The 144,179-nt window shown below is 39.3% G+C and overlaps 3 protein-coding genes and 1 long non-coding RNA gene across 11 annotated transcripts; 3 read left to right on the top strand and 1 right to left on the bottom strand.

The window, feature by feature from the left end:
* Positions 1 to 28,672: 28,672 nt before the first annotated feature.
* On the top strand, positions 28,673 to 115,992 carry LOC311291985 (uncharacterized protein). Of its 3 annotated transcripts, none has more exons than XM_084411391.1 (4): positions 28,673 to 28,709; positions 29,578 to 29,914; positions 112,595 to 112,757; positions 112,916 to 115,992. In XM_084411391.1, exons 2-4 carry the CDS (start codon positions 29,627 to 29,629, stop codon positions 113,911 to 113,913), a joined length of 1,449 nt encoding a protein of 482 aa, XP_084267517.1. In that variant the 5' UTR covers positions 28,673 to 28,709; positions 29,578 to 29,626; the 3' UTR covers positions 113,914 to 115,992. The 3 variants fall into 3 exon arrangements, with proteins under 3 accessions (XP_084267517.1, XP_084267519.1, XP_084267518.1); XM_084411393.1 differs by lacking the exons at positions 112,595 to 112,757; positions 112,916 to 115,992 and adding exons at positions 34,576 to 34,741; positions 34,925 to 35,897; XM_084411392.1 differs by lacking the exons at positions 28,673 to 28,709; positions 29,578 to 29,914 and adding an exon at positions 99,614 to 100,788.
* Positions 70,711 to 142,496, bottom strand: LOC311291987 (uncharacterized protein). 3 transcript variants are annotated; one of them, XM_084411402.1, is made up of 10 exons: positions 142,058 to 142,489; positions 88,336 to 88,740; positions 88,011 to 88,178; positions 87,704 to 87,803; positions 87,114 to 87,268; positions 75,382 to 75,742; positions 72,122 to 72,521; positions 71,864 to 71,914; positions 71,639 to 71,770; positions 70,711 to 71,333 (listed from the first exon to the last, which is right to left on the bottom strand). In XM_084411402.1, the coding sequence occupies exons 6-10, from the start codon at positions 75,487 to 75,489 to the stop codon at positions 71,050 to 71,052; spliced, it is 975 nt and encodes a 324-aa protein (XP_084267528.1). In that variant the 5' UTR covers positions 75,490 to 75,742; positions 87,114 to 87,268; positions 87,704 to 87,803; positions 88,011 to 88,178; positions 88,336 to 88,740; positions 142,058 to 142,489; the 3' UTR covers positions 70,711 to 71,049. The 3 variants fall into 3 exon arrangements, 2 of the variants coding, with proteins under 2 accessions (XP_084267528.1, XP_084267529.1); XR_014627646.1 differs by lacking the exon at positions 72,122 to 72,521 and having other exon boundaries at positions 142,058 to 142,496; XM_084411403.1 differs by lacking the exon at positions 142,058 to 142,489 and having other exon boundaries at positions 88,336 to 89,035.
* On the top strand, positions 96,016 to 97,463 carry LOC311291989. Its single transcript, XR_014627649.1, has 2 exons — positions 96,016 to 96,512; positions 96,996 to 97,463. It is a non-coding gene; the product is annotated as an uncharacterized lncRNA (long non-coding RNA).
* On the top strand, positions 124,539 to 135,936 carry LOC311291988 (uncharacterized protein). 4 transcript variants are annotated; one of them, XM_084411404.1, is made up of 5 exons: positions 124,542 to 124,612; positions 124,863 to 124,959; positions 125,181 to 125,231; positions 134,232 to 134,389; positions 134,575 to 135,455. In XM_084411404.1, the coding sequence occupies exons 3-5, from the start codon at positions 125,215 to 125,217 to the stop codon at positions 135,309 to 135,311; spliced, it is 912 nt and encodes a 303-aa protein (XP_084267530.1). In that variant the 5' UTR covers positions 124,542 to 124,612; positions 124,863 to 124,959; positions 125,181 to 125,214; the 3' UTR covers positions 135,312 to 135,455. The 4 variants fall into 4 exon arrangements, 2 of the variants coding, with proteins under 2 accessions (XP_084267530.1, XP_084267531.1); XR_014627648.1 differs by lacking the exons at positions 124,863 to 124,959; positions 125,181 to 125,231 and adding an exon at positions 126,592 to 126,622 and having other exon boundaries at positions 134,575 to 135,460; XM_084411405.1 differs by lacking the exon at positions 124,863 to 124,959.
* Positions 142,497 to 144,179: the final 1,683 nt, after the last annotated feature.

The following is a 144,179-nucleotide window of genomic DNA, read 5'->3' as shown; positions in this document are numbered from 1 at the left end:
TTCTTCCTTCACTGGTTTTGTCCAGCTCGCTGACACCACATCCTTCTGCTCTACTAGTGCTCCTCAGTTCTCAGGCTCTACCGGCATTACCACGCTCCTGGCTATTCAGATTAATCATGGTCTTCAGACTTGTGGCACAAGCGTGGTGAAGGCGTTTCCATTACCCTTCAAATTGTGCAAATTGAAATTATCGCAAAAATGTTTTTGCGAAAATTCGAAAAAAGGAATATTTTGTAAAACTACCGTACACTTGGTGTACTTAAAAGTCATCATTCTTTAAAGATGACTTGGTACGTTTGGACAGAAGATGACAGAGTTTTTTATTCTTTATTTACTACCATTGACATTCTGAATCCACAGTTTGCATACTATAACCTCCCAGAAACACCTCATACCTGGCAAAGTATAAGGGGCTTTACTTGCCATTAATGCTACGTCTCCTTCGATTAAAAAGAATGGCTAGTGTGGTGGCTGCTATATACGTAAACCTACTAACATTCGTCACAATGATTTTTGGAATGACTTATAGCAAGAGGAACATTTTTTGTTTTAGTCACATAACATCAGTTAATGGAAATGCGTAATTTCGCAATCGTTTTTTTTTAATCGTCATTTAGAAAATAACACAATAAGTTTTGCGCAAATAGGCAATAGAACCCTACCCACAATTTGGGAAGTTTGACCCTCTGGCTCCACCTTGGCCCTTCGATCCCTCAGCTGCTCCGTAGTCCATAATCCCTCTGGCTCCACCGGGCTCTTTCATCTCTCCAGCTCCATCTTGGTCTGTTGTCCCCCTAGCTCCACTATGGACTTGCCGTCTTTTAGCTGTGCTTGGGCCCTCCACCCTTTGGCTCCAGTGGGGTCTTCCCACCCTCCAGCTCCACTGTTATTTTCATTCCCATCAGCTCCATTTTGATCCTCCGAACCCCCAGCTCCACCTTGGTCCGTCAAGCCTGTGATGTTGCCCTGGTCCTCACCATCTGTTTCTCACCATCATCGAGTCCGTCTGTGATTACATGAAGAAACAGAAAAAACTGAGACAGACTAAATCCAGAAGAACTGCGGGAACGTCTCCAAGATGCTTGAAGAAACCTTCCTGCAAAGCAAATTCAAACGGGATATTAACATGCCTAAGACTTTTGCACAGTACTGTATATCAGTTATATATATATATATATATATATATATACAGTGAGGAAAATAAGTATTTGAACACCCTGCTATTTTGCAAGTTCTCCCACAGAAATCATGGAGGGGTCTGAAATTGTCATCGTAGGTGCATGTCCACTGTGAGAGACAGAAATCACAATGTATGATTTTTTTAAACTATTTATTTGTATGATACAGCTGCAAATAAGTATTTGAACACCTGAGAAAATCAATGTTAATATTTGGTACAGTAGCCTTGGTTTGCAATTACAGAGGTCAAACGTTTCCTGTAGTTTTTCACCAGGTTTGCACACACTGCAGGAGGGATTTTGGCCCACTCCTCCACACAGATCTTCTCTAGATCAGTCAGGTTTCTGGGCTGTCACTGAGAAACACGGAGTTTGAGCTCCCTCCAAAGATTCTCTATTGGGTTTAGGTCTGGAGACTGGCTAGGCCATGCCAGAACCTTGATATGCTTCTTACAGAGCCACTCCTTGGTTATCCTGGCTGTGTGCTTCGGGTCATTGTCATGTTGGAAGACCCAGCCTCGACCCATCTTCAATGCTCTAACTGAGGGAAGGAGGTTGTTCCCCAAAATCTCGCAATACATGGCCCCGGTCATCCTCTCCTTAATACAGTGCAGTCGCCCTGTCCCGTGTGCAGAAAAACACCCCCAAAGCATGATGCTACCACCCCCATGCTTCACAGTAGGGATGGTGTTCTTGGGATGGTGCTCATCATTCTTCTTCCTCCAAACACGTTTAGTGGAATTATGACCAAAAAGTTCTATTTTGGTCTCATCTGACCACATGACTTTCTCCCATGACTCCTCTGGATCATCCAAATGGTCATTAGCAAACTTAAGACGGGCCTTGACATGTGCTGGTTTAAGCAGGGGAACCTTCCGTGCCATGCATGATTTCAAACCATGACGTCTTTAGTGTATTACCAACAGTAACCTTGGAAACGGTGGTCCCAGCTCTTTTCAGGTCATTGACCAGCTCCTCCCGTGTAGTTCTGGGCTGATTTCTCACCTTTCTTAGGATCATTGAGACCCCACGAGGTGAGATCTTGCATGGAGCCCCAGTCCGAGGGAGATTGACAGTCATGTTTAGCTTCTTCCATTTTCTAATGATTTCTCTAACAGTGGACCTTTTTTCACCAAGCTGCTTGGCAATTTCCCCGTAGCCCTTTCCAGCCTTGTGGAGGTGTACAATTTTGTCTCTAGTGTCTTTGGACAGCTCTTTGGTCTTGGCCATGTTAGTAGTTGGATTCTTACTGATTGTATGGGGTGGACAGGTGTCTTTATGCAGCTAACGACCTCAAACAGGTGCATCTAATTTAGGATAATAAATGGAGTGGAGGTGGACATTTTAAAGGCAGACTAACAGGTCTTTGAGGGTTAGAATTCTAGCTGATAGACAGGTGTTCAAATACTTATTTGCAGCTGTATCATACAAATAAATAGTAAAAAAAATCATATATTGTGATTTCTGGAATTTTTTTTTTTTGATTATGTCTCTCACAGTGGACATGCATCTACGATGACAATTTCAGACCCCTCCATGATTTCCAAGTGGGAGAACTTGCAAAATAGCAGGGTGTTCAAATACTTATTTTCCTCACTGTATACACACACACACACACACACACACACACACACACACACACAGGTGGTTCTAAAGACCCATACACTAGGGGTATAGCTGCTGCTATGTACATATACCTCATTTTAAATATAAATCTGCAAAAAGAACTGCTAACAATATATCAGTATATATGCAGCAGAGATGGTCACTACTCAGATAGCCTTACAGTGGATGGAAGAAATCCAACCTACAGCTGTAGTAATTTAGTCAGGTTCATAAAAGTTTACTAAGTGGAAAATCAGCATCTTGGTAAGATATATTAATAGATTTGATACAAAGTTTGTAGAATATGCCAACTGAGAATTATAGTAGTATTTAGTGCCACTGCCCATGTTGGAGTGAAGGGGAATGAGGAGGTGGGCAAGATAGCTAAACAGCATACTGCAATTGTCATAAACGTACGGTATACACTCAATTTCTTTAAGCCTTTTTTTTCTAGATTTACTCATTTCAATTAATAGTAAAATTCCATTAAATTGAATAATCCTTACATGTTATTCATATTATGAATTAAGAGAAAAAGATGAGTTAAAATCTTAAATTTAAACTTTTTTTTATTATTTTTATTTATGAATAAGAATCACATAATCTAAATAGTTTATACAAAATGTTTTCTAACCTTTATTATTTTTTTTACTCTTTCTATTCTTAATTCATAATTTGATTCATATAGGGATTATTCGGTTCAATTTGATGGAATTTTACTATTAACTGAAATGCATACATTTTGAAAAAGGCTTTTTTGTTTTGTTTTTTAGTGTACCTTGAGTAAATCAGAAGTGAAAGGTTTAATAAAAGTTGTTAGAAAGATGTGGCAAGAGAGATGGGATAAAGGATGACATTATACTAAAACAAGTTGGTCATGAAAGAGCTGCTTATGGCTACAGAAGAGATGATGCAATATTATCTCTACTTTGAATTGGACACTCTGGTTTTAATAAATCACATCAAAGGATAGGAAAACATGATTAAAGGTAAATAAATGTGGACTTCCAGAAACCAGATAGAGCATACGCTGATAACTGTATGGGATATGAAAGAGAAAGACTGTTAAAAGAGGAATTAAAATATGCCAGCATAAATTATTTGACTACAGAATGTGATAAACAGTTCTTATGAAGGTCATAAAGCTCTTTTAAGTTTCTTGAAAGTAAAGTTGTATAAAAAAATGTAGGTAGGCCTATGTCTATTTTTTACATTTTTGTAATGTTTCTTCCTGATATCATCGCATCACACTCCATCCCAGTAGGTGGCGGAATATGGACCAAAAGCTGGTTTGCCTTCCGCCATAAAACATCAAAGAAGAAGAACAACAACAACAACTAGATTAAAAAGTTCGTCGAGACAAACTTTAAGTTGGCTTGAGAAAGTTTGGACTGGAAAGTTTAAAGTTTAAAGTAGTTTGAAGATTAAAGTAGTTTGAAGTTTAATTTAGTTTAAAGTTTAATTTAGTTTAAAGGTTAAAGTAGTTTAAAGTTTAAAGTAGTTTAAAGTTTAAAGTAGTTTTAAGTTTAAAGTAGTTGTAAGTAGTTTGAAGTTTAAAGTACTTCAACGTTTAAAGTAGTTTGAAGTTCAAAGTAGTTTAAAATTTAAATTAGTTTGAAGTTTAAAGCAGTTTAAAGTTTCAAGTAGTTTAAAGTTAAAAAAGTTGCTAGGCTGTTGCTAGGGTGTTCTGGGTCGTTGCTATGTTGTTGCTAGGCAGTTGCTAGGGTATTCTGGTTGGTTGCTAGGCGGTTGCTATGGTGTTGCTAGGGTATTCTGGGTGGTTGCTAGGCGGTTGCTATGGTGTTGCTAGGGTATTCTGGGTGGTTGCTAGGCGGTTGCTAGGGTGTTCTGGGTGGTTGCTATTGTGTTGCTAGGTGGTTTCTAGGGTGTCCTGGGTGGTTGCTATGGTGTTGCTAGGCAGTTGCTAAGGTATTCTGGGTGGTTGCTAGGCAGTTGCTAGGGTGTTCTTGGTGGTTGCTATGGTGTTGTTAGGTGGTTGCTAGGGTGTTCTGGGTGGTTGCTATGGTGTTGCTAGGCGGTTGCTAAGGTATTCTGTGTGGTTGCTAGGGTGTTGCTAATGTATTTTGGGTGGTTGTTAGGGTGTTCTGGGTGGTTGCTAGGCGGTTGCTAGGGTGTTCTGGGTGAAACTAGGATATTTTGGGTGGTTGCTAGGGTCTTTTGGGTGGTTGCTAGGCGGTTGCTAGGGTGTTTTGGGTGGTTGCTAGGGTCTTTTGGGTGGTTGCTAGGTGGTTGCTAGGGTCTTTTGGGTGGTTGCTAGGCGGTTGCTAGGGTGTTTTGGGTGGTTGCTAGGATATTTTGAGTGGTTGCTAGGGTATTTTGGGTGGTTGCTAGGGTGTTCTGGGTGGTTGCTAGGCGGTTGCTAGGGTGTTCTGGGTGGTTGCTATGGTATTCAGGGCGGTTGATATGGTGTTACTAGGTGGCTGGTAGTTGTCACAGATGGTTACTATGGAGTTTTTATAGAGTTCTTAGCATGATCTTGGCATGATTTAACACTTAACTAATTGCTATTAGCATGTAGCTATTCACTGCTAGCATGTGTAGCATGTTGGAAGTGCTGTTTGCTAGCATGAGTCAAAAGAGCCAAAACTCATCTCTATACGATGTTCTGATACAGAGATATAGGTCTTGCAAAACGGTTGCTAGGGTACTCAAGTTTGGTTGCTATGGAGTTGCTTGGGAGCTGGAAGCATTAAACTTAAGAAGTTTAAAGTGGTTTGAAGTTTAAAGTAGTTTAAAGTAGTTTGAAGTTTATGATAGATATATAAATAAGTTAGATAGATACACACAAACACACACACACACACACACACACACACACACACTCACTCAGACTACCTCGCTCAGACACTCACTCAGACACACACACACACTCAGAGTTTATGAGTTTAGAGTTTATAAGTGTACGAGTTTTTGAGTTTAGAGTTTATAAGTTTAAATGAGTTTAGAGTTCAGAGTTTATTAATTTATGAGTTTAAGAGTTCATAAGTCTATGAATTCATGAGTTTATTAGTTAATTAGTTATTAAATTTAAGTTAATTAGTTTATAAGTGTATGAGATTAGAGTTTATTAGTTTAAATGAGTTTCATTGGCTAATATATATAGAACGGCAGTTTGGTTTAGTCTTCAAGGTGTTTAGATTTGAATTTTTGTCGGTTGGTGAGTTTGAATCTGGATTTGAATTTTTTAGAACTCCCCAATGTAAGTCAATGGGAGTTTTTCCGAGTTTTGATCGTCATTTGTAGGAAAACCGTAAGTCCGATCAGTCTGAAAAGATAAAGCAACTAACTTCAGATCAGTTTGAGTGTCTGAGCCGAGTTTGGAGTATGTAGAGTTAAAGCTCTAGGACGAGTTTGAGTCAACAGTTTTTCACAGAAGAATAATAATAATAACTAGATGTGAAAGTTCGTCGAGACAAACTTTAAGTTGGCTTGAGAAAGTTTGGACCGGAAAGTTTTTTGCTAGGCGGTTGTTAGGATGTTATGGATGGTCGCTATGGTGTTGCTAGGCGGTTGCTAAGGTATTCTGGGTGGTTGCTAGGCGGTTGCTAGGGTATTTTGGGTGGTTGCTAGGGTGTTCTGGGTGGTTGCTAGGGTGTTTTGGGTGGTTACTAGGGTCTTTTGTGTGGTTGCTAGGCGGTTGCTAGGGTGTTCTGGGTGGTTGCTAGGATATTTTTGGTGGTTGCTAGGGTCTTTTGGGTGGTTGCTAGGCGGTTGCTAGGGTCTTTTGGGTGGTTGCTAGGCGGTTGCTAGGGTGTTTTGGGTGGTTGCTAGGATATTTTGGGTGGTTGCTAGGGTGTTCTGGGTGGTTGCTAGGCGGTTGCTAGGGTGTTATGGGTGGTTGCTATGGTGTTGCTAGGCGTTGCTAAGGTATTCTGGGTGGTTGCTAGGCAGTTGCAAGGGTGTTATGGGTGGTTGCTATGGTGTTGCTAGGCGTTGCTAAGGTATTCTGGGTGGTTGCTAGGTGGTGGCTAGGGTGTTCTGGGTGGTTGCTAGGCTGTTTTGGGTGGTTGCTAGGGTCTTTTGGGTGGTTGCTAGGCGGTTGCTAGGGTGTTTTGGGTGGTTGCTAGGATATTTTGGGTGGTTGCTAGGCGGTTGCTAGGGTCTTTTGGATGGTTGCTAGGCTGTTTTGGGTGGTTGCTAGGGTCTTTTGGGTGGTTGCTAGGCGGTTGCTAGGGTGTTTTGGGTGGTTGCTAGGATATTTTGGGTGGTTGCTAGGCGGTTGCTAGGGTCTTTTGGATGGTTGCTAGGGTCTTTTGGGTGGTTGCTAGGCGGTTGCTAGGGTGTTTTGGGTGGTTGCTAGGGTCTTTTGGGTGGTTGCTAGGCGGTTGCTAGGGTGTTTTGGGTGGTTGCTAGGGTGTTTTGGGTGGTTGCTAGGCGGTTGCTAGGGTTTCTGGGTGGTTGCTAGGGTCTTTTGGGTGGTTGCTACGGTGTTCTGGGTGGTTGCTAGGGTCTTTTGGGTGGTTGCTAGGCGGTTGCTAGGGTGTTCTGGGGGGTTGCTATGGTATTCAGGGCGGTTGATATGGTGTTACTAGGTGGTTGGTAGTTGTCACAGATGGTTACTATGGAGTTTTTATAGAGTTCTTAGCATGATCTTGGCATGATTTAACACTTAACTAATCGCTATTAGCATGTAGCTATTCACTGCTAGCATATGTAGCATGTTGGAAGTGCTGTTTGCTAGCATGAGTCAAAAGAGCCAAACCTCATCTCTATACGATGTTCTGATACAGAGATATAGGTCTTGCAAAATGGTTGCTAGGGTACTCAAGTTTGGTTGCTATGGAGTTGCTTGGGAGCTGGGAGCTTTAAACTTAAGAAGTTTAAATTGGTTTAAAGTTTAAAGTAGTTTGAAGTTTATGACAGAGAGATAGATAGATAAATAAGTTAGATAGATACACACACACACACACACACACACACACACACACACATTCACACACAGACTACCTCGCTCACACACTCACTCAGACACACACACACACACACACACTCAGAGTTTATGAGTTTAGAGTTTATAAGTGTATAAACTGATGAGTTTATAAGTGTATGAGTTTTTGAGTTTAGAGTTTATAAGTTTAAATGAGTTTAGAGTTCAGAGTTTATTAATTTATGAGTTTAAGAGTTCATAAGTCTATGAATTCATGAGTTTATTAGTTAATTAGTTATTAAATTTAAGTTAATTAGTTTATAAATGTATGAGATTAGAGTTTATTAGTTTAAATGAGTTTCATTGGCTAATATATATAGAACGGCAGTTTGGTTTAGTCTTCAAGGTATTTAGATTTGAATTTTTGTCGGTTGGTCAGTTTGAATCTGGATTTGAATTTTTTAGAACTCCCCAATGCAAGTCAATGGGAGTTTTTCCAAGTTTTGATCATCATTTGTAGGAAAACCGTAAGTCCGATCAGTCTGAAAAGATAAAGCAACTCGAGTCAGAACAGTTTGAGTGTCTGAGCCGAGTTTGGAGTATGTAGAGTTAAAGCTCTAGGAGGAGATTGAGTGGAATTTTTTGGTAAGAAGAATAATAATAATAACTAGATGCGAAAGTTCGTCGAGACAAACTTTAAGTTGGCTTGAGAAAGTTTGGACCGGAAAGTTTTTTGCTAGGCGGTTGTTAGGATGTTATGGGTGGTCGCTATGGTGTTGCTAGGCGGTTGCTAAGGTATTCTGGGTGGTTGCTAGGCGGTTGCTAGGGTATTTTGGGTGGTTGCCAGGGTGTTTTGGGTGGTTGCTAGGCGGTTGCCAGGGTCTTTTGTGTGGTTGCTAGGTGGTTGCTAGGGTGTTCTGGGTGGTTGCTAGGATATTTTGGGTGGTTGCTAGGGTCTTTTGGGTGGTTGCTAGGGTATTTTGGGTGGTTGCTAGGCGGTTGCTAGGGTGTTTTGGGTGGTTGCTAGGCGGTTTTGGGTGGTTGCTAGGCGGTTGCTAGGGTATTTTGGGTGGTTGCTAGGGTGTTCTGGGTGGTTGCTAGGCAGTTGCTAGGGTGTTATGGGTGGTTGCTATGGTGTTGCTAGGCGTTGCTAAGGTATTCTGGGTGGTTGCTAGGTGGTGGCCAGGGTGTTCTGGGTGGTTGCTAGGCTGTTTTGGGTGGTTGCTAGGGTATTCTGGGTGGTTGCTAGGGTCTTTTGGGTGGTTGCTAGGCGGTTGCTAGGGTCTTTTGGGTGGTTGCTAGGGTCTTTTGGGTGGTTGCTACGGTGTTCTGGGTGGTTGCTAGGGTCTTTTGGGTGGTTGCTAGGCGGTTGCTAGGGTCTTTTGGGTGGTTGCTAGGGTCTTTTGGGTGGTTGCTACGGTGTTCTGGGTGGTTGCTAGGGTCTTTTGGGTGGTTGCTAGGCGGTTGCTAGGGTGTTCTGGGGGGTTGCTATGGTATTCAGGGCGGTTGATATGGTGTTACTAGGTGGTTGGTAGTTATCACAGATGGTTACTATGGAGTTTTTATAGAGTTCTTAGCATGATCTTGGCATGATTTAACACTTAACTAATCGCTATTAGCATGTAGCTATTCACTGCTAGCATATGTAGCATGTTGGAAGTGCTGTTTGCTAGCATGAGTCAAAAGAGCCAAACCTCATCTCTATACGATGTTCTGATACAGAGATATAGGTCTTGCAAAACGGTTGCTAGGGTACTCAAGTTTGGTTGCTATGGAGTTGCTTGGGAGCTGGGAGCTTTAAACTTAAGAAGTTTAAATTGGTTTGAAGTTTAAAGTAGTTTAAAGTAGTTTGAAGTTTATGATAGATATATAAATAAGTTAGATAGATACAAACAAACAAACAAACACACACACACACACACACACACACACACACACACTCACACAGACTACCTCGCTCACACACTCACTCAGACACACACACACACACACACACACTCAGAGTTTATGAGTTTAGAGTTTATAAGTGTACAAGTTTTTGAGTTTAGAGTTTATAAGTTTAAATGAGTTTAGAGTTCAGAATGTATTAATTTATGAGTTTAAGAGTTCATAAGTCTATGAATTCATGAGTTTATTAGTTAATTAGTTATTAAATTTAAGTTAATTAGTTTATAAGTGTATGAGATTAGAGTTTATTAGTTTAAATGAGTTTCATTGGCTAATATATATAGAATGGCAGTTTGAATTAGTTTTCAAGGGATTTAGATTTAAATTTTTGTCGGTTGGTGAGTTTGAATTTTTTTAGAATGCCCAATGTTAAGTCAATGGGAGTTTTTCCGAGTTTTGATCGTCATTTGTAGGAAAACCGTAAGTCCGATCAGTCTGAAAAGATAAAGCAACTAACTTCAGATCAGTTTGAGTGTGTGAGCCGAGTTTGGAGTATGTAGAGTTAAAGCTCTAGGACGAGTTTGAGTCAACAGTTTTTAACAGAAGAATAATAATAATAATAATAATAATAAGTTTAAATAGGATTTCAGTAAGTTGGCTCTCTCAAGCCAACTTAATAAGTTTAAATAGGATTTCAATATGTTGGCTCTCTCAAGCCAACTTAACTAGATTAAAAAGTTCGTCGAGACAAACTTTAAGTTGGCTTGAGAAAGTTTGGACTGGAAAGTTTAAAGTTTAAAGTAGTTTGAAGATTAAAGTAGTTTGAAGTTTAATTTAGTTTAAAGTTTAAAGAAGTTTGAAGTTTAATTTAGTTTAAAGTTTAAAGTAGTTTGAAGTTTAATTTAGTTTGAAGTTTAAAGTAGTTTGAAGTTTAATTTAGTTTAAAGGTTAAAGTAGTTTAAAGTTTAAAGTAGTTTAAAGTTTAAAGTAGTTTTAAGTTTAAAGTAGTTGTAAGTAGTTTGAAGTTTAAAGTACTTCAACGTTTAAAGTAGTTTGAAGTTCAAAGTAGTTTAAAATTTAAATTAGTTTGAAGTTTAAAGCAGTTTAAAGTTTCAAGTAGTTTAAAGTTAAAAAAGTTGCTAGGCTGTTGCTAGGGTGTTCTGGGTCGTTGCTATGTTGTTGCTAGGCAGTTGCTAGGGTATTCTGGTTGGTTGCTAGGCGGTTGCTATGGTGTTGCTAGGGTATTCTGGGTGGTTGCTAGGCGGTTGCTATGGTGTTGCTAGGGTATTCTGGGTGGTTGCTAGGCGGTTGCTAGGGTGTTCTGGGTGGTTGCTATTGTGTTGCTAGGTGGTTTCTAGGGTGTCCTGGGTGGTTGCTATGGTGTTGCTAGGCAGTTGCTAAGGTATTCTGGGTGGTTGCTAGGCGGTTGCTAGGGTGTTTTGGGTGGTTGCTAGGATATTTTGAGTGGTTGCTAGGGTATTTTGGGTGGTTGCTAGGGTGTTCTGGGTGGTTGCTAGGCGGTTGCTAGGGTGTTCTGGGTGGTTGCTATGGTATTCAGGGCGGTTGATATGGTGTTACTAGGTGGCTGGTAGTTGTCACAGATGGTTACTATGGAGTTTTTATAGAGTTCTTAGCATGATCTTGGCATGATTTAACACTTAACTAATTGCTATTAGCATGTAGCTATTCACTGCTAGCATGTGTAGCATGTTGGAAGTGCTGTTTGCTAGCATGAGTCAAAAGAGCCAAAACTCATCTTTATACGATGTTCTGATACAGAGATATAGGTCTTGCAAAACGGTTGCTAGGGTACTCAAGTTTGGTTGCTATGGAGTTGCTTGGGAGCTGGAAGCATTAAACTTAAGAAGTTTAAAGTGGTTTGAAGTTTAAAGTAGTTTAAAGTAGTTTGAAGTTTATGATAGATATATAAATAAGTTAGATAGATACACACAAACACACACACACACACACACACACACACACACTCACTCAGACTACCTCGCTCACACACTCACTCAGACACACACACACACTCAGAGTTTATGAGTTTAGAGTTTATAAGTGTACGAGTTTTTGAGTTTAGAGTTTATAAGTTTAAATGAGTTTAGAGTTCAGAGTTTATTAATTTATGAGTTTAAGAGTTCATAAGTCTATGAATTCATGAGTTTATTAGTTAATTAGTTATTAAATTTAAGTTAATTAGTTTATAAGTGTATGAGATTAGAGTTTATTAGTTTAAATGAGTTTCATTGGCTAATATATATAGAACGGCAGTTTGGTTTAGTCTTCAAGGTGTTTAGATTTGAATTTTTGTCGGTTGGTGAGTTTGAATCTGGATTTGAATTTTTTAGAACTCCCCAATGTAAGTCAATGGGAGTTTTTCCGAGTTTTGATCGTCATTTGTAGGAAAACCGTAAGTCCGATCAGTCTGAAAAGATAAAGCAACTAACTTCAGATCAGTTTGAGTGTCTGAGCCGAGTTTGGAGTATGTAGAGTTAAAGCTCTAGGACGAGTTTGAGTCAACAGTTTTTCACAGAAGAATAATAATAATAACTAGATGCGAAAGTTCGTCGAGACAAACTTTAAGTTGGCTTGAGAAAGTTTGGACCGGAAAGTTTTTTGCTAGGCGGTTGTTAGGATGTTATTGGTGGTCGCTATGGTGTTGCTAGGCGGTTGCTAAGGTATTCTGGGTGGTTGCTAGGCGGTTGCTAGGGTATTTTGGGTGGTTGCTAGGCGGTTGCTAGGGTTTTTGGGTGGTTGCTAGGGTATTCTGGGTGGTTGCTACTGTGTTTTGGGTGGTTGCTACGGTGTTTTGGGTGGTTGCTAGGGTGTTTTGGGTGTTTTGGGTAGTTGCTAGGGTGTTTTGGGTGGTTGCTAGGGTGTTTTGGGTGGTTGCTAGGCGGTTGCTAGGATATTTTGGGTGGTTGCTAGGGTCTTTTGGGTGGTTGCTAGGCGGTTGCTAGGGTCTTTTGGGTGGTTGCTAGGATATTTTGGGTGGTTGCTAGGGTCTTCTGGGTGGTTGCTAGGCGGTTGCTAGGGTATTTTGGGTGGTTGCTAGGGTGTTTTGGGTGGTTGCTAGGCGGTTGCTAGGATATTTTGAGTGGTTGCTAGGGTGTTTTGGGTGGTTGCTAGGCGGTTGCTAGGGTATTTTGGGTGGTTGCTAGGGTGTTTTGGGTGGTTGCTAGGCGGTTGCTAGGGTATTCTGGGTGGTTGCTAGGGTGTTTTGGGTGGTTGTTAGGGTATTCTGGGTGGTTGCTAGGGTGTTTTGGGTGGTTGCTAGGGTGTTTTGGGTGGTTGCTAGGCGGTTGCTAGGGTATTCTGGGTGGTTGCTAGGGTGTTTTGGGTGGTTGTTAGGGTATTCTGGGTGGTTGCTAGGGTGTTTTGGGTGGTTGCTAGGGTATTCTGGGTGGTTGCTAGGGTGTTTTGGGTGGTTGCTAGGGTGTTTTGGGTGGTTGCTAGGCGGTTGCTAGGATATTTTGGGTGGTTGCTAGGGTCTTTTGGGTGGTTGCTAGGCGGTTGCTAGGGTCTTTTGGGTGGTTGCTAGGATATTTTGGGTGGTTGCTAGGGTCTTCTGGGTGGTTGCTAGGCGGTTGCTAGGGTATTTTGGGTGGTTGCTAGGGTGTTTTGGGTGGTTGCTAGGCGGTTGCTAGGGTATTCTGGGTGGTTGCTAGGGTGTTTTGGGTGGTTGCTAGGGTGTTTTGGGTGGTTGCTAGGCGGTTGCTAGGATATTTTGAGTGGTTGCTAGGGTGTTTTGGGTGGTTGCTAGGCGGTTGCTAGGGTATTCTGGGTGGTTGCTAGGGTGTTTTGGGTGGTTGCTAGGGTCTTTTGGGTGGTTGCTAGGCAGTTGCTAGGGTTTTTGGGTGGTTGCTAGGGTATTCTGGGTGGTTGCTAGGGTGTTTTGGGTGGTTGCTAGGGTGTTTTGGGTGGTTGCTAGGCGGTTGCTAGGGTCTTATGGGTGGTTGCTAGGTGGTTGCTAGGGTGTTCTGGGTGGTTGCTAGGCGGTTGCTAGGGTGTTATGGGTGGTTGCTAGGCTGTTCTGGGTGGTTGATAGGCGGTTGCTAGGGTGTTATGGGTGGTTGTTATGGTGTTGCTAGGCGGTTGCTAAGGTATTCAGGGCGGTTGATATGGTGTTAATAGGTGGCTGGTAGTTGTCACAGATGGTTACTATGAAGTTTTTATAGAGTTCTTAGCATGATCTTGGCATGATTTAACACTTAACTAATCACTATTAGCATGTAGCTATTCACTGCTAGCATGTGTAGTATGTTGGAAGTGCTGTTTGCTAGCATGAGTCAAAAGAGCCAAACCTCATCTCTATACGATGTTCTGATACAGAGATATAGGTCTTGCAAAACGGTTGCTAGGGTACTCAAGTTTGGTTGCTATGGAGTTGCTTGGGAGCTGGGAGCTTTAAACTTAAGAAGTTTAAATTGGTTTGAAGTTTAAAGTAGTTTAAAGTAGTTTGAAGTTTATGATAGATATATAAATAAGTTAGATAGATACAAACAAACACACACACACACACACACACACACACACACTCACACAGACTACCTCGCTCACACACTCACTCAGACACACACACACACACACACACACACACTCAGAGTTTATGAGTTTAGAGTTTATAAGTGTACAAGTTTTTGAGTTTAGAGTTTATAAGTTTAAATGAGTTTAGAGTTCAGAATTTATTAATTTATGAGTTTAAGAGTTCATAAGTCTATGAATTCATGAGTTTATTAGTTAATTAGTTATTAAATTTAAGTTAATTAGTCTATAAATGTATGAGATTAGAGTTTATTAGTTTAAATGAGTTTCATTGGCTAATATATATAGAACGGCAGTTTGGTTTAGTCTTCAAGGTGTTTAGATTTAAATTTTTGTCGGTTTGAATTTTTTAGAACTCCCCAATGTAAGTCAATGGGAGTTTTTGAATGAGTTTTTTCGAGTTTTGATCGTCATTTGTAGGAAAACTGTAAGTCCGATCAGTCTGAAAAGATATAGCATACCGAGTCAGATCAGTTTGAGTGTCTGAGCCGAGTTTGGAGTATGTAGAGTTAAAGCTCTAGGAGGAGTTTGATATAGATTTTTTTAGGGTCAGAAGAATAATAATAACTAGATGCGAAAGTTCGTCGAGACAAACTTTAAGTTGGCTTGAGAAAGTTTGGACCGGAAAGTTTTTTGCTAGGCGGTTGTTAGGATGTTATGGGTGGTCGCTATGGTGTTGCTAGGCGGTTGCTAAGGTATTCTGGGTGGTTGCTAGGCGGTTGCTAGGGTATTTTGGGTGGTTGCTAGGGTGTTTTGGGTGGTTGCTAGGGTGTTTTGGGTGGTTGCTAGGCGGTTGCCAGGGTCTTTTGTGTGGTTGCTAGGCGGTTGCTAGGGTGTTCTGGGTGGTTGCTAGGATATTTTGGGTGGTTGCTAGGGTCTTTTGGGTGGTTGCTAGGGTATTTTGGGTGGTTGCTAGGCGGTTGCTAGGGTGTTTTGGGTGGTTGCTAGGCGGTTTTGGGTGGTTGCTAGGCGGTTGCTAGGGTATTTTGGGTGGTTGCTAGGGTGTTCTGGGTGGTTGCTAGGCAGTTGCTAGGGTGTTATGGGTGGTTGCTATGGTGTTGCTAGGCGTTGCTAAGGTATTCTGGGTGGTTGCTAGGTGGTGGCCAGGGTGTTCTGGGTGGTTGCTAGGCTGTTTTGGGTGGTTGCTAGGGTATTCTGGGTGGTTGCTAGGGTCTTTTGGGTGGTTGCTAGGCGGTTGCTAGGGTCTTTTGGGTGGTTGCTAGGGTCTTTTGGGTGGTTGCTACGGTGTTCTGGGTGGTTGCTAGGGTCTTTTGGGTGGTTGCTAGGTGGTTGCTAGGGTCTTTTGGGTGGTTGCTAGGGTCTTTTGGGTGGTTGCTACGGTGTTCTGGGTGGTTGCTAGGGTCTTTTGGGTGGTTGCTAGGCGGTTGCTAGGGTGTTCTGGGGGGTTGCTATGGTATTGAGGGCGGTTGATATGGTGTTACTAGGTGGTTGGTAGTTATCACAGATGGTTACTATGGAGTTTTTATAGAGTTCTTAGCATGATCTTGGCATGATTTAACACTTAACTAATCGCTATTAGCATGTAGCTATTCACTGCTAGCATATGTAGCATGTTGGAAGTGCTGTTTGCTAGCATGAGTCAAAAGAGCCAAACCTCATCTCTATACGATGTTCTGATACAGAGATATAGGTCTTGCAAAACGGTTGCTAGGGTACTCAAGTTTGGTTGCTATGGAGTTGCTTGGGAGCTGGGAGCTTTAAACTTAAGAAGTTTAAATTGGTTTGAAGTTTAAAGTAGTTTAAAGTAGTTTGAAGTTTATGATAGATATATAAATAAGTTAGATAGATACAAACAAACAACACACACACACACACACACACACACACACACACACACACACACACACACACACACACACACACACACACACACTCACACACACACTCAGAGTTTATGAGTTTAGAGTTTATAAGTGTACAAGTTTTTGAGTTTAGAGTTTATAAGTTTAAATGAGTTTAGAGTTCAGAATTTATTAATTTATGAGTTTAAGAGTTCATAAGTCTATGAATTCATGAGTTTATTAGTTAATTAGTTATTAAATTTAAGTTAATTAGTTTATAAGTGTATGAGATTAGAGTTTATTAGTTTAAATGAGTTTCATTGGCTAATATATATAGAATGGCAGTTTGAATTAGTTTTCAAGGGATTTAGATTTAAATTTTTGTCGGTTGGTGAGTTTGAATTTTTTTAGAATGCCCAATGTTAAGTCAATGGGAGTTTTTCCGAGTTTTGATCGTCATTTGTAGGAAAACCGTAAGTCCGATCAGTCTGAAAAGATAAAGCAACTCGAGTCAGAACAGTTTGAAGGTCTGAGCCGAGTTTGGAGTATGTAGAGTTAAAGCTCTAGGAGGAGATTGAGTGTAATTTTTTGGTAAGAAGAATAATAATAATAAGTTTAAATAGGATTTCAATATGTTGGCTTTCTCAAGCCAACTTAACTAGATGCGAAAGTTCGTCGAGACAAACTTTAAGTTGGCTTGAGAAAAGTTTGGAGCAGAACGTTTTTTGCTAGGCAGTTGCTAGGATGTTATGGGTGGTTGCTATGGTGTTGCTAGGGTATTTTGGGTGGTTGCTAGGGTGTTCTGGGTGGTTGCTAGGGTGTCCTGGGTGGTTGCTAAGGTCTTTTGGGTGGTTGCTAGGGTATTTTGGGTGGTTGCTAGGGTGTTCTAGGTGGTTGCTAGGGTATTCTGGGTGGTTGCTAGGCGGTTGCTAGGGTTTTCTGGGTGGTTGCTAGGCTGTTTTGGGTGGTTGCTAGGGTATTCTGGGTGGTTGCTAGGCGGTTGCTAGGATATTTCTGATGGTTGCTAGGGTCTTTTGGGTGGTTGCTAGGCGGTTGCTAGGATATTTTAGGTGGTTGCTAGGGTCTTTTGGGTGGTTGCTAGGTGGTTGCTAGGGTCTTTTGGGTGGTTGCTAGGATGTTTTGGGTGGTTGCTAGGGTGTTTTGGGTGGTTGCTAGGCGGTTGCTAGGGTGTTTTGGGTGGTTGCTAGGATATTTTGGGTGGTTGCTAGGGTCTTTTGGGTGGTTGCTAGGCGGTTGCTAGGGTGTTTTGGGTGGTTGCTAGGGTCTTTTGGGTGGTTGCTAGGGTATTTTGGGTGGTTGCTAGGGTGTTCTCGGTGGTTGCTAGGGTCTTTTGGGTGGTTGCTAGGCGTTGCTAGGGTGTTTTGGGTGGTTGCTAGGATATTTTGGGTGGTTGCTAGGGTCTTTTGGGTGGTTGCTAGGGTGTTCTGGGTTGTTGCTAGGCGGTTGCTAGGGTGTTCTGGGTGGTTGCTAGGGTCTTTTGGGTAGTTGCTAGGCGGTTGCTAGGATATTTTGGGTAGTTGCTAGGGTATTTTGGGTGGTTGCTAGGCGGTTGCTAGGATATTTCGGTGGTTGCTAGGGTCTTTTGGGTGGTTGCTAGGCGGTTGCTAGGGTGGTTGCTAGGTGGTTGCTAGGGTGTTATGGGTGGTTGCTAGGCTGTTCTGGGTGGTTGCTAGGCGGTTGCTAGGGTGTTATGGGTGGTTGCTATGGTGTTGCTAGGCGGTTGCTAAGGTATTCAGGGAGGTTGATATGGTGTTACTAGGTGGCTGGTAGTTGTCACAGATGGTTACTATGGAGTTTTTATAGAGTTCTTAGCATGATCTTGGCATGATTTAACACTTAACTAATCACTATTAGCATGTAGCTATTCACTGCTAGCATGTGTAGTATGTTGGAAGTGCTGTTTGCTAGCATGAGTCAAAAGAGCCAAACCTCATCTCTATACGATGTTCTGATACAGAGATATAGGTCTTACAAAACGGTTGCTAGGGTACTCGAGTTTGGTTGCTATGGAGTTGCTTGGGAGCTGGAAGATTTAAACTTAAGAAGTTTATAGTGGTTTGAAGTTTACAGTGGTTTACAGTAGTTTGAAGTTTGACAGATAGATAAATAAGTTAGATAGACACACACACACACACACACACACACACACACACACACACACACACACACCCACTAACTCGCTCACACACTCACTCATAAACTCAGTGTGTGTGTCTGAGTTTAGAGTTTATAAGTGTATAAATTGATGAGTTTATAAGTGTATGAGTTCTTGAGTTTTGAGTTTATAAGTTTAAATCAGTTTAGAGTTTATAAGTTTAAATGAGATTAAGAGTTCAGAGTTTATTAATTTATGAGTTTAAGAGTTCATAAGTTTATGAATTCATGAGTTTATAAGTTAATTAGTTTATAAGTGTTTATAGTTTAGAGTTTATTAGTTTAAATTAGTCTCAATGGCTCATATAGTATATAGAACGGCAGTTTGGTTTAGTCTTCAAGGTGTTTAGATTTAAATTTTTGTCGGTTTGAATTTTTTAGAACTCCCCAATGTAAGTCAATGGAGTTTTTGAATGAGTTTTTTCGAGTTTTGATCGTCATTTTTAGGAAAACCGTAAGTCCGATCAGTCTGAAAAGATATAGCATACCGAGTCAGATCAGTTTGAGTGTCTGAGCCGAGTTTGGAGTATGTAGGGTTAAAGCTCTAGGACGAGTTTGATATAGATTTTTTTAGGGTCAGAAGAATAATAATAACTAGATGCGAAAGTTCGTCGAGACAAACTTTAAGTTGGCTTGAGAAAGTTTGGAGCAGAAACTTTTTTGCTAGGTGGTTGCTAGGATGTTATGGGTGGATGCTATGGTGTTGCTAGGGTATTTTGGGCGGTTGCTAGGGTGTTCTGGGTGGTTGCTAGGCGGTTGCTAGGGTGTTATGAGTGGTTACTAGGATGTTTTGGGTGGTTGCTAGGGTGTTGCTAGGGTATTTTGGGTGGTTACTAGGGTGTTCTAGGTGGTTGCTAGGCGGTTGCTAGGATATTTTGGGTGGTTGCTAGGGTCTTTTGGGTGGTTGCTAGGCGGTTGCTAGGGTATTTTAGGTGGTTGCTAGGGTGTTCTGGGTGGTTGATAGGATATTTTGGGTGGTTGCTAGGGTCTTTTGGGTGGTTGCTAGGGTGTTCTGGGTGGTTGCTAGGCGGTTGCTAGGATATTTTGGGTGGTTGCTAGGCTGTTTTGGGTGGTTGCTAGGGTATTCTGGGTGGTTGCTATGGTGTTGCTAGGGTATTTTGGGCGGTTGCTAGGGTGTTCTGGGTGGTTGCTAGGTGGTTGCTAAGGTCTTTTGGGTGGTTGCTACGCAGTTGCTAGGGTTTTCTGGGTGGTTGCCAGGCTGTTTTGGGTGGTTGCTAGGCGGTTGCTAGGATATTTCTGATGGTTGCTAGGGTCTTTTGGGTGGTTGCTAGGCGGTTGCTAGGATTTTTTGGGTGGTTGCTAGGGTCTTTTGGGTGGTTGCTAGGCGGTTGCTAGGGTATTTTAGGTGGTTGCTAGGATCTTTTGGGTGGTTGCTAGGCGGTTGCTAGGGTCTTTTGGGTGGTTGCTAGGATATTTTAGGTGGTTGCTAGGCAGTTGCTAGGGTTTTCTGGGTGGTTGCTAGGCGGTTGCTAGGATATTTCTGATGGTTGCTAGGGTCTTTTGGGTGGTTGCTAGGCGGTTGCTAGGATATTTTTGGTGGTTGCTAGGGTCTTTTGGGTGGTTGCTAGGCGGTTGCTAGGGTATTTTGGGTGGTTGCTAGGCGGTTGCTAGGGTCTTTTGGGTGGTTGCTAGGATATTTTAGGTGGTTGCTAGGGTCTTTTGGGTGGTTGCTAGGCGGTTGCTAGGGTCTTTTGGGTGGTTGCTAGGCGGTTGCTAGGGTGTTTTGGGTGGTTGCTAGGATGTTTTGGGTGGTTGCTAGGGTCTTTTGGGTGGTTGCTAGGCGGTTGCTAGGGTGTTTTGGGTGGTTGCTAGGATATTTTGGGTGGTTGCTAGGGTCTTTTGGGTGGTTGGTAGGCGATTGCTAGGGTGTTTTGGGTGGTTGCTAGGATATTTTGGGTGGTTGCTAGGGTGTTTTGGGTGGTTGCTAGGCGGTTGTTAGGGTGTTTTGGGTGGTTGCTAGGGTATTTTGGGTGGTTGCTAGGCGGTTGCTAGGTCTTTTGGGTGGTTGCTAGGATATTTTGGGTGGTTGCTAGGGTCTTTTGGGTGGTTGCTAGGCGGTTGGTAGGGTGTTCTGGGTGGTTGCTAGGGTCTTTTGGGTAGTTGCTAGGCGGTTGCTAGGATATTTTGGGTAGTTGCTAGGGTCTTTTGGGTGGTTGCTAGGATATTTTCGGTGGTTGCTAGGGTCTTTTGGGTGGTTGCTAGGCGGTTGCTAGGGTATTTTGGGTGGTTGCTAGGATATTTTTGGTGGTTGCTAGGGTCTTTTGGGTGGTTGCTAGGATATTTTTGGTGGTTGCTAGGTGGTTGCTAGGGTCTTTTGGGTGGTTGCTAGGGTGTTATGGGTGGTTGCTAGGTGTTGCTAGGCGGTTGCTAAGGTATTCAGGGTGGTTGATAATGTGTTACTAGGTGGCTGGTAGTTGTCACAGATGGTTACTATGGAGTTTTTATAGAGTTCTTAGCATGATCTTGGCATGATTTAACACTTAACTAATCACTATTAGCATGTAGCTATTCACTGCTAGCATGTGTAGTTTGTTGGAAGTGATGTTTGCTAGCATGAGTCAAAAGAGCCAAACCTCATCTCTATACGATGTTCTGATACAGAGATATAGGTCTTACAAAACGGTTGCTAGGGTACTCGAGTTTGGTTGCTATGGAGTTGCTTGGGAGCTGGAAGATTTAAACTTAACAAGTTTATAGTGGTTTGAAGTTTACAGTAGTTTACAGTAGTTTGAAGTTTGACAGATAGATAAATAAGTTAGATAGACACACACACACACACACACACACACACACAAACACACAAACACACACACACACACACCCACTAACTCGCTCACACACTCACTCATAAACTCAGTGTGTGTGTCTGAGTTTAGAGTTTATAAGTGTATAAATTGATGAGTTTATAAGTGTATGAGTTCTTGAGTTTTGAGTTTATAAGTTTAAATCAGTTTAGAGTTTATAAGTTTAAATGAGATTAAGAGTTCAGAGTTTATTAATTTATGAGTTTAAGAGTTCATAAGTTTATGAATTCATGAGTTTATAAGTTAATTAGTTTATAAGTGTTTATAGTTTAGAGTTTATTAGTTTAAATGAGTCTCAATGGCTCATATAGTATATAGAACGGCAGTTTGGTTTAGTCTTCAAGGTGTTTAGATTTAAATTTTTGTCGGTTTGAATTTTTTAGAACTCCCCAATGTAAGTCAATGGGAGTTTTTGAATGAGTTTTTTCGAGTTTTGATCGTCATTTTTAGGAAAACCGTAAGTCCGATCAGTCTGAAAAGATATAGCATACCGAGTCAGATCAGTTTGAGTGTCTGAGCCGAGTTTGGAGTATGTAGGGTTAAAGCTCTAGGACGAGTTTGATATAGATTTTTTTAGGGTCAGAAGAATAATAATAACTAGATGCGAAAGTTCGTCGAGACAAACTTTAAGTTGGCTTGAGAAAGTTTGGACCGGAAAGTTTTTTGCTAGGCGGTTGTTAGGATGTTATGGATGGTCGCTATGGTGTTGCTAGGCGGTTGCTAAGGTATTTTGGGTGGTTGCTAGGCGGTTGCTAGGGTATTTTGGGTGGTTGCTAGGGTGTTCTGGGTGGTTGCTAGGGTGTTCTGGGTGGTTGCTAGGATATTTTTGGTGGTTGCTAGGGTCTTTTGGGTGGTTGCTAGGCGGTTGCTAGGGTCTTTTGGGTGGTTGCTAGGCGGTTGCTAGGGTGTTTTGGGTGGTTGCTAGGATATTTTGGGTGGTTGCTAGGGTGTTCTGGGTGGTTGCTAGGCAGTTGCAAGGGTGTTATGGGTGGTTGCTATGGTGTTGCTAGGCGTTGCTAAGGTATTCTGGGTGGTTGCTAGGTGGTGGCTAGGGTGTTCTGGGTGGTTGCTAGGCTGTTTTGGGTGGTTGCTAGGGTCTTTTGGGTGGTTGCTAGGCGGTTGCTAGGGTCTTTTGGATGGTTGCTAGGGTCTTTTGGGTGGTTGCTAGGCGGTTGCTAGGGTATTTTGGGTGGTTGCTAGGGTCTTTTGGGTGGTTGCTAGGGTCTTTTGGGTGGTTGCTAGGGTGTTCTGGGTGGTTGCTAGGCGGTTGCTAGGGTCTTTTGGGTGGTTGCTAGGCGGTTGCTAGGGTGTTCTGGGTTGTTGCTAGGCGGTTTTGGGTGGTTGCTAGGATATTCTGGGTGGTTGCTAGGCGGTTGCTAGGATATTTCTGGTGGTTGCTAGGGTCTTTTGGGTGGTTGCTAGGCAGTTGCTAGGATATTTTGGGTGGTTGCTAGGGTCTTTTGGGTGGTTGCTAGGCGGTTGCTAGGGTGTTTTGGGTGGTTGCTAGGGTCTTTTGGGTGGTTGCTAGGGTATTTTGGGTGGTTGCTAGGGTGTTCTGGGTGGTTGCTAGGCGGTTGCTAGGATATTTTGGGTGGTTGCTAGGCTGTTTTGGGTGGTTGCTAGGGTATTCTGGGTGGTTGCTATGGTGTTGCTAGGGTATTTTGGGCGGTTGCTAGGGTGTTCTGGGTGGTTGCTAGGTGGTTGCTAGGGTGTCCTGGGTGGTTGCTAAGGTCTTTTGGGTGGTTGCTAGGCAGTTGCTAGGGTTTTCTGGGTGGTTGCTAGGCTGTTTTGGGTGGTTGCTAGGCGGTTGCTAGGATATTTCTGATGGTTGCTAGGGTCTTTTGGGTGGTTGCTAGGCGGTTGCTAGGATTTTTTGGGTGGTTGCTAGGGTCTTTTGGGTGGTTGCTAGGCGGTTGCTAGGGTATTTTAGGTGGTTGCTAGGATCTTTTGGGTGGTTGCTAGGCGGTTGCTAGGGTCTTTTGGGTGGTTGCTAGGATATTTTAGGTGGTTGCTAGGCAGTTGCTAGGGTTTTCTGGGTGGTTGCTAGGCTGTTTTGGGTGGTTGCTAGGCGGTTGCTAGGATATTTCTGATGGTTGCTAGGGTCTTTTGGGTGGTTGCTAGGCGGTTGCTAGGATTTTTTGGGTGGTTGCTAGGGTCTTTTGGGGGGTTGCTAGGCGGTTGCTAGGGTATTTTAGGTGGTTGCTAGGGTCTTTTGGGTGGTTGCTAGGCGGTTGCTAGGGTCTTTTGGGTGGTTGCTAGGATATTTTAGGTGGTTGCTAGGGTCTTTTGGGTGGTTGCTAGGCGGTTGCTAGGGTCTTTTGGGTGGTTGCTAGGCGGTTGCTAGGGTGTTTTGGGTGGTTGCTAGGATGTTTTGGGTGGTTGCTAGGGTCTTTTGGGTGGTTGCTAGGCGGTTGCTAGGGTGTTTTGGGTGGTTGCTAGGATATTTTGGGTGGTTGCTAGGGTCTTTTGGGTGGTTGGTAGGCGATTGCTAGGGTGTTTTGGGTGGTTGCTAGGATATTTTGGGTGGTTGCTAGGGTGTTTTGGGTGGTTGCTAGGCGGTTGTTAGGGTGTTTTGGGTGGTTGCTAGGGTATTTTGGGTGGTTGCTAGGGTCTTTTGGGTGGTTGCTAGGCGGTTGCTAGGGTCTTTTGGGTGGTTGCTAGGCGGTTGCTAGGTCTTTTGGGTGGTTGCTAGGATATTTTGGGTGGTTGCTAGGGTCTTTTGGGTGGTTGCTAGGGTGTTCTGGGTGGTTGCTAGGCGGTTGGTAGGGTGTTCTGGGTGGTTGCTAGGGTCTTTTGGGTAGTTGCTAGGCGGTTGCTAGGATATTTTGGGTAGTTGCTAGGGTCTTTTGGGTGGTTGCTAGGATATTTTCGGTGGTTGCTAGGGTCTTTTGGGTGGTTGCTAGGCGGTTGCTAGGGTATTTTGGGTGGTTGCTAGGATATTTTTGGTGGTTGCTAGGGTCTTTTGGGTGGTTGCTAGGATATTTTGGGTGGTTGCTAGGTGGTTGCTAGGGTCTTTTGGGTGGTTGCTAGGTGGTTGCTAGGGTGTTATGGGTGGTTGCTAGGTGTTGCTAGGCGGTTGCTAAGGTATTCAGGGTGGTTGATATGGTGTTACTAGGTGGCTGGTAGTTGTCAGAGATGGTTACTATGGAGTTTTTATAGAGTTCTTAGCATGATCTTGGCATGATTTAACACTTAACTAATCACTATTAGCATGTAGCTATTCACTGCTAGCATGTGTAGTTTGTTGGAAGTGATGTTTGCTAGCATGAGTCAAAAGAGCCAAACCTCATCTCTATACGATGTTCTGATACAGAGATATAGGTCTTACAAAACGGTTGCTAGGGTACTCGAGTTTGGTTGCTATGGAGTTGCTTGGGAGCTGGAAGATTTAAACTTAAGAAGTTTATAGTGGTTTGAAGTTTACAGTAGTTTACAGTAGTTTGAAGTTTGACAGGTAGATAAATAAGTTAGATAGACACACACACACACACACAAACACACAAACACACACACACACACACACACACACACACACACACACACTAACTCGCTCACACACTCACTCATAAACTCAGTGTGTGTGTCTGAGTTTAGAGTTTATAAGTGTATAAATTGATGAGTTTATAAGTGTATGAGTTCTTGAGTTTTGAGTTTATAAGTTTAAATCAGTTTAGAGTTTATAAGTTTAAATGAGATTAAGAGTTCAGAGTTTATTAATTTATGAGTTTAAGAGTTCATAAGTTTATGAATTCATGAGTTTATAAGTTAATTAGTTTATAAGTGTTTATAGTTTAGAGTTTATTAGTTTAAATGAGTCTCAATGGCTCATATAGTATATAGAACGGCAGTTTGGTTTAGTCTTCAAGGTGTTTAGATTTAAATTTTTGTCGGTTTGAATTTTTTAGAACTCCCCAATGTAAGTCAATGGAGTTTTTGAATGAGTTTTTTCGAGTTTTGATCGTCATTTTTAGGAAAACCGTAAGTCCGATCAGTCTGAAAAGATATAGCATACCGAGTCAGATCAGTTTGAGTGTCTGAGCCGAGTTTGGAGTATGTAGGGTTAAAGCTCTAGGACGAGTTTGATATAGATTTTTTTAGGGTCAGAAGAATAATAATAATAAGTTTAAATAGGATTTCAATATGTTGGCTTTCTCAAGCCAACTTAATAAGTTTAAATAGGATTTCAATATGTTGGCTTTCTCAAGCCAACTTAACTAGATGCGAAAGTTCGTCGAGACAAACTTTAAGTTGGCTTGAGAAAGTTTGGACCGGAAAGTTTTTTGCTAGGCGGTTGTTAGGATGTTATGGGTGGTCGCTATGGTGTTGCTAGGCGGTTGCTAAGGTATTCTGGGTGGTTGCTAGGCGGTTGCTAGGGTATTTTGGGTGGTTGCTAGGGTGTTTTGGGTGGTTGCTAGGGTGTTTTGGGTGGTTGCTAGGCGGTTGCCAGGGTCTTTTGTGTGGTTGCTAGGCGGTTGCTAGGGTGTTCTGGGTGGTTGCTAGGATATTTTGGGTGGTTGCTAGGGTCTTTTGGGTGGTTGCTAGGGTATTTTGGGTGGTTGCTAGGCGGTTGCTAGGGTGTTTTGGGTGGTTGCTAGGCGGTTTTGGGTGGTTGCTAGGCGGTTGCTAGGGTATTTTGGGTGGTTGCTAGGGTGTTCTGGGTGGTTGCTAGGCAGTTGCTAGGGTGTTATGGGTGGTTGCTATGGTGTTGCTAGGCGTTGCTAAGGTATTCTGGGTGGTTGCTAGGTGGTGGCCAGGGTGTTCTGGGTGGTTGCTAGGCTGTTTTGGGTGGTTGCTAGGGTCTTTTGGGTGGTTGCTAGGCGGTTGCTAGGGTCTTTTGGGTGGTTGCTACGGTGTTCTGGGTGGTTGCTAGGGTCTTTTGGGTGGTTGCTAGGCGGTTGCTAGGGTGTTCTGGGGGGTTGCTATGGTATTCAGGGCGGTTGATATGGTGTTACTAGGTGGTTGGTAGTTATCACAGATGGTTACTATGGAGTTTTTATAGAGTTCTTAGCATGATCTTGGCATGATTTAACACTTAACTAATCGCTATTAGCATGTAGCTATTCACTGCTAGCATATGTAGCATGTTGGAAGTGCTGTTTGCTAGCATGAGTCAAAAGAGCCAAACCTCATCTCTATACGATGTTCTGATACAGAGATATAGGTCTTGCAAAACGGTTGCTAGGGTACTCAAGTTTGGTTGCTATGGAGTTGCTTGGGAGCTGGGAGCTTTAAACTTAAGAAGTTTAAATTGGTTTGAAGTTTAAAGTAGTTTAAAGTAGTTTGAAGTTTATGATAGATATATAAATAAGTTAGATAGATACAAACAAACACACACACACACACACACACACACACACACACTCACAGAGACTACCTCGCTCACACACTCACTCAGACACACACACACACACACACACACACACACTCAGAGTTTATGAGTTTAGAGTTTATAAGTGTACAAGTTTTTGAGTTTAGAGTTTATAAGTTTAAATGAGTTTAGAGTTCAGAATTTATTAATTTATGAGTTTAAGAGTTCATAAGTCTATGAATTCATGAGTTTATTAGTTAATTAGTTATTAAATTTAAGTTAATTAGTTTATAAGTGCACTGAAAAAAATGATTCTGACCCCTTGTAAATGTTACATGTTTTTATCTGGTTAATTTCACTGAATATAATGTGTTATTTAATCCTACTTATTTTTTATTATTAATTTTCAAATTCACTGCTCTTGTTTAAAACAAGTTAATTTCATTCAATTAAAAGTAATTAGAAAAAAATAAGTTTAATTTAATTTCAATATTCACTGTAAAATGAATACGCTATATCTACTCAATAAAATTGTGCAGATTACAAGCAATATTATTAATTAAATTTAACACATTAGAATTGAGTAATAATATCTGTATAACAGACAGACATCAAAGATGAATTAAGAACTCTTTATTTTTTATTGCCAACATTTGAGAAACCTGATGGTAACAAGCAGAATCACTGAAGGAGAAAACTGTAATGTTACAACCGTAATTTTAAAGCTGCCGTCGGCAACCCTGGAAGATTGAGTGGACTTAGCCAAATTTTGAATGTTTACAACTCTCATGCCCCTCCCCCACTATCAACTAATACCCTCCCATCGAGTTTGTGCTGGTCAGTGCGTGCACCAGATTTTCGGTGAACACGCCCTTCTCATCAGCATCGATCAACACCATGGAGTACTTATAAAGTAAATGGTTGATAAAGCACAATTACCTGTCGTAAAGAAATGTTGCAAGCTCTGACCTCCTAGTTCTTGAGGTTAACCGAGGAATTGGAATCTTTTCCGCCATCACTCTTCCTTACTGCGCGAACTTCAGGCGTGTGCATGTGATTGTAACGTGCACGAGGGGGTAACGGGATCTGTGGCGTGTGCACGACCTGTGATTGACAGTCAGATCTCACACCCCCCTGCGCTGATTGGACCTGATGAAGCGGGAGCGGTGGATTTTTGCAAAACAAATAACACGCTCCAGGTGGAGTTAGAAGCTCGTTTTTTTTTCTAAAACCACCTTATTAATGTTGTTCTGTCGGATTATAGTGTCGATTACACTGAATATGATAAAAAAAATGTTGCCGACGGCAGCTTTAAGTTACAACCATAATTTTAAGTTACCATCATGGGGATCAGTGGGTGTTTAAGTTGGGCTCTTTACCCTGAAACCAATAACTTAACACTTTGTTTGGCGACTGCACTTGAGCTGTAACAGTCAGTTGAACTAATGTGTAAGGAGATCTGATGGTATTGGTTGTGTTTAACATAATCATTATTTCACAATCATCTGACCTGATACAGATCACTTTCGAACATAAGCTCATTATTTATTCACGCAGAAATGCATAGTGGGAGCAATGAATGAGTTTTGATTGGTGGCACCCAGAATTCACTGCAACATGTTTTATAATTGTCACCATTGTTGAGATTCACAGGCTGGTTCTTGAAAAAATTGAGTAAATTCAACTTAAAAAAGTTTAGCTAAAATTATGAATATTATTAATCTGAAATTACTTATAAAATATAAGTACAACCAATTTACAAAATATAAGTACACTCAACTTAAAAAATATATCTGGATTTAGATAAATTTATTTCGTGCAACCCCTTGACGTAATAAAATTAAGTAAATTCAACATAACATTTTTTTCAGTGTGTATGAGATTAGAGTTTATTAGTTTAAATGAGTTTCATTGGCTAATATATATAGAATGGCAGTTTGAATTAGTTTTCAAGGGATTTAGATTTAAATTTTTGTCGGTTGGTGAGTTTGAATTTTTTTAGAATGCCCAATGTTAAGTCAATGGGAGTTTTTCCGAGTTTTGATCGTCATTTTTAGGAAAACCGTAAGTCCGATCAGTCTGAAAATAGATAGCACACTTAGTCAGAAAAGTTTGAGTGTCTGAGCCGAGTTTGGAGTATGTAGAGTTAAAGCTCTAGGACGAGTTTCATATAGAAATTTTAGTCTCAGAATAATAATAATAATAATAATAATAATAATAAGTTTAAATAGGATTTCAATATGTTGGCTCTCTCAAGCCAACTTAATAAGTTTAAATAGGATTTCAATATGTTGGCTTTCTCAAGCCAACTTAATAAGTTTAAATAGGATTTCAATATGTTGGCTTTCTCAAGCCAACTTAATAAGTTTAAGTACAATATCAGTAAGTTGGCTTTCTCAAGCCAACTTAATAAGTTTAAGTACAATATCAGTAAGTTGGCTTTCTCAAGCCAACTTAACAAGAAGAGAACTCGGACGCGGAACGGAGCATCTGGTAAGTGTCGGATGTAGTAATTTGAAAATACTTGTCTCTCTGTTACTGAAGTGGACTCAGTGGTGCCTGAAAATCGCATAGATTTATTGAGGGAACTCTGGTTGGGGAGTCAGAGAGCATTTGAAGATGTTTTAATATCAGTGACTCAAAGAGTTTATGAATTCACTGACTACCTCAATTTAAATTAAATATTTACTCCTGAAACTCTGCAGTGTGCACGTAACTGTTGGTCCTCTTGGCAGCAGGAAAATAAGGCTATCATGCAAATAGTGAATAGATAATGCACGGAAGCGAGCAGTGGTAAAAAATGATGTAAAGCGGTTCGAAATTCAGATTTCTGTGGCTTTAAGTCCGCAGTGCACTGTCGTAGTACGCTGACCGGGGGGCGACATGTTCGGTTCACTTAATTTTGTTGTGGCCACGAGATATTAATTCGTGGGAACGTGATATTATGTTGTGGCCAAGAGATCATTTTGTCGAGGTAACGACATCCATAGCTTCCCTATGCCCTACTCACTCCAAAGGGCAGACATTTATAATGTACATTTATAATGAAGTTTTTAAAGGGGTCATAAATTGTTAAGTACAATTTTCCTTGAGCTTTTGACATATAAGAGGTCATCATATTAAAAGAATATCATTTAAGTTTCAACACTGAAAACTTCCTTGTTAGTCCAAAAACAGCTTTTATTGACACCAAGTCCAGAAAATGACTAGTTTAGGAATGTGTCTATTATGATGTCATAGATAGGTCTGCAGACGAAGGTCAACGCCTACTTCTACATCGTTACCACTGTAGCCCCACCCACTGATTCACGCTTGACAAGTAGCTAGTAGGTGAATAACTTCTTTTTCTTTCTTTTTTTAGGTAAATAACATGTGACGCTAACACTGGATCGATCAACTAAGCAATAAACATGCCTTTGAAGATTGCTAAATATTGTGCAGTGCCAAGTTGTAGAAAAACCCAGTCGCTGCATAACCTTCCTTCTGATTCAAACATTAGGAACGCGTGGTTGAACTTTGTTTTTAATGAAGTTCCAGATCGCGTGAATAAGACACTGTGCGTTTGTTCACTTCATTTCGCTGCGGATTCCTTTGCAAACAAGAAACAGTTCGACGCTGGATTTGCAGAGAGACTGAGATTAAAAAACGGTGCTGTGCCTTCTATACTGGATCCGACAAAAGCCGCGCAACACACTTATGTGAGTAAAAAAGGTTTTTACTGTGTCACGATTGCTTTGTTACATAATCATATCAAACATACAGTGAGGAAAATAAGTATTTGAACACCCTGCTATTTGGAAGTTCTCCCACTTAGAAATCATGGAGGGGTCTGAAATAGGCCTATGTCACGAAAAAATTGAAGACCGGAAGTACGTCTTTTAGTAGGGATACGGCTCTTCCGGTTAGCGTTTTACAATGGCGGAGTCCGATAGATACTGCTGGACCAAATCTCTCCGCAACCTGCCTGAAGTCACATGACGATGTGGTTCAGATGGTAAATGAAAACTCTCAAGTGGAAAAGCGTGAAAGCTGAGTTATGGCTGTCTACGGCCTGACACAGAGCAACCCGGTACACTACAACAACAGCGGCGGGCTGTTCACCAGTAAGGTAAACGTTTCTATGGTAACAGCGAGTTGGACCAATCAGCAGACGTTGCTGCTACGCTTAGGATTGTGGGTAGTGTAGTTTTTTTTCATAAGATCGCGGATAAAACATGTTTTTCTTAAAACAAGGTTGATTTCATACGAACTTATAGCTTCTACAGGACTAAAAACCTTAGTTTCACAACCTCATAGCTCGTGGTCAGTCTACCTCGGATGGTTTAGACATTATGGCTGATAATCTAAATCCTTATTGAGAAATACTGTTGACCGGAAGTTCTGAATCCCTACTCCGCGTTCCGGAAGCAGGAAGTGTGACATAGGCCTATTGTCATCGTAGGTGCATGTCCACTGTGAGAGACATAATCTAAAAAAAAAAATCCAGAAATCACAATGTATGATTTTTTAACTATTTATTTGTGTGTGTGTGTGTGTGTGCGTCGAATGCCTGTCCACCCTGTACCGTATTTCACCCTGAGTATTCCACTCTTATGCTTACCCAAAGATACAGCAATAGTGGCATCTAAAAACTCAGTTCAGCTGTTCATTTTTTCTTATTTGAAACTGCATTTTTTTTTTTTTTATTAAGTACAATTATTTTTCTTTTTACTTAAAAGCCTTTTTTTTTTTAAATAGCAAAATGTTTATTGTAAGTTTTAATTCAAACAAAATTGAAGTAGTTAAAACTGAACACAATCTTGCTGTTCTAACTGTATAGAACATTTTTTAATAGTATTTTTTTCTCCTTTTGTTTTTTGCATTTACTTTTACTTTAAAAAAAAATACTTAAGCACATTAGTACAATAAATATCACATACTTTAAACTTTTATATCTATACATTTACTCAAGTGTGGCTTTCAGGTGTTTCATCCACCACAGTTAAATACTTGAGAAATTAAAAACTGCTATACTGTGAACCTTTAAAGCAGGATTCCAGAATATATATTTTATATATATATATATATATATATATATATATATATATATATGTATATGTATATATATGTATATATATGTATATGTACTGTAGTCATCAAAGTAACTTTTGAACAATACCCGTTCTTATCTTAGGACAACTTTGAAGAACTTTTTTTTATCCACTTCAAATGTTGACTACTGTGTATATATATTTATCGATCTTTTTTCCCTTTACTGTGATTGCACAAAATAGTGATTACTGATATAAGATTAAGTTGCATTTTTTTATGGTAGTGTCCTTTATGACAGTTTTTCTAAAATTAGATCTTCTTTAAAGGTGCTGTATGTAACTTTTTGACTGTAAAAATACCATAATATGTTTGCTGATATTTAAGAAGATCACATACTTGTTTTTCTGAAACCAATGCTACAGTGAGTAATTTTACTTTGAAATTTTACCGTTTTTGTTTTGGTCTTTGTGATCCCGCTTGCTACCAATTCAACCAATAGTATTTCGACACCCCGGGTTGCCAGCTGGTGAAAAAAACAGCGTATGGTAGTCACATATGCCAGAAAACAAACTAGGTCAGATCACAGATTCTAACCGACCTAAAAAGCCTTGACATCCATCTAAAAAGCTCTACATCCAGAGGCATGTTAAAACTCTAATAAATCAACATATCAACTTGCAGTGCATGTGAGGCTTGTTGCCCTCCATTGTGCTCATTCCTATTGCATGTTCTCAAACTGGCCACCAGTTCAAGCATCAAGTCTGAGGAGAAGGGGGCTGGAGGGACAACCCTCTGCAAAAATTGTACCTGTAATTGTATTGTACAATTGTATGTAATTGTAATTGTATTGCTGTACCCTTTTCAACCACTAGCTGTCAATATTACATACTACACCAGGGGTGTCCAAACTCAGTCCTGGAGGGCCACTGTCCTGCAGAGTTTAGCTCCAACCCCAATTAAACACACCTGAACCAGATAATCAGACCTTGATGTGCTGATGTGAAGCAATTTGCACATTTTGAGAGGGAAAGAGAGAGCATGCAGTGATTCACTCACTCTGTTTGTGAAATTACATCTCACAGAAAGTTTTCACATTACTTTAAGTTATTTAATAAAGAAATATGATGTGCCTCACCTTCAGCATTATAATTATTTTACCTGCGCCGGACAGAGATTGAGACGTAACATACCTCTCACGGCAGGCGACTCATACCGACTACCCTTTATGGGTAGTCGGTATGAGTTCAGTTTATGAGATTGGCAAATTGAGAGATCGATGATCCAATCATTAGAAGTGATTATCAGCAGATAGTGATCATTAGCCAATCAATTGGAGCACCCCTGATCCTCTTCCTAAAAGAGACGTCGCAAAATATCGCCTTTTTTCCCCCACAGTTTTCACAATATGTCTTTGTATTGTCAGTATTGTTTTGTACAATGTCAATGTTTATTTTGTCTGCAAAAGTCTGCTGGATGGTGCGTTTTGACAGCTACAGGGCTTTCATGAAAACTACAGATTGTACTTCTGCATTTTTTGTATGCCGCCCATGCACAGTTGGATCGACATGTCACTGATGGTTAGGTCGCTAGTAGAAGCTCAGTACAAATCGGCACATAAAATGCTTAATATTAAAGATTAAAGATGAACGAGAAACAGCGAGGGGCTCGTTTTACTAAGCATATTTTTTTCTTGAATGTGTCTCTGTATGTACTTTCTAGTACTGGTATATCGTGCAACACTACTATCGTTTGTAACTAGTTTATTTATTCATATTTTATTACTGACTGTTTACCTGCATAAATTCAATTCAAAGTTTGAAATCATGCTTCCTTGTGCTGTGTGTAAGCTATTGCAACAAAATGACCTCATTGTAAAAACAAATACATACAAAATTTAGGCAAGTTATTGTAAAGCAGTCATGTCTCTTCAGAAGACTTGGATTAAACCGTTTGATTCATATGAATTACTGTCAAAACGTGTCATTTATAGTACTTTTTGAAGCTTGAAAATTTTTATTGCATAGCATTTTAATGGATAGACAAATTATGATATAATATTAAAAATATCTAAATGGCATTAGTATAGAAGACAATAGTAGTATAAAATCATTATCGCATTTTTAATCGTGCTGAAGTTCAGGATAAACCGCACACTTAGTTGTGTGATGTTGCTTTTTCTTCTCTATTGTGTGTGTGTGTGTGTGTGTGTGTGTGTGTGTGTGTCCAAATGAAACGCTTCTCGAACAAAAACAAATGTGGGGCGGGGCTTAATTTTGTCCATGGGGAATTGTTTGGATGTCACTGCAAGAGGAAGTTATTTTGATTAAAGATTTTTTATATATAAAAATAATAGAGCTGAAAATACAACTTGCTGTGTACCAGCTGAGGTATTCTGGTATGAGTATCACATTAATAACTCAGCAGAAAAATAAAAAGCTATTTGCATTGCAGTGTCACTGAACAGTGAACACACTGAAATGTATATTGTGTCACTGAACACTTTTGACTAAAAATGAAGATGCCACAAAATGTTTAAAACTTGTTGAAGATAAGTTATTTTGACGAATGTGGGTATCCAAACAGTTGCTGGTCCCCTGTGACTTCCAGCACACATGCATCTAATATACACGCGTATGAAACACACTAGATTTTCTCTCAAATATTTGCTTAAGTGCCATCATTGCAGCCAGCGCATATGCTCCAGTGATTGTGTGCGAGAGAGATCTCAGGACTGGTGGGAGCATATCGTGGAGGGCTTTAACGAGGAGCAGTGGGTCCGAAATTTTAGGATGAGCAAGCCAACCTTTGATATGTTGTCAACGTTTGTCCACATTCCTCTCCTACGACAACACAACATTTCGTCGGGCCATCCGTCCCTTTGCAGATGCACGTTGGGGGTTGCTCTCATCATTAAACCGCAGAGACGTAGCCTAATGCCTCAGAAAATCCGATCTGCCTGTTTACGTGACATTCGCATTGGCACATATCTGATTTATTTCCACAAATGAACGAGGCCTGAAATTGATCTCGAAATATCCGAATGCCTGCGTTTTTTTTCCTGTTTACACGGTCATAGAACACATCCGATCTGTGTCACATGTGAGCAAAAAATCGGAATTGAGTCACATTTCACTGACACTGTAAACGAGGCTTATTTTTGCACAGCCCTACCCCAAGGTTACGATTACTTTATTATAACTCTTCTTTTTGTGTCCTGTGTCAGACACAGTGGTCTCATTTAAGATTTAAAATGCATTTAAGTTTTTGAATCATTGAATGAAGTGGAATTAATTGTATGAAGAAATGTCTGTTCTGTACTTTTTTTCAGATCTGGTCCTCCATACCTCATAACCTTCATCACTGCTCACACCTTCATCCAAGCCATTCCCAAATGAAAGCTGTTGTAAAGATGGAGGTTATTAAAGGGGACAGTGGTGATATTAGAAATTCAGAAGCATGTGGAGTGAAAGATAAAGATACAGAGAAACAAAGAGGTTGGTGTCCATTCTTGATTCTTCATTAATGACGGCTGAAAAACCTAAATGAAACATATTTTCTGACAGATGAACAAAATTGTAGATAAGTAGTTAAAGGTTCATAGTAGCAAAAAATAGCATAGGACAAAATAGAACTGTGATTTAAAAATCACATCTAGAAATATTATATTTCCATTTTAGACTCAATGAATGTGCAAGAGGAAAGTGAAGAATTGAATGAAATCGAGAAGAAACATCCGATTCAGAACCTTCATGATGCCAGAACTGGAGAAAAAAAAGGACACACAAAATCTGAAAGAGCAAAAGCCAAAAAGACTATTACCTGTCCTCAATGTGGAAAAGGCTTCTCATGTAATTCAGTCTTTATTGTTCATACAAGACGTCACACGGGTGAGAAGCCGTTCACATGCCCTCAGTGTGGAAAGAGTTTCATAAATAAAGGAAACCTTAGTAGTCACATGCAAATTCACAATGAAGAGAAGCCATTTACATGTGATCAGTGTGAAAAGAGTTTCAAATGGTCATACAGTCTCAGAGTTCATAAGCTCACTCACTCTGGAGAAAAGCCATTTGATTGTGATCAGTGCGATAAGAAGTTTGTGAAGGAATCAGATTTAAAGGGCCATAGGAAAGTTCACACAAAAGAGAAGCCTTACTTGTGTTCTGTTTGTGGAAAGACGTTTTCATGGCTGGGCCGTTTTAAAGACCATCAGAAAATACACGCTGGTCTGAAAGAGTATTTGTGCTCCGATTGTGGTAAAGCTTTTACTACAGCCACTCAGCTAAAAGTGCACCAAAGGATCCACACTGGAGAAAGACCTTACAAGTGTTCATACTGTGAAAACAGTTTCAAACAGTTAGGAGCCTTGCAAGCACATGAGAGAATTCACACTGGAGAGAAGCCGTATCAGTGCCATCAATGTGGCAAGAGATTCAATTGTTCCAAAACTACACAGATTCACAGTAAAAAGCATTGCCCAAAATTAAATGGAATGTCAGTACAATTATAAAGCTGTTTGGTTATTATTTTTTGGGAGGGGTGTTTTTAAATAAATGTGGGAATTGGCTGTCTTCAGATAAGTGTCAATGGTGTTTTCTTTTTTTCATACCTCTGTATAATGCTGAATAAAGTTTATAATAAAGTACAATTATAAGTGCAGTTCTGCTTTGTGTACAGGGGTAACCTCTCTATTTCTGCGGTTCCATAAGTGTCACCTAGAGTTCAAGAGCAAGTTTTCATTCAGCCCATCTGCTTTTTTTTTTTTTTTCAGGGTAATTATATCTAAAATACAAAATACTTCTTTTGGCACATAAAAAAAAATGTAAAAATGTTTTCCCTCTTAAAATAGTCCTGTGAGTTAGTCAACTTAAAAGATTTACATGTAATCTGCAATGTATTCTCTGCAGCCTGTAAAGATATACTTTCAGAACATATGCAGAATTGGCAACATTTGGAAAACAAACTTTTCCAATATTTGGAAAACAGGAGATTCTTCAGTTGCATGGCGACGTGTGTATTGACTGCAGAAGACTTCTGGACGATCACACCTTTCTTCTTGGAGACAACCTTGCCCCTTTTGGCCTTTGTCTCTCTCTCTGGATTTATACCAATAAAGCGCCTGAAATCAAAATAGTCTAAGATCAGAATGGGGTTGCAACAACATACTGTTTTGCGTACATTCAATTAAATGCAATGAATAATAATTATTATTTTTTTAGTCTTTCTTCATTGCACACTTAGAGTGGACTTGAATGACATATAGAAGTGACATCAAATGGAATTATAATAAAGCCTATAGTCCAACAAAATACCCAGTGTGTGTGTGTTGTGGCTTGAAATGTACAGTACTAATACCATTTTATGCAAAAAAAAAAAAAAAATACAAACACATTAATTTAATTGTATATATCCATATTATGATGACAAGGAAGGAAGGGGTTTAACCTCTGAATGAATTCCAGAGTGCAAGCTGCCTCATCTTGATACTGACAACAGGAGGTGCCTCAAACGGCCTTCAAAGGTGATCATCCAACCTTTAATTGTGACTTACCTTGTTGCACCTGAAACTTCAATTCATAGCAACATGGGAATGCATGTTACCTTGTGTAAACATTTGTAAACTCAAAATGAATGGCCAATATGATATATAATGTGTCTATCAATGAATCTAAATGAAATGTATACCAGGAAGTATCAGACGAGGACTTGCAGGAAGACTGAGAGTTGTCTCAACGTCAGCAGCAGTGGCAGACACCTGTAGGGAACAAAATACATTATGCTTACCATAATAAGATTTTTAAGAAGAAAAATTATAAAAAGGTCAATAATTAGTAAACACTAGGTGAGAGTAACCTAGAGGTGAATGAGGTAGGCTTCTGCAGTACCTACAGTCAAACTGCTAAATAGATTTGGCATTCAAAATTGAAAGGGTAACAATTTTATTTTTACAGGTCTTGGGGATTCTACTGCAGATGTCTAAAAAGTGGAATGAACCCTTTTGTGGCTCCAGAGGAAACTGCACATAATCTGATAAATTGCCTCCAGTGATGTCAAGATGGCACCAAGATAATGTAGGCACCAGGTTTTGAAAAGGAAGAAGAATGTGTCTGCTGTATTGATTCGATCATTTGCTTTTAAAACGTTCAACAGTGGCATAGTAGGGCAAAGAAGACAAGTGAAATACTTTTTAAAACCTTGCACCTACTTTACCCATAATGCAATTTAGCAACTGTGTGACAACATGGAGGTAATTCATCAGCTTACATGCAGCTTACTCTGAGCCACAAAATAATTTACACTACTGTTTTCACATATGTAGTAGTACTCCCCAAAACTAGTACACACATTGGGTGTCTGGACACTTAAGACTGGTGGAGTCACCCTTTAAAACACAGGGTAAAAAAAAAACAAAAAAAAAAACCTTACATCTGTAAGAAGGATCAGCCCGGTTAGGTCCTCTCCAAAGTGTGCCATGAGCAGCTGAACAACACGAAGTGCCATGTCATTATCTTCACCATTAGAGAGGATATCCTTGACATCTTTGTTGGTAGGTTTTCCCCTGAAGTATTCTGTGATGGCTCTTCCACATTCCTCCATACTGAGTTCCGAGCTACAGTACAAAGCACATTGATGTCTGTGAGCAACTCAAAATGTGCGTATATACTGTATACCTTGGCGTGAAAAAAAAAGGCCATTTGCTTTTCACATCTTCAATGTCAGGTGGTGGAAGTGTATTTATATGGCGACGTTGTAGAGAGAATGTGAGCTCTATTAGATTTTTTACTTCTGCTCTTTCTGCTCCACCTGCACCCTCCTGTCTGTAAATCTCCTCCAGTCTCTGGCGGTGCTGCTCCACTGTGTCATCAGTTTCTTCTGGGGGTCGCTCTGGCTGAAATCGTGTACATCCATATGTGTCAGTTGGACCCCTCTTGCCTGTAGAGGATCGGTGGCATAAGAAGCTTCCGTCACGGTTCACATTCTCATTGCGGTTTTTCACTTGAATCAAAAGTGATGTATAACCTCCACACAGAAGTGACCCATCAGCAAAACTCTTTGGGTACTGCCTGATGATATTTCGAACCACAGTTAGGCACTGTGCGCGAATGGGGTTAGCTTCATACCTTCTCATTTTATCCGCGAGTACTCGTACCATCTGGCGTCGCTCCACTGGTTTAGGTCTCTTGCCATCTGCAATTGCAGAACGAATTTCCTGTGCATTTGTTCCCAAAGGACCTGGAATGTTTCCGGACATGTTTTCAGTATCTGAGATGTGGAAGGTCTGTTGCTTGGTTTCTTGCCTGTCTTGAACATGATGAAATGGCCGATAGCTGTGATGAGCTAGAATTAGGCGGAGTGCATAATGTTGGTGATGAAGACCCAGACACCGACCAATCACTACTAAGTGGTGACGAAGTTGGAATGACTTGAAAATCCAATGTAACTGTCTCGGTTTCTAAAAAACAAACAAAAAACAAACAAACAACAAAAGAATTAGGGCACATAACTAATAAGCTAAATCAGAGTCACTGAAGACATTTGGCCAAAAGTCTACTTAACTCTCGTTATATTAGGCATATTTGAAAAGTTTAAAGGTACAATATGTAGTTTTAGAAAAAAGAAATTCCGCAACTGAATAAACAAGAGAATATAACAAGAGAATGCCACACTAAATTAACCATACATTACCTAATTTGAATGCATCCAGGAATGCATCCATTTTCTGCGCTAGATAACAGGTAACAGATCAGCAATGTCTTCCAGTTGTACATAATTTAAGTCTTCTTTTGACTCCAAGCCGGAGCTCTGAAGTTTCGATATTATTTGCCACTGGGTCTCTTCAGACAGATTTAGCAAGGTCTTGTAGATGATCTCTTTGATTTCTTCACTCATGTTCGCCATCATTCTGGACTAGAGGGAAAGAATGGTGAAGAATTATCAGTGGTGTGCCATGGACAGTGTACTCAGGCAAGGGATAGTAATCTAGCAGATTCTCCTGATTAATACAACAGTAGCTTTTCTGCATCAGTTTGAGGCTGTAAACACCCATGTCAGGAATATGCAGGGCATGATACTTTTCAGCAATAAAATATACTGCTGAAACCTTGTGAACGAGAACCATTTTGATTTTTCCAGTAACAAGCCCCTCATCATCAATATCAATCTGTATTTTGTCCCCTTCACAGTCACTTCATTGGCTATCAGAGTGTTTGTGGACTCAAAATTGTGATGTGCAACTGCTTCTATGATTACATCATTGTAGTCATCTGAGAAAAACTGTGTGCCCCTCTCCACTGAAACACCTGGAGGGAAGAAGGTACCAGCACTCAGAAAGGCAACACTGCTCTCAAACACTGCTTAAAATATGTGTGTTTGCTCTCGAATCTTAAAGTCCATAGGCAAATAAGTGGCCCAAACTGGATAATGATCTCAGGATAATGACTGACATAATGATGTTTGGGCTTCAGTGGGTTGTCAGGAAAGGTTTGCATGCGGCAATACAAATATTCATCAATCAACTCTTAGGTAGGCTATCTGGCCATTTGAAATTGCAGATGCACAACTGAGGTCCACAACTTCTCTAAGTTGCAAAACCAACTGCCATTCTTTGTTGTCACCTGGATTTTTTACTTTGTTGCCCTCAGCAATCACCAATTCTGCACAGCATGTCCCCCAAGTTTTCCACCCTCTGGATTAACCTCACACGGTTTGTCATTAGCATCCCTAATGAGATACTTGAACTGATTTAATCGTCAATTTAAGTCAAGATAGCTAAACATTGTATCCACCTTAACAAGATGGTTAATGTACAGTGCCAGATCAGAGGATACAATACCTTCAAAAAGATCGTGGCCAAGACATGGAGGCAACCCTGGCTGATATACATGGAAGTATTTGAGCGTATTAAACACAGAGTCAAATTTAACACCTCCACTAGATGTAGACTGTCCTTCACTGCTCTGAACATGACCACTGTATGACTGCACTGTGCGTTTTGTGCCCTGGATAAGAGGATCTGCATGGAATGCTTCTCTGCTGATATCACAATATCTGCAGAAGTGTGAACTCCTGCTGAAGTTCTCCACAAAGCCTCCTATGTCATGTGAGCCTAGGTTGTCACCTGCAATGGCACACAAAGTTCCCTTGTAGACCTTTCCATCAGACAGGGTAACACCATTGAGCTCAAGATCTTTAAGGTCATTGACGAGGGTGCCCATAACCAAGTCTTGACCAAAATACTTAAAATCGTGTTCTTTACAGAGAAGAACAAGTTGCATTTGATCAGTGCTGGATCTGTTGTGTGGCATTAAATCTGCAAGAGTTAGATAGCCCCACAGGCAGACTTAAGCGTGAGGCTGCCTCCGCCAATAGTCACAGCCCCGGCTTCTCTCCCCTACAGCTCTCTCTTAACCCTTTCACACGTAAGTTTAAAATATTCTGGCTGACCCCCCAGCGTGAGTTTTTCAAGGCGACCGTTATTTAGAATGTGTCACTTTATGGTTTCCATGGTGACGCGTCATTGCTTGTCACGTGACACACCGCAGCAACAACAGAGCTGAATGAATGATGATCTGCTTTTGTGTCATTTTTCCTCTTTTATTCAAAATATTCACAAATTTGTTAGATATGGCATGAAATATCTGATATTCCGATTGTCAAATATATGCAAATGGAAGTGTTTTGTTTTTTAAATACCTTTATAACGATCGCGTTAGATGAGCTGTATGCGCGATGGGCGCTGCCATCTTAGTTTGTGCCGCAGACGCAGTTCAGAGAATCGGATCTGTTGGATTTACAACACGTGAATTCATCCACTTCTCCCGAAATACATAAAAGTATGTGGCTGGTGAACTGGGAGAGGAATAGAGTAAACTTTAAAGTTACTTACACAATGTGTATCTGATATGAATAAAACGTGTCTAATTATAATGGAAAGGATTATTATTGCCTCTTCCTTTGACATCAGTGTGTATTTTACAAACTCTAAATGTATTGTTTTTTTAGTACTTATATGTCTGAAACCTAAAATAAACATTATGTGGTTGAAAACACTGAAAAGTTGTGATATATGACAGCTCTGAGCGCGCCTGTCTCTGGCTCAGCACCAGCCAACGTGCGAAAGCACATTTGAATTTAGCAGTTGATCACGTCATGCACTGACCGTTCTAATCACACCGGTGTGATCGTATGCTTCAGGGACCAGCCTAGACTGATCACACCGGTGTGATCGTACGTGCGAAAGGGTTAAATATAAAATCACATTATTCTCTTTTTACAGCTACACCATTGCCTGTCCCATCAAACGCCGTCGCCTTGGAACCACCCCCTGTGGCTCACAACATCCGAGCACAGATCCTGGCAGGTGCGGACATAGACCTTTCACTTTTACTTTCTCTGCTTCCCGCTTCTGATTCTAAAAGGGGAGGGCACTTTTACACTTATCACAAACTCTTCTCAGCAAAGTGCGCTGTTAGGGTTTCGCAGTGGAACCAGTGCCCTTACTGGGGAGCACTCGACACCGACCTACACAGCAGAGTATTCCTTGGCTGCAGGAACATTTCTTGCGCGGTCTGCAGGTCAGTGGCACATTCTACTATATTGTGCCCACGAGTTAACCCCTCCATTCCCCCCTGCCCCGACACAGCACCAGTTAAATCCACCAGTTACGTGCCAAGACTGGCAACTATCAATCCCCACGATGCTAATTTCAGCTCCAGAGCATCTACTGACAGCAAACAGCCTTGCAACAACTTTAACATCGGCAAGTGCACCAGGCAGTGTTGTCGGTACTTGCACATATGCAGCTTCTGCGGCGGTGCTCATGCCCGTCCTGTATGCCCCATGTTTAAAAATGTCAATAAAAAAGCATCCAACGATCCCAGCCCACCCGTTCCGACTCCAGACAACCCATAACGTTAGATATTCTTACTAAATGTATTCATACCCTCCGCACAGGCTACCAATCCCTTAATACCTCTTGCACTCTCGACCAGGGGCGGCGCCAGCCGATTTTGCCGGGGCTTCAGCCCCGAATGTTTTGAGTGTAGCCCCGAATGTATTTTGAGAAGTTGACAGACAAATATGAAACCGGACAATAGCCTATATGTAAACCATGTAAATCATAAATTGCCTTATTTTCATTGTGCTTTGGCTTTGCTGCTGTCTCTGACTGGTGATTGTTGAAATCTGTCTCACACAGAGACGCACCACGTGAGTGATTTCAGCCTAGAATATCTCCAGGATTTGCGCGCAACAGCAAACAATCTGACAGCAATTTTTTTTTATAAATAACGCAGTCAGCAGCGCCGCACAGTCCTCTGTCAGATGAGATGTTGTCACGGTATGTCAGAATATAAAACTCAGAAAAACTAACTTTCCTGTCGTGTCAGCCGTGTGCTCGAGGCGCGCACTCTTCAATATCACGCACTAATGCAATCAATACATCTAGCCTAAATGATCGTTCATGACATTCTTTAACTATAAGCAACTCAATTTGTCTAGATCTGTAATATTATTTCCTTTGTATAATGAGCTTGTCTTTGTTTTAAATTATATTGAATTTTTATTGTGAGTGCATGTGAACTGCTGCGCAGTCGTGTGATTTAGTCAGCTTGATTAACATTATTACAATGTATTCCTATTTAACACAAATGTTCTTTGCTAATTACAGAAACTATAAGCAAAATTCATAAGTATAAATATATTTGTATAAATATACTCATAAGTTGATGAGTTGATGAATTTATAATATTTGTATGGTCCTCGAATGTGTTTGAATATTTCTCCTGCCATCTGCTTGACAAATAAGTTATGCTACTGCCCACTGACATGCTTTTAAAGCTATTGTTATCCAATTTTTTTGGCATTCAAACACCTTAAAATGCACATATGTAGGTCCGAGAAATCCAAATTTTCTTGGATTAATTACCCTCCCCCAGCCCCTGATGTTTTGGCCTCAGCCCCTGATGTTTTTAAACCTAGAAACGCCCCTGCTCTCGACGCCATGTTTATTCTAGCTTTTTTCGGTTTTCTCAGATGCTCGGAACTGGCTATCACTTCCAGATTTGACCCAAAAGTCCACCCAAGCATCTCAGACCTATCAGTACTTGACAGTGAAACAATCTCTTTTCTGATTAAACAGAGCAAAACAGACCAAACCAAAAAAGGACATCTCATATACATTTTCAACCTCTCATCACCAATTCAACCATACCAAACTATACTGGCATACCTTCAACTGAGAAACTCTCACGCTAAATCCCCTCTCGAACCCCTATTTGTAGATGACTCCAACAAACCCGCGACACGCTTTTGGTTCTAAAAGCACCTAAAATCCATTCTCCAGAAATCAGGCATCCCAGCCAAAAATGTATCCAGGCATTCATTCCGCATCAGGGCAGCAACCTCAGCAGCACAAAAAGGCCTCTCCCAGCAGCAGATCCAAGCTTTCGAAAGATGGTCCTCAGATGCTTTCCAAAGCTACATCAGGACCAACCAATTCCATATCAAAAAAGCCCACCAAACCCTTGTCGGGTAAAATAATAATAATAATAATTCTATGTCTTCTCTTTCCCCGTCCAGCGAGTATTGATCTCCCAGCGGACACAGCGAGAGCCTTCTCGGTCGAGCATCTATGTCTTCTTTTTCTCCGTCCAGCGAGTATTGATCTCCCAGCGGATACACCGAGAGTTCCCCAGGTCAAGCATCTTCGTCTCCTCCTTCTCCATCCAGCAAGTATTGAGCTCCCAGCGGACACAACGAGAGGTTTCCTGGTCAAGCATCCATGTCTTCTCTTTCCCCGTCCAGCAAGTATTGATCTCCCAGCGGACACAGCGAGAGCCTTCTCGGTCGAGCATCTATGTCTTCTTTTTCTCCGTCCAGCGAGTATTGATCTCCCAGCGGATACACCGAGAGTTCCCCAGGTCAAGCATCTTCGTCTCCTCCTTCTCCATCCAGCAAGTATTGAGCTCCCAGCGGACACAACGAGAGGTTTCCCGGTCAAGCATCCATGTCTTCTCTTTATCCGTCCAGCGAGTATTGATCTCCCAGCGGACATAGCAAAACCCTTCCGGTCAAGCATTTACGTTTTTCTCTTTCCTGACTGGCGAGGTTTACCCGTTCCGATGCCGTAACTATTGCCGCAAGAACCCTCCTGTTCGAACATCCATACTTACCTTCCAGGATGCCAGCAGGACTTACCAGTCCGACACTGTAAGTATTGAACTCCCGCCGGACGCTGCGAGAGCTCTTCCGGCCAAACAACCAGGCTTCTCCTTGAAATGCCAGCCCGCCAATCTCTGCGCTCTTTTCGGGGGGTCTTTAAGCTGGCGGCTGTCCTTTGCTCACTTAACTTTTTGGGGGAGTACTCTGGGTTCGGGCCCAATTTCCGAGCGCGGAGCCCTCCCCCCGGACAGCACGCCAAATACGCATAACTATTTATTCTCTGATCATTCGTAAGTGTGTATAATATACTGTATTTAACTCTTCAGGCAATACCTGTTGTTATCTGTAAATAACAAATGTTATCTTGCATTATCAAAAAAAAAAAAGTGCAAAAACAGTTTTAAACCAGTGCAGTGAAAAGACAATACAAGATACACAAGTAACAATATGCAACTTAGTCATTTGACCCTCTCATGGTACGTTGTCTTACGAGGGTAGGTTTGCATTCAGAAAAACAATCTACCTAACTTTGTTTGGAAAACACTCTCTCTGAAGGCATAGATGTACCTTCTATGCAAAGTCTCCTTTTCATCACTGCTGTTAACCCTTCATACACTGCCTGCCTTGCTTTCCACCAGGCCAGTGAGTTTTCATTTCTTGGAATCAAGGTCTCTGCAAGATACCCTCTCATTGCTGCCACTGCAGTGGATGTTGGGTTGCTGATGCTGACTGCATCAACCACTCTCTCATCAAAATCCTCCCAGATTGAAGATTGCTGTTCAGATGAAGGAGGAGCTGGGAGGGCTGTGCACACAGCTTGAGTTTGCTCTTCTTCACAGGACCAAACCCTTGCAGCAGCTGCAGTTATACTTTTGGCAGCTTCACCTGCAGCTGCTGTATCACGAAAGGCCCTTTGCTTAAATCTGGGGTCAAGCAGGGTAGCCTCAGAAAGCAGACGAAAATGCTCTATGTTGTGGAAGCGATTGTGCATGTCCTCAGCCAGTGAGTCCATCATTGAAATAACTGGGGCACGCTAAGACACAGCACCCCGCAATCGCTGGACAACGTTTTGCAGTCCCCTTGCAATCAAAATGACCATGGATGCAGTCACAAATCTGTTTCAATAAAAACACAAAAGAACTAAATCAGATCAAATAAGTTATCATTGTTTATGAGAAGGAAAAAAAAGAGGAATGAAATATGACAAAATCATACACTTATTTCAAATATTTCACTAGTGGAAGCAGTTCTATGTTAAATGAAATCATACCTTTCACCACTAATTTCAACAGTGACTTATTCAAAGGGCTTCAAAATCTCACAAACATCCTTAATCATGTCCCATACGTGATTCCCCACTCTTCACAAATCTTTTTAAGTTCGGCTGCCAGGTTGTCAGCAGTATGTCAGTCAGTGAATGAAAAGCAGTCAAGAAGAGGTGATGAAAGAGTAAAATTTTCATCGATAAAATGACAAGTGACTGCCATAAAACTTGTAGTTGTCCGTGACGTCCAGGTATCAGTTGTCAGACACACAGCAGAGGCATTGCTGACTTTCACTTTCACCTCTTCTTTAATTCTGCTGTAGAGCTGTGGCATCAGAGTATAGTCTATAGTCTTTCGGTTCGGTAAAATGTATGATGGATCAAATTGCCTTCAAGAATCTTCTAAATCCAGTGTCACTGACGATTGAAAAAGGTTGTAAATCCAGTGCAATCATTTTAACCAACTCCTCATCCACTTTGCTTTGTCTGACAGGGCCAATTGGTGTTCTCACAAAACTTGTCATCTGACTTTGTCTCGTCCTTTGGACACTGGTGCCAGATGAGGATGCAGTAGAGGCAGTAACAGAGGAGACAGCAGCCGCAGAAGCACTACTACCTTAGGCTGATGCAGTTTCTGTAGATTCTTGCCTTACTTGCACAAGCAATGCAGCTGGATGTTTTGTCTGAAGATGTCTTCTGAAATTTAAAGTTGTTCCCCCTTGGCCTGACAAAATATTGTTGCAAAGCTTGCACTTAATTGCTTTCTGGGGTCCAGCCTCATCAAAGTGAAGCCAAATATTGCTCCTTTTTCTGAAGGTCATCTTCAAAAATGGCTTCTCTATCTACCTGTCTCTGCATTGGTTGTTGTTAGTGAACTTTGGAGTGAGAGGTGTCAAAAAGAGGTGGGGCTTAAGGTACCCTAAGTTCTGTAACAGTAGACAGCAGCTATGTGGGGGAAGGGGTAGTTCATGCCCTTTGACTTGAGGTAACACCCAGTCTCCCTTGGAAACAGGGCAGAGCCTTTAGTAGAATAAAAAGCCTAACCAAGAAATAATAGTTTACTCTAAATTCCTCTTAATATTTCTTTTTAATTTATAATTTTTCATAATTTATCCTTGCAAGTATTTTTAGGCATTTACTGTAATCCTGTAAAGAAAACATACACAATATATACTGTACACACAAGAAGCTACATATGCAACATGAACATAAATAATTGAACACAGATTTAACTAGGCTATCTAACATTCGGAAATATGAATGTTGTTTATAAAGCATTACAGCAAAATAATTAACATGAAAGCACAACTGCAAAATTGTAAAGGTTTGAAACACATTGAATGTTTTGTAAAACTGTCAAACTAAACATTTAGGCTATTTGTCTGAACATTAATGCATGATATTTTCAGGAACAGCTTATTTCTAAATAAGTTCATTAAAGTACCACGAGAGCAATTCGAAAGCATATGGAGCCACCAGCTCTCTCTCTCGCGCGACCAGCACCGCATTGCTACAGCAATTCAAGAATTGTTGCAGTTTCGAATAACCAGTACACTGAACCGAAAACTGTTTCTTTCGGACATGTCCGACCATCTGAGAACTGATGATCATGAGTTTATCCTGACTGAGCCTGCGTGTCTTGCGTGAACCTAGTACCAAACCTAGTACACAGTAGGCAGGCAGGCAGGGCCATAGCTAGAGGATTCGGGGCCCCCTGAAAAAATATTGATGTGCCCCATCAGTCTGTTATAATTCATAAATCAAAAAGTAAACATTTAGAAATTGACAAGAATGCAGGTCAGGTGCATAATGCAATGCGTCGTGACTCGTGTCAATTTTTTAACTCGATGTACAATAGTGTAAAAAGAGAAATTTTGACCACGTAATCATTCGGTGGATTGTGGTGCGCAGCGATAATGAAAAGTGACAGAATAGGCGAATCTCCACATAACACCGACTGTGGAGTCGGGATCATAACAGTCGGGATCATTAATATGTACGCCTCCAAAAATGTGCATATGCCAGCCCATGTTCAAGGCCAGGCGGAACTGCGCAGCCGAATCATCGTCCGAATCATTTTTCTTCGAGAGACATCATGGCTTGCAAACGAGCAAAGATGGCTGTTGCTCAGTGTTTGGATGTACAAACGAACACAAAGGTATTTTTTTAGTTCCTTCATCCGAGCCTCTGAAGAAGCAGTGGGTTATGTGAATGTCTGATGTGTAATTGTTCAAGTTCAGACAGATAATCTTTCTCTCAAAGTCGTTCAATACTGTTTATGCATCAGTAAATCAAGCCAGTGACTAAACGATCAACTTCACGTCGTTTCTCTTAGTAGGATGAAAATAATCTTACTTAAACTGTGATTAATATACAGCGATCAAAGAACAATCCCTTTCCAGTCGCCCAAGCTGTCAATCACACAGCGCGAGTTTATCTGGACACTTGCCAAAACTCGTTATGAAATCAATGAAGCTGCACAACGAAGCTCTTAATGTACATACATCATGTTTGCATTGGTGAAATCATTAGTGAGAGTGCAGAAACTGCGTTGCAATGATAAGATCTTCATTCACGTGATCAACAGGCTTACACTGAAGTCTCACTGCAGCCAATCACAGCAGTGGGCGTTTACACTGAAGTCTCACAGCAGCCAATCACAGCAGTGGGCGTTTACACTGAAGTCTCACAGCAGACACGCCCCTTCAAACAGAGTGTTCAAAAATCAGGCTAGGAAAAATGCCTTTTATTTCTAAATTATAACAAATTTTTATCTAAAAAAACATACTAACATTATAAGGGCACCCCAGGAAACATTCTAAAATAATAAAATAATCCATGCAAGGGCACCTTTAATGGCAGGCTAGCAGATACCGTTGACTCGCGCTAGCCTAGCACCGGCGAACTATGCAACTGGAAGGACTGGATGAAAAATGTTGAAAACTATCTCCAGTGATAAATAACACCCAGGCTAACTTGGAAATGAGGTCCGATGTCCAAAATCCTGAACCACCCCTTTAAATGCTTCGAAGTAACATCTGTGATAACCACTGTCTTTTATTTTTTACAGAGAAGCCAGGGGTGAAAGAAGAAAAAAAGAAAAGAAAAAGAAAGATAAGCTGATGATGTAATAGACATTTCCACAAAGAACTTAGACTCTAAGACAAGCATGTTGGGGGAAAAACTGAATATGTGACATGGGACCCCACAGAAAAGCAGGACTGAAAGACAAATAGTTTTGCATGCCCACACTGCACAACTGTGCCAAGTTCAGCCAAAAACTTGCAAAGACACATCAGAGAAGAACACAACTTTGATGCTACACCCATGATATGTGTTGACACCAGGACCGGAACTTATGTCACTCCGAAATATAATCACAGTCCGGTCTTTCCTATTCATGTTATAAAATCAACCAATCCCTCAAGCATAGACTGTGAGGTAGAAAAGTGTCGTAGATTCGTGAAAATTGCATGGTCTTCTGGAAATCCAGGCAAAGAATGGGAGCACTTAGAAAGAACAAAGAATGCTTAACCATAAATCAAGTCAGCAGTACTACAATGTACCACACTGCAGGACATGATGAGCAAAGGGCTGATGACCTCTGAGTTGGGTGCTTAATGTCAAGAGCTTAACAATGCTGCCATCAGTGGTGGATAGTTTGTTTTCCATATAGATGAAGGATACTCTGCATGGTGGTGCTTTTTTCAGTATTCACAAATCTGACTGACAACTGGTGTCAGTTCAGGCGAACAAGAGTGACATTTGATTCAGTGGTAGGACGGTGGAACTGTCCAAGGAAACAGAAGATCACACCGTTGTATAATGGGAATGTGGTGGCTTTTCAGGAGTCCCCAGCCATCATAGTTTTCACCTCAGACATTCAAGCAGAGAACATCAATGACTCAATGAGTAATTTGGTTGAGCCACACAACAAAGTATCAAAGATTGTCCCCCGGTAACCACCAGGCCAATCACAGTATTTGTTTATAAAACAATCACTTTCCCCCCTGCCTGCTATCACAGTCCACAGTTCATTCTTCAGCAAAATGACAAGAAGATACACTGCTCAAGAGACCCTGGAATGCTTGCTTCAGTCAAGTGAAAATGAAGAATGTAGTGAACCGGATGACACTTCTGATGTAGAGGAAGATATTACAGAGGCTGACCCAGATTTTGAGATCACAGAGGAGCAGCATTCAGATGAGAATTCAGAGGAGGAAGGCCCTGAGGGAGATCCAACTTTCCTCTCTAAAAATGGAGAAATACTTTGGAGTTTGTCTCCTCCACCACAAACTCCAGGAAGAGCACGAGGAGAGGAGATCATCAGAAAGACACCTGGTCTCACAAGGTAAAAAAGTCAACATTTGAGTTATATTTTCCTAGCTCAATTCAGAACATCCTAGTTAGAATGACAAATTTGGAGGGGCAACGAGTTTTTGGTGATCAGTGGACTAACACTGACTGGACTGAAATTGTATGCTTTTATGGGTCTTCTCATTCTTGCCGGTGTTTTTAAATCCCATGACGAAGCAACACGAAGCCTGTGGCATAGTGAGATGGGGAGAGCAATTTTTCGGGCCACCATGCCTCTGAAAGATTTGAACAGATTGTCAAGTGTGGTACGTTTTGACGACAAAACAACAAGAGCCGCAAGAAGAGAAACTGACAAGCTGGCACCCATCCGTGAACTTTGGGAAAAATGAGTAAAAAGGCTTCCCATGATGTACAATCCTGGCTTGAACGTAACCGTGGACGAAAGCTTGATTGGGTTCAGAGGCCGGTGCCAGTTCAAGCAATATATGCAGAGCAAACCGGCTAAATATGGTATCAAAATCTGGGCAGCCTGTGATGCCAAAAGCAGCTACAGCTACAACATGCAGGTGTACACTGGCAAACCTGCAGGAGCACAACACGAGCAAAACCAGAGCGAACGTGTGGTGCTTGAAATGTCACGTGATCTTGAGGGGCACATTGTCACATGTGACAATTTCTTCACCTCTTATGCTCTTGGCACAGAGCTCTTACGAAGAAAAATAAGGATGCTAGGTACTGTGCGAAAAACTCCCAAGTGCATTGGTGACAAGTGGAAACAGGGCTCGTTTTTCATCTCTCTTTGCATTCACCGAGACACACACCATTGTGTCATACTGCCCAAAAAAGAAGAAGAAAGTGATTCTTATGAGCACCACACACAAGGATGCAGCAGTCAGTGAACGTGAGGACAGAAAACCGGACATGATTTTAGACTACAATGCCACCAAAGGTGGAGTGGACAATCTAGACAAGGTTTGTTTGTTTGTTTGTTTGTTTGTTTGTTTGTTTGTTTGTTTGTTTGTTTGTTTATTTAAAAGGGACAATGCACATTAATGAACATAAGGACACTGTCCAAATGTAAATGAGCCAGATTTAGCCGTACAGACTAATTTTCATCTGGAGTCTCTGGCAGGTTGTTATTATAAAACTGTAAAAAACATTGCATACATACACATTAAAAACATAAACAGATTACATAGACACAGTCAACATCAAACAAGCACAAATAATGACATAGTAGAATATATCAACCTGTAAGTAAATGACTGCACTACTGCACATTATGACAACATATTTGATTGTCCAGCAACCACAGCAACCACAAGGTATGTGCTACTTTGTATTTTTTCACTGCTAAAAATAATTGTTTAATAATAACTTATATTCTAAGCTAAATGGTAAATTGAACTTGAAATGTATTGAAAAAAAAGTAAATTGCATTATCAATAGATGACCAAACATTTACTAAAATGTTGTGCATGTGCATGTAATATTACAGATTGTTGGAACATACACATGTGGACCGAAGACAGCTCGCTGGCCCATGGCTCTCTTCTTCAATATTATCGACGTCTCTGCCTTCAATTAATTCGTGCTGTGGAGGGAAATCAATCCCAAATGGGGACAGACGAAAACCTACAGAAGGAGGCTTACCCATCATAAGAGTGAAAGTTTATCATTTGCATGTGTTTTTAAGTCCTGTCAGTTTAAACATCAAGAACAAGACTGGAACTCGCGAACTGTTTCACACACATAGCCACGCAGACAGCACGTGAACGCAGAATTCAGGCCTCTTTATCTTCTTTTGAGCTTGAACCATGGCTTGAACAGGCACGTGCACGCAAAATGAAGTCATAATGTCTGTTTTGGCAAGTATCCTCATAAACACAGTCGGTTATGTGCTATAAACAATTGAGAAAGAAAACCGGATGCGTATCATTAGATCTGTGCATTTGTCTTAAAATGATAGCAGCATAATATACCCGCAGCTGTTTGTTAATCCAGTGTTAATCAAACAACAAAAGAGAAAGTGAAAATCACTTTTATAGCTTTAACACAGATAAATTAATAGATAGCTTTCCTGTAGCTCAAACAGTAGAGCATTGGTACTTGCAACTTCAAGATCATGGGTTTAATTCCCAGAGAAAGCAAGAACTGATAAGAATGTAAATGTGTACCTTGAAATGAAATTTGGATAAAAGCATATGCCAAATCCATATATGTAAATTGTATTAATTATATTTAATTTATATAGTGAAGACTATAGTCTTATTTTACTCTCTGTACTTTCAATGTCTGTACCTGAATACAGTTAGAATTACCTAAAAAAACCAAAGCACTATACTTATTTCATTTGTGATGACGACAGCTTGTAGGATCAGTGTGCCGCAAAAAGTGTACCAAGCAGCATCTCCAGGTGCTCCCTTAAGAACCAGATCAAATAAGTTATGTGCACCCCTGTCTATAAGGTCCCATAAGTTGAGGCAACAGAGGGTGTGCAGAATCCCCAATTATGTGCATTCCCTGTGGAACAAGGGAATGAAGATCTTCTTCAAGAACACGACAAACCTCTGAAGCTAAATGCCCTTGGCTCATGCCAACTGCCAGGGTGACCCACACTGATATGACAGAAGCGCCACTGACTGTCACAAAACCATAGACTGTAAAAAAATATGGACGTAGTGTCCGTGACGTCACCCGTAGGTTTCTGAAGAGCATTTTTGAAGCCTAAAGTGGGCGGAGCCGGCCGTCGCCATCTTGGCCTGGCGTCACTCCCGGAATACAGAAAATAGACAAACAGGCGGGGCGTGAGTGGAGCTGAGGAGCCTGGCTATCTGAAATCACCTAGCTCGACGTGATCGAGTTAGCTGATGATGTAAAGCCAATTAAACGTTCCTATTTTTGCCCTTCGAAATATTATAATAGTTAAAAGACATGGCTACAAGTGAGACTGTGTATTACTTCGAGAGTGTTTGTGTGTGACAGTGATTTATGTGCATACATGTCCGTCACTCTTTCATGGTCCGTCAGCGCGGCATCGCTCAAGTTCGTAGAGAGCTTCAGTCCATTTTAAATTCTGATGTTGGCCGTCTCTCAAATGGGTTATGGTTTAACCGTTAAACCATAGATATATTGCCTTTGAAGTGCAAGTAAATGCGCTAGAAAATCCGCGCTCATTCACGGACGGAGAAAGCGCCGACGCCCGCATGATTTCATCTGACGGTAACTTACATAAGCATATTATAATCCATCTGTTCCATGGGAGCAGAACGAACGAGCATTTATTGACGTTTTAAATTTGAAAACCCCAAAAAGCAACGAAATTGTCAGACATCCATTAGTGCATGTTCACAGAGGAAAACAACTGAAATACAGCGCTGGTTGTTCTCTCGAACGATAACGACGGAATCCAAATACGTGGGCTTTGTAACGTTACCAAAGTATGAAATAATAATCCCGAAAAAAAGCACAAACACTGCAGAGATGGCAAGTTCAGCAGCTAACATTGCTGAGGTGAAGTGACGGCTAATAACAGCAGACAAACGGCTAGCACTGACAGCGGCAATCCATCTGTCACTCAAGTGGCTTGGCCACACCCTTAAATTTAAATATGAATCAACTAAACGGACGAGTTATAAAATAATTCACCCCCCTCACAGTTGTTATGAAGGGCAAAATTAGCTGTATAGACCAAATCCACATATAGACACCAGGCTTTAAACACGTTTTTTTCTGCTGTAAAATTTGGCATTTTAACATGGGGGAGATACAGATTTGACTCACTTCTGACAACAGCCTCAAGCGGCCAGTCACCGAATTGCAGTTTAACTCACTTCCGTGTTGGTTTCAAGTGAGAGACGGGGAGGTTGCCGCTTGCACAAAACCCAGTTAAATTTACAGAATAAAACAGTTTCATATTCATGTATGCTAGGGGATTGTCACAATGGGGTCTCATCAGGGCCGGAGTGGGGCCACTTTTCAGCCCGGGAGTTTAAGGCCCAAGACCGGCCCACTTTTTCCATGGTGGAATTCCAAATTAGCACTTTTTCCAAACTGGATAAATTAAGCAACAGTTCAGCTCTTACTATTGTGTAGTTTTTATTAATACCATGGTTCAACAAATAATGTAAAGGTTAAATAATAATTCACTTAAGCTGAGAAGTTAACAAAAAATATTCCACTATTCCACAAGGATAGGTTGATAGCTAAATTAACAAAAGCAGAAAGAAAAAAAAAAGAAAGAAAGAATTTGAAATGTATCCCACTCTTCCACAAAGAGGCATATTGAACAAATGTTTACAGATTTAGCCTATTTGTATTCAAAAATATTCAAAAATAATGCTTTTTTAATCAAAAAACGTGATACCTACTCTCAGATAAATGAGGCCTATGATTAATCAGATGCAAACAGAAATATAAAACTAGTCCTAATTGAAAGAAAACAAGTTGACAAAAAGATTGATCCAATATTGGGTGATAATATGAGAGATTTATAAGCTATTTTTTTGTAGGCTGGTCATTTTTTACCGGGAACACCACAAGTGTGACTATGTGCCATTTTGTACAAAATAAAAGTTTTTCTTCTTCTTCTTTGGTGTTTATTGGCGGTTGGCAACCTAGCTTATTGGTGCATTACCGCCACCAACTGGAATGGAATATGGATCAAGTAATTTGCTTTTATACAAAATAAATAAACATAACAACCAAGCAAAACAAATAAACAAACTGGAAATAAAACATAACAAATAAACAAAAAACAAAACAAAACCGCTATATTCTATTATATAAATTACTCTCTTTCACAAATTTAATGATTTCATCATACAACTTACTATCTGTTTCCCTTAATAGACCTGATAAAGTAAAGTCATGATGTTTTACTTTCTTCAATGCTTGAATAAGGTGACATCTCTCATTATTATATTTCCTACAATGGATTAATACATGCTCAACTGTTTCTTGTTGGCTACAGTGTATGCATTCCCCAGTTGGGTGTTTTCCAATTTTATATAGTGTACTGTTAAGTTCAGTATGACCTATTCTCATCCGAGTTATGATACTTCCTTCTCTTCGATTCCTACTCTCCCTCCTCCCAGCACCAACTTGTTTTTGTATATTGTATAAATGTCTACCTGTTTCATTATCATCCCAATATACCTGCCATACTGATTGTGCATATGTTCTTATGAGTACTTTTGCTTCTGCTTTGCTTAATGGAACCTGAAAATCTACTTGCTTTGTTCTTAAAGTTTGTTTTGCCAGAATATCCACCTTCTCATTTCCTTCCACACCAACATGAGCAGGAACCCAAATGAAACGCGTAGAAATACCCATAACTTCCATATTATACATTTTACTGAATATTTCATTGATAATATCCATCCTAACTAATGACCTACCAGATCGTATACTTTCTAGTGATGAGTAGCTATCTGATGCAACGACCGTGTTTTTTATTTTCTTCTCTTCTATCCACTGCAGGGCCAGTAATATTGCCAACAGTTCTGTTGCATAAACTGACAAATGATTGGTTAATCTTTTCTTAATAAAACAATCTCTCATTGGAATATATACTGCTGCACCTGCAAACCCTGTTTCAGGATCTTTGGATCCATCTGTAAATAAAAACACTGATTCTGGATAATGTTCCTTAAAATAATTCTGGACTATAAACCATGTTGGGAGTTGTCCCAAATTATCTTTCAATTCCTGCTGTATATTAAGGTCAACATTTGGCAAAGGGAATAACCAAGGAGGAATGGAAGAAATTGAAACTGTATTACTGTATTGTAATTGGTGTAATCCTATTTTTCTTGCCTTTGCATTACCTATCCATAAAAGTTTTTCAAAACAATTTCCTGGTGAAAAATGAAAGTAGACTAGTGTGATCAACAGTGCAAATGTTTTCATAGCTCGAGTTTTGTTATCATCACTATTAAATTGCATAATATTTGCAAAGTCTATGAATCGCCATACATGTATTGGGTGATACAAAAAGGCTAATATTTTAATAAAATTGTATATTTTGTTTGTGAATAGGTTGACAACGCTACAACAGTATTAGCCGAATAATTACGTTGCTAATGCTAATCATTACTAGACCTATCTCTTTACCTGTTGCCACTTGTGTTTGTCCTCTTGAAAATAAATCTGTAAGCTTGGCACATTTTGCAGCATCCTCCTCCAATGCCTTTCTTTTTTTCAACCTGGCTTTTTCAACCCCTCCTGGCCTCTTCCTCCCATCCATCCATCCATCCATCCATCCATCCATCCTCCCTGACGCGTACCGTTACGGTAGGGCCGGCCAAGCTATCGGTAGGCGCCGGCGGTGCCGCGGTAGCCTACCTGAGAAAACATTTTGGAAAAGACGGGCTATGGACCCAACCAACTCTAAGGGAGGGGAGGGGAGAACTCCCTCTCATGGTACAACCCATGCAGAGGCTGCGCGCTGCGGTGTCAGAATGAGAAACGTGTGTAGTAGCCTAATGTAACTAACGTGACAAATGTGGGGAAAAAAATCCTCGACCGGCCCAAAAGAGAAGCGGCCCACCGGGAATTCTCCCGATTCTCCCGATTACCCACCCCGGGCCTGGGTCTCATTATAGGAATGACACCCATCCACTGCACATACAGTGTTGGGGAAACCTTCTGCATCAAAACCCAACTTTGAAATCTCCAGCCTTTGGCCTCTGGGCCAGGAAATGTGGTGGGCCATGTATGTATGAACATAGCAACAAAACTCGTGCAAAAATCACCCTTGGAGATGGTTGGCAAGGGTGGATTTTGATATGTTGAATCTATCTGCCACCCCAACAATATGACTCCTGATTGGCCAATGTCCAAAGGCAGGCAAAAACACTGTTTGTGAGTGGCAGTTTGGTCTGTTGTAAATTCATATAAACAGGACAAAGGGTGGTAATGTACGGTGACACATTGCTGCCACATACATATTATTTTTTCCACTCAATTATGTCGTAATAACGAGATCTTATGTCGTTAAAACAACATATTTTCTCGTAATAACGAGATCTTATGTTGTTAAAACGAAATTTCTTTCTCGTAATAACGAGATCTTATGTTGTAATAACGAGATGCTATGTCGTTAAAACGACATATTTTCTCGTAATAACGAGATCTTATGTCGTTTTAACGACATCTTTTCTCGTAATAACGAGATGCTTTGTCGTTACAACGACATATTTTCTTGGCCTTATAAGGACGTGTAGTCCAAAATTTCGTTATTATTAAGCGCATATCCAAGTGTTTGTGCGGAGTGTGGAGCGCGCGCTACATGACATGGAGGCGCCAGTGTCATCACTCATAATTTCCTATCAACAGTGGAAACAACTTAAAATACTCCATCATTTCTGGTCATACAGAAAATAATAATACATCAGTCTAGGTTTGCCACCCGTCCCTTAAAATACGGAATCGTCCCGTATTTGAGAATAAAATAGCGCGTCCCGTTTTGAATCAATACGGGACGGGGTTTGTCCCGTATTTTCGGAGTTGTCTTCAGTGCAGCATCTCTCATGCAAATCATCCCACCGGCATTCTGTGAAGACTCGTCCTATTCTGCCCCTGATTAGGTAATACTCGCTGCTGCCATCGTTGGATTGATTGGTTTGTTTCAGGGTCACGGCCAATCAGAGTCAGAGGAGGGCGGGTCTCTTGGCAGAGAGTCGATATGAAAGAATGGCGGAGGCTGCTCCAGATACAAATGCTGTATAAGTGCAGTTCATTATTAGTTAATGTTAATTAATGCAGTTAACTAATGAACCTTATTGTAAAGTGTTATCGATTTGTTTATTACGGTTAAGGTGTACAGTCAGACACACAAGCATTATTATAATAAGAGAGATCTATTTAATAATATAAATATAGTGCCAATAAACAACTTAACTAAAGTAAATGATTGCATCCTTCAATAGACTACTGTAGAATTTTTATAATGCCCATGTTCAATCTTAATATTTTTATGAAAACATGTTTTAAGTTGTGATTTACCAGCACTGGCACGTCATCAGTACAACGTGTTTTTTTTTAAATAGTCAGGGCACTGACCACTAGGCTATTGAGGCTAGTAATTTGCTTCCGTTTGATAAATCTTAGAACCTTATTGTGTAATAAACATAGGGGGAACAGAATCCGACGGCAAATAGTTCAGCTGTCGAAATCCGTTCCCCCACTCCCATTATGAGAGGTGTTGATGTAATGGCTTAAAAAATGCTGATTTTATTTTTGTGTGTGGATGGAGTTTAACTTGCATCATTTTAAAGAATATATTTTTTTGCCTTTTATTATGATAGGACAGTATAGTATCAAGAAAGTTTGACAAACCAGGACTTGAACTCGGGTCGTAATAAGCTGAAAAACAATGAAGGCCAGAGCAGAATGTACTGACCACTAGGCTATTGGGGTTAGTAATTAACTGCAATGTGATAAATCTTAGAACCTCATTGTGTAAGAAACATAGGGGGAACAGAATCCGACGGCAAAAAAACAGCTGTCGGAATCCGTTCCCCCACTCCCATTAAGAGAGATGTTGATGTATCGACTTAAAATATGCTTATTCTATTCTGTGTGTGGATGGAGTTTAACTTGCATCATTTTAAAGAATATATTTTTTTGCCTTTTATTATGATAGGACAGTATAGTATCAAGAAAGTTTGACAAACCAGGACTTGAACTCGGGTCGTAATAAGCTGAAAAACAATGAAGGCCAGAGCAGAATGTACTGACCACTAGGCTATTGGGTTTAGTAATTAGCTGCAATGTGATAAATATTAGAACCTCATTGTGTAAGAAACATAGGGGGAACAGAATCCGACGGCAAATAGTTCAGCTGTCGGAATCCGTTCCCCCACCCCAATGATGAGAGGTGTTGATGTATTTAAAATATGCTTATTCTATTCTGTGTGTGGATGGAGCTTAAACAGCTCAATTTGATAAATATTAGAACCTCAATGTGTCAGAAATATGGGGGGAACAGAATCCGACGGCAAATAGTTCAGCTGTCGAAATCCGTTCCCCCACCCCAATGATGAGAGGTGTTGATGTATTTAAAATATGCTTATTCTATTCTGTGTGTGGATGGAGCTTAAACAGCTCAATTTGATAAATATTAGAACCTCAATGTGTCAGAAATATGGGGGGAACAGAATCCGACGGCAAATAGTTCAGCTGTTGAAATCCGTTCCCCCACCCCAATGATGAGAGGTGTTGATGTATCGACTTAAAATATGCTTATTCTATTCTGTCTGTGGATGGAGCTTAAACAGCTCAATTTGATAAATATTAGAACCTCAGTGTGTCAGAAATATGGGGGGAACAGAATCCGACGGCAAATAGTTCAGCTGTCGAAATCCGTTCCCCCACTCCCATTATGAGAGGTGTTGATGTAATGGCTTAAAAAATGCTGATTTTATTTTTGTGTGTGGATGGAGTTTAACTTGCATCATTTTAAAGAATATATTTTTTTGCCTTTTATTATGATAGGACAGTATAGTATCAAGAAAGTTTGACAAACCAGGACTTGAACTCGGGTCGTAATAAGCTGAAAAACAATGAAGGCCAGAGCAGAATGTACTGACCACTAGGCTATTGGGTTTAGTAATTAACTGCAATGTGATAAATCTTAGAACCTCATTGTGTAAGAAACATAGGGGGAACAGAATCCGACGGCAAAAAAACAGCTGTCGGAATCCGTTCCCCCACTCCCATTAAGAGAGATGTTGATGTATCGACTTAAAATATGCTTATTCTATTCTGTGTGTGGATGGAGTTTAACTTGCATCATTTTAAAGAATATATTTTTTTGCCTTTTATTATGATAGGACAGTATAGTATCAAGAAAGTTTGACAAACCAGGACTTGAACTCGGGTCGTAATAAGCTGAAAAACAATGAAGGCCAGAGCAGAATGTACTGACCACTAGGCTATTGGGTTTAGTAATTAGCTGCAATGTGATAAATATTAGAACCTCATTGTGTAAGAAACATAGGGGGAACAGAATCCGACGGCAAATAGTTCAGCTGTCGGAATCCGTTCCCCCACCCCAATGATGAGAGGTGTTGATGTATTTAAAATATGCTTATTCTATTCTGTGTGTGGATGGAGCTTAAACAGCTCAATTTGATAAATATTAGAACCTCAATGTGTCAGAAATATGGGGGGAACAGAATCCGACGGCAAATAGTTCAGCTGTCGAAATCCGTTCCCCCACCCCAATGATGAGAGGTGTTGATGTATTTAAAATATGCTTATTCTATTCTGTGTGTGGATGGAGCTTAAACAGCTCAATTTGATAAATATTAGAACCTCAATGTGTCAGAAATATGGGGGGAACAGAATCCGACGGCAAATAGTTCAGCTGTTGAAATCCGTTCCCCCACCCCAATGATGAGAGGTGTTGATGTATCGACTTAAAATATGCTTATTCTATTCTGTCTGTGGATGGAGCTTAAACAGCTCAATTTGATAAATATTAGAACCTCAGTGTGTCAGAAATATGGGGGGAACAGAATCCGACGGCAAATAGTTCAGCTGTCGAAATCCGTTCCCCCACTCCCATTATGAGAGGTGTTGATGTAATGGCTTAAAAAATGCTGATTTTATTTTTGTGTGTGGATGGAGTTTAACTTGCATCAGTTTAAAGAATATATTTTTTTGCCTTTTATTATGATAGGACAGTATAGTATCAAGAAAGTTTGACGAACCGGGACTTGAACTCGGGTCGTAATAAGCTAAAAAAAAAATAAAAAAAATTGTCAGGGCACTGACCACTAGGCTATTAATTTGCTTCCGTTTGATACATCTTAGAACCTTATTGTGTAATAAACATAGGGGGAACAGAATCCGACGGCAAATAGTTCAGCTGTCGAAATCCGTTCCCCCACCCCAATGATGAGAGGTGTTGATGTATCGACTTAAAATATGCTTATTCTATTCTGTGTGTGGATGGAGCTTAAACAGCTCAATTTGATAAATATTAGAACCTCAGTGTGTCCGAAATATGGGGGGAATAGAATCCGACGGCAAAAAAACAGCTGTCGGAATCCGTTCCCCCACTCCCATTATGAGAGGTGTTGATGTATCGACTTAAAATATGCTTATTCTATTCTGTGTGTGGATGGAGTTTAACTTGCATCATTTTAAAGAATATATTTTTTTGCCTTTTATTATGATAGGACAGTATAGTATCAAGAAAGTTTGACAAACCAGGACTTGAACTCGGGTCGTAATAAGCTGAAAAACAATGAAGGCCAGAGCAGAATGTACTGACCACTAGGCTATTGGGTTTAGTAATTAACTGCAATGTGATAAATATTAGAACCTCATTGTGTAAGAAACATAGGGGGAACAGAATCCGACGGCAAAAAAACAGCTGTCGGAATCCGTTCCCCCACTCCCATTATGAGAGGTGTTGATGTATCGACTTAAAATATGCTTATTCTATTCTGTGTGTGGATGGAGCTTAAACAGCTCAATTTGATAAATATTAGAACCTCAATGTGTCAGAAATATGGGGGGAACAGAATCCGACGGCAAAAAAAACATCCCATTATGAGAGGTGTTGATGTAATCTTAAAAAATGCTGATTTTATTTTTGTGTGTGGATGGAGTTTAACTTGCATCAGTTTAAACTACGCTGGTTAAAACAAAAATAATATATATGTGTATATAAATCCTTTTTTTATTTACCATGCTGTTAATTTCCTATAAGGTATTTGATTGCTTAGAATGATAAAAATTGTTCCACTCTTTCTAGTTACACTGATTGCTGGCATGTCTATTTAAGCGGTGGTTTGAATGTTGGTTTTAATGTATCAAACATGGAATTTTCCCAGTTGCCAAATATCGTAATGTAGCGATTACTTTCATTTCAGGCGCTATGGCATTTCTGCGCTGTTTCGGAGATATTAGCGTGTCTCTAAAAAGATCAGTCACAAACATGATCCCTGCACGATCTAATCTATAGCGTCTTATTAACTCACTGTCATCCATTGTCTGCAACACATTTCTTCTCCCTCTTCGTCTTTCTGCCATTTTCTCCTCTGCTAAAGAAACTCTTAAGCCTCTTAAAAGTCCTCATCCGTGCTCCTAACAATTTTGACCTTAAGACCTCTTTTAAGGGTTAAGATGCTTTCTGAATTACTTTTTTCTTTACTAGGAGTTTTTCTTTAATTTTAAGAGTAAACGCCCACATTTCTAAGAATTTTCTTAGAATTTTGTCACTAGGAGCTACTCTTTGCATTAAGATTCTTTATGAATACGGGCCCTGGGCCCGTATTCATAAAGATTCTAAGAATCCTCTCAGAAAACTCTTAATTTAGCTTAAAAACTTTTACGTAGGAGTCTTAGCTTAAGAGCGATTCGGGACCGATCTGAGAGCAACTCTGAGTAAGGAAAATACAAAAACTTTTATCTTAGTGAGGAGGCGGGGTTGACCCCGTTGCTATGTATGACACAATCTTTTGAAGACTGTGATTGGTTGGTTGTCCAAGAAGAAAAAAAAAAGTGCTTTTAAGTATAGGGTCTATTCTAAGCCTCCACTTTGAACTTACATGCGTAATTTTTCCTATTTGATCGTTCTCTCACACACACACACACACATTATATATGTGTATATAAATCCTTTTTTTATTTACCATGCTGTTGATTTCCTATAAGGTATTTGATTGCTTAGAATGATAAAAATTGTTCCACTCTTTCCAGTTACACTGATTGCTGGCATGTCTATTTAAGCGGTGGTTTGAATGTTGGTTTTAATGTATCAAACATGGAATTTTCCCAGTTGCCAAATATCGTAATGTAGTGATTACTTTCATTTCAGGCGCTATGGCATTTCTGCGCTGTGTCGGAGATATTAGCGTGTCTCTAAAAAGATCTGTCACAAACATGATCCCTGCACGATCTAATCTATAGCGTCTTATTAACTCACTGTCATCCATTGTCTGCAACACATTTCTTCTCCCTCTTCGTCTTTCTGCCATTTTCTCCTCTGCTAAAGAAACTCTTAAGCCTCTTAAAAGTCCTTGTCCATGCTCCTAACAATTTTGACCTTAAGACCTCTTTTAAGGGGTAAGATGCTTTCTGAATTACTTTTTTCTTTACTAGGAGTTTTTCTCTAATTTTAAGAGTAAACGCCCACATTTCTAAGAATTTTCTTAGAATTTTGTCACTAGGAGCTACTCTTTGCATTAAGATTCTTTATGAATACGGGCCCTGGAGTTTATTTAAATAACTCTTGCCTGACGGCTCATGCTCCCGCTAACCCGGACACCGACGTCACTTCACTGAGTTGAGAAAAGCATGTAAAAGTCCTGACAGAAAGCGATGCATAAGGATGTAGTGTAACGACAAATTATTATTTTTTCCGAAGTGTTGACAACTTAGTGTTAATTAATAATTGTTATAAACTGGAACTACCAACAAAATATTAGTGCATTCCTGGAACTGGGCATCACTACACTACATCTTTATGCATCGCTTTCTGCCAGGACTTTTACAGGCTTTTCCCAAATCATGGAAGTTACATCGACATCCGGGTTAGTGGTAGCATGAGCCGTCAGGCAAGTGTTATTTAAATAAACTCCTGGGGCCGTATTCACAAAGAATTTTAAGGCTAAAAGTAGCTCCTAACTGGCGAATTTCGGAGCAACTCCTAAAAATAATGGGCGTGCCACTTGTAACTTTAGGACTCCTAATTTTTTTGACTCAGAGTAATTCACGAAGCATTTTAGCCCTAAAAGTAGCACCTAAGCCTGGGACAGCTTAAAAGAAGTCGAGAGGACTCCTAACTCACTAAGACCTTCACAAACCGCTTTTTGTGGCATTTCACATTGCGATGTTTTGAAATGCGTACGTGGCGGCTACAGGAGCTTCCAATCGCGAGGGAACAATTTTGCATAAATTGCATAACTAGCTTAACTAGGGACACCAACAACAACCAAAACTAGGCTACTCATTGCATGTAAACTAATTGTAACGTTTGATTGTGAATCAAATTAAAATGTTCTTCTCTTAGCAAACGTAGGCAGAGGCATATAGTGACAGATTAATTCAATAATGTTGCAAAGATATTGCATCAATCCATATGTTTCATTAGGCTACTAGGCTATTTGTTTTGCCTTACTGTTTATTCATTTAGGCTATTTATTCAGTTATTCATCATCTTCCGTCCTTCGCACTACTTGTGTAGCGCACGCATTCTCAGACCTGTCACCTGTCACTCATCATCGTAGGGGAGGTGTTTGGAATCATTCCCGCGTTGCAGTCATCAACCAATCAAGGTGGTCACTTCAGTCAAGCTCGTGCATGAGTAATGACGTCATCCATAGCAACGAAGACTCACTCTTAGTTTAGGAGTTGTCATTTTTCTTTACTAAGAGTAGGTCTGAAAGGCGTTGTGAATAACTTCTAAGAGAAAACTCCTAGCTAAAATCTTTTAGTGCGATTTAGGAGTACTCCTAGTGGTAAGATAAAATGCTTTGTGAATACGGCCCCAGGGCCCGTATTCATAAAGACTCTTAATGCAAAGAGTAGCTCCTAGTGACAAAATTCTAAGAAAATTCTTAGAAATGTGGGCGTTTACTCTTAAAATTAAAGAAAAACTCCTAGTAAAGAAAAAAGTAATTCAGAAAGCATCTTAACCCTTAAAAGAGGTCTTAAGGTCAAAATTGTTAGGAGCACGGACGAGGACTTTTAAGAGGCTTAAGAGTTTCTTTAGCAGAGGAAAAAATGGCAGAAAGATGAAGAGGGAGAAGAAATGTGTTGCAGACAATGGATGACAGTGAGTTAATAAGACACTATAGATTAGATCATGCAGGGATCATGTTTGTGACTGACCTTTATAGAGACACGCTAACATCTCCAACACAGCGCAGAAATGCCATAGCGCCTGAAATGAAAGTAATCACTACATTACCATATTTGGCAACTGGGATAATTCCATGTTTGATACATTAAAACCAACATTCAAACCACCGCTTAAATAGACATGCCAGCAATCAGTGTAACTGGAAGGAGTGGAACAATTTGTATCATTCTAAGCAATCAAATACCTTATAGGAAATCAACAGCATGGTAAATAAAAAAAAGATTTATATACACATATATAATGTGTGTGTGAGAGAACGATCAATCAAATAGGAAAAATTACGCATGTAAGTTCAAAGTGGAGGCTTAGAATAGACCCTATAGTTAAAATCACTTTTTTTTCCCTTCTTGGACAACCAACCAATCACAGTCTTCAAAAGATTGAGTCATACATAGCAACGGGGTCAACCCCGCCACCTTACTAAGATGAAAGTTTTTGTCTTTTCCTTACTCAGAGTTGCTCTCAGATCGGTCCCGAATCGCTCTTAAGCTAAGACTCCTACATAAAAGTTTTTTAAGCTAAATTAAGAGTTTTCTGAGAGGATTCTTAGAATCTTTATGAATACGGGCCCTGGGCCCGTATTCATAAAGAATCTTAATGCAAAGAGTAGCTCCTAGTGACAAAATTCTAAGAAAATTCTTAGAAATGTGGGCGTTTACTCTTAAAATTAAAGAAAAACTCCTAGTAAAGAAAAAAGTAATTCAGAAAGCATCTTAACCCTTAAAAGAGGTCTTAAGGTCAAAATTGTTAGGAGCACGGACGAGGACTTTTAAGAGGCTTAAGAGTTTCTTTAGCAGAGGAAAAAATGGCAGAAAGATGAAGAGGGAGAAGAAATGTGTTGCAGACAATGGATGACAGTGAGTTAATAAGACACTATAGATTAGATCATGCAGGGATCATGTTTGTGACTGACCTTTATAGAGACACGCTAACATCTCCAACACAGCGCAGAAATGCCATAGCGCCTGAAATGAAAGTAATCACTACATTACGATATTTGGTAACTGGGAAAATTCCATGTTTGATACATTAAAACCAACATTCAAACCACCTAAATGATTACATTAATCAAAAGTGACAGTTAAGATAATGTTACAAAAGCATTCTATGTACTTTCTAAAAGCTTTAAAACATTAATAATAATCAGAAATGTTTTTTGAGCATATTATAGATGGTAGCAAACAGGTAGATTACATGTTTTCTTGTGTGGCTGGATGTTAGACTCATGAACAATAATCACGTTGTTTGCATTCGCCAAAATTGATTAGCCGAAATCAAAACGTGGACAGTGAAAGGAAATTACCGTTAGCGCGAGACGAGTCCGGCTTGAAGCGGAAGCGACCAGACGGCAGAGGATGTTCGCAAATCAAACAATGATTTGTCTCAAAACAGTGATTAAAAAAAGCTGTGATTGGATGATGACAGGTGTCGGTGAACATTCTCAAGTGTCGTGGTCAGCACTGCTGCTGTTGCTGTTGTATCAGTCAGTGGTTTATCAGCTTGTCAAAAAACGGGGCACGGGAGGTCACGCACGGGACAAATAAATTAGGCCCAAAATACGGGACGTTCCGCCTAATTCGGGACAGTTGGCAACCTTAGTGACAGTATCATCCTAAACCAGCAACCCTTCGCTCAACACCACCATCTACAGGCCGATGAGTGTACAGTCACTAAATGTGCACATAAATGAATTTATTTTATACCCCCCCATGGATGAAATTCTACGAAACTTAGCATACCCCCCGAGGATGTCAAGTTAATCATACACATGAAATATGGTGCAGTTCTGAACATCTCAACTGAAGATAGGGGCGATTAAAGCAGAATAATATTGCATTTTCATTTTTTATGGGAGGGGCGCAAATCACAAATGAGTGATTATGGGCTAGGTTGATGTGGGCCCTTAAGACCAACATACCATAAAAATGTCTTCATCCTCGGTGCCACGGTTCAGGTAGTTATTTAGGAAAAACTGCATTTTTGGGGTTTGGGGGGGCCCAGCGCGGGGGGGGGGGAGTGGCCCCCGGGGACCAAACGAAATTTTTCCGTAAAAGTCTAGTGGGGCTACATGCCCACCAAATTTCATGTTCCCCGGTGTTTCGGTGTCCCTGGTATCGTTGACGAAAAATTCACGGGGGGCCCAGCGCGGGGGGGAAGTGGCCCCCGGGGACCAAACAAATTTTTTTCGTAAAAGTCTAGTGGGGCTACATGCCCACCAAATTTCATGTTCCCCGGTGTTTCGGTGTCCCTGGTATCGTTGACGAAAAATTCAGTAGATGACAAAAAAAAAAAAAAAAAAACTTTGACAATCCCTATATGACGCTTTCGCTAGCTATGCTAGCAGCGGTCATAATAAGGAAAAGCCAAAAGCCTCACAGCTTGAGCGAAAGGGAAAGTTATCCAGCAGGTTCAGCTCAGGCTGGTTCATGAGACAGGTTCTGTGAATCATCGCATATAATCCTGCTAACGGCTATTTTAAATACATATTTCGTTTCACATACAGTGGGGAAAATAATTATTTGATCCCCTGCTGATTTTGTAAGTTTGCCCACTTACAAAGAAATGAAGGGTCTATAATATTTATGGTAGGTTTATTTTAATGGATAGAGACAGAATATCAACCAAAAAATCCAGAAAAAACACATTATATAATGTTTATAAATTAGTTTGCATTTCAGTAAGTGAAATGAGTATTTGATCCCCAAGCAAAACATGCCTTAGTACTTGGTGGAGAAACCCTTGTTGGCAAGCACAGAGGTAAGACGTTTCTTGTAGTTGGTCACCAGATTTGTGACCAGATTTGGTCCACTCCTCTTTACAGATACTCTTAAAATCCTTAAGGTTTCTTGGCTGTCGCTTGGCAACTCAAAGTTTCAGCTCCCTCCACAGATTTTCTATAGGATTAAGATCTGGAGACTGGCTAGGCCACTCTTAATTTGCTTCTTCTTGAGCCACTACTCTGTTGCCTTGGTGGTATGTTTTGGGTTATTGTCATGCTGGAAGACCCAACTATGACCCATCTTCAGTATTCTGGCTGAGGGTAGGAGGTTCTTGTCCAAGATTTGACGGTACATGGCCCCGTCCATCGGCCCCTCAATACAGTGAAGTCATCCTGTACCCTTACCAGAGAAACAACCCAAAAGCATGATGCTTCTACCTCTGTGCTTGACCGCAGAGATGATGTTCTTGGGGTCATAGTAAGCATTTCTCTTCCTCCAAACACAACGAGTTGAGTTGATTCCAAAGAGCTCAGTTTTTGTCTGACCACAGTACTTTCTCCCAATCATTAAATGTTTATTGGCAAACTTCAGACGGGCCTGTACATACCAATGGTTTGCTTGATGACTGTGGTCCCAACTGCCTTGAAATCATTAACAAGCTCCTCCTGTGTAGTTCTGTGCTGATCCCTCACCTTTCTCATGATCATACTTACCCCATGAGGCGAGATCTTGCATGGAGCTACAGAACGAGGGCGATTGATTTTTCATTTTGTATTTCTTCCTTTTCTGAATAATCATACCAACAAAAGTCTCCTTCTCACCAAGCCTCTTGCTGATGGTCTTGTAGCCCACTCCAGCCTTGTGCAGGTCTCCAATCTGGTCCCTGATGTCTGACAGCTCTTTGGTCTTGCCCATGGTGGTGGAGAGGTTGGAATGGAAGATACAGATGATTGACATTAGGAGTATTTTCTTAAAGTGACAGGACTAATCTGTGTTTCACATGGGCACATAACTAATCTGTGGGAGGAATAATTCTTGCAGGTTGGTAGAGGATCAAATACTTATTCCACTCGATCAAATGCTAATCAATTTATAAACTTTATATAATGTGTTTTATCTGGATTATTTGGTTGATATTCTGTCACTAACCATTCAAATAAACCTACCATATAAATTAAGCTAAGTAGTACACAATTAGACTAGCCTAACTATCTTTAAATAAATGATTTACTATATATATATATATATATATATATATATATACACACACATATGTGTGTGATTTCAGATTTATGAAGACTTGTGTAATAAGGTTGTTCCCCTTTTCAAACCTGAAGAAAATGTCCATAGGTTGTTATAAAGTTTAAATGTATCAGAATTTGAGACCAAAATAAACAAGATTTATGCATTTTGTTTGAATGACTATTGTACATCTAACATAATATATAAACTGGTAAATTTGCTGTCTTAATTATATAAAAACAATTATTAAGGTACGATCTGGACGTGTAGAGTCTTTACATGCCCTTAGCATGCATGGTAGCTAATGCTAGCGTTTAACTTAGTGTTAAACAAGTTCCTTTACCCATATAATATTTAAGCTAATAAGGTTACGCATATAAATTTTTTTTTTTTTTTATCGCACATTTTTTCACAAATTTCTGGAAATTGCCAACCCATAAAAAGTTATTTTGATTGCAAGATTTGATTGATAAATATGATATCATGAGTGCTTCAAAGCAAGCTGTTATGAGGGGTAAACTCAAAAGCAAAGGAGAGCTGGATCAAAATGCAGTGAGTTTAATAAAAGAATAAACATAACAAATCCAACATGGAGATTCAAGGAACCAGAGAACAGAAAGAGTGCACCAAACATAACATCCTTGTAGGACAAGACTTGACAAGGAAAACAAGAAACACTGAGGTTCTTCTTCTCCTTGTTGCTATTTTACGGCGGTTGGCATCCAGCTTATTGGTGCATTTCCGCCACCTTCTAACAATGGGGTTTCAATGCTAGAGAGGTAATAATCAAACAAGACACACCTGGAAATGATCACAGAACTAATCAACCAGAAAAAAACAACAACAGGAAATAACATAAATCCACACAAAAACAAAAAAGAGGCCGGTTGCACCAGCCATTACGGTTGCACCGTAAGTTACAACTTAGCCTAGTTTTGACGTAAATGGACACTAAGATATTGCACAATTAAACTTAGTTGAAGTGTAACTCTACGTATAAACTAAATATTTACGGCCGCCTCCGATCAGGAGTAACGGTTGGAATAAAATATCAGACAGACTGAACTGCATCAATAAGCTCTTCTTTTACCTGACAGACTCCAATTCTTTAGACATATGTAATGCTGGCATTTACACTCGCTTAAATTTTAAGAGAGAGAACATTATGTGAAAAGATTACTTTGTTAGTGGCTCTTTAACATGAACCCGTCCTAAACAGCCCGCCGTTGTGTGCATCGGTCCATGTTGTGCATGTCAAATATCAGTCATAATCAATAAACATAATTTCTTATTGTTTTTTGTATCAATATTTATTTATTGATCCTTATTCATTTTATTTCAAAAACAGTTTCTGAATGTTATTTACATATAAAAACACTTATGTTATTCATGATCAAGTAGGCTATTGTATTTAATGTAAAGTTATTTTTTACCGTTAGTAACGTGAGGCAAAAGAAGTTAGAATTAAGGATAAACCGAAATTCAGGGCATTTCAACACAACTTCTGCTCACGTATTTGAAGGCTGCTACTGGATCTTCGAGGCTAAACGTCATATTATGTGACTACGCATTACTTTATGGAGAGCTTACGACCTACTAGCTACATTCTGCCTTACGAACAAATGGTGGAACGGAACAAAGTACAGAGTTAGTTACAAACTAGCTAGTAGTTACTAAGCCTCTAGTGTGGACTTTACGTTCCAATTTAAGAAAGAACTTACGAACGGCTGGTGCAACACTACCCTGGTGGGTATATTCCCTCTCACAATTCTTTGGGGGTAGGCTCCGCCCCGATGGGATTCGTTTTTTGGAGAGCACAAGACAGGAATCATGACAAGTATTGTTGGGGAAATATTCAGGAAAATATGAGGAAAAGAAAATGCCACTGTCTCTTATTTATTTATGTAGGATGAAACGTTACAGATGAAGGATCAGTAACAAGCTGCACTTAAAAAGGTATTATTTAACATTCTAGATTTACTACTTTAACAAAATACTTTAGAGTCACGTGATATTCATGGCTCCTGTTTCTCTCAGTGCTGAAAGTCTTTATACAAACATACATGTATAGACAGCTCAGACTTTTATATCAGTAATCAAATTTCAAACCCACACTAGTCCTCATTAATACAGATTCATATGTTAATGATCCTTAATGATTTTCATTTTAAATCATACGCTGAAGGTTCAGAATTATTGGAATCACATTCTGCAAAGCTCCTATTGTCTTAAGGGAAACAGTAGGAAACCACTGAAAGTGTTGTGGTTAGCATGGTCATCAAATAACCTCCTGCCAGTCCAAAGTCTCACAAAGACAACATCTCCAACCTCCAGGATCAATACAACTCCATTAGAGGAGTTTAACCGATCCTTTGCCTGAAGAGCATTGGCTACAACCACATGTTCTCCATTCTTTATAATGGCAACAGATGCTGAAGTTGGGCCATGACCAAATACAGAGACTCTGAACATGTACGCTCCTTTCAGCGGGGCTGTGAAAACACCTAAATCAAATAACAAGAGATACAGAATCAGATGTTTCCTGTATGATTGCTTAATTACAAAACACACTGTGAAATAGTTTTGAAAGGCGGCAGATCATTTAATAATTTTATACACATTAGTTTATTTATTTTGTTTAGCACATGTTTAGTACAAGTACAAAACTATGCAAGGAGGGAACGAAGCCACTCTAGGCTTGCTTGTCTAGATTACCTGTACATTACACAACTGCAGAGAGGTCTGAATGGAGCAGAAGGGTTTTCATTACTATAAACTGAGTTTTATGACTCATTTCATTGATAATTACCTGTAATTGGGTTGTAGGCGTTCCCTATGTTTGTGATGACGTTCCTGTAGGTTAGTGCGATTTCAGAAGTAAAAGGACCAATATCTCCACTGCCAGATTGCATCAGACCAGCTGAAAAAGCTATTTCTCTGTCTGTTATTGAAAAACATAAGCAATATTATGATAAATTAATCTATTGCACTGAGAATGTATGCACTAAATTTAACATCATTCAAGCAGTTTCACCTCTATTTTCCTTTCTCAACTCCACTTGACTCAGAGTAAGATTTGAAATTTCTGTAAAAGAATAACATTTCTGTTAAATAACATTTACTCTGCTTATTGTAATAGATAAGACAACAATTTGTCACAGCAATTTACAAACAGTTTGCACAGTATACACTCAATTTTACATTAACATTTACACTATGCATTAATAATGTATTGCATTGGTGTTTTGCTTTGAGGATCATTGATAAAAGAGTGAATGTTTTGGTGAGATACCATCATTCCTCTTGTTCAGCTCATTCAGGATAAATGTCTGTTGTTCACTCAGTCGCGTCTCTAAAGCTCTGTTGATGGTTTTCTGCTCTGTAATTGTGGCGGTCAGTTCTCTGTTGAAGGTTTTCTGCTCTGTAACGGTGGCGGTCAGTTCTCTGATGTTTGTTTTCTGCTCTGTAACTGTGGCGGTCAGTTCTCTGATGTTTCCTTTCTGCTCTGTAACGGTGGCGGTCAGTTCTCTCAGTGCTGCATGGATGTCAGTGAAGAACAGATGGTAGTTTTGTTGGCTGTCAGTTGAAGCTTCATCTCTCAAAGTGTCTGTTTGAGGTGGATTCTGTCTTCCGTCCTCAGATCTGAGCTGTTGACTGATCTCATTCTCATTGAGTCCTCCATCTACCTGATGCTGTACGACAAACACAAAGGTTTCCAACAGCAGCAGTAAACATACTAAACCCTTCATTCTTCACTGATGTTTGTTTCCAGCTCTTGCTCTGTCATCCTCACAGCCTCTCATGTTCCTTTATAGTGTCCTGATTTACTGTCTTTTGTACATGATTTACATTGCTTCAGATAAAAATGTAGTTCAAGTTAATCATTAATCATAATCAAAGGAATGTTCCGGGTTCAGTGGATGTCTATTCACAAAAGTTGTGGCACTGTTGATCTCAACAGAAAATAACTTTGGGCCCTTTCACACCTACCTTGTTTGGTCCGGACTTTCTGACTGTCACAAATGTTGTGACTAAAGTTCAAGATCAGCGGTCGGTGTCCTTATGGGACGCAGAGGGATAATCACAGAAGCACACACCTCTGGTCGTTTGAATCAATTGTCATGAATGGTTCAAATCTCACACTTTAATAGTATTTATTAGCACCTAACATAATAAAACAGGCTCTGTGAGGAATGATTACCTCAAAACGTACATATGCAAGTTAAATACATCAGCTATTGTCACGTGCCAGTGACCCATGGGCCACTTACTGCTTGGCCCATTTACAGCAAATGTAAGTGTCTGACAATTTCTTTTAACTACAGAACGAGTTGACAGTTATTTCTGTTGTGATTTATATCATGCCACAAATGTTGCTGGAGTTTAACTTGTGTTGAATTCACAAAATACCTTTAGATGTTATTTTTACTCCACATGCAACAACATCCTGTATCAACAGATGTAAAAGTGAATAAATGCATAAAACTTGTCATCTTAAATAAATGTAATTACATGTATAAAATCATTAAATGTAATTATTAACCTGATTTACAACTTTTCACAAGCAAGAATGTCCTAGATTTTGGGAAAGTGGATTTGTGATTTATGATAATGATAACATTGACTTGTTTTACAGTAACATAATGTGAGCTGTGTTTTTACCTTTGTTAATTATTACTTGCTCATGGGTTTTGTCAGAGTTCATCCAATTTTACATTTACACATTTTGCTGATGCTTTAATCCAAAGCAATTTATATGCACATTGTTTCACAGCTTTACAGAACACAGAGATGAAAATATAAATAAAAGATAATAGTCTGTTAACAAAAGCTTTTTAAAACAAAAGCAGCCAAAGGGAAAAGTTACTAGGAAATTCCTTAAAATTGTTACAAAATGAATCATTTAGCAATTTTCCATCTTGAGTTGTTTTTGTCAGTGTTAGCCATGTAAATAAATGTGTATCATCTGTGTGAAAGTGCACTGGTGCAGTACGTTTTTGAAAGTTCTAAAAACTTGTAAAAGTTTTCTGTTCTGATAAATTGTCACATCTTGTTTTGGTTCATGTCTCAATTGCTCAACTGCTGTGTCCCAATTCAGGGGCTGCATCCTTTAAACGCCGCGTCAAAAGACGCACCGAGTTGCGTTTAAAGGAGAAAGAATAGCCAATTGCGTCATCAAGAAGTGACGAAGGCTGTCCTTTTCCCATGAATGCAGGATACATCAGAAGGATCCTTCGCATCCTTAACTACCCCAGAATTCACTGTTCGCCAGAGATGAAATTGCCAGATTACACTTTTAAATGCAAGTATTGGGTTTCAATTTAATCGAGTAAAAAAAGTCAGGCATTGACGTTGATCGTGGGAAATATTCCCTTCGAAAACAAAACTCAGCCACTGCGTCTTCAGCAGTTCGGATTTAGGAACATCAAAATGACTGCTGTGTTCGTTATTACACCCAAGAACAGAACACCACAATCGCTTAGACGCCATTCTGCTCCAGCGTATCAACAATGGCGGACTATGATGACAGCTCGCTCTGGTTCTGTGTTGAAACGCTGCTGTCAATTAACAATCGTGGGAGGGGCGTCCGACCGTGTGACGTCACATGGTGAAACGGCTCAATTTGAGACAGGGGAAAACATATAAGGAGATAAAAAAAAAAACACTGGATGGATTTTTATCATTATATGATGGTTGTGTACAGGCACTGCCAACACACATTTCAGTACAATCAACTTGTAAAAGTGCATGTACCATTATATGACCCCTTTAAGCAATATTACAGGATTTAGGTGAGACAAACCAAAAAGATTATGCAAAAGGAGTTACATACTCTGTTTCTCATTCAAAACCAACCATATCACTTCCAGTGATTAATGATAGATATAAATATAAGTGCTGTTAACATGAACGCATGCATCTAATTTCTTTCAGTTTAACGTATTCAGTTTAACGTATATAAAAATATTTAATGCAATTAATGCAGCATCTGTTTTTTCTATCATCCTTGAGCTGATGCTCTCAGTATTTTGGCACTCAAACTGTGAGTTTTTCTTCCACTGCAACTTTGGCTGTGTGTTGTCTCATTTTCACAAGTCAACAAAAGATGTGATGGGCTACTCATCACAACATGCAGGTAAAAAGGCACACAATTTTTTAACCAGCCGTTTGTTGTAGTCCTTAAAAAGTGATTTCTTTAAAAGAAAATATCTCCCTTTGCTTTTAGCTTTGAGCGTCGTAACTTTGCAGATGTTGTTTATGCTCAAACAGCAACATTACATCACTAACATTACACGGTTAAAAAAAAAGTCGAATCAATCAATCAGCCCTTTTATGTTTTTAATATAATAAAAACGTTCATGGTTTTAGTAGCAGCTAAATCGCAGAAAATTTTTTTTATTAGTTTTTTCTAATCGATTGACAGCACTAACATACACACATATATGCGCGAGTTTGAGATGGCATTAGGATGGGTAAATTGAATCACTTTTAAGTGAACAATTGCATTCTTAATATCAAAAGCGTTTAGTGTTTGAAAATGCCACAGAATACCTGTCTTTCCGTTAATAATGTTGGCCATCTGGATTGAACATCACTCACTAGTGGCTCCTTATCAATGATCTCTTTTCTCCTTAGAGCATGTGCTTGCCATGGCAGCATCAATGAATTTATTAGGGTTCTTCTTTTTAACTTCTTTCAGCAGAGCTCTCCTTTCTTCTTTGAGGGAGCTGGTGGTTTTTACCATCTGGCATGTCAGGCAAAAAATTTGTTTCAGACCGCTTCGGCTTCTTAAGGCGTCTTTTACCTCTGCCATCTGTGGAGACTGACAGTACTGGACATCCTGGCATCTGGCAGCTCATCAATCACCACCTTCCTCATGTCATCTGGTGACAACACAACCCTGAGCAACATCCTAAATTTGTAAAACAGAGAAGGGAAAGAACCGAATGTCCCATTAGTAGGGATTATCAAAATACAAGCAGCAATATGCAGCTGGTCATACAAGGCTCGAAACTGCATATGCTCCAGAAATTTAATCTGTGCAACCCTTAAAATATATTTGGGAGAGTGCAAATAATTGTTGAGCTGCGACCTGTTTACATTTCTCGTTCACTAATTACTGCAAAGTGTGTGCCTGATGTGAGCTGATACAGTGACCGATACAGTTTTATCACTATTAAACTTCATCTTTACGTCCTTAACTTTAAAGCAGACTTTAGGTTGTTTAATATTAGCCATCAATCACTTCCTTTCACTGCGCTCCGTTGTCACGTGACAGGAAGCTAACTATATGGATAATAACAATATATTACGTACTGACAGTAACAAGGTTGAGGCTCGCCCAAAAAACTGCCTCATTCCTAAACAACTGGCTCATTCCTGAACGAATCAGCCGTTTGAACAAATCGTTTGAATAAATGACTCACTCATTAAGACGGTCACCTGCCGCCACCTACTGGCAGTTTAGTTTCATGTTTAAAAGTATCATTCTTTCCAACATTTCTTATTTGTATATTCAAAATATATCTAAAACAATCTCATAACATTATTTAATGTAGTTGTAACCTCTCAGTGTAAATTATTTAATTTGATTGGTAACAGCCCTATAATGTCTTATTATTCTAATTGAATTTATTGAACAAATTTAAAGCTGCAGTCCGTAGTTTTTCCTCTTTCTCACCATCTCTGTTCGAAATCTGCAATTGCAGTTATTATTGCAGGATTATCAACTTTACGTGCGTTGTGCCTCGGCATGGCACAGCGTGGATGAATCCAATGTTTTGAGGAGAATGTGCGGCTGTCAATCACCGCGCTGGTGGTGTGGATACTGTCATTCGCAATTGCAGATTCTATTTTTTGGAAGTATGACCAACATAAGAATTTTCACTGGAAAATATCGTCTGAACAAGTAAGTAACATACACTTTTGTTCTGACCAACTAAGGGGAAAAAAGCATTGCATTAAATTGCGCCGATTAAATCTAACGATCGCTTATCATATCACGTCAAACCGTGCAAATTATACTTTGTTCTCAAATTGTTAATGTTAACAACATCAGCATTGCGTGACTACATTTAATGCCCTTCCGATATTTATCCTTGTTTTCGCATGGGCCGGTTGCAGTCTCTTTTTTTCTCCGAAGTCCGAAGTCTTTTGCGTTTTACAACGGGTGAATCTCCAGTTTTCACTAGTGATTGTCGTTTGAACCTTTCTGGATCCGCCATCAAATTGATATAAATATCAATTGGCTGTAAATCTCCACCTCCAACATCCTCACGCAATATAGCCTACTAGCCAAGACTCCTCCTTTATGTATACAGATGTGACGTAATGATGCAAAGACATGCTCGAATTTCCCGTGGAAATCCACCAGTACCACTGGAATTAAAAACATTATTACAAGCTTACCATTTTGAATCGAGCTAAGGCAAGCAGATAGTTTTCAACACTAGCTGGTTATGTACTTGCTCAGAAATTTATTTTGGATAATTTTTAACCCAAAAAAGCTATGGACTGCAAAGATAATAGAACACTGATGAGAATATTGCTTCAGAATCAATTATATTTACAACACAAAATTTTGGTGTTTTATACATATAAAACATTGTAGTTGTGGTGCACAGCTGAAAATGTTCAACAATGAACAATGCCTTACTAGCATATTCAAAAAAAGCAACATTATACTATTTCCAAAGTTTATAAAAAATTAAATGACTGAGTGTACCTCTAATGAAGTAAAAAATATTTTTGGTGTAAGAAAAAGCCATCTTTGGATGGTGTAGGAATACAGTGGGTAATAGTTTACTTCCTCAGGTTGTACCAGAAGGAGATCAGCAGACAGTTGTCTAAACAGTTCAAAAGATCTGAGATGTTCCAAGTACACAGCTGAAAAAGATTCAACAACGAACAATGCCTTGTTAGCCACTATGAGCAGTTTGACAATTTTTCCTAAAATCAGGAATCCCACTTGTGCTGCCAACAGAGACAAACATTACCTCTGAATATGTTGTTCCATGCAGAGAAAGTGTTGTTGCCAGGGAAACAGATGCAATATCTTCATATTTCCTTTTAATTACCTGCTTTAGGCCATGGTCCAATATATCAGGAGAAACAACAGAAACACTCTGTACTTCAAGTTCTGGCTTGAAAAGGCTGGGCATATCAAGATAGTAGCCAAACATAAGTTGGTGCTTTGCGGCTAAAGTGAGTAAAATGTTTTTTTTAAATGGCTGACATCACAGACAACTTTTTAAACTTTTTTAAAAACTGTGTTTTCCCTCGAAGCGGATTGTCCAGAAGTTCAATAAAGGTCCGAAACAATGGATAAGTTTAGGATAATGTTCCACAAAATGGTGTTTAAGTTTCAACTTGAAGTTAGGAAAAACCTCCATTTCCTCCAATTGTCCGTTTAACGTTATTGGTATTTTCTGAGGTCGATTAGTCTTATCAGAAAACTTATGAGGAAAGTTTTGGATGACACTATTCAAATTATGAAGAGTCAAAAAAAGCCTCTTTCAATCAAATCAGACACAAACAGAGCTCTGCTGGAACAATTCCTTCAAAAAGATCATGTAGAACATCAGGTGGAAACCCTGTTGATAAATTAAATGTTCTAGTCTATTCAAAATACAGCTGGCCTTTACACCCTCAACACTTTTTAGTGTTTCATCTCTACTAAGACAAAAAACATGGCCATCATGGGAAAGTTTAGTTCTGAGTGTGAATGATCCACTCCTAACTGGTACAGTTTGAAAGTCCTTTCGACTTGCAAGACAAAACCTACATTTGTCAACAGAGAGGGATTCTTGGAAACCTGCTAGTGAATGGGCTGTTTGATTATCTGCAGATACAAAAGTAACTGTTCCCTGAACATGTGCCCCTAGTCTTTTGATGTACAAACCTTGATTTTCAAGATGTTCAAGGTCTCTAAGAAGTGGTTCTAGAACAGCAGCATTTCCATAGGTTTTCAAGTCATTGCTGTAACATAACAGTGCAAGATTAATAGATGATAAAGATGATCTATACCTAAGTGGTAGATTAGCCAGAACCCAATAGATAGCACAAATCTTGTGCTTTTTCCTTGAAGTGCCTAAAGGTTTACAAACTTTAAAGTCATCAATATACAACCCTATCGCAATACGTAACACCTCTGCTGAGAAAAACAGATTTTCCCTGAAATACTGTCAATGAAGAAAACATTCATACACCCCAGCGTTTAACCCAGAAACCTTCTCAGGTAAAACTTTGTCAAAGACATAATCTCTATTTAACAACTCCTTTTTTTCTACCCTTATCTGAATCTAAAATGTACTCAATATGTTCAATAACCTTAAATTTCTGTTATCAGTCTTTGATGTTTCTAGATTCATATTGTGTTGCAGCAGAATTTGTTCTATTAATTTCTTGATTAGTTCTCCTGTGAGGACACTGACCTCATAAAACCCATCAATTATTTCTTGAGTGGCTGACTTTGAAACATGCAATAGTGTTTGCATTCGCAAAAAAAGGGATGCCGGTTTTCGCTGCAGATACACCTCATCATTGGCATCAGCATGTTCTTCAACATCAGAAATGGAATCCAATTCAACCACATATGCACTACCTTGAATTCAACCACATATGCACTACCTTGAATTCAACCACATATGCACTACCTCACAAAACAACTCTGGTCGAAAGTCCTTTATGCTACCTGAACTGTGAAAACGACTATGATGTGCTGTAAATGTGGAGTACACATTAGAACGGAATGAATACTGCCGATAAGGGCGTTTCACAGCTTCCTTATATTGCGAAGGTGGCAGGGTTCTGAAAAAACACATAAGTCACTGAGTGTCTGAACAGTCAGTGGTTCTGATGAATTTTGTGATGGCCCATGCTGCCTCAAATGACTTTTCAGGTCAATTTGTCTTTTGAACGTACAAACACAATCATTATTATACAAACAGGGTAAGGGACAAAACCTGCTGTAGTGTCTGTGCTTTAGTGTATAATGCCTTTATATTGTGCATTATTTCGATGAACTATACGAGCAAATCTTGCATGTCCATTTCATTGAAACTGTCACAATCCAGGGACGGGGGGGGGGGGGGGGGGGGGGTCATTTCCTGAAAATGTACAAACATCAATTAATATTCATGTATATTATGAGCCATTTGCACATAATTTGTCATATCTACTTCCTAATCAAGGCATAGCAGTTCAGGCAATCACACACTCAGGGGGCCCTATCTTGCACCCAGCGCAATTGACTTTGTACACTGACGCATGTATCATTCCTACAGATGGTGGACAACCAGAATGAGACTTTTACCGCCGCCGTTCCCGCGGCGGCAAAATTGGGATGTGTATTTGCTGCCTTTTACCGCTGAGTGGCGCTGTAATCACAGATTTTGAAAAGTGTCAGTTTATTCTCTTTATGACTTAATCTGCCGCGGCAGTAATCTGAGTTGAGGTCACAGATAAATTCAAGATAAATATTGTAGTTAAACGAATTAAAATTAATTAAATTTAAACAAAGCAGACACACATTATCATTGTGTGCCCAGTTTTAGAAAGGCTATAGTATGTCAATAGGTTATGCTACTTGTCAATACTTCGTGTTATTTTAATTTGTAGATTTATTAACTGAAACATAACAGTGAAATAAATTAAAATAATTTACCGTAAAATTAAAACATTTTCAGGACTTGCAGTTACTAACCGATGTTAGTCGGTTTAAGCATTCTTTGTTATATTCAGAATTAAATAGGCTTATATGTTGTTATGATTATCAATTGAATTCTTTAATAAATAATCAACCACAATGCCTATTACTGCCGCAGCAAAAATAAACCAGTCGAATTTCAAAGTCGTTCGCGAAATGACTAGGCTATACCGGGTGGCGCAAGTGACAGGGCAAAACAGCAGCAACTGCGGCATTTTAAAAGGTAAGTTTCCTATCTGTTTATTTAAAAAATAATAATAATAAATTTAAAAAAACGTGGCGCAAGATCTTGTAAAAAAAAAACAAAAAAAAAAAATTTTCATTATTTGAACAAAAATGAGACTGATTGAATATGTAAAAATATAAACAAACAAAGCAGAGAATAAAACAAACTTTTAGGGAAAAAATATAGGCCTATTATGCTACTACAGAATTGGTTAACATTAACGAAAGCAGAACATGTAAAAATCCATTTCAAACAAAATAAAACAAAACAAATTCGTGACCGAGTGGTAGGCTATAACTATTCAACTATTCTATTCAGACGATAGCTCTGTGGTCAATGCATTAACAATAGCCTCTCGGAGCTTCAAACGATCTGAGATCGAATCTCAGTGTAGCCGACAGTGTTTATGTTTTTCCGTTCTTGATGCTTAAATATGCATCTGTTTATTAAAGTCAATCATCTTGTTTAATTATCAATTGTACATTACAACATAAATTTGCTACATTCCAATTGAGCCGCTTTTTTGTGTGTGTGTGAATCATTCAGGAGATTGAGATGACTGACAGTGATACCCGGCCATAGCAACGGAAGACATTTTTCAAAACAGATCGAACAAATCAGAAAAATACTTTCAATACAGTATTGCTTTCAATTAAAAAATAAACAATGAAAATGTAAAAGAAAAAGAAAATTAATTAAGTTTGAAAACCCATCGCACATTTCAAGGTACGAATAAAGTGTCAGTTTATTTATTTAAACAGGGTTGCATCGATAGAGTTTATTCCCTTTGTGATGCAAAATAAGAAACACAGAATCTTATTCTTGCAACATTTTAAATTTCTATTGTCAAAGAAATTGCAGCTAAATTAAAAAATTAAAACGGTACAAAACGAAAAAAGTTCAAAGCAACATAAATTAAGAACAGGCGTTTTTCTTTGCCTCTCTCGCGCTGGATATTTTTTTAGTAAGTTTGGTCTCCCTCACTGCGCGCGGCGGGTCTTTCTCGAAATTAAGCATTTCAGCGTAAAAAAACACCATACAGCTGATAATACTGTATGTCGCTGTGTCATCCACACAAATCACGAAAGAAAAAACTGTAACAAATAGCTTTTGTTCCTTCAAAGATAAAGCATGCCTTGCTGAATTCACCTTACAATAAAACGAGGTGGGTCGCGAATTAAAGAGCTCTGTATCTGCTAAATTGAAATTGTGTGTGGAAAACCTTTAAATACAATCAATAAAACTACAATATTTATAATTTAATAAGATATAGGGCCTACATATGGACTTTTGGAGATTTTGAGATTAATCCTTAGAAGAATTTTGCCTTTGCCTGCTCATCAGGCTGGCTCCGACACTCTCCATATGAAAGACGGAACATTAACACCTCTGTCCTGCACCCCCACGATAAAGCAACTATTGCCTTCTCCAAACCCCCCACAGGCTAGCGGAGTTTGCAAAACAAAACAAAGAGTTTGCCACTCGTCGTGGTGTGCCAAAACACTTAATTATAAACTTAAATATTTCATTCAAAACAATCTCAAAACGCTTTGTGACATTTTGAAAAGCCGTGGATGCATTACTGCCACTGGAACCAACGGCACTTGGTGTTTTAAGCCCCCAACGGCGCCTTCCAGGCAGCGAGGGGATGAGTAGGTTTAAGGTTGAGGGTAGGGTTAGTTGCCTCTAAGGAGCCATTGGGGGCTTAAAACACCATCGAGCCCCATGAACGCAACAGAATACTGGTTCTGATTTTATTGTTTGTCGTTTAAACGTCATATATATATATACAAATTTTAACAGAACTGCTTTTGAAATTACGATTGGAATTATTATAGGCTACAGAAGTAAAGTCATTGTATAATATTTGTTCCTTAGTGTAAAATGGAAATGCATGGTGATTTTTATTTTGTAAATAGGCTATAAGCAAAAAACTATGTTTTAGAACTAGACAAATCTCTCTGCATCAACAATAGACTATAAAATGCATTAATAGGCTAATATACAAATATCAGTAGTCCAAGTTAGTTCGGGATTCGAACCCGTGTCATCTAAATGATCGTAACGTAAGTTCAACCACTCGGCCACGATTCACTCGTTGCGACATGGCCTAACGTTCCAGTGTGTGTGTGTTCGCTCACACGAGCGAGAAGCGCTCTTCATTCAAATGAACGCGCAGCCGCGTTTGTCGAACACTAATTCAACATGCCAGAACAAAACCTGGCTTTAGAACAATGCATAGCGCCACTCGTCGTGGTGTGCCAAAAAAATTTACAATAATTTAGTTTCATTTATTTCAGTGTTAATGTTTGAGTTAAAAAAAATTCTCTACAAATTATATTAACACAAAGTCGGCTATAAGAATCCTTTATAGGCTACGTAAAAAAGCAAAGGGCTTACAGTCTTAACATTTAGGCTACTTTGCTTAAATTCGATACATTTATTTTCAGTAGGGCCTAATAAATTTGTAGGGATGTAATTTCAGTATGCTTTACCAACGCTATGTATTCAATTAAAGTTCCAAGAGGTCTAGTCTCTATATTTCCTTCCCAGCTGACACTAATATGCAAGTGCACAGCAAAAATCACAACTTGTGCTTGCTGCGAACGCAAGTTATTTAAGGTGTCTCAACTGTACACAGTCTACAATGTGAATTCGTTACAAGGTTTCATTTAATTAAATTAATGTGCAGCAATTTGTACAAATAGAGTCTATAGGCCTACTATACTGTTGTAGCCATTAAATAATCTCATTTAGTATCATATTTGTTAAAATATTTAATATTTAATAAGTAAGAGAAGCAAATATAACAGACACTAATCATGGAGGCGCCCGCGCGGTCACTTGCATTGCACGTCAGCTGGAGCGCATCTCATCCTCCTAACTTAACGAAACTCAGCGTATGCCTCACACAGACATGATAAATACATAAAATACACAGAGCTTGAAATGTCTTCAAACGAAATAATTCAAAACGAAAAGAAAAAGGCTACTCTCTGATTATGTCTTTATGTGCATTTCTCTCTAGGTGCGTTCACTACAAATATGGCGATCGTCAACTTCATCTTTGCAGTCGACACTGTCAGAAAACACTTGTTTATTGATAAAAATCAATGCACGCATCACCGGATTTACAAATACACATCTTGCTTGTTGCACGCACACATATTATGTCGAAAAAACGAAATATTATGTTGAAATAACATTATTATTAATAATACATCTTTTAGAATATTTGATTAAATGCTGATTGTTGCGCTTGTTCAATTTAATAAAATTAAAACTTTAATTGTGATAATTAAAATAATTGAAAATTAAATATTTAGTGGCCAAGTTTTGCTAATTTATTATATAGGCTATTATATGCCTATTGCCTATATTAAGTAGGTCATATTAAGACAAGGCATATATTAAGTTATTTTAGCTGTTATGAGAAAAATAAATCTAACGAAATCTAAAATCTAAATCTAATAAATCTAAAACAAAATTCTAACGCCAATTCAACATGCCAGAATAAAACCGGATTTTTGAACAATGCGTAACGCCACTCGGCCTGGTGTGCCAAAACACTACATTTTAAACTTCAATGTTTAATTCAAAACAATCTCAAAACGCGTTGTGACATTTTTTTAAAGCAGTAGCCTAGCCTATATACATTAAGGGCATTGAAACCAGGATCTTAACTAAAACGCGTTCCGCGTAATCTCTCAAAAATTATGCCACACTACTCCATGTATTATTATTATTTTTAAGGACTGCTTTTGAAATCACTATAAATTACAATGCAATTGTATTGCTCACCAGAGCTCTTCATTTATCTAATTCCTCAATAGAATAGTAAAAATATTCAGCGTCATTGCTCCTAATATCGTCTCTATTTTTAACTTTTGATTCTATTTTTTCAGTTCTAAAATTGATTCTATCTTCGGTTCTATTCTGTTGTAGCCTTATAGGCCTATTTATATATATGAAAAATATGCCTATTAGGCTTAAGGTTTTATATTTAACCCACTTACATTTTAAAATACGGCAATTGCTGCTGTTTTGCACAATGTCCCTTTGCGCCACCTGGCGGTCATTTTGGGAACGACTTTGAAATGCGGCTGGTTTATTTTCGCCGCGGTGATTTCGCCGCGGCAGCTGGCGCGGCGGTATTAGGCATTCTGGTTGTCCACCATCTGTATTTTGCACCCGCGCAAAGCGGACTTTTCCCTCCACAGAAGCACGTCGGTTAACTAGCAAATACACTTGCGCTCCCCGGGGCGGTTCAGCGCAAAGAGGAGGCGTGTTCCGGCGCAAACGTTTCCTCATGCTATTTTACAGGTTTAGAAAACAATTGCGCCACTGACCGAAAAAAAAAACTGTTTAAAGTCAGTGGCGCGTTGCGCATGTTATTCATATGCTATTTTAAGGGCGCATGCTTGGCCTTAATCAATGGAGCGTGTGCACAACGTGCATACACTTTGATTCTCTCATCTACACAGAAGCAGCAGTTTCCATTTTTGCAAATCATACATTATTACGATAGATAGATAGATAGATAGACATTTTATTATAAAAGCATACATCTAGCTTACACATTTACCCAAATTATCATACGCCTGTTTAACCGAAGTTCATTTGGGTGTGTTTCTCCATCCCCAATGTCCCTGATGAGAACGTCGGTCTCCTCGGCCTTGAACCGCTCCTGTCGTGCACCTGGCAAATCCGCCGTTATAATAGGAATCCGCTTTAGAACAAGTGCGTCTGCTCTTAAAGGGAATGTGAGATGTTGCTCTGATTGGTTTATTTCACGTTACGCCCAAACCACACCTATGAATAATGAAGCTACTTCAGACCAACCCCTTTTAGATTTGCGCCAGGCGCAAGAGTAATTTATCCCGCCGGGAAAATAGCAACAGCGCCAAGACCCGCCCACAAAGTTACTTGCGCTTTGTGCTTTGACACTTGCGTTTCAGATCGTTAAAATAGGGCCCAGGATGTTTGATAGTGCACATATGGAACATTCCAAAGAATAGCAGCGGTAGCATAAGCCATCAGGCAAGTGTTATTTAAATAAACTCCTGATGTAGTTACAAACTTTTCAGTGCCTCGTTTTATGAGTACAGAACCTATTTGTACTACTGTAGAACTGTGGTACCATTCTGGCCATTATTAGTGGGGTAATTTACGAGATACATCCTTGGATCCATTAGCGCCTGCACTAAGCCATTCGGCTGATATCTCTAAATAAGCTCTAACTTTAATAATGTTTGACCAATGGAAAAAAAGCTTCTGGGGGGGTGTTTGGCTCAAGGTCATGGTGCAAAGGACCCTAGGTTGATTTTACTTCAAACCATCCCTTTAATATATCTAAAAGTCATGAACGTCTGCTTTTGAACAGTATTTTCTTGCCCGCTCCCTTTTAGCACACTGCAATGTTAAAATGAAATATAAAAATAAATAATAAACATTTATGAATTAAAATAAACAGAACAATAAAATAATTGTAAAATATACTTAAATAAATTGTAGAGCTGCAAGAAGTAGATTAACTGATTATTAACAAACTAATTTTACTCATAAATTTGAGAGATTTTTAAGAAGAAAAACTCAATTCTCTGATTCTAGCCTTCCAAATGTGTTCCTGGTCACTTAAGGCCCTAGGTCTAGGAAATAGATATTTATCACAAATTTCTGATAATGACCAGACAACTAATCAGATAGTCAGGAAAATAATCGGAGTAATCAAAAACAATAATACATAATAATAAATATTACCAAAATGAAATTATCTTTCGTTACAGCTATAAAAGATAAAACACTGTGTGCTTTTGGCTTCCTGGCTAATTCCTGAGCAAGGCAACAGGGCAGCAATTTGGATGAAATTAAAAAAATTCTATAGACTGTTTAAGAACAATTTCACTTAAAACTCTAAAGTGTAAATGTTTTACATTAACCAGTATCAAATGCACAGTGAAATGTGGGTCATCTTGCGCAGCCCACAATGGTTGAGAAAAACATTAAAACATACAAAATATTAGCGTTATTTTTGCAATATATTAATGAGAACAAAGGCATATTGTGTAGTTTGGCCGTATTGGCTGAACACCTGCAAAGTAGTGCAGTAACTTTTTGAGGCATTATTTAGACAAAAGGAGAGATAACTTTGAACTAGCCTTTTATAATGCTTTACCCTGCAGCCTTCTTTCAGATGAGTTTCTACATCATCAAGTCATTCTTGAGGGTCTGCAACCTGGGTGACAGTTTACCACTTTCTACACCAAGTAAAATCTTTTGAGTGAATTCAAAAGTGTTGGTCAGTGCATTGGGATAGCTGAGGTGTAGTGCATAGATCAGTCCAGAGATTACCAGGAAGGCTTCGCCAAGTCTGGGGAGGCTGACCACGGCATCACTTTCAATGACGATTCTCACAGGGTGGTAGTGATCTCGACTTGTGTCATGGTCACTGATGACAGTAAGGAGGCCACTGCAACACCATCCAGCTCTGGCTCATCAGACTCATCCTGAATGAATGAAAAAGAGATACTTATCACAAACTAACACACGGAACAGAACAGATGACATATCATTTATCTTTCTTTAACCAAGTCCCATTGAAATCCAATACCTCTTTTACAAGGGAGCCCTGGGTCTCATTGTAAGAGGTGAAAAACATAAGATCCATGTTCTGCACACATGAATCAGCCAAATTACCAGAGAATCTAAGTTGTGTGAGATAGACTGAAACCAAGCTAAAGGACATTTACAAGAAAATGTTTTACTGAACATTGAACAAAATGGCAATACAGTTCCTTTTTAAGTGAGGAGAAAGAAAACAGGCCATACACGAAAACTGTATGGGTAGACTAAACAAAGAAAGTCCTAAAACATGTTAGTATTTTGATGAACTGTTTACATAATACACAGTAGAATCTGTTAGTGAAGTTAAGGAGACTCACTGTGCAGGTTCTGAAAAATCCAGAAACGTCCTCACGCAGATACACAGGAAGGGCGTGGAGAACAGTAGTGCGCTTGGTGTGGATGTCATGGATTTCCTTCCTATTCAGATAAAAACAGAATTGTATATACTGAAGAGTTTACTGATTTAAACAGTCCAATCAGAACATATGTCCAAAAATAACCTGTTCACATCTTTAATGCAATCAGACAAATGGCAAACACAAAGTGGACTAATTGCAAAATTAAATTTGAACCTGTTCAATGTTCCACTGGTTCAACCTATGAGATGTGTAATAATCTATTTACCTGTTCATCGTGGATTTTAAAAATTTCAGCCAGAGCATCTGCTGTCTTCACAGTTTTTGATGCCTTGTGTCTGAATAAGGTCATCAGTCTAGGAAGATGGCGGTCAAGCTCAGCATAGAATGTGTTAGGCAGGTTGTGATTCGTAATCCGCTGGAACTCTGCATACAACTACATTGAAATAACAGCAGGAGGAGAATACAGCAACAACACTTTAAAAAACAGTTCAATTTGAAGAATCTAGCACACATTTATAAAGCAGAAAATAGCGACCAAATGAGTAAGAATCACAATTTTCACTTTAAAAGAGAAAGCTGATCCATATTACCTCAGACTCTATTTTGAGAGCAGGCCAGAGGACCATGAGCTCGTTCACTGGTGGGCAGGACATGGTCTGTCGGTGTAGGGGAAATGTGGTCTCCATCATCTTTCTAATGAGGGGCAGGTTCTTCTCAGTCTTCTTGACTTCTTCAACAATTGTCTGCCTCAACTGCTCAAGGATCCTTTCCTTGGGGAAAGTTGGGTAGGAAGTTTACTTCTGCTCACTTGGGTCTTTTAATTTTGGAATGTGAAGGTTCATTTTCAGGATTACTTCTACTTCTTTTTCCAGCATTAACAGTGACAACCTGACATCCAGCCCATCTCATCTTGTTCCTGTAATTGCCCATCTTAAACTTGATGCTGTTTTTCCATCCATTCCAGCCAGTCTCAGATCCTGCTTCCTTTAAAACATCTGGCGAGGAAGACAATGCAGGATTGTCAAACAATAATTGGGAATAACTTTTCCTTCTGCCAAGTATAAGAGTGACTCCCCTAACAGGTAATGAAGGGGCGAACCTCAACCTTTACAAAGCCTGTGACTAGATCACATTGTAAATGTACAAGATGTAATGGTACACTCTACACCCATCTCAAATCCTTGTACCAGGACACTGGCACCACAATATGATTTCTCTGACAAAGGCAATACGTCAGAAGTAACAAAACTGATGGCCTGTATCACGCAAAATGTTTAATTCCTTCTGATCATCTGCCTCTCCCATTAATGAAATTAACCCCTTCATTAGAAAAGGCGCAAAGCTACCATCATGATCATCATTTTGTACCACAGGAACTGAACTCACAAACCAACACCCTTAGGCTGCTGTTGCTACTTTCGTTTAAGAGCAAGACAATCCACAATAATATGGCCCTGCTTGTGGCAATAAAAACATTCACAATCACTTTTAGGTGATGGTGAACTAGGTTTTGGGCGAAAGGGTTGTGACTGAGGAGGTGTGCTAGACGAACTCTTTTCAGTGTACGCAGATGCAAATACACTCTTGTGCGTTAGCACAAACTCATCAGATAGCACGGCTGCTTGTGACACAGAGTCAAGTCAAGTCAAGTCATCTTCATTTATATAGCGCTTTTAACAATGTAGATTGTCTCAAAGCAGCTTCACAGAGATAAATGTATAATATAACGTAAGATTGTTTTGGCTTTATAGCGGTTCTTTAATAAAGTTATTTTCCAGCTAAAGTTAGTTTTGATTGATTCGCTTCCGTCGCAACGATCATTTGTTTTTAAATTAGGGCCGCCAAGACGACACCATTCTCTCTACACAGACTTTAAACGCGAACCTGTGAGAAACGCTGATGGCGTTCAGATGCACATTAAGAACGAGTTCTATAGTTATGTGCGTTTGAATATATGTGTGCAGGTTTGGAATTCCCTACAAACCAAACCTAAACAAATTACTGGTGTTTCCTTATAGTTTTGATTCAGAATTTTATTTTATTTTATCAATTCGGGGTAGATACGCAAATTGAGTTTTCCCGACGACGCGTTATCTGTAGAGTGGGAAAGGGATCCTCCATAGGGAGAGACTAGTTGGCCCTTCAGCACTGCATTGACATCGGGTCCAGGCGAAGGTCCTTCATCAGATCTGGAAACGGCCTGGATCCGGCAGGCTGCGGGAAAACCTTGGGATAAACAAAGACACTAAAATTAGCGTAGATGCCATTCTTCTCATGATGTAACAAGTACATCAGGATTTATGGGAAGTGTTCCCGGTTCCAGCTGACCTAATCTATGCAGCCTAATATTGAATTATAGAAGTCTATAATGTATTATGTGAACGCTATGTCAAAGAGATGTGTCTTTAATCTAGATTTGAACTGACAGAGTGTGTCTGCTTCCCGGACAATGGTAGGAAGGCTGTTCCAAAGTTTTGGTGCTAAATAGGAAAAGGATCTACCGCCAGCAGTCGATTTAGATATTCTAGGTATTATCAACTGGCCGGAATTTTGAGATCGCAATAGACGTGAAGGAGTATAATGCGTTAAGAGCTCGCTCAAGTACCGCGGAGCTAAACCATTTAGTGCTTTGTAAGTAATCAGCAATATTTTAAAATTGATGCGATGTTTAATAGGGAGCCAGTGCAGTTTTGACAGAACCGGGCTAATATGGTCATACTTCCTGGTTCTGGTAAGAACTCGAGCTGCTGCGTTTTGGACCAGCTGTAGTTTGTTTATTAAGCGTGCAGGGCAACCACCCAGTAGAGCATTACAATAATCTAGCCTTGAGGTCATGAACGCATGGACTAATTGTTCCGCATTTGTCAATGAGAGCATATGACGTAATTTAGATATATTTTTAAGATGGAAAAATGCGGTTTTACAGATACTAGACACGTGACTTTCAAATGAAAGATTGGTATCAAAGAGCACACCCAGGTTCCTAACCGACGACGAAGACTTAACAGAGCAGCCATCAAGTGTTAGACAGTATTCTAGGTTATTACGTGAGGAAGTTTTTTGTCCAATAATTAGAATCTCTGTTTTTTCAGAATTTAGAAGTAGGAAATTACGAGTCATCCAGTTTTTTATATCAGCTATGCATTCTGTTAATTTAGTGAATTGGTAAGTTTCGTTAGGTTTTGAAGAAATATAGAGCTGAGTATCGTCGGCATAACAGTGGAAGCTAATTCCATGTTTCCTAATAATATCTCCTAATGGCAGCATGTACAGAGTGAACAGCAGCGGTCCTAGTACTGAGCCCTGTGGTACGCCATACTGAACTTGTGATTGATAAGACATCTCTTCATTTACTGCTACAAACTGATAACGGTCAGATAAGTATGATTTAAACCATGCTAGTGCAATTCCACTAATGCCAACATAGTTTTCTAGTCTATTTAAAAGAATGTTGTGGTCAATGGTGTCAAACGCAGCACTAAGATCCAGTAACACTAATAGAGAGACACAACCACGATCGGATGATAAGAGCAAATCATTTGTTACTCTAACGAGAGCAGTCTCAGTACTATGGTATGGTCTAAATCCGGACTGAAAATCCTCGCAGATATCATTTCTTTCTAGAAAGGAACATAGTTGTGAAGATACTGCCTTTTCTAGTATCTTTGACAGAAAGGGTAGATTCGAGATCGGCCTGTAATTGACTAATTCTGTAGGATCAAGTTGCATTTTTTTAACAAGCGGTTTAATCATAGCCAGCTTAAAGTTTTTTGGTACGTATCCTAGAGACAAAGAGGAATTAATGATATTAAGAAGAGGATCTATGACCTCTGGAAGCATCTCTTTCAGTAGCTTAGTCGGTATAGGGTCTAACATACATGTTGTAGATTTAGATGATTTAACGAGTTTAGTAAATTCTTCCTCTCCTATAGCAATGAATGAATCAAATTTTTCCTCAGGGAGACTACAATGCACTGCCTGATGCGATACTGTAGTAGACGGTTGCATAGTTATAATTTTATCCCTGATATTATCAATCTTATAAGAGAAGAAGTTCATAAAGTCATTACTGCTGTGCTGCTTGGAACCTTCTGTGTTTGAAGCTTTCTTTTTCGTTAGTTTAGCCACTGTGTCAAATAAATACCTAGGATTATGTTTATTTTCTTCTAATAGGTTTGAAAAATAAGCAGATCTAGCAGCTTTTAAAGCCTCTCTGTAAGCAATCGAGCTCTCTTTCCATGAAATGCGAAATACCTCTAATTTTGTTTTCTTCCAGTTGCGCTCCATTTTTCTGGCTGCTCTCTTAAGGGCCCGAGTGTGCTCGTTGTACCACGGCGTTGGACTATTTTCTTTAATCTTCTTTAAGCGCAAAGGAGCAACTGTGTCTAAAGTGCTGGAAAAGAGAGAGTTAAAAGTTTCTGTTGCAATATCAAGTTTTTCTAAGCTATCCGGGATGCTAAAATGATGAAACTGATCAGGAAGATTATTAATAAAGCAATCTTTAGTAGCAGAAGTGATAGGTCTAACATATTTGTAACACGGAGTCGGCTTTGCAGCCTTGGCTAAATGTAATTTACACGAGACTAGATAATGATCTGAGATGTCATCGCTCTGCTGCAGAATTTCAACGGCATCAACATCTATTCCATGTGATAATATTAGATCTAGAGTATGATTACGACGATGAGTAGGTCCTGACACGTGTTGTCTAACTCCAATTGAGTTTACAATGTCTTTAAATGCCAATCCCAATGCATCTTTTTCATTATCGATGTGTATATTAAAATCACCAACAATTAGTACTTTATCTGCAGCCAATACTAACTCTGATAGAAAGTCCGCAAATTCTTTGATAAAGTCTGTATGGTGCCCTGGTGGCCTGTATACAGTAGCCAGCACAAATCTCAAACGTGATTTATCATTTTTACTATATATTTTTACATTAAGCACTAACACTTCAAAAGAATTATATTCGAAACTTGATTTCTTAGTGGTTTTGAAAATATTACTATAAATTACAGCAACACCACCCCCTTTGCGTTTCAGACGAGGCTCATGTTTATAACAGTAGTCTTGCGGGGTGGACTCATTTAAAGTAATGTAATCGTTTGGTTTTAGCCAGGTTTCTGTCAAACACAGCACATCTAGGTTATTATCTGAAATCATATCATTAACAATGAGTGCTTTTGAAGTAAGCGATCGAATATTCAGCAACCCAAGCTTTATCATTTGCTCATCTGTATTATAGCTGTTTTTTATTTGTTGAACATCAATTAAATTTTTAACCTTAGATAGGTTTAAACATTTTTTGGATTTCCAAAATCGGGGAACAGACACAGTCTCTATATGATGATAGCTAGGTGAAAGAGGCTCTATGTGATGGGATTTATCTGACCTGGGTGACGCGAGGCCGCTAGCAGACGGTTGGTTTAGCCAGTCTGTCTGCTTCCTGACCTGGTGCCCAATTTGTCATGTTTGAGCTCTAAGACTATGAGCCATATTACTAGATAGAAGAGCAGCACCATCCCAGGAGGGATGAATACCATCTCTTTTCAACAGGTCAGGTTTGCCCCAAAAACTTTTCCAATTGTCTATGAATTCTATATTATTACACGGACACCACTCAGACAGCCAGCGATTCAGTGAACACAATCTACTAACTATCTCATCACTCCTGCGAACAGGAAGGGGGCCAGAGCAAATTACAGTGCCTGACATCGTACTTGCAAGTTCACACACCTCTTTAATATTAATTTTGGTGATCTCCGACTGGCGGAGTCGAACATCATTAGTGCCGACATGAATAATGATCTTAGAGAATTTACGATTAGCATTAGCCAGCACTTTTAAATTTGCTTTGATGTCAGGCGCTCTGGCTCCCGGCAAACATGTGACTATGTTCGCTGGTGTCTCTATTTTCACGTTCCGTGTGATCGAATCACCAATTACTAGGGCACAATCAACAGAATTCTCAGTGGGTGTTTCACTGAGCGGGGCAAATCGATTTGTTGTGGTAATCGGAACGGAAGAGTGGTTTTTTGATCCGCGACTAGAGCGATCCCTCACTGTCACCCATTTGCCCGGCTGCTCAGGCTCTACTTCAGCTGGAACCGAATCATGTAAAGAGTTCACTATGCTATGCGCATCCAAAATAGTATCTAAAGCTCTAGCACTCTTACTATCCTCAATTAAAGTTTGGATGCGTGTCTCTAATTCTGAAATCTTCTCTGTCAGCCTAACTGTCTCCTTACATTTATCACATATAAATCCAACATTGCCAACAGAGAAGTCTATGCTAAACATGTGACATGAAGTGCAGGTGACAATAACAGGACAAGACATTACTCACCGTGTTTGTCGACTGATTATTACTTACCTGAGCTTTTATGAACTCAAAGGCGCGAGCGCGCGAGAGAAAAAATAAATAAATAAAACAGCTGAGCGCACGGGTGGCGCGTTAACAGGCTAGCAGTAGCGAATTAGCGTGTTGTGTTTGTAGTAACGGATGCTAGCGATGTCAATCTGAGATGTTGGGTAAGCTGTATTTAGTATAAACAACTACAAATTGTAGTAAATGATGGTTCAAAACAAAGAAATACGAGGCTAAGACGGAGCTTACAGCACCGAGGCAAACACACTCACAGCAGGCAGCGAGGCAGACCAGAGGACAGAGGACACCTTCTGTTCATTCAAATAAACTACGACTCTCTCAGACAAACATGATTTAAATTTCTGTAGTAGCAACAATTCCCTCAAAGAACTGAAATCATTTACTTGACACACAGCACACCACTTATCAAACAATATGCTTTTTTCACGTGCGAATTCTGCAAATGTTTGACTACTGCTTTTCTTATCTAAAGGCTTCGGGAACGAGTTCATAAACACTTAGGACTGCCTACTTTATGGTCTCAAATTGCAAACTCTCTTCTAATGACAGGGTAGAAAACACTTCCTGGGCCTTTCCTACAAATTTACATTGAAGCATAAGAGGCCAGACCTCTTTCGGAGAAGACACAATGCGTTCAAAAGCGCTAAAATACGAGTCAGTCTTAACCTGCGTATCAGCCTCAATTTCCAATCTGCGTACCTGCAACCGCAGATCTAACTCAGCTTGACGCACTTATTCATACCTTATTCTGCGCTTCCATTTGTATTTTTTGTAATATTTTTCTTTATTCATTTTCATAATAATTTCATTATGTATTTTGTCAAGTCAGAGTATGTTGTACATGTGTGCTGAGCAGAGATCTGGGATGAGCTATATTTTGCTTAGAGGTACGTGTGCAATGCAACGTTCACTGAGCAGAGATGTTCCACTAATGATGATACTTCAGTTGGCATGTTCTTTACAAGGAAAGGAAATTCAACTGATGCAAATGTATACACTGAAGGATAGTTTCTTGATACAAAATATGATAGGTATGGAAAGTAAAAAGGGAAATAATAGGAAGGAACAAGTCATAATAAGTAGACTGAGGACTGGACATCGCAAGCTAAACAAAACTCTTCATGTAATCGGAAAACACCCGACAGGACTATGTGATGAATGCCAGGAGGAGGAAACAATTGAGCTAAAACGTTACAATAAGGTTAATTAGTTAACATTAGTTAATGTATTTACTAACATGAACTAAAAATGAGCAATACATTTGTTACAGTATTTATTAGGGGTGTGACGAGATTAAAACGCGACGAGATTTCTCGTCGAGGTGAAACTTTAGGCTTGTTTGAGATGCGCCTTGCCTCGCCTGAAATGTAGTCGAGAGTAGGCGGCTGCAGTGAGAGGAGGAGTGAAAAAAGCGCAGGCAAGCCGGACAGATCTCTCTTCTCGTAGTGGATCTGACACCTGCGAGATCAAAGATGGATATCGCGGGATTCACGCTCGTGCACAGTGTTGCTAATAAACTGGATGTATTTCAATTTATGTTGCTTTTATATGAAAATAAATAAAATGAACAAGACACCCAAAGTACTTGTTATTTAATTCCATTCCAAATACATGTTTATCAATATTTTTTTCTTTAATACAGACATAGCCTATGTGTTTTTATTTATTTATTTTTTATAAAAATTAAATTGCATAACCCATAGAGATCGCACTGTTAGATAGTTTGGGAATATTCACACATAACGTATACACATACAACATGATATCAGAGTTTTAAAATCAAACATTTTAAAAGAGAACAATACATCACGGTTGTTTAAACCAATGAACATTAAGCTGTGTCGTCAGCAAGTCGTTTCCCATCATGCTTCTGATCAGCGCAGTCAGTGGAGAGCAACTGCGCTCGACTGCAGAATCCGACAGGTGTGCCTTGCGCTCGCGAGAGATTTTTGACATACGTCAGCATGGCTGCGTTCGAAACCGCATACTTCCCTACTATTTAGTATGGGAAAAAGAGTAGGCGAGCGAAAAAGTATGTATGAATCCAAAAGAGTAGGCGAGAATTACCTGGGTGACGTACTAATTATCGCGAGATTCGGACTTAAGTGCGTTCGAATATGCCTACTTTCCTACTATATAGTAGGCGAAAACAGTACGTGAAGGAAGCAGTACGTTCGAAACATCAGTATTCATAAAAGAGTAGGCGAGAAGTTCCCGGATGGCTTACTCGCTTCCGCCCAGATTTTTGAGTGCTCAACGATGGATACTCTTCTATCCCAGGAGGCCACGCGAGAGGATACGTCATAAAAAAGAAGAAGAAGGATAGGTCATACTCGAACGTGACGGAAAGGATGACGGACGAGACTGTTTTCAAATGTGAGTATTACAAATCAAATGATCGCATGTGTTGAACTACTGTACAATAAACTGTTGAATTGTTGAAGATGTAAAGACGCTATATTTGTGATTTTGCTGTAAATCACATTTTATTATGTAGCTAACAGAGAAGCTCCAGTAAGGACACATACGTCTCCAAAGTGGATTTGCATACATTTTAAACCGTATACATCTTAAATACAATTACTAAATGTCTATTTAATATCTGGCAAGAAAATCTTCTATAAGAAGACGTCTAATATAGATATGAAATAGGCATCTGAGTGATGTATGTGTGCTATTATGTAGAACAAATCTATAAAGTAACTAAACATAAGTTATCTATTTTATTTGTCCATTAGTACTGTTGATAAATTAAGGAACATTTATGTAGGATAAAAAGTTAAAACAACCTCAACATGTAAATGTAGTGTTGAGCTCATAAATCACAGAGGTAATGTGAGTCTGGTCTGGATGTTACAGGGACAGATGAACAGATGTGTGTTTATCCGGTGGAGAGTGGCTCATGAAGCTGAATGCTACAATCAAAGGCTCTGTGACATTACAGAAATGAATACAACAACTATTTAAATATTAAGTTGTAGTTTATTTTAATTATTGTAGTTTCAAACAGAGCTATTACAGCACTTTTCTGATTCTTGATTTCTGTGCATTTGCTGCACAGCTTTTGTGGTGGAGCAGGACCTGCAAGGAAAGATGATGTGGCGGCATTTGTGGAAAAAAAGCTCTATTGCCTCAGATTGTGAAGCACAACACATCACGCAACAACCTCCGGCACGAAGGCACGGCTCACCTCTGGCGGTCAGCTGATTCATCAGAGCCGCAGAATGGGAACCGCTGTGTTGAGATGGCAGAAGGATGTGGTTCAGCGCCTGTAGCCTACATACATACATGATTGACTGTAGTTTTAATAAAGCTTTGTTTCATGTGTTGACTTGTATATGCATTTGTTTATTGTGTGATGGTGACTTTGATTCATTCTTTTACTAATTTATTAATATTTCTCATTGTTGTCAGTAAATAAAATACAATTAATTAATGCTTTATTTATTGTTTGAATGAAAATGTAGATGTTCACTATATACACATCTAGAGTGTATTCATGCATAGCTATTTCAAATGACATACATTACATTTTGTTTGTTTTATTGAATTATATAATTTACAGTAAAAAGTAATATAATTAATTGATCAGCATTTATCGTTGTTATTATTGTATGTTTTGGGGCTGGAATAGCAATGCAATTCATTCTGGGGTAATATTAATTTTTAATAATGATGATACTTAAATTTTTCGAGTATAAAATCAACAGTTTTCCCCAAAGGTGAATCTCCCTTTGTGCAGACATTACAAACGCTGAGGAAAACCGTTCTAGGTAGGGCTGTCGAGTTACTGATGTTATGAGGTATATCATGTAGGCTATGTATGTATATATATATATATATATATATATCAATCATGGGTTTGCAAACATATTATGATATTTTATACACAGGAAAAAACCTATAAGGTTGAATATCAATATTTATTTTCTTAAATAATTAATTATATAATACATTTAAAAAAAAAAGCATTTTCTGTTATAGGCCTGAGGGATGAAACGAGAGTTAAATTTAACAAGAAAAAGAGGAAAACAAAGCAGTAAGCCACTTTTGCTTATGGATGAAAATGTTTGGATATAAAATAAAGAAATTAACAACATATTCAAGAGATGACAATTTGGGGATTTCGTAATAAAAATAAATATCGTTAAGGATAAAACGGTGGGTCACATTAGTAGGGTTAAATATAAGAACTTAAATCAACCCTAAATGTACTCACAAAATAAATGGGAAGCAGTTTTTTCAAAAAGACCACAAAATGAGCAAGTTTAATCAATATCATGATATTTACAGACAGATTAATTAAGCGTGTCGTTCAAATCTTTTAAGTTGTTGCGCTTGTGATAACGCGTCGTAGGTCACATGATAACGTCAACATGGCAGATGTCCGGTTCTCATTCATACTCAACGAGATCTGGCTATAAAGTATCTACTCTTTTAGCGCTCGTTAAGTAAGTACTCATTGAAATTAAGTACCTACTCATTGAGTATGCGGTTTCGAACGCAGCCCATGACATCAGAGCAAGGCGGACCGCACTCGGACACATTTCTAACCGGCATGCATCTCGCGCTGATCACCGGTGATCGATTCTGCGCAGATTTTGCTCATCTCAAACAAGCCTTTTGTCTCGTGAGTTGTTGTGATGTCAGCGTGATGGAGCGTGAGGGTAAAATTAGTATTGAAGATGCCCCTGCCAGTTTTAAATCATTTGTGTGCGGGGTCAATCACACACACACACACGCTGACACACACTCACTGTCCCTCGCTCACTCACTCAATCGCACACACACACACACGCTCACTCGCGCACACACACTATGCTTGCACTCTCGCACACACTCAACCCGTCGTGGAGGACCGTTAAAATTAAACATGCTAGTCTTTCTTTCTGTCGTGATGTCCTGAAGCATCGCAGACGCGTAGGTTGTCGCCCACTATGACACACTATACGAAATGAAACGATCAAATCTTGCGTCCCGACGCCCGTTGTCCTTTACGAATCTCCATGAAACGGATCGTGCCAAAATCGCGCTAAAATAGTGTAATCTGAACCAGGCATGTAATAAACATTTAACCTATAGCGCAAAGAACCTATTAAAGCACTAAGACATGGGAACAGTATAGCTAACATATATCACAAGTCATATCGACATAGCAATATTAAACAATGATCGCACATCGCAGCTTTTCCTCATATCGTGCAGTCCTAGTTAGGCTACTGCCCAAAGGTCTCAACTGCTGCCAGAAATCGTCGACATGCTTATATTCTTGAAAAAGAACATGACCATAATCTTAGGCTGTTCTGTAATTTATCTCTTTTTCATGCTTGAAGAAAAAAATTGTTTCTGTTTGAACTTGTAGTTTTGAGAGAGTAGTACTTTGATTATGGATACACTACTATTTGCATTTAAAGTGTTATTTCAGTTATTTATATTTATTTTATTTATAGCCTATTGTTTTATTTTTTTTTATGTTCGATTTGTGGAAAGGAGTTCGATTTCTCATGTGAAATCGTAGCCTACAGGGGAGAAGCCAGACGGTAGTTTATAGAAACACATTTTGCAGTGTTTGCATGTCCTTTACTGCATAGAATTAATTAAAAAGAGAATTAAAATAACATTCATTACAAGTTGATTTCAAAATGCACCTAAATTGTTTTGCATTTTGTGATTTTCATTTGAATAAAAGACTATTTTCCATTCATATATTTCATCATTGAGGATTTCTTAAAAATTGTGTAAAAATCTCGTCTTGTCTCGTTCTCGTGAACCCAATCTCGTGTCTCGTCTCGTCTCGTGGAGTAAGCGTCTCGTCACACCCCTAGTATTTATTAATCTTTGTAAATGCTAGTTAATAAAAATACAGCTTTCATTGTTTGTACATGTTAGTTCACAGTGCAACTAATGTTAACAAATACAACCTTTGATTTTAATAATGTAGGCTAAATGTTGAAATTAGCCTAATATTAACTAAGATTAATAAATGCTGAAGAAGTAATTAAGGTTGTTCATTCTTAGTTCATGTTACTAAGGTATTTAACTAATGTAAACTAATGAACCTTATTAAAGTGTCACCAGCACATCATGCAAGAACAAGAAAAGCAAGAGTTGAAGAATCAGCTACTGGAAATGTATTAGTGTATAATGTTAAAAGTACAGTAGAATGTGACCAAGGACGGAGATATTTGTTTGATTTCCTAAGGAGGACTGGAGTGGAAGGACGAATTGAGTTAGTGAGACAGCAGGTGGCAGTAAATGCTAACTGCTGTAAAACCCCGAAGAAGAAGAAGAAATACATTTTCTGGGACCTAGCAACCCTGGTCCCACTCCTCCTTTTCTGTCTCCACGCTCTAGCAGCAGGAGATAAACAATGTCTGTGCAAAAAAAACATAAATGTTCTGTTATTGGGTGTACAAACGAATATAAAAGTCTCCATAAACTCCCGGAATCTGAGCAACTGAGGATGCAGTGGATACATTTCATTTATGAAGGGAATGTGCCAGAGAAAGTCGTCAAAATATTATTTATTTGCGCAAATCATTTTACGCCGGACTGCTTCACAAACGAGGGTCAGTTCAACGCGGGATTTGCTAAAAAGTTGTCTCTGAAAAGAGGGTCATTACCAACGCTTCGTGCGTCAGACCCAGCACAAGTAAGAATGAGTGACACTTCCTTATTTTGCTAATGTTTGCAAATTTCCTTTCCGAAAGAGCTTGTTAGAAGGCGAATGTGGCTGGAGTTTTCTGACAGAAACTTTTAAGGCCATTTCATACTCAAACACGGACAGACACGTTTGTAAATTATAACCGCAATTAAACAGATATTTCCTAATAAAATCTGATTTTCTTCAATGCAATTTTTATTTCATAAAAAAAAAACACAAGTAAAAAGGCAGTAATAAAATTAGAACAAATTCAATTTGCAAACAACAGCACGAATTGCAATAGAAAAAAAGTTGTTGTTTTTTTCATTCATTTAAAAACAAATGCTACAACAGCATTTAACGTGAATGAAAAGGAGCAGAAAGAAGTAAAACTTATAATGTCTGCCCCCTGATCAACACAAAATCATTTACAGTTCCAGTCATTTGAGCTGTCTCATGCAGCCGTCTCTTTTTCTAAGACATCAAAACACAAAAATACATCAATAAAAAATTGATCTGCTACTCTGCAGTATTATATTTCTGCAACATTGATAATTTAACATACTTCTTAAACACATAAATGGACTTAGAAGTTTTAATTTTACAATCAAGACTGTTCCACAAACTGACTCCTTTGATTGTGACACATTTTGCCTTTACAGCCGATTGGAACCTGGGTTTTGTAAAAAACTTCTACTTTTCCTCTTGGTGAATCTGTTTTGCAAATTGTTTGGTAAACTTTCCAGATGAGCTTTATACATGGTTTTTAGAAGGTTATACTCTACTAATTCATTAAATTTGAGTGTTTTTAGTTGTATGAATAAAGGATTAGTTGGATCTCTGTATCCTCTTCCACTGGTAACTCTAATCGCTCTTTTCTGTAAAAGTAAAATTGGATTAATGTATGTTTTGCAGGCACTTCCCCACACTTCAATGCAATAGGTCAGATATGGAACAATCAATGAGTTATACAACAAAAACAATGCATTCTTATTTAGAGAATCTTTAACTTTATGCAGCACAGCTATTATTTGGGATACCTTTACTTTGATATTAGCAATATGTGATTTCCATGTCAAATGTTTAGGGATGGCCCGATACCTTTTTTTTTTTTTTTCAAACCGATATGAGTACGAGTATTTACATTTGTGTACTTGATATTTATACCGCAAAAGTAGCCTAACTATAGGCTCCCAGAAAAGAAGACAGAAGACTATTTTAGAACACAGGTTAGAAGACTGTTTTTATTTTCTTCTCTGCTTGTTTTTAACAAGTCTAAAAATAAATAATAATGAGTAAAATAATAAATGTAGGCAATTTCAAATCAAAAATAAATTATATATATTTCTGTGTAAACAAAAAGAACACTGGCACTGTCTTCACAACTGACAAAATATCAATAAAACGTATTGTACAGTCAACACCGTCAACTCAACAATATATCAATGAAACTATTTGACACAGTCTCCAGCTTTCAATTTAACAAAATTTCAATGTAACATTTACATATTTCAATTTAACAAAATTTCAATGTAACTGTTGCGTAGTCTCAATTAAACAAAACATCAATGTAACTGTTGAACTATTTGGCACAGTGACAGTTCCCATGTTTCAATTAAACAAACATTTCAGTCAGCAATGTGATCTGAACTAGCTTAGGTACTTTTTGGGAGAATGAGAGGCAGGTTCTTTTTGATGAACAAAATCATCTCTGCATGATCAGCTTTGATTCTGTTTCTGCTATCATTCACAATATGTGACACTGAGCTGAACAGCCTTTCACTGTCAACTAGGGCTGCACGATTTGGGGAAAATGTCAAATTGCGATAATTGAGGTCAATATTGCGATATGCGATATAATAAACAAATAGTTTCATGAGTCAACTTGCTTGGTTCTCAAGGAAAATAAATGCACACACAGATTAGTGATAATCAGCCTAAAGAAAAAAGTTCGTTAGTCAAGAGCAGTGAGTGTTTTTCTCTGTTCCCTTTGTTCTTTGATTAACTTTAGCGACAGATTTTTTTTATTATTGCATTTTAACAAGAACAAAACATAATTTACATACAAGAGTACATATTACCATACATGTCAGGGGTAAAGAAAAATAATAATAATAAAAAAAATAGAAAAAGAAAAAAGAATAACTTTAGCGACAGATATAATTAGTGGCTACTGTGTACTGTCCCTTTAAGACCAGCCGCTGTCAGAGACGCGGATCTCACACGCGCCTCATTCTTTCACGAGTCATCACAACTCTTCACGTTCATCATAATACTACTCTTATGTTATGAAGACACTCGACAAAAAGACATTTTGGCATAATTGTGTGTGTTATTGTTCGTTCAAGCTCGAAAGAGAACTGTATTCTGTCATGCTGTTTTGTGCGCACGCACGATATTAGCGCGAGTCTTTCTGTCTGTCACAGTCACAGGCAGCGCGTTCATTTTGTCATAGTGCTACATGTGTGTTGTTCGTTCTACAGCGAAAGAGAACTTGATACTGGCACGCGTCTATCTGTGTGTGTGTGTCAGGAGGACATTCACAGGCAGCTCGTTCTTTTATGTCTTATCGCGCATGAATGGTTTAAAAGCATTTGCATTAATAAGTGTGTTAACAGCGCTAATTTGTTTATTTAATATAAAATCGCAGCATTTTGCGTCATATAATCGCGTAGGCTTGACATCGCGATTGCGATTGCGATACGATTAATCGTGCAGCACTACTGTCAACACTACTGCATGGTGCTGAGAGGTATCTGGATGCCATTTTGGCCAGAGTAGGGAACCACACTTTGTTAACTGCCCAGTATTGTAGTGGTTTGTCTTCTCAAGAAATTGTGGTCTCCCCTAGGTATGTCTCTAATTGTGCAGTAGAACCTACTTGAGCTGTGTTTAGCAAGCCTGGTGCTTGCTCATCTGCTATTTCATCAAATATACTGTCCAGGCTGCTGCTTGCCTGGTCCCTGCGTGGTTTTCTGGCAGGAGGTTCGTGCAGGTCATGATCCTCCTCTTCTCCAGGCGACCTCAACAGCTCACGCATCAGCATCTCCTTGGCATTTGCAGCAGTGTTGGTGTTAGAGAAAAAACTATTTTTATACCTATAACAGAGGGAGAAAAAAATTAGGCTATCTGACATTAGGTGTGTTTGCCTGAATATATGATACCACTTTGGCTATTAAAATTACATAGCCTAATCAAAAAATGTATTAAATGAAAATGAAATACTTAAATTTACTTTTCAGCAAGACATAGGCAAATTTTAGTTTTCAACTCGCTAACTAGCCTAACTAACGCAAACACACACACAGACGCACGCACACAGACACGCACGCACACGCGCGCACACACACACACACACACACACACACACAGACACACAGACACACACACACAGACCTACCTGGGGTCGAGTAGAGTAGCGATGCTGTAGAGGGGTTGTTCTTCCACATCAGAAAATCACCTGACAGCTGCAGCTAAGGTCCCTTTCATAGTTTTGATGCCATGGTCATCGTCAGTCTCTCTAGACAGAAATCTCTGCAGTACTGTGACAGCAGGAATCACATCTGCTGCCACAGCATCAGAAGAGCTAACTTTTCGTGTTAACTCCTCAAACGGACCCAGAACAGTCACAATCTTCTCCAGCAGTGCCCACTGGTGAGCCGTGAGATTGTCAGCCCGTTTCTGCTCAATCAGGGACTGGATCATGTAAAATGTACTATTCCAGCGGGTCTGTACGTCCTGCTGTAGTCGTTTTGCAGGCTGACTGATCTCTAACTGAATGTCTTCGAGGCAGGCTGGAGGAGAATGTTTAAAATGGGCAACGATTTTGCGTCCGATAGCCAATGCATCAGCAACACTTCTCTGTGACAAAAGGCCCTCGTGGACCACCAGCTGGAGAGTGTGAGGGGCACAAGGTAGGCTGGGGAGTCCAGCATCATTCATGCCCTTAATCATATTTTTAGCGTTGTCTCGTAGCACAACGTGGACAGAGGTTTTCGGAATGCACCAGGTCTGAAGCATCCCATCGAACGCACCTGCTATGGCTTGGCTGGTGTGTGAGCCCCGGAACGGCTTTGCTTGTAAGGTGGCTTGGCGAAGAGTAAAGTCGTCATCAATCCACTGTACAGTTAAACTGAGCAGAGACATTGGGCAGACACTGCTTGACCAAATATCTGTTGTAAAACTGAAGGCCGAAACGTCACGCAACAGTCCACTGACGTGCTTTTTCACGTCATGAAACACTTTCGGTTGCATAGCGTCTGTAATGTAATGGCGACTGGGAATTTCGTATCGCGGCTCCAGTATGCCAAGAAGATGTCGAAATCCTATATTTTAACAGCTGACAATGGCTGGTCATCAAGTGCAATAAAGTATGCAATTCCCTCTGTTATTTTTAGTGCCCGTGGATTATCTCTGGACATCTTCTCGCGCTTCTGTAAAACATGTGTTAATGTTGGCTGCTGATGAGTTGCTTTAGCTTTACTAAACTGTGTGTATTCAGCGCTATGATGCGTCTTCAGATGTTTAATTAGATTGCTCGTGTTAAACGATGTACTTTCTTTCCCTCCTCTCGACACCTTAGCTGAACATAACTTACAGCCTTGCTGCTGTCATCATCCCTTTTCTTAAAATGAGCCCAAACCGCGAACATTATACTTTTCTATGCCTCAGTTCACCTCAACAAAGCACTCGCGGCGGCCAGTTTCGTGTCGCAAAATGTACGTGGTATCGGCGAATTTTTATGAGTACGAGTACGAGTGATGAGGACAGTATCGGCCCGATCCCCGATGCCAGTATCGGTATCGGGCCATCCCTACAAATGTTCGTCAATCATTATACCTAGAAACTTAATCTCATGTGCCCTTTCAATTTCTAATCCGTTAATAAACAATGACGTTTTGACATATTTCCTTTTACTACAAAATATCATACATTTTGTTTTGCTGATATTTAGGGACAATCTATTGGCATTGAACCACTTCATAATCTTCTGAAATTCATTCTCTACGATTTGTAGGACATCTTTTATATTTTTTCCTGAATAGAATAAAGTGGTGTCATCCGCAAACAGAATGCACCTAAGTAACTGAGACACAGACACAATGTCATTTACATATAGAAGAAAAAGTATAGGTCCTAGGACCGATCCTTGTGGTACCCCGCAAGTTATGTTACAATTTTTAGACTTTATGTTGTCAATTTCAACAAACTGACTTCTGTTTTTTAAATAGCTGGTAACCCATTGGTGTGCCACACCTCTGATACCATATTTATATAATTTATGCAACAATATCTTGTGGTCCAGCATATCAAACGCTTTTTGAAGATCCACAAAGATGCTTACTAAATAGTGCTTTTTGTCTATAGCATTGGTGATTTCTTCAGTTAGTTCCATAATTGCTGTAGCAGTTGAGTGATTAGGACGAAACCCATATTGGCTGTTATTTAAAATCTTAAATTCATTTAGAAATTTATTCAGTCTAATCACAAATAACTTCTCCAGAATTTTAGAGAACTGTGGAAGTAATGATATTGGTCTATAATTAGAAAATTCAGATTTATTTCCTTTTTTAACAGTGGAATTACTTTGGCTATTTTCATGCAGTCTGGAAATATCCCTGAAGTAAGTGACAAATTACAGATATAAGTAAAAGGCTCAATAATTACATCTATAATTTGCTTTATCAATACCACATTCATATCAGTATAATCATTAGATTTTTTTATTGGCACACTTCTGGACAATTGTCAATATGTCACTCGCTTGTCACTTTCAAGAAAAACACTGCTAACGTTATCTGGTACTGTTCCACCATTGATGTTTCCATCTAGAATTTGTTGTGACAAAGTAGGGCCAATATTTACAAAGTAATTATTGAATTCATTTACAATATCAGTTTTATTGCAAATGTCAACATTATTCTTTGTAAACTTATTTGGACATTTTGTTTTTACCTTGCCTTTTTGCATAACAGAATTTATAATGCTCCATGTGTCTTTTGTACTATTTTTATTTTTGTCTAACAATTTAGTGTAGTAATCCTTTTTTTGCCGCCTTATGATTCCAACTAATTTGTTTTTATATTTTTTATACCTAACTTCAGCATCTTTAGTTCTTGATCTTAGAAACAATCGGTACAAATAGTTTTTTTTCTTGCAGGCATTGTTCAGTCCATTTGTCATCCATGGATTGTTAACAGTATTTTTTTTGGTAAGAGCATTTGCTTTGGTTATTTTACAATTTTTATCATATAGATTAATTAATGTCGTCATGAAAGCCTCATATGCAGTATTTACATTATCTGTGTACACTCTATCCCAGCTCTGTTTCTTCAAATCTTCTCTGAAGGCCTCTAAAGCCTTACTAGATTTATCTGGAATTAATGTTGTAATTTCATCTTGTACAATGTCATAAGATGTTTTCTCATAAATTATAAATATAGGGAGATGATCACTCACGTCTCTCATAAAGATACCACTAATTAATTTACCATGTACATTTGTAAATATATTGTCAATAATAGTTGCACTATGTGTGGGCAACCTTGTTGGTTTAGTTATCATTGGGTATAGATCTGTGCTTTTCATGCAATTCTTAAATTCACTTGATGCTGTAGGGTTTCCCAGATCTATATTGAAGTCACCACACAAAATTAATAATTTGTTATTAATTTTTTCAAACATCTCTAGGATTTTGTCTGTAAATAATTCAACACAAGACCAACATATTTTTACCAATTTCATTTGTTATTTCTACAGTAAGCAGTTCCATCAAATTTTCCACAGCAATTGTTTTTTGTTCAATAATTTTACATTTTAAATGATAATCAATATAGAGGGCCACACCCCCTCCCTTTTTACTTACTCTGTTGACAAAACATATTGTATCCTTCAATCAGGACATCATTGATATCAGAGTCCTTCAACCAGCTTTCAGTTATAGCAATCACTTTTTTACAAGTTTTTATCTAACTGACAAAGTAGTTCTTTTATTTTTACTAAGTTACCCTTTAAACTTCGACTATTAACGTGTATGATAGATAATGCTTCATCAAGCACCTTGCTGATTTCAACATTATATTGTTGTACAGTATAATAATTGCATACATTTTCTTCAGGGGTTAGCAAGTCATGTTCAATATAATTTTCTAGATCATAAATTTTATCATTGTTAGTGTCTACGTCCATAGTTCAATGTATGTCCAAGTGTATCCAACCTGATTTCTCCATTGTCAGTCCGCCCAAGCTGGAGACTCCATCACTCCCATGGCTAACAGTAGTTAGTATTCAAAAAATACTACAGAAATGAAATTAATCAAATGTAAAATAACACTGGATAGTCAAAATTAAATGCAGAATAGGCTAATGCTTAAAATTAAAGTTATAAACATTAAACCTTATTCAGTCAAGAGCAGAGAGTGATTGTCTTGTCTTTTGTTATTTTATTAACTTTACAGACAGCAGCAGGACTATTGAACTTCTGTCGCTTTAAGAGCTTATGCAGGATCCAATTCACTGTTAAAATACAAGCACTATTGAACCGGAGCGAATGAGACTAGTAAGTGAGAGGAGACGGGTGTGTGTCACGGTTAGATTTAAGACAACGAGAACACACAGCTGACATTATTGCCTGTACTGTATTGGCAACAAAACAGGCCGGCTCGGAATCAGAAAGAAGTGAGACTGATCGGTCCGGGCCGATCATGCGGAAAAATCTGGCCGGTCGATCGGTGCATCTCTAATTATCAGATAATAAAGTAATTATTAAAAACTTGTAGTCACAAAAAAAAAAAATTATCAACCAAATATCAATGCAATTCAGAGATGAAGGGCATAATGCTAATGTTGTCCACTAGAGGGAGCCACAGGATAGCAAATCCTTCAAGATCTCAGATAAAGAATTGTTCTGACTCAGTACTTGTGCCGTCTGCATGCTTCAGATGAGTAAACGCACACATCTTCTAATAGGATGTGAGTTCTTTCAAGTCTTCTTGAGGTTGAATATTTAAATTGGCAAGGCTTAAAAGAGATTTTAGTTTAAACACAGATAGCAACGCGTGCTGTTCAGGTCTCACCTGCGCTCATGCGCTATCAACACCCGGGTGATGACTGCGTAATGACTGATAATATTAGAGCATACAGCACTCGCACTGAACAAAGTTTAGGGGAAGCCAGAATGTGTGTCTATCGACAGAAACATACATTAGCCTAACAATGTCTGTTTCACGCATTATTTTCAACAAACCATGTTATAGATGCATATGCATCATCAGATTTTAAATGAACCACGGTGCAAGTACGTGCCAAACCATGGGTGGAGAATGGTACGGTTGTTTACAGAGAACCGTGACACCCCTACTTGTGGATGTTCAATTTGAATCGGTATATTCATTTTGTGTATTTACCTTATTGTAAAAACACAAATAAATTTCTATTAAACCGCTTGATTCATATGGATTACTGTCACAATGTGTCATACTTTTTTAAGCTTGAAAATATTGATTACATAGAATTTCAATGGATTGACAAAAAATTATGATATAATATTAAAAAATATATATAAATGGCATTTTATATAGCAGTTCTTCCAGTGGTATCAAATATTAATATTTTTCAAGGTATTGTATCGAAGTTAAAAAATTCCACTATTGTGACAACAATAGTATAAAATCAGTATCACTGGAACAAATTGTTAGTTGTATGATATTGCTTAGAGTACCCCATTATGCTATTTTAAAGGTTCCTAATTTTGTCTCCTACAACAGGTTTACATGCATCAAAGGTCAAAAAACACTTTCATTTTCTCATAATATACATTGCACATCACCACATTATTCAGTGCACACACTGTAAATACAGTAATGATGACGTAGGTTTTACTATATCAATCCGAGCTCGAGTCCAATGATGAAACATTGGAAGAACTAGTTATTCAACCCGAACTTCCATCCCTAGGACAGCTTGAGCGGGACGTTTCTCAGTGATACACTACTCAGTTTGAAGTACATTATGAGATGTTGCAACTATAATTCCTCACCATCAGCATTAACAAGAGTATGTCCATCAACAAACCAATGTGTATATTTTAGCGCTGTCAATCGATTAAAAAAATCAACTAGATCAGGGATTTCCACTGTCCTGCAGAGTTTAGCTCCAACCCCAATTAAACACACCTGAACCAGATAATCAAGGTCTTACTAGGCATTCTAGAAACTTCCAGGTAGGGGTGTTGAGGCAGGCTAGAGCTAAACTCTGCAGGACAGTGGCCCTCCAGGACTGAGTTTGGACACCCCTGAACTAGATTAATCACACATTTTTCAAAATCTTTAGTTTTTTTTTTTTTCAGACTCATAAAGGCCACTGGGAGGCGGAATATATGCCTCACGCTCAAGAACATGCATAAAGCTTGCCGCAAAGCACTGGCAAAAGTAGCCTAATGATTACGAATGTGTCGGGGAAAAAACAAGGAGACATTTTAATTGTTTATTAATAAACTAGTGTTTTCTGAGTTGGTGTTGGCTGCCAAGGTAATGTTGACGTTGCTGACTCGTCATCTCTGCAGTATAGTGAACGCACTTATACAGAGAAATAGCCTACACCTTTCGTTTAGATTACATAATCAAGTATTTGTTTTCGATTCGAATTGGTTCATTTAAAGTAGACATTTCAAGCTTTCTATAGGCCTATTTCTCATAACTGTGAAGCAAGTAGCCTATACGCTAAGATTCGGTTCATTTGTCAAGTCAAGTCAAGTCATCTTCATTTATAAAGCGCTTTTAACAATGTAGGTTGTTTCAAAGCAGCTTTACAGAGATAAGCGTATAATTTAAGGTAACAGAGATTGTTTTGGCTTTATAGCGGTTCTTTAATAAAGTTATTTTCCAGCTAAATTTGTGACGCGCATCGTTAAGTTTCATCAGATTTGTCGTGTTGCCGGTCTTGGCAGCAATTATCTTGTTGCATAATTGCATCGTGTGCTGTTGGCATCGAGCCTGGTGAAATGTTGCCACACTTTTGATCTTTTCCCACATCTTCTACATCTATGGGGGTTGGGAAGCTTACACACTACAGCTTCACGTGTGAGCCACATCTCTGGGCGTAACCAGAGTAAACTAGTGTTTTTCCTTGACGCCTCGCCACAGCTAATTATACTGCATGTTTATTGGCTCACTGCTGTTGACGAGATTAACGAAATTAATCGAAATTTGTACCGAACGACAAGACATTTTTTGATACTTGATGGTATCGAGGCAATTTTTTTTATAACAGTAAACGCTCTTTTCATGTAGTTGCAATGTTATATTGTGTCATGTTTATCAAAATAAAATGGATTTTTTTTTAAACTTAGACCCCTAAGAAACCCTAAAAAACTTAGAACCCTATTAAATTGAAAAGTATCTGAAAGTATTTGACAAATATTGCATTTATTTCACTTTAGCTGTGGTAAAGTATGCAAACAACCACTAAGGGAAGCAAAAAAAGTGTCCGACTGACACGTCTCCGTTTTCAGCTCCTCCCCGCCTGCATGTGGCAACTCGGTCGGTTACATCCAGCCCCAGTCCACACCTCACGTCTTTGAAAACAAATAGTCGATACTGGAATTCGATTCCGGTCCTGGAGTCAATTCCGACACTAGGGCTATTGAGAGTCGAGGAATCGACTCTTTTGGAGTCTACTCCCCATCACTACTCTCCTCGATCATTCTTCTTTTGGCATTCAAACTGCACGTCACATTCGGTTATGACAGTAACACAAGGAAACTCACTCCAAGATCAATGTTCCCATTATTATACTTTATTTGTAAAAAGGGTCTATGGTTTTACATAAAAGTACGTTATCTTGCAGGAGTTTTGATTTCTGTTTCTAAATCGTTATCTTTCTACCGGGACTTTTAGATCCCAGCACTGGAGTAGAGCACTATGAATTGTTCTTCACGCGCACAGTAACTAAAATTTTAAACGGTTAAAATAAAAGGCTCAGTAAACTGTTGTATAGACGTGATACACTACTCATCAATATCTCTTCCCCTTGTGCTCTGAAACGATAATGCGTTGCTATTGACGACGGTCATAAAATGTAATGTTTATACTTTAAAAAAAGTGCATAGAGCTGCTAATTTTATTTGTTTGTTGATTTTTAAATATAAAAAATTGTTAATGGTTTCAGTGTGCGTACATCAGTTCTTTTTGAACATTTTCATCTCATTTTAACAATCTTGTTCATTTTGATCAGTATAATCGTGATGTGAAATTTTCATACAGTTTCATTTCATTTATTCATTTATATAGCACAAATAAACACAACTATAGTTGACCACTGTGCTGTACAGGACAAATCTAAAATAAATGAAATGTTTTAATTATTTATTAAAGAAAATTATGCTAATCATTACAACCTACTGTAAGCCTATTTAATTCTTAATTCATCCTAAAACACAAATGCTGCAGACTAACATCGGTTAGCAAGTCCTGACAATGTTTTAATTTTACAATCATTTAGTTTAATTAATTTCACTGTTATGTTTCAGTTCATAAATCTAGGCCTACTAACAAATTAAAATAACATGTAACATATAATATAGAGAAGAAACTGACACTTTTCAAAGTCTGTGATTGTAGCGCCTCTTAGCAGTAAAATGCAGCAAATACACCCCCCCCAAAAGTATTGTGGTTGAGAACCAATTGTAGCTCTTCTTTATGTGTCCTGTGTCAGACACAGTGGTCTCATTTAAGATTTAAAATGCATTTCATTTGTTGAATCATTGAGTAAAGTTGAAGTGGAATTTATGTAATGTCTGTACTGTACTTTTTTTCAGATCTGGTCCTCCATACCTCATAACAATCACTGCTCACACCTTCATCCAAGCCATTCCCAAATGAAAGCTGTTGTAAAGATGGAGGTTATTAAAGGGGACAATGATAATATGAGAAATTCAGAAGCATGTGGAGTGAAAGATAAAGATACAGAGGAACAAAGAGGTTGGTGTCCATTCTTGATTCTTCATTAATGATGTCTGAAAAACATTTTCTTATAGATTAACAGAATTGTAGGTAGTTGTTAAAGATTCATAGAAGCAAAAAAATATATATATAGCATAGGACAAATAGAAGTGTGATTAAAAATATTTTCATTTTAGACTCGATGAATGTGCAAGAGGAAAGTGAAGAATCGAATGAAATCGAGATGAAACATCCGATTCAGAACCTTCATGATGCCAGAACTGGAGAAAAAAAAGGACACACAAAATCTGAAAGAACAAAAGCCAAAAAACTGTTTACCTGCTCTCAATGTGGAAAAGGCTTCTCATGTAATTCAGTCTTTATTGTTCATACAAGACGTCACACAGGTGAGAAGCCGTTCACATGCCCTCAGTGTGGAAAGAGTTTCATAAATAAAGGAAACCTTAGTGGTCACATGCAAATTCACAATGAAGAGAAGCCATTTACATGTGATCATTGTGGAAAGAGCTTCAAACATAAATCAGCCATTCGGATTCACCAAAGACTTCACACTGGTGAGAAGCCGTTCACGTGCCCTCAGTGTGGCAAGAGTTTCTCACAGAAAGGAGCCTTTAATAGTCACATGCGAATTCACTCTGAAGAGAAGCCGTTCACATGTGATCAGTGTGGAAAGTGTTTTAAATGGCCAAAAAGTCTTCAAATTCATAAGCTCATTCACTCTGGAGAAAAGCAATTTGATTGTGATCAGTGCGATAAGAAGTTTTTTCAGGAATCAGATTTAAAGGGCCACATAAGAGTTCACACAAAAGAGAAGCCTTACTTGTGTTCTATTTGTGGAAAGACGTTTTCATGGAGGGGACGTTTTAAAGAGCATCAGAAAATACACACTGGTCTGAAAGAGTATTTGTGCTCCGATTGTGGTAAAGCTTTTACTACAGCCCCTCTGTTGAAAGTGCACCGAAGGATCCACACTGGAGAAAGACCTTACAAGTGTTCATATTGTGAAAAGAGTTTCAGTCAGTTAGGAGGTCTGCAAGCACATGAGAGAATTCACACTGGAGAGAAGCCGTATCAATGCCATCAATGTGGCAAGAGATTCAGCCATTCCAGTACTGAACAGATTCACAGAAAGAAGAATTGCCCAAAATTAAATGGAATGTCAGTACAATTATAAAGCGTTTTATTATTATTTGGTAGGGGTGTTTTTGTATAAATGTGGTAATTGGCTGTCTTCAGAAAAGTGTCGATGGTGTTTTCTTTTATTAATACCTCTGAATAAAGTTTATAATAAAGTACATTTATAAGTGCAGTTCTGCTTTGTGTACAGGGGTAACCGCAGAAATAGAGAGGTTCCATAAGCATCACCTACTGTTGAGAAGTTTTTTGTGTCCCTAAGCTGCAAGGTGCAAAGCATGTGCCACACCCCTGTTAATTTCACTATTGACCTCTAGCTCCACCCATCCGATCTCAAGCCAGTTATGGCTCAATCAGGCTTTATTAGCTGCACCTGTGCTGTCCACAGCAGCTTCCTTCTGTTGCACGTGGATGTGCTGTGCAGAGGACTGAGTTTTTCTCCTTTCTTTGTTTTTTCCTGCATGTGCATAATTGACCATAAACCATGCGCACAAACAGACTCTTTGACACTCTTTGACAGACAGACCTGTGATAGGCTCCGCCCCAACCTATATCACTCAGGTCAACCCCTATCAAAGTCATTATAGAGAGATTTCTTCCTGTTCCTTTTTAAGGAGGGAAGTGTTTATAAAACATCTCACTCTGTTATCAAAGAACCTGGAATTATGTCAAGTATGTGTTTTACAATGGTAGGGCTTTCGCACCGGAGGAACATTTTCATAGTTTCTAGAACTATTGGCGAAAGTTCCCGGTTTTCAGCGCGTTCGCACCGCAGGAACTAGGAACGATTTTAGTTCTCCTTTTGGAGGAACTAATTTAGCTCCTAATTCAGAGTCGGCTCTAAACCAGCACTATAGGAACTATCCGTGACGTTAGTGTACGCTGATTGGCCAAACAAACGCACGCGAAACACAAGCACCCACCATTTATAAAAGGCTGTGAAAACGCACAGATTATAGCCTATATATTTACCCCAAAAACTAACTCAACGAACATGGAAAACAGTGATAGATGGACCTCTTAACCTTTAAGCTGAGGAGAAAACCCAAACAACTTTGAGGGAACCAAGAGAAACATGATTATGTATTTCTGCTCCGCTAGTGACACTGGTCAACCACACGACATACGCTTTCAATAACTTTTTATTACTGTCTACTTTCTATGTATAATAGTTCTATCTAATAACATATTAGACAGGACTGTTAGACCGATCGTAAACTAATGAACACGGAGAATGCAAGCGCTGTGAGCTCAGGCTCTGGCATTCTCAACGCCTTCAAAATAAAGGTCCGCCACGCCGTCAAAATAAAAGTCACAACAACAAGCGCGGCTTACGTCACTTCAGAGTTCCTACTAGCAGTACGTATGCAACCAGGAAAAGTTCCTAGGGGAATGATTTCTTGGGGAACCACCCTGGTGGTTAGTTCCTAGAACTAAGTTCCTAGAACTATCCGGTGCAAAAGCCCCTTTAGCACAGATATCCTGAACCGAAACTCCCTTAAGTAAGGCCCATGATGTGAGCTCTTAAGCCCCCAGGAGGTTGAGATCCTCTGCATTAATGGGATAGAGATATAGCCTCTACAATCCAGTGGGACAACAGCTGACGCAACAAAGGCTTCCCTTTGTGAGGAGTAGCCCAAGACACAAACTGCTCGACCGTGCTGCGCCCGGGGGGGAGGCCCAGGGTCTGCGTCCAGACGTGTGCAGGAGTGCAGGTTTCAGCTCAATATTCTGTCCAGAGGCTGAGAACTGGACATCCCACCTACAATCTATCCCATTCAAAAATTAAGGCTATTCGTGGACAGTGGAATTTCGAGGTTCTGAAGGCTGCAAATTGCTCAGGGGGCTCAAAGAGTAACATAAATGTGATATTTCATGAGTTTTATTCATTTTTATCAATCATAGCATCAAAATATAAAACAGATCTCACCTGTAACTTATTTGACGGGATCTCTGTTGGCTGTCCGTGGTCAATGCATTAATAGGTCATAAGTGCACAGGAAACATCACATAACTGTTTCATGTACATGTCAGCTCATAAAAATGATGAATGTTGAATATGCAGAAAGCTGCGTCACACGGCTTCCGAAAACATACCGAGAGGGCAAAGTCTAAGAATGCACACAAAAAAAAAAAACGTACTGTCCAATGTCCATAGATCACCTGTGAAAATGAATGGGTTAAGTTGTACGTGGGACGCTTTGCCATTTGACCCCCGGGGGCCCTGGCTGCCCCAAACTTGACCTGCCGGCAGTCACTGGGGTCCAGAAAGATCCTTTAACGCTGAACCATGTGTGGATCAGGCCGAACTGCTGAAACACATACTTGGGGACAATGTAGGATCTTGAAACTAAGGATCTCGTCTTGGGGTTCACTGGGTACCCTCATACCGAATTTTGAGGCCCTGTGACTTTTCGGCACAGAGTTAGAGATACGGTGACTTGTGACAAAAAACAGATGGTTTAGTGGCATGAAAGGCACCTTGTGGGACAGTCGTCTGAGCACAGTGAGCACTCAGTGTATGTGATGAAGAGTATGGTAAGGCACTGGTGCTTAGGGTCAGAATATGGTGAAGTTTAGGTGGTTAGGGGGAACAATAGGCCCTTTGTGGCAATGAGGAAGAGGATAGGTGTTTAGGGTCAGATTAGGCACTTTGTGGACAATGAGGAAGACTATGGTGAAGTTTAGGTGGTTAGGGGGTACAATAGGCACTTTGTGGCAATGAGGAAGACTATGATGAATTTTAGATGGTTAGGGGTCAGAATAGGCACTTCTTGGAACTGAAGAAGAATAGGTGGTAAGGGGGATTCATAGGCATTTGGTGGCATGCCATGCAGTGCAATGGCACCCCTACAGGTGTCCATAAGTTGCCTATGGGCAATTTTGCCGACTTGCCTGCATTTTGGGAAAACGTCCATATCACCATTAGAATAAGTGGCTCATGTCATCCATTTGACCTCCACAGACATCGGACTAACTATGCTGACAGTGGCAAGTTATATGAATGGAAAAAATCCCACGAACCACCTGAGTTCCCTTACTTTGGCTAAATTGGGTGAAATCAAGCTCAGAGGAGGGAATGCATACAGCCGGACGTTAGTTAGAGCATCCACAACCAATGGTGCATTTTCGTCCGCTTATAGAAAAATAGAGGACATTGAGCATTTTCTTGCGAGGCGAAGAGATCTACAACAGCCTGACTGTACTTCTGCCATATCTGCTTCACCACCTGGGGATGAAGCTTCCACTCCCCGTACAGAGGTTTTCCCCTGGACAATTAATCTGCTCCCCTGTTCAATATCCCTGGAACATGGGTTGCCCTGATGGATAACAGCCTTGCGTCGCACCACACAATCAGCTTTTTTGCTAACTGGTGCAGTTGAAGAGAGAGTGTGCCCCCCTGCAGGTTGATATAAGCAACCACTGTAGAATTGTCTGTTTTCACTTAAATGCTGGCCCTTGATGAACCTCAGAAAATATTGCTAGAAACACTGCCAACAACACTAAGTAATTTATATGCTTGTGAACCAGCTGTGGAGGCCACACACCATTAACAGCTCTGCCTATCAGAGTTGCTCCCCAGCCCTTTAATGTCGCATCCGTCATCATAGTCACTCTCGACGACACTGCCCCCAAGGGAATACCCGTTCTGAGCGTTGTGGGGCTTTTCGAATGTCTGAGCGCTCTTATGCACGCATGAGTTATTCTCACCGGTTGACTGAGATGTTGCCGAGAACACAAACACAAACTCTCCCCTCTGTTAGAGTGACTCGATAAGAGAGGGAGTATATACTGAGCCCCAGATATTCTGTACATTGCGCTGGCTCTAAGCGGCCCTTTTTCATGTTTATGATTCGGCTTCCATCATGTCTGCCCAGCTTGTGGTAGCTCATGTATGATTGTCAGTTGCCATAGGTTTCTTGGCAGCTCCGGACAGACATGGGTCTTGTTGGTTAGCCATCCCCACTATCAGCCTTCTCCAAGATTTTCATAGGCATTGACGCACAGTGGATGCATGTTTGTCGGTCCGCAAGCGATGTTTGAGCATGTTTTTGGGCCCATACACATGATGCACATAGGGTGAGGATCACAACCTGAGATGGTTGCTTCACATGACGATGGACATGGGTGGGATGCAGCCTCCCTGGTCTTCGAATCATTCCCTTTGGAGGGGTAATGACCATCAAGAGATAAAGAGCAATCCCATGACTCATCACAACACGTTAGTCTAATGGTTCTTGTAGGGTAGTAAGCCCTTTTAATAATTAGACTTAATGCGTGAAGCCTGAAGTTGACTTTACGCCACTGAAAATCTAACTGTCATAATTTAATACGCGATAGTCTGAACAGAATAGCCCTCCTTGACGCGGACACTATTTACAATTATGCAGTGTCACTCAATGCATTGTAGTCCACTGATGACGGCCTGCATGTTGAACAGTTTAGTGAAATCAGCAACAAAGTTGCATGTGCTGTGAGAGCTTTTAGTCCCTCACGGGAAGAAAGCGTGAATGACTTCGATAGGGATCAACCTGAGTGATATAGGTGGGGGCGGAGCATATTGCAGGTCGACCTGTCTGTCAAAGACAGACGTGGTGTCATAGGAGCTTCGGCCCATGCCGAACACAACACAACAAATTCAACAACAGGTGCAAGCAGATTAATTCATTAAGACATCTGATTAATTAACAGTTGTCATGTGATCAACATCTCTTTGCAGCATTAAACATTCAGCAACACATACTTCTTGATGGGCTGGAAAACTGGGTCGGGCTTTCTGGGATGATCCTTAAATGGTTCAGATCATACTTATAAGTGAAAGGTTATTATGTGAATATAGGTGACCATAAGTCTAAGTGGACCTCCATGACATGCAGAGTCCCTCAAGGCTCAATTCTTGCACCGCTCTTGTTCAACCTGTATATTCTTCCACTGAGCCAAATAATCAGAAAGAACCAAATTGCTTACCACAGCTATGCACATGACACCCAGATCTACTTAGCCCTATCACCTAACGACTACAGCCCCATTGACTCCCTGTGTAAATGCATTGATGAAATTAACAGTTGGATGTGCCAAAACTATCTTCAGTAAAACAAAGACAAAACTGAAGTCATTATTTTATTCTCAGTTTTTAATTGTTATTTGTATTTATTTGGATTATTTTAAATCCTTCTATGTAAAGCACTTTGAATTGTGTATGAAATGTGTTATATAAATAAACTTGCCTTGCCATGCCTTGCCCTAAAAAGTATAAATGCAGCTGAGCTGCTATTATTGTTAATAAAGTCTATTTTGGTACACCTGTTCATTCATTGTATTCAGAAGAGGCCAATGGAATTGGCGAGTGAAATTTGCATGTCTGGCCTCTCTCCTGACATCCAAGTATAAAAGAGGGCCAGCATGCTTCACTCATTCAGGTTAGCTAAGGGGCCAAATGCAACGTCTCTACTACAGAGAAGTTACTCCATTCACATTCATCTCATGGCTGGACCATACAGAAGATGTCAGCTGTCTCTCTCTGCCTTCATCAGCACGGAATAGTGCAGAGTTTCCTGGGTGCTTCAGTGGTGGTCTCAAAAAGATTGTGCAGATTATGTGTCTTCCCCAAATGCATTTCTGTTCATGTACTTCTGAGTGTGGTCGTATTATGTGTCTATCGGATGGCAACAAACTTTGTCCTAAGTGTTTGTGCCGCGCTCAAGTTGAGATATCGTTCGTGGCTGATTCATGTCCTCACTGTGAGAACAGGTGCACGCTGTGCTCGTGACTCTCGTTCTTATACAAAAGACTGAGAGTCACCTCAGTTGCGTCCCGCCCTGGTCCTTCTACCTCCGGGTATGAGGCCTTGGTGATATGCGCTGAGGCCGAGCAAGGAGATCCGGTGGGAGAGCTTCCACCAGCTGAGTCCCCGTGGGCCTCCCATTCCTCCATTCGCACACATAGCCACAGGAACATATTTTACAATTCACACTGAAAGCAAAAACGCAAGACACGGGCGGTGAAATGTAGAAAAATTGCAAGATCTCGGGATGCATTTTTTAGAAGTTGAACTTATTTTAATTTGAGTGCTGCGTTTTTAAAAACACTGTGTCATGCATGAGATGCAAGTTCAAAGGTTAAACATGTCTGCCTAGCGCATTTACAAAAAATGATGGAAAAGTAGCACGGGGGAATGGACAAACGCGTTTTGTGTGAACGGCCCCTAATGCCGATGAATGCTTTAAACTATATATAGTTTTTCACCAATGTCAGCGTGAACATGCATAAGTGTCAAATGAGTTCTGAGACATGCTGGTCCTCAACCAGTGAAGTCACGTCACACAATCCATGTGAGATCGGCTTATGAAATAGACTATATTCATTTCTCAAAGTCATAAAACCATGTTCGACAACTTATAAACACAGAATAATCTTTAGAGTAATTTTATAAATAAAAGTGGAAAATTAAAAACATGGTGAAAAACAAAAAACATGGTGAAAAACAAAACTTTATTTTAAGTCGTGTCATCTTAAAGGAGTCATAACCTAGTATTACATTGGATACCTACTGCTGTATTATAGTCTTTCAGGCCCTTCTAAAAAAGAAAAGTGGAAAAAAAATAATCACAGACCTACTTTTACCCTTATTTCTGAAGGCATTATTGTCTCGCGAGATAAATGCGATGTTTTGGCTGTCGTGGACGCTCATTTTAATAATGCAAATGAGGGGCGCGTTGATTGGTTGAAGGAAGGAGGGGGGTTGACACGCAGGTAACTTCAGCATCATTACAAACTGACATCATGGCGCAAGTGGTGAATGAACCCGACTCGGCCGCGACCTACGGGATTCAACCCTACATGTTTGAGCCGGACTCTGAACCAGAGCTGGAAAGGGAAGTTGTAGAGTTGTTGGATGGACGTCTACATCAAGATGTCTCTGAATGGTAAAGACAATCATTTTGACTGAGACATACATTAACATCGGTAACGAGCTAAAACGTTTGTTGCTATTTTCTCCCACATAGGTTTACCTTTTATTTAATGTCGATTACATTAACGGAGATGTAGTCTACTTATTTTATCAGCTTACAGTGGTTATTGAGATGAGACGTTTACTATCATGTGCTGTTTTTGCCTCGTTTCACGTTATTTAGACATTCAATATTTTTCTTCTTTAGACAGGTAACGTGTTGTTTTTCTTTATGTTTATTATTACTTGACTGTTTGTTTTATTTATCTATGTATCGTTATCTATTCTATAAAAAATCAATACAATGATATGTTGTCATAGTTATATAATATACAATAAAGCGCACACACATAACGATACGCCAGTTGAAAGGGTTGTTGGGACAGCGTCATTAAAAATGAATTTCATCCACTGGTCCCTGATAGTTTCGTCAGATTTTGGGAGATAAAACACATTTACATGTTTTTTATGGCAATCAACTACAGAGCAAGTCCGGTGTGCACTCGGTTTCTCCATCTTTCTCGACTGAACTGACTATGAGGGGGAGAGGGGAAGTGCGGGCTTCCTGCTGCGGTGTCCATATATGGTATATCCTACTACCTCATGACGTCAAGAGGGAGCTGAAATCAAAATCTCGTATTTGAGTGCGCGTGCATGCGCGCTGGTTTATTTACCCTGAGGTAAACAAACACTTCACTTTTAAATATCGGCTTCCCGGCCAGTGTATAATCGTTAGTCGATCATAACATACATTGATTCTCGTGGAAAAGTGAAAATTGCAGGTTATGACTCCTTTAAATTCCAATGTAGTGAAACAGCTGTCGGCAGGGGGTGCTGCAGCACCCCTAGTTCCCGTGCCCATGTTTGCACGTCTTCCAGTTGAGTTCCCGGATGAGTTTGGTGGCTCGGCCCAAGGTTAGCTTAATTTATCATTTGGGGCTCGCGAGGAGGACGAGTTACCGATCGCAGCAACAGAGGGTGGCCTAGAGCCTTCTGAGGCTGAAGACTCAACTGTCAATTTTGACAACTAATTTTGATGTAGTTTTAGCCATAGTCTTATTACTAAAATGCCATTTGGTTTTAGTCATATTTTAGTCATCTGAATTGTTTTAGTTTTAGTCTAGGTTTAGTCAACGAAATACAATAAGATTTTAGTCGACTTAAATCTAATGGGTTTAGATAAATTGTAGTGCATTAATTACGAATTTCTCTAAAATTTCCAAACCCATTATATACTCCTGGAGAAAACATCTATTAACCTGTTAATATGAATGATTCTTAAGTTTGAACATACAATACAGACACAGATTTAACTGCTGTGACATTAAAAAATATCTTAAAATTAAATAAACCACTTCTCCTAAAGTAGAACACGGTCTTCTTTTCAATTAATGATATATGCCTTCTTTATAACAACTTGCATACATCATTCTTTCTTCTTTCAAGCAGACACATTTATGTGTATAAATTAAATATATTAATATTAATACACTAAGTATTTTTTTCCAGTTGAATTTTCTGATTTCCCATGGGCCCCCCCAGACTGGTTCTTGGTCGGCCCCCCCAGACTGGTTCTTGGTTCTGAGTAATTACTGACAGAATTTTCATTTTTGGGTGAACTAACCCAAACCCAATTTAGTTAATTTATATATATATATAGCCGCTCTGGAGAAAACCGTGATGTCATTGTCCAGCTCAGTTCAGTTCTCATATAATGGTGTCAATGCAGGCAGATCAATATTATTGTTGAATATTAAATTAAATGTTAAATTTTATGTCCCCAACTAAGCAAGCCAAAAGCCAATGGCAACAAAGGTGAAGAAAGGTGGAAAAAGGCGACAGTGGCAAGGAACCCAAACTCCATCAGTGACAGAATGGAGAAAAAAACTTGGGAGAAATCAGTACTAACCTAAATTAGCTTCTGAGATCAGACGAGATCGGGCGTTCTCAAAGTGGTATGGCCGTAAGCGAGAGTCTCAGCCGATAGAGAGATATTTAAAGGGATGGTTCGGAGTAATTTCAACCTAGATTTGCACCATGACCTCCAGCCAAACCCTTTTCCCTTGGTCGAACATTATTAAAGTTTGAGCTTATTTAGAGATATCAGCCGAATGGCTTAGTGCAGGCGCTAATGGATCCAAGGTTGTATCTTGTAAATTACCCCACTAATAATGCCCAGAATGGTACCAAACTTCTACAGTAGTAGAAATAGGTTCTGTACTCATAAAACGAGGCATTGGAAAGTTTGTAAGTACATATTTATTTAAATAACACTTGCCTGATGGCTTATGCTACCGCTAACCCGGACGTCAAGGTCACTTACGTGATTTGAGAAAAGACCGTAAAAGTCCTGTCAGAAAGCGATGCATAAGGATGTAGTGTAACGACGCCCAGTTCCAGGAATGCGCTAATATTTTGTTGGTAGTACCAACTAATATAGTTGGTAGTTTTTCCGAAGTGTTGACAACTTAGTGTTAACTAATAATTGTTGCAAACTGGTACTACCAACAAAATATTAGTGCCAGGACTTTTACAGGCTTTTTTTAAAATAGCTTTTAGAGATACAACCTTTGGATCCATTAGCGCCTACACTAAGCTGATATCTCTAAATAAGCTCTAACTTTAAAGGGATAGTTCACTTTGAAATTAATTTTTGATATGTTTTAGCTTACCTCAAGGGCATCCAAGATGTAGGTGTCTTTGTTTCCGCAGTAGTTTCAATTTTGATATTTTTAGGTCAAACCGTTCTTGTCTGTCAGTCATATAATGCAGGTCTATGGTCACTGGCTCAAAACACAAGCACAGAGTCCAAATTAAAACAATTCCCCATCGTCCAAATGAAACAATTCCCCATCATAAGTACACATTGATGGCCTAAGACACGAAATGAGCGGTTTGTGTGAGAAAACGAACAGTATTTATATCGTTGTTATCTCTTGAAAACAGCACACGTCCAAATGATCTGACGGCGCGGGCGGGTATAGATATATACATAGATGTCGCCTTGGCTACTGCAGTTCATTGGAACGAAACCGTAGCCAAGCGACATCTAGTGTATATATCTATACCCGCCCGCTGGCGGGTATAGATGTATACACTAGATGTCGCCTTCGCTACTGCAGTTCATTGGAACGAAACCGTAGCCAAGGCGACATCTATGTATATATCTATACCCGCCCGCGCCGTCAGATCATTTGGACGTGTGCTGTTTTCAAGAGATAACAACGATATAAATACTGTTCGTTTTCTCACACAAACCGCTCGTTTCGTGTCTTAGGCCATCAATGTGTACTTATGATGGGGAATTGTTTCATTTGGACGTGGGGAATTGTTTTAATTTGGACTCTGTGCTTGTGTTTTGAGACAGTGACCATAGACCTGCATTATATGACTGACAGACAAGAACGGTTTGACCTAAAAATATCAAAATTGAAACTACTGCGGAAACAAAGACACCTACATCTTGGATGCCCTTGAGGTAAGCTAAAACATATCAAAAATTTATTTCAAAGTGAACTATCCCTTTAATCAAGGGAAAAAAAGCTTCTGGGGGGGCGTTTGGCTCGAGGTCATGGTGCAAAGGACCCTAGTTCATATGATATGAAAAAATATGACCCTCAATTCATCATATTTTTACAGATTAGTCCAAGCTCTACACTACAGTTCAGTAGGGGGCGGTAATTCAACTTAAGTGTCTTTACCAACCGCCGATAATAACAGAAGAAGAAGAAGAAGAACGACAACAACAACAACAACTCGAACTCTTCAGTCCTGTGGTCTTTTTTTTGTAAGTGCTGCTGGTTGTAGTTCAATTAAGTTATTGTTCTCATTGTTTCTTGGGAGCATTTTTAATGTCTTATAACGTTAGTTGTCTCTGAAATGGATTCAGTGCTGCCTGGAAATCGCATATTCATGAGTTTTCCCAGATGTGCGCTCCTTGTGTATCAGAACGTTTAATTAATTATTTTATAAAGGTATAGTTTCAGCGCCTCGCGAAATTATGCTTTACAATGAAAATGTTTACCTTCTCGTTGCAGTTTATAAAGTTTTATTGCTCATTTTGTGGAGTCCTGCATAATTGAATGATGAGGCGTAACTTCCAGTAACTTTCAACTATTGTCTACATTGGTTTCAGTTAAGTGCTAATGTTTGTACATTGTGATGTTTTAAAACTGGGAGTTTGAGACTTGTTATCCTTTATTGAATACATCACTGCCTATAACAACTGGAATAAACCTGTATGAATGTATACGTAGACATAATATTTGTGTAACCTATACTGGTGTGATGATCCATGTGTTCTCATTACTGAAACATGTTGCTGAAGTTTCATTGTTTCCCATTATTTCTTCTAGATCTATAATGCATCCCAGTGCATTGAAAATGTGAATGTACTGCATGAGAGGGTGAGAAAAAATGGAGTTTCAGTGATAGTACTACATTAAACTACTATATGTAGTGTTGTTTAATATAATGTATATTTGTGGGTCCTGATAATGCCAAATGTCTGATTTTACCAGAACAAAAATGGCCTACATTATTTTAAACATATGTAGATAGTGACAGACTGCAAGCATATGTGTCTAACACAATCTCTTTATTTTCAGCTTCAGAATCATGCATATTTTTTATTCTGGTATCAGCATTGCCCTGTGCATTAGGGATCAGGACCAAGTCCAAGCCTATTCAACCCCGATGTAATACCAAATGTAGCATTTTAATCAACAAAACATTTTTAACTTTTTACCATATGTCTTAGAAGCAATAATAAAATAAAATAAAACTCTTCTTTATTTTGGCTTAAAGTATCGCGTAGTACTGTATCATAAGTTCAGTGTCATGAACTGTATGATTTCAGCTAGATTATATTAATTTCCAATAGCAGAAAATATGTAGACTGTTACACCAAAAACAGTAACACGATGTGATCTCTGTCATTCAATCATGCACAAAATGAGCATACTAATAAAACATTATAAACTGCAACAAGAAGGTAAACGCGGTGGTGATAAAACTATTACCTCTGTGAATTATTTCATTAAATGTGTTTCAGTGAGCGCATCTCTGGGAAACTCCACCCACAGAAACTGAAAATCTCATAACTCCGGTCTGAATTATTTTTTTTCATAGCAACTCTGAAGCAAATTTCTAAAAAAAAACATTAAAAAAAACATAAAAAGTTGTGAAGTTAGGAACTCAGAGAAGGGTTACCTGTCCAAAACTGCACTGTGAAACTTTTCACAAATCACAATAGTCTTTTTGAGCTATATATGACCCAACTAGATGACCAGTTTGCTGAATGTCATTATTGCACAAGAAAAATGGGACCGTGAGAAACACTGAAATGTGACAGTTTGTGATTGTGAAAGTGTTCAGAAATCAGGCTCAATCTAAACCTAGTGATTTTGTATTGATAGCTTGCGTGTTTTTTGGAAATAAACATTAAAACAAAAACAAAAAATCATAAATCTAGCAGGTCAGGAATAACACTGCTTTCAGTCTTCTAAGTTACCAGCTTTTGGAGCTATACACATAAAATAAAATAAATTAAGAGTCGCTATGAAAAAAACAAAAACAGATTTTGGACCGGAGGACCGTTTCAGCTGAATTCACAAATCACAAAGAGTGACATGCAATATTGCATTTTGTAGTCTAAAGAATTCTGAATTTCAAACTCTGCAGACTCTACAGTGTATTTATATTGACAAAAAAATGGTTGATAACAATAAATTTGACTTTTTTTTTTCTGGTATCTTGGCTGTCAAGGAGGGCTGACTTCTGAAGATTTTCATTTTCTGTGAGTTGGTCATAACACAGCAATGACCAAAAATTACTTTTTCATTATTTGCCACTTTCAGTTGAATTATTATTATTTATTTTTTACGTATTTTACCTTTAATAGCATTTTTTTTTATCCTTATATATGCATGCATCATCTTTTATGTCAAATTCTTACATTTACTTAATAAATTAAATTAGATAAATAATTAGTATATATATAATATGTATATATATATAGATAGATAGATAGATAGATGTATATACGCTCACCTAAAGGATTATTAGGAACACCATACTAATACTGTGTTTGACCCCCTTTCGCCTTCAGAACTGCCTTAATTCTACGTGGCATTGATTCAACAAGGTGCTGAAAGCATTCTTTAGAAATGTTGGCCCATATTGATAGGATAGCATCTTGCAGTTGATGGAGATTTGTGGGATGCACATCCAGGGCACGAAGCTCCCGTTCCACCACATCCCAAAGATGCTCTATTGGGTTGAGATCTGGTGACTGTGGGGGCCATTTTAGTACAGTGAACTCATTGTCATGTTCAAGAAACCAATTTGAAATGATTCGAGCTTTGTGACATGGTGCATTATCATGCTGGAAGTAGCCATCAGAGGATGGGTACATGGTGGTCATAAAGGGATGGACATGGTCAGAAACAATGCTCAGGTAGGCAGTGGCATTTAAATGATGCCCAATTGGCACTAAGGGGCCTAAAGTGTGCCAAGAAAACATCCCCCACACCATTACACCACCACCACCAGCCTGCACAGTGGTAACAAGGCATGATGGATCCATGTTCTCATTCTGTTTACGCCAAATTCTGACTCTACCATCTGAATGTCTCAACAGAAATCGAGACTCATCAGACCAGGCAAAATTTTTCCAGTCTTCAACTGTCCAATTTTGGTGAGCTCGTGCAAATTGTAGCCTCTTTTTCCTATTTGTAGTGGAGATGAGTGGTACCCGGTGGGGTCTTCTGCTGTTGTAGCCCATCCGCCTTAAGGTTGTGCGTGTTGTGGCTTCACAAATGCTTTGCTGCATACCTCGGTTGTAACGAGTGGTTATTTCAGTCAAAGTTGCTCTTCTATCAGCTTGAATCAGTCGGCCCATTCTCCTCTGACCTCTAGCATCAACAAGGCATTTTCGCCCACAGGACTGCCGCATACTGGATGTTTTTCCCTTTTCACACCATTCTTTGTAAACCCTAGAAATGGTTGTGCGTGAAAATCCCAGTAACTGAGCAGATTGTGAAATACTCAGACCGGCCCGTCTGGCACCAACAACCATGCCACGCTCAAAATTGCTTAAATCACCTTTCTTTCCCATTCTGACATTCAGTTTGGAGTTCAGGGGATTGTCTTGACCAGGACCACACCCCTAAATGCATTGAAGCAACTGCCATGTGATTGGTTGATTAGATAATTGCATTTATGAGAAATTGAACAGGTGTTCCTAATAATCCTTTAGATGAGTGTATATAAACATTTTTGCACTGCAGAAATGGCACGTGAGAGATTTTAAGATTAATATTTTTAAAATACAGTAGTCAACATTTGAAGTGGATCAAAAAAGTAAATTAAAGTTGTCCTTAGACAAGTTTCAAATTGTTAAAAATGTATGTATAACTTTGATTAAAGGTACACTACTGTACATTGATGATTGAAATATGAGGTTATTTTTGTTAAAATTAAATTATACTTTAAATAAAAGGGCTAAAACCACCAGGTGGCGGCAAGTCGCTTCATTCAAACGGCAACACACCTTCAGGGCCACATACCTACCGCAGCTAAATTCACCTTTCAGACTCAATCCTGTTCTGTTCACAGTTCAGTCATTTATGGGAGTGATGACCTCATTCTACGAATTAAAAAACATATTTATAAAATTCTATGCAGTGTATTGACATATTTAAATGCACTACGAGCCTCGCCTCATGAGTGTTGACCGATTTTGCTATTAAAAACAGCAAAGAACAAGCCCATATAAACATAAATAGTTTGCAATGCTTTATTTTGAAAATAAGATAAAATAAATGAAGACTCGCAATTGCCCCCTTTATTAATTCTATAAACTGGATTGCTTAATGAGCCAAACCCAAACAACAAGCCCAAAAGCGCTTATGAGTGGACATTGCAACACCTCAAGAGAGCTCTGAGAATCAGCCTTCCAAGCATAAAAACACTCTATGGTAGTTTGGATAATATTGGCAAAATTGCTGTGATATTACTTTGGTCAAAATAGCAGATGCCAAATGCCAGGAAGCTGCTATGGTGACCCCATTGTCTGGAGTGAGTCATGTTTAGGTCTGGGTATTGACACAAATTTTACGATTCGATTCAATTTGATTTGATTTGATTTCGATTTCATAAGCTTGCAGTTCGATTAAATTCTGATTTGATATTGATTAATTGGGGTGTGTATCGGGCACAGTACATGGAAAATATTCTCATGGAAAAAATATCTCTTAACTAATGCTTTAAACTATACAGGGAACCCCAGTTGGTACTATACTAAAATATTAAAAGTAAAAAATTTGTCTACTTGCATTTAAATTACACAAAAGGAAGTTTTTATTATAATAGTTTTGTAATAATTTGTAAAAATATTTTTTAATGACATGTTGGCCAGAGGAGACCTGGCCCCCAGACTGAGCCTGGGTTCTCCCAAGCTTTTTTTTCTCCATTCTGTCACTGATGGAGTTTGGGTTCCTTGCCACTGTCGCCTCTGGCTTGCTTAGTTGGGGAAACTTAATGTTCAACAATATTATTGATCTGACTGCACTGTGGCTATTGGATGAGAACTGAACTGAGCTGGACAATGACATCACTGTTTTCTCCAGAGCTGCTGTATAGATAAATTAACTAAATTAATAATTACATTTTTACAACAGAAATGAATCAACACTGAACTTACTTAAGCTGGACTATGATGCTATTTTCTTCTAGATCTGCAGTACAGCAGAAACAAACTTTGTTGCATTATTTTCCTGATATCACTGTAACACTGCTTTGAAACAGTCTGCATTGTAAAAAGCACTATATAAATAAAGGTGACTTGACTTGACATAATAATATTTCTACTCGTTTTTTTTAATATAAACATTTAAATGGTGGCTGTCATAAAAACATTCATTAGATATTGATTAGGGACGGCCAATATATCGTTATCAGCAGATATATGTTTATTTTAAATGTTATCGTTATCGGCCCGATAAGTAAATTTGGCCAATATGTTAAAGCTGATAAATAATGGATTATTTCCTTAAGCTGAGACACTTCAGATGCGCACTGTTCACCACAATGGTTTTGAATTGCTTGAAATATGAAGACACTGGCTTCACTCCTGTTGGTTGTCGCTCTCAAAAGTCACCCTTCAGTTGTATAAAGTTAAACTTATCTCAACTTTGTGGCATTATTGGGCACGCCTACATCCTGTCGCCAACGGTCACCGTCGCTCATGCCGCCGGAAATCGCCAGCTCTCCATTGAAAAATATGCGATCACGTCGCTTAGTTGCTGCGTGTCACTGGCAGTGTGAACTGGGTGTAGTGTAGTGATATCACAAGAACTGAGGTGAGAACAAGATGTCGTGATAGTTACGTGAGTGAACATGTAGTTAAGAGTTGTTAATAAAGTTGATAAAACAATATCAAAGACTGGTTATTGAGACATACAACACAAGACTGGGCTTTAGAGTGGTTTTATCACTGAAAATTGTATCATACTTTGTCTACTCTTTAAATAGCACACTGTATTACTTATAGGATTTACTCCTCATAACAATTTGCACTAATGCATTTTAAGTAAAGTTTACTGCTACTGCTCTGTACAACTTACCTGTTATCATCAAGTAAAATCTACTTACTATTGATTCATTACTAGGGCTGGACGATATTGACCAAAATTCATATCTCTGTATTTTTGGGATAAATAGCGATATACGATATATATCTCTGTATTTTCTACAAAGTGGAATAAATGTTTACTTGCAAGTCAAAGCCTTATGTGAGATGTCACAATCACCTTTATTAAAGCAGTTATGATCAAAATAACATGCAAAACAGGTTTTTTCTCCCTTTTTTAAATTCTACAGCTGCACAACATATAAACATGTGAATAAAAAAAAAAATCTATATTACATAACTAACATAGATCTCTGGAAATCAGCTGCAAAAACAGCTGATTAAATTAAATAGAGTACAATTCCTCCTGTTTAACTAAATACACAGCTCTGATGTGCAAATAATGTAAACAGAACAGTAGAAAACTAAACTACTTAGTCAGAACAAGTAGGTTATTTGAGGTAGAACATTCTTTACTAAACAAAGTATTTTATAGTATATTTAAACTTAAAGATTTTTTTGCAAGGAAAACTAGCCTATCAACAGCTTCAGGCTTTAGAGATGCCCTGTGGCAGGTAACAGTGCTACCACTGCAACTGAAAACCCTTTCAGAAGGGGAACTGGTGGCTGGTACCAGAAGATTCTTATTTGCCAGGTGGCTCAGCGCTGGAAAGAGTGTTTCATGTTCCTTCCACCATTTGAGAGGATCGGTGTCACTCTCTGCATTAACTGACTGCAAGTAGCTTGAAAGTTCTGTTTCAATTGCCTCCCTCCTTGTCAGTGCTGTGCTGATTGTGGTTGCTGTGCTCTGCTTGAAGAAGCTAGCCAGTGACGACGACTTCTTCTTTTTCTTTGCTGGTGGTATTATTTTTACTTGGTCTGTGGGCATAGTCACAGTGGGCAAAGCTGGGTCAGGCTGACAGCTGTCCTGATCGGCCAGCAAAGATTCTGCCTCTAAGACAGCTTGTTTTTTCACTGCATTGATCTTTTCACTTGGTATGTATTTGTCCCTGAACCGTGCATCCACAAGTGAGGCCATGTCCAACAGGTCACTAGTTGCTGGGTCAGCATACTTGGCATTAAGATAATCAACAATGCAGGTCTTGATTGATTTGCACAGCTCGCTGTCACCCTCTTCATGTGCCAGGAGACTTGTGTTGAAAAGGTGAAGTACAGGTCTGACATATGAGATGGTGACATACTCCTCACCTGACAGAGCATCTGTGAAGTCCTGAAGGGGTTTCAGAGCCTTTTGCATTGACTCCAGGACCTCAATGTCCTGCCATGTAGGAGCAAGATGTCTGGACTTTTTGTCTGCAGACAAGACTTTTGTGATTGCTCCCTGCTGCTCCAGGAACCTCTCAATCATTTGCTGCTGTGATCCCCAGCGTGTAGCTGACTCCAGTGATGAGCTGGTGAGCTGGCAGACCCAGCTGAATCTGGACTTCAGCAAGCTCTCTTCTCTACCTCCAGCTATAGGAGAAGCTGCTGACAACTTTCTTACACAGAGAAATGGCCTGGGTGATGCGGTTGTCATTCATGCCATGCCCTTAAAAAAAAAAAAATATATATATATAAAACTTTTCGGGCTGCTTAGTCTTCATGGCTGAGGGTGTAGCAGACCAAGCGCGAAGTTTTAAACACTCGTCGTACTGTACTTTATGGTGACGTTGTAAGTGGTGGAAGAGATTTGATGTGCTTCCACTTTTTTTACATGATCGTTTTATGGCATTCTTTACAGATGACGGTTTTGCTGTTCATCGGATCTTTTAAATCCGAACCATCTCCAAATAAATGAACCAGTTCTTTTCTTTTTACTAACCAGATCGTCTTCTGATGGTCGGATCGTCGTCGCTGTGTTTTCCTCCATGTCAGGCGAACTGTTTGAGCATCTTCCAGAGATCCGCCCTTTCTTACTGAAACCGGATAACTGGCAACAAGATTCTGGTTCAGCAAGCACTTCTATCAAATCCTCCATATCACCGGCATATCTCTAGAACACTACTCAATACATTCCTTCCGCATTGGAGCAGCAACCTCAGCGGCCAGATGAGGTATCTCAGATGACACAATCCGAATCCTCGGCCGTTGGTCTTCACAAGCATATTGCTCTTACATCAGTAACAATATCAATGACCTGCATCAAGCCCAAGCCTACCTCAGCTCTTCCCAATCTTAGGGAGTCCTAATCACTGTGTCTACATTTAACTGAGATGATGCCCCCACTCTGAGTCTCCGGGCCACCAACACCAGACACCCAGATCAACCTGACTACCATCCCATTCCCCCTTCCACTTCATCCTCTCCCTATTTATCCCTAACTTTCTTCAATAAATAATTCTTCATGGTTGTGGCGTTGTCCTTGCTCGTGAACTCACTTCCGCTAAACGTTTACTCTTTGGAATTTTTGCACCCGTGAACAATACAAGTTGACACCGTTGTGACTAAAAGTTTGCTAATTGGCATTTCCTACTAAAGCAAGGTGGTATTTGATGCTATGGCTTGACAAGAAAACTTGGACGGTCGACAACATACCCAGTGCATTATGGGTGTTGAAGATTTCTTACCTGTTTGGCAAAAGGGAAACACAAGCCCTTTTTCTCTGTTTTCTCTAATAAGGTAGCACCGATTTAAAAATTGTGCTATTCTACCGCGTAAGCAGTCAAGTTGAAAGCCCATTTTGCCAGTGGTAAACTACCCCTTTGACAGTGTATGTGTAATTGAAGCCTTGAATCATTGATTTGTTCAAAAGTGCTTATTAAATCTCCATCAGGAATGAAAAACCACTGTGTGTCAAGTCACCTTAATTTATTTAGCGCTTTATACAATACAGATTGTTTCAAAGCAGCTTTACATTGATAACAGGAAAATTGTTCAATGATGCAAACAGAGTTCAATTGTTATGTAATATGTTTCAGGTTGTATCACAAGTCAGAATTCAGACTGTGGATCACAGGAGCATTCAAATATTTCATCCAGTTTGTTTTGCTTGAGGATAAGATTCATCATGCCATTATGGAGATACAGCTGGTCATATGTCTGTGCAGAGGACTTGTTTGGTTCTTTTTCTCAGGGATCCACAACAGTTCTGTTGCATCTTTTTGGAACTATTTTCATTTGTGAAATAGAGCCAAAAAGTCTAAAATATACCACAATATTAACATTTTGATTATTGAACTGTTGTATAAAATCAGTATCACATTTTCAATTGTGCTGATATTCAGGAAAAAACAGCACACTTAGTTGTGTGGTATTGCTTTAAGCTGGCATGAAACAGAAGTTGCAATACGCTTTTCTTACCTATTGTGACGTCTATATGTCCAAATAAACGGCTTCTCGAACAAAAACAAATGTGGGGCGGGGCTTGATTTTGTCCATGGGGAATTGATCGGATGGTTGTGGTTTGCTATTGGTCGATCTCATGTGAGTGACAGGTTGCCCCTCCCTCACACCAGTAAACACGTCATCAGAGACGAGAAGAGAGGTCACTGTCTGCAATAGGGAGGTGAAGTTATTTTGATTAAAGATTATGAGGCACATGAAGGCACTGCTTCCAAATCTTTAAAACAATTACCATATGTAGAAGATACATATCACACACCCAAATGTTACAATTACTTTATTATAGCTCTTCATTTTGTATCCAGTGTCAGACACAGTGGTCTCATTTAAGAATCTTTCAAATGTGTTTCATTTATGCTGAATCACTGAATAAAAATGAAGTGCAATTAATTGAATGAAGTAATTAATGTATATTGTAATCGCTTTTTTTCAGATCTGGTCCTCCATACCTCATAGCAATTACTGCTCAAGCCATTCCCACTGCCATTATCAAACTTGGATTCAGTCTGACTGTAGGTGTAACAACTGAAAGCTGTTGTAGAGATGGAGAAGCATGCAGAGTGAAAGATGAAGATACTGAGGAACAAGGAGGTTGGTGTCCATTCTTGATTCTTCATTTATGTCTGTTGAAAAACATTAATGTAACAAATTTTCTGTCAGATTAACAGAACCGTAGGATCCCGGGTGTTGTGAAAAATAAAGGCATTAAAGGCATTGTTTATAAGCCAAGAACAAACAGAAGTGATATTTGAAAATGAATTATATTTTCATTTTAGACTTAATGAAAGTGCAAGAGGAAAGTGAAGAATTGAATGAAATGGAGAATAAACATCCGATTCAGGATCTTCATGATGCCAGAACAGGAGAAAAAAAAGGACAAGAACTACCTCAAAGAGCAGAAGCCAAAACATCTTTTACCTGCCCTCAATGTGGAAAGAGCTATAAGAACCTTAAAATTCACATGCAAATACACACTGAAGAGAAGCCATTCACATGTGATCAGTGTGGAAAGAGTTTCAAATGGTCAAATAGTCTCAGAGTTCATAAGCTCATTCACTCTGGAGAAAAGCCATTTGATTGTGATCAGTGCGATAAGAAGTTTGTTAAGGAATCGGACCTAAAGGACCACATGAAAGTTCACACAAAAGAGAAGCCTTACTTGTGTTCTGTTTGTGGAAAGGCGTTTTCATGGCTGGGACAATTTAAAGACCATGAGAAAATACACACTGGTCTGAAAGAGTATTTGTGCTCCGATTGTGGTAAAGCTTTTACTACAGCCACTCAGTTGAAAGTGCACCGAAGGATCCACACTGGAGAAAAACCTTACAAGTGTTCATACTGTGAAAAGAGTTTCAAACAGTTAGGAGCCCTTCAAGGACATGAGAGAATTCACACTGGAGAGAAGCCGTATCAGTGCCATCAATGTGGCAAGAGATTCGGCCATTCCAAAGTTGCACGGATTCACAAAAAGAAGCATTGTCCAAAATTAAATGGAATGTCAGTACAATTATAAAACAATTTAATATTATAATTATTTGGGGGTGTTTTATATAAATGTGGGAATTGACTGTCTTGAGAAAAGTTTCAGTGGTGTTTTCTTTTCTTCATACTTCATACGTATAATGCTGAATAACGTTTAAAATAAAGTATGTTCATAAGTGCAGTTCTGCTTTGTGGTACTGGGGTAACCTCTCTCTTTTCTGCTGTTCTAATGTCACCTACTGTCAGAGTGCATTTTTATTCAACCCATCTGCTGTTTTGTTCAGGGCAATTAGATATAAAATACAAAATCACTTGTATATGCCTTTTCTTTAAAAATGGTTTGAAGGTTTAAATGTTAGGTATAAATATATAATTATATGGGCTGGGTTTCCCGAAACCTCCTTAACGCTACGTCGTTCTTAAGTTACACCTTAAGCTGCACCTTATCGTTAATACGTGTTTCCCGAAACGTTCTTAGTTAAGTATACCTTCTGTAAGTCATACGTTCGGAAGGTTGGTCTGGACCACTCTTAGCTTTACCTTATCACTGTTGCAGCTCTATATGAATATAATTCTGAAGTTTTAATACACCCAGACAGTGTTCAATTAGGCTAATTCAAGTGTTTTCATGCAAAGAATAAAATTGTCATTACACTGATTGTTGTTAGATTTTTTATTATATTATTATACAATATTATTAATTTAATTAAAGAGCGCTTTTAAAGGCCGGTGAAAGCATAGGCTACTGTCAGAAGTCCTATTCGGACGCTAATATTGTTTCTCATGGGCTCGTACGGTATTTTAAACATTTACAGGGGCAAGTCGGTGATTTTAGTGCCGTCCGAATCCATAATATCAGTGTTTTTTCTCACCCAACCCGCGTAAAAATCCCTGGCCAAATTAGTACCTAGGGCCTACTGTTTTTTGACAAACAGGTCGTGTGGTAATTTAATTGCCATCTGAATCCACATCTCTGAGTTTACAAGAAGAGATTTTTGATCACTGCCGAGCACCGTACGTTAGATGTACACTTTTATTACTGAAATGCTGGAAAGTATTTACAAGAACAATATTTCATTGCAGCTCCACCTCAGCGAACAAAAATGGGAAAGAGAAGAAAGCACGTAAAAATTTGAAATGGTTATTATGGCAGCAATATATGATACAATTAAAAAATATGTAGGCTAGGCTATTATAATTTGGATATTTTTTTTATAATATCCCATTAGTCCTAATAAATGCAATTTCAACTATTTCTGAAGTGCTTCTTTTATAAAGAACACCGCTTTCTCACATAAACAGCCCCTGCAAGAGAGAATGATTGATTCTCGAGCCATCGATATCAACCAATTCAGCACCAATGCCACGGACAGCACCATGTAACGTTGCACGTAAGAAGGTATATCTTAAGCAGCTTCCTAAGGTATGGTTCGGGGAACACACCTAGAAATGGTATACCTTCAGTTAAGTTATACCTTAAGAGTCTTCGCAGCGCGCTAAGAGACAGCGTTATCGGGAAACCCAGCTATGGTTATTTTACTCTATGCTGTCACCTTACACTAAAAAAATGCTGGGTGAAAAACAAACCAATTTGGTTAATTTGGGCTACCCAGCATTGGGCTGTATTGACTTTGTTTTACTATTTACTAGTTGGATACAAACAGGGTGAAAAGCAATGGTCCTATTACTGAGCCTTGGGGTACGCCATACTGAACTTGTGATCGTTATGACACCTCTTCGTTAACTGCTAAAAATTGGTAACGTCAGATAAGTATGATTTGAACCATGCCAATGCAATTCCACTAATGCCAATATCATTCTTGAGTCTGTTCAAGAGAATGTTGTGGTCGATAGTATCTAATGCAGCACTAAGATCGAGTAACACTAATAGAGAGAAACAACCACGATCAGATTATAAGAACAAGTCATTTATAACTCTAATGAGAGCAGTATCAGTACAATGATACTGTCTAAATCCTGACTCAAAATCCTTGCAGATACCAATTCTTTCTAAAAAGGAACACAGTTGTGAGGAGGATACTGCCTTTTCTAGTATTTTTTGACAGAAAAGGTAGATTCGAGATCGGTCTGTAATTTAATTAATTCTGTTGGATCAAGTTGTGTTTTTTTAAATAAGAGGTTTAATAACAGCCAGCTTAAACGTTTTTGGTACGTATCCTAATGACAATGATGAATTAATAATATTAAGAATAGGATTTATAACTTCTGGAAGCATCTCTTTAAGTAGATTAGTCGGTATAGGGTTTAACATACATGTTGATTTTGATGATTTAACAAGTTAAGGCTTCATCTCCTATAGAAAAGAATGAATGGAATTTATCCTCCGGGGGTCTATAGCACAATGTCTGATGCAATACTGTAGTAGATGGTTGCATGGTTATAATTTTCTCTATAATAGTATCAATTTTGCAATTAAAGAAATGCGTAAAGTCATTACAGCTGTGCTTTGAATTGTTTTAATTTTCATTGTTTGGAATTGTCTACAGCTTTTCTTCTCATGAATTTAGCCACTGTATCAAATAAATAGCTAGGGTTGTGTTTGTTCTCTTCTAAGAGAGTAGAAAAGTAAGCAGATCTAGCAGTATTTAAGGCCTTTCTGTATACGATAACACTTTCCTTCCACAAAATGCGAAATACCACTAGCTTTCAAAGTGCCAACAACAAACAGCATTTAAGACACAATGTGACTGCAGTCTAGCACCATAACACACAAAAATGGATCAATTCTTGAACTTACACCCTATTTATTTCCTGGTCATATGTCTTTTCTACTGCCCTGAGGTAGATCACTGGAGGTGTTACAGGGGGTACATGAATGGATGTATTCTGGTAGGGTTGTTTAAAATCTGTGTGTCCCTGCCAAGGTGTTTGGGGGCGTAAAGCTCACTGGGGGTCTGGATGTAATGCTAATCTGGCCTCGTTTTCATGTGCATCATATAACATCATAAGGATGTTGCGACGGAGTCTTATCTTGGTCAGTGGGCCTTTAATTAGCTTCATCTCAGAAACTACCTGTTTGCCAAATGTTTGATCAACATCCTTACCGGCATCTACCAGTGTTTCAGACACATTTTTTAAAATGGTTACTTTCTCCATTTCAAGTTAATCTAATGATTTGTCTTGTAACTTTTGTTTGGGCTTGTAATGTGCTCTTTCAGGATTATTGATTGAAACCTGTCGATGCTGGTGGGATGATGAGGCTTCAAGTGAGGTTTGTGGAGTTGATGGTCCAAATATGTGGTGGGAGGTGGAGGTGGATTACTCGGACACACCCTCCTCTGTCTCCTGATCTTCTATACCCTCATCTGTGATGCTGTGTTCCAAGTCATCCAACTACGATAAAACAAGTTGTATGAAATATCAGGTATAATAAGTAATGGCACAATACATATTTGGAAGCATATACTATTGAGAATGAGCTGATGTCGTCACAACACAGCGCCCCGCCCCCAGAGATCACGGCATCCTCCCCCTTCCGCCATTTTGGGAGGATACCCGCCAGCACCGTTCATTGTTTGTGTTGGTAGCAGAGGAGGTTGTTGCAATTCCGCACTATTTTAGAATGCCTGGAAAACACTGCTGTGTAAAAAACTGCTCCTATTTAACATAGGGGTGTACTTACTTATGCCCCCTGTATTTTAACATTAAGAACATTTATTTATTTACGATACATTATTCATTCACAAAGAAAATTGGTGTCCTTAAAGGTTGGATTTTTCCTAATTTTTTTAATTAGGCATTAAGATCAATTTCCAAAAGATGATTTTTTTTATTCCACTTTTTAGTCAACTTTAGCATGGGTGTATTCACTTGTGCTTAGCACTGCATCTATCAAACTGTTGCTTCTTTGAAAATACTTGATGGCCAGCCATTAATGTTGTTGTTTTTAACAAAACTAGTTGAGATTTTGTTCATGACATTATGCTAGCTTGTCTGTGAAATGTGCTCGCTGTAATGTGTTTATCCCACACAGGGGTTCTCTACACTAACTTTCCCCACTTTAGAGAACATCACAAAAGGACTTCCGAACTATGTAATGTTTCAGACACTTCTACTCAGTCTCACGCCATATCTGCCTCAAGGTAGTTTGAAGAAGCTCTCACTCTTCCAGCTTGTCCTGTTGACTCTTATGCGCCTCAGACTAGACCTGCCAATACAGCACCTAGGCCATCTGTTTTGGGTGCACAGGACAACAGCCAGTGATGCCTTTCACCATACTCTCAGTGTGATGTACTCATGGCTGTCTCCATTGGTGTACTGGCCAAGCAGAGAAAGTGTATTGGCCAGTATGCCACACCAGTTTGTGGAATCGTTTCGAAAAAATCTGGCCGCCATTGTGGACTGTTTTGAGGTTTTTATCGAAAAACCTTGAATGTACTTGGAAGGGCACAGACTTTTTCTCAGTATAAACACGCATACACCATGAAATACCTAATTGTGATTACACCCAGGGTGTAATATCTTTCATATCCGAAGGGTGGGGTGGGTGCGCTAGTGACAGACATATAACAGAGCAAAGTGGTTTCCTCAACAAACTGTACTGTGCTGACATCGTGCTGGCAGATAGGGGATTTAATATCAGGGAAAGTGTGGGTATGATGTGCTGAGGTTAAGGTACCTACTGTCTCAAGGGGTCGTGCACAGCTGGAGGCGAAAGATGTGGAGGAGACTAGGGCCATAGCACATCTCAGGATTCATGTGGAGAGGGTGATTGGTGTTGTGCAGAACAAATTTAAATTCTTACACTCAACTGAAAACATAATGGCGTTGGACAAGATTGTCACTGTTTGCTTTGCCTTGGCAAATATGTGCAAAAGTGTTGTCTGAGTGCGGACTTTGTTTTGTTTAAACTAAAGTGTAATCTAATCTACTGTGAAATGACAGTTGAAATAAATTCTTGAAACACCTTATAAATTAAATGAAACACTTTATAAATTATAAATTAAAATAAATACCTTAACAGTATTTATTGAGAACTCACAATGAACAGTGTATTAATATAATGTTTTCACCATGTGCTCTAAAGAAATCACAATGAAAAATGCATTAATGTAATGTGGATGGATGTACAATAATCATATACTAATCAGCACAAGAAGGGCAAAACCAAGGAGTGTCAGCAGAAGGGGTGTCCACAAGCTCCACACAATGGAAGTGATACAACTGTAGTGTACAGTTCTGGTTGTCACATGCCACCATTTGACCTTTCTCTGGTCTAGCACAGAGACACCACACTGACTTATTTCTCATGGGTGCTTTGTCTTTTTTTGGCAGGCTGCTTTCTTGGCCTCTTTACATGCACTTACAGTGGCTGTTGTTGCCGTAGCACACTGGGGCCAAACAATGCTTGGGAGGTAGGTGGTATTGTGAAATACTGCACCACGAGTTCAGGGAGAGCCACCTTCAGGAAGAACTCCTGTGCCTTCTGAAGCCGTGCCTTCCAAAAAAAGTGTCTGGAGTTATGCGTAGAATCACACAGTCCTTCAGTGTCCACACAACAAAGTCACAGTACGCACTTCTGTTACAAAAAGTTGAGTCTGGACCTGGCTGTAGTACTGGTGGTTCTTCTTGAGGTGCACCTGACCATCAACCACATGCAGGCAGAAGTTGCGGTCATCTGATGAACATGCATCAAGGACCGTGCAGTCCTTGTACTTTGCAGGGCATTTAACTTCAATGCAGCCTTTCCCACAACATGTGCAACTCACAATGGCATCTGGTGATGCTCCTACTTGTGGGAAGGCCGGGTTGACAAAAAACCCACAAGTTTGCACTTTCTGTGCTGTTCTTTTGTTTGGGTGGTGTATGCCTGCCTCGCTGTCTCCTCCTGTTTGATACCCCAACTGGTGGTTGCTGTTCCTGGTCCGAGTGTAGGGTAACAAACCCTCTTTATGGTGGAGACAGCAAGTGAGCTGATGTCTGTTGCATAGACACTATGCATTGAGGAGGCTGTGATTCTGCCTACCCGTGCTGCAAACCAAAGTGACGAGGTGTGCTGTCCCCTCGTCCTTCTCTCATTCTGTACTGCCTGTTCCTCTGACACATCAGATATGATTCTTATGATCTGGCAGTGCTTCTGCAGCGCTGACAGGTCACTCCTATCAAGGCTAGTGCCACAAACATTTGCCAGAGACTGTAAGCTTCTGATGGGCAGAATAGGGTCTCGAAATCCCTCACAGTATTCTGGTAGCACACTCAAAATGGCTGATCTTGTGCCTGTGTTATGGAGATCCCTGTAGAATGTTTCCAGCTCTTCCGGTGTTGGTCTTGGTGTTTTTGTTGTTGTTTTGGCCGCACATGTTCTCAACGCAGGACTGGTTTTTCAAGTTATACACTTAAAATTTCCATTTGTCTGCAGCATTGCCTGGATCACATCTACACCTTGCACTCTCGCCCTTAATGACCCTCTGCACTCACGCCGTTAACGACCTTAGCATAACCAGAACTGGAAGTCCCCAACACCCAACACACAAACCTACAACATTACACCCCTCACATTAAAACTCATTAAAATACAAAATAATATTCACCTAATATTAAATAATATTTTTTGATCTGCCTGCATTGACACTATTTTATTTGATCTGAACTGAGCTGGACGATGACATCACTGTTTGATCCAGAGCTGCTGTACAGCAGAAACAAACTTTGTTATTTTCCTGTTATTACTGTTAAACTGCTTTGAAACAATATGGATTGTAAAAAGCACTATATAAATAAAAGTGACATGACTTGATAAAAGGTGAAGCAACTTACCTTTGCCAGTACAACGTTTTTTTAAGTTTGAGGGCTTGTAGATGACCCAGTCGTGCACCCAGCCACGGCAGAATGTCTCGTAGCTTTCCAAGGATTTCAGGCTTTTGAATTCTTGCATAGTGTAATAACTGATGCCAAAAACCAAGTAATTAACCATTTCCATATAGGTGCAAAGTGGTAAAGAGTCTAGGTCTCTGTTCCATTCTGCTGCAGGCAGCTCGTATGGGTCGACGTTTTTATATCAGCCAGCTTCTCTAAATACCTCTGCTTGGCGCTTGTAGTAAGTTTCTCCTTGTAAGGGCCCTTTTCTTTTGCCGCCGCCTTCTCCATTTCTTAATTTTCTCGTAATTTCTTCGCTTAAACGCTGTGATGATAATTCCTCGAGCCGTCTTTCCTGCTTCGTCTCTGTATCGCTCTTACACTGTTGCCTCTGGCAATCGATAGCGTAGGATCCCAAAATGGTTGACGGGCTCAGACACCTCCCAATTCGTCACGTGACAGCAAGCTACCATGACATATGTTCTCATTCTCAATAGAAAGCTCACAAATGTATTTAAAAGTTGGAAAGTACTGTAACAACCTTTACCCCAAATTTACATTCAGTGTAGACTGAGACATGTGTTGGACACCAAAAGGTTGTAGAAACTGCAGTTTCAATCCACTTCTGTCTGGAAGTTAATTATTTGTCGCCACTGCTTTCCCATACTGTGTTCGGAGGGAAGCAGCTTTTGTTTGTAGCTCACCGGCTGTAAGTAAGAAATCAAATTACAAATCGAACACATGTAAAATCTAGTCTCTGTAATTGTCAATCACATTTACTCTCGCAAATACAAACACACACACACATAAACACTTACTCAAACTCACTCACACCCTCACTCTCGCTCATTCACACACACATACATACATACACATGCACTCACTCGCGCACACACACTCCCGCACACTCACTCACTCACACACATACATTTTCACACTCACACAAACAATTTTCTCTATAGCAAAGGAAAATTTAATGAATGATTAGCTAGCTTTATGCTTATTCCAGTACTCAATGGGTTGCTGAAGTGCTTCCACTATCATTCGGCAGCATTTTCATTTTTTTATTCTGTCATGGTACTCCCTCGATGAAACATCATACAGGCTCCACAAACCTTTCCTCCATTTCATAACTCCACCTAGCAGCACCATCATCTCTCTCTCTCGATCGAATCTTGCGTCCCGACGCCCGTTGTCGTTTACGAATCCCCACGACACCCTACGTGAAAAGGATTGTGCCAAAATCGGGCTAAAATCGTGTAATCTGAACCAGGCATAAGGGACCTTAAAGTTATTTCCCAAAGTGCATTTTCCAGTCCATCGGGAGAATAGTGTAGCAAGAGGTAGGCTCATGCTGTTAAGTGTACTGCACGTGTTAAGTGTATTATTTACATTGCAATACCCATAAATGAAAACATACCTTCATTTATTAATATTTCTTTATATTTTTTATTTGTAATTTTATTACAACAAAACTTCACAGAAACACTGCACTGCAGTTTTTAACACTGGTACAAACACATTTAACACATTTATTTACAGTTCATTCCTTGAGCATCAATAACTGTGTCTCTCTTTTGTAAACATAAGTACAGTATGTTTTGTAAACATGAATACAGTGCCCTCCACAATTATTGAACCCCCTGGTAAATATGATCAAAATTGGCTGTAAAAAATAAATCTGCATCGATTATCCTTGTGATCTTTCATTCAAAAAATGTGAAAAATTCTAACCTTTCATTGAAGTAAAAGAATTGAAAGTGGGGGGAAATCACATTATGAAATAAATGTTTTTCTCCAAAACACGTTGGCCACAATTATTGAAACCCTTTTATTAAATACTTTTTGCAATCTCCTTTTGCCAAGATAACAGCTCTGAGTCTTCTTCTATAATGCCTGATGAGTTTGGAGAATAACTGAGATCAGAGATCATTCCTCCATACAGAATCTCTCCAGATCCTTCAGATTCCCAGATCCATGTTGGTGCTTCTCCTCTTCAGTTCAGCCCACTCATCAGGTCAGGGGACTGAGACGGTCATGGCAGAAGCTTCATTTTGTGCTCCACAACAAATTTTTGTTTTGA

Source organism: Rutilus rutilus (genome assembly GCF_951802725.1).
Source record: "Rutilus rutilus genome assembly, chromosome: 6".
Taxonomy (NCBI): Eukaryota; Metazoa; Chordata; class Actinopteri; order Cypriniformes; family Leuciscidae; genus Rutilus; species Rutilus rutilus.
The sequence above is the reverse complement of the archived record's forward strand: the minus strand, read 5'-3'. Positions and strand labels throughout refer to the sequence as shown.

Bases quoted from the DNA above. Each gene is read 5' to 3' on its own strand.
- LOC311291985 (XM_084411391.1), top strand. From the start codon at position 29,627: ATGCCTTTGAAGATTGCTAAATATTGTGCAGTGCCAAGTTGTAGAAAA. The intron at 29,915-112,594 runs GTGAGTAAAAAA...ACTTTTTTTCAG, and splicing joins AAGCCGCGCAACACACTTAT to ATCTGGTCCTCCATACCTCA. The intron at 112,758-112,915 runs GTTGGTGTCCAT...TTTTCATTTTAG, and splicing joins AGATACAGAGGAACAAAGAG to ACTCGATGAATGTGCAAGAG.
- LOC311291987 (XM_084411402.1), bottom strand. From the start codon at position 75,489: ATGCTGCCATGGCAAGCACATGCTCTAAGGAGAAAAGAGATCATTGAT. The intron at 71,771-71,863 runs GTGAAACTGCTT...TTTCAATAACAG, and splicing joins GTTGAGAAAGGAAAATAGAG to ACAGAGAAATAGCTTTTTCA. The intron at 71,334-71,638 runs GTAATTATCAAT...TATTTGATTTAG, and splicing joins CGCCTACAACCCAATTACAG to GTGTTTTCACAGCCCCGCTG.
- LOC311291988 (XM_084411405.1), top strand. The intron at 134,390-134,574 runs GTTGGTGTCCAT...TTTTCATTTTAG, and splicing joins AGATACTGAGGAACAAGGAG to ACTTAATGAAAGTGCAAGAG.